We start from the raw sequence: 144179 nt of genomic DNA, 5'->3' as shown, positions 1-144179 counted from the left end.
TATATGGGATAAGATCCAGAGGGTGAGTGGAAGATATACTTCTGCCCCCTCTCTATCGTGATATCTGATGGTTACAAAGTTGCAGATGCACAGAGCATTGCCAATACTCTTGGGGACTTCTTCTCTCATGTATCTATCCCCTTCCTTCTTGGCCATTAAAACATAGGCAGAGCATCTGCCTCTTTCCTTTTCAACTGACCATTCCTATGACTACAATCGCTCTCTTACACTGATGGAACTCAAACTTGCTATTCATTGGTCTGGCAATACATCAGTCAGATCTGATAATATACATTATGAGATATTATGCCACCTTCCCAGAACTCTTTTACTATTCTCCTAGCTGTCTTTAATCGGATATGACAGGAAAATGTTTATCCAGATGCTTGGCAACAAGCTATCATACTCCCTATTCTGAAACCTGGGAAGGATCCAACGATTCCTTTGAATTACCGTCCCATTGCTTTGACAAGTTGTCTCAGTAAGATCTTAGAGAAGATAATCAATGCCCGCCTCGTTTGGTTTCTTGAATCAAACAGCCTCCTCTCACCTACTCAGTGTAGGTTCAGAAGACAACACTCTACGATAGACCACTTAATTCATCTTGAAACATCAATCAGAAGCTTTTTTAAGGCGACAACATCTTGTTACTGTTTTTTTATTTAGAAAAAACTTATGATATAACATGGAGATATGGCATCTTATGAGACCTTCACTCATATGGATTGCGTGGAAACTTACCTCTTTTCATCCAGCAATTCTTAATAAAGTGTCGATTCCAAGTCCGTGTGGGCTCAACACTTTCTCATTTTTTCTCACAGAAACTTGGAGTCCCTCATGGCTGTATTCTGAGTGTCACACTTTTCATTATAAAGATAAATGCCATCGGCAAATCGTTTTCAACTTTCACTCTCTAAAACCATTTGTATACACTTCTGCTGCAAACGGAGAATCCACCCAGATCCACAACTACGTCTTGATGATGTTGTACTTTCTGTCTTCCCTAAAGCAAAGTTCTTAGGTCTTATATTTGATTGTAAATCAGATATTATATCGCATATCAAGCAACTTCGTATCAAATGTCTAAAAGTATGGAACATTCTTCGTGTCCTCTCTTCTACTTCTTGGGGAGCAAATCGATGCTCCATGTTCAACATTTATCGTGCCCTCAACCGACCTAAACTTGACTATGGGTCTGTAGTTTATGGTTCTTCCAGAACCTCAGCACTGAAAATGTTGGATCCCGTCCATTACCAGGAGCGTGGGCTTTGCATTGGAGCCTTTTGTACTTTTCCCGTGCAAAGTGTGTATGTGGAATCTCATGGAATCCATCTATATATTTGCCATTTGCAACTGTCTCTAATGTATGCTTCCAAACTTCGATCCTTACCACAGCATCCTGCCTGGAGTCGTGTTTTCCAACCACAATGAACCACACTTTTTCATAACAGAAAATCTGCCATTGTTCCTTTTAGTCTCCATATCCAGGCACAATTAGAAGATTTGGATTTATCCTTGAATAACACTGCAGTTAATGGCAAATTAATGTCCCCAATTGTAACTTATTTTTGAGTGATTTGAAAATATCGCTCTTTCTTTGCTGAACATCTTTCATATGATCCATCCATTCCTATATATATAGATGGTTCCAAATCGGGTGACTCAGTGGGTTCAGTCATGGTTTGTGATAGTTCGATTGTAGAACACAGACTCCCCCTACAGTTTCTGTTTTCACTGCCAAATTGTATGCCATCTCTCTTGCCCTAAATCATATTGAAATAATGCAAAATCATTCCATAATAGTCACCACCCTCTTTTCATCAATATCGAAAATAAACTGGCCCATCTTTCTCTCTCATCTGTCTCCGTCCAATTCTTTTGGATACCAGGTCATGTTGGTATTTGTGGGAATGATCTGGCCGACAGAGCAGCAAAGTCTGTCTGTTCTGGATCTATCATCCCAGTACCCATTCCATACATGGACTATGGTCCTGTTATCAAATCCAGACTGTACACCAGATGGCAGGCAACCTGGAATGAGCAATACAATAACAAGCTTTTTCAAATCAAACCTTCTCTAGGTCTTTGACCCTCTTGCTTCTGTAAGGATCGAAAAGAGGAGATTGTTTTGGCAAGGCTACGCATTGGTCACAGTTTTTGAGCCCACTACTTCCTTTTGTCTGGAACTGCTGCACCAATGTGTGGTCTATGTGGCACTCAGATCACAATCATCCACATTTTGTTATCATGCCATCATTACAACCTAGAACGACGACACCATTTTAAAGATATTTGTAAGGTGGGTTGGCCTTGACTTTGGCCCATGTTATAGGTGATACTGCCCATCTCACTCATGTTTTAACATTTTTAACAGCCATTGGTCCTTTACACGTAATTTAAGGTTTTTTATTGGAATATATAGTGTTTTAGCATGATTTATTTTACACATTTTAATGTTTTAACACGATTTCTTTTACACATTTCAATTTTAATTTGACTTGAACCCAGGACTGGAAAGGCCAACTTCAGGTGACTGACTGAAAATTCAATCTTCATGCTTCAGTCTTCCTGGCAAATCTTAATTTGCACATTTTAGTTTTTATTTTTCTTTTGAACTGAACCCAGGACTAGAAAGGCCAACTTCAGGTGACTGTCAGCGAGGGTGTACTTCTTGCTTCAGTCTTCCTGGCAGTTCCTAATTTTACATATTTTACTTTTTACCTTAACTGCCCCATACCTACACTGTACCACATTTTGTCTGGCACAAATAGCCTTGTAGCTTTGTGCCAATAAACACTGAATACCTACCTACCTTACACAGATGGTCACGTACGTCTTTTTCAAACAACTCAGCAACACTTTCTCTTTAGGTTCAGACATGACAAGTTTGGACTCATCAGTTAACTAATCCACCCACAGGTCTAAAGAAGTAGGATAAAATTAAATACAGAACAAACAAATCAGAATCCAAAAGACTTTGTTAACTACTAGAAGTTAGATTAAGATATAATTTAATGTTCGTATTTAAAGTTCAGTTTAATGTATGCAGAATAATAAGTAGTTAGTACTGACTAACTAGTTTTCTATAGAATGGAAACTTTGAATATCTTAAAGTGAACAAAAGGATCAGATCATGTTTGAGATCCACAAGTATTTTTTGTAAGTATACTGTGTAAGTTGTTGTAATTTGTGTGGATATAAAGAAGTTCTCCATGAATTTATTCAATTTGTAACCATGTTCCACAGAGTTAAAGATCCTTTGTCCATGGTTTAATCACATGGATCCATCCATACAACAGAACTGGCCAGTAACCCTCAAACAAAAGACAAAGATTATTTTGAATCCCTCAAGAATTCATGGAATGTTGACAAAGCTGAAAAAAATTAAATTAAATTAACACAACATTTGTTTTGTTTAAAAATTACTTTTGACATTGATATTGAATTCAAGTAATTATTACAAGCAGTAAAATAATGTGTAATTAACTTATCAAATGATCTTTAACCAGGTCTATTTCTTTCTCTGGTGTTTTAGGACATCATTAATTCACAAACTATTTCACAGTTTATGAAACTTATCCCTATCACAAAATCTCTATCAACTCTATTCAGATCTCTCCTTATCAGTAATGGTTTACTTTTATTTCTTATTTCTTTATGTACGAAACATATGTGGCTAAACAAAATGATAAAATATGTTTTCCACTGTACTCTCACCATCACTTTTACTATTAAGTAAACATTCTGAACTGAGTTAGGATTCTACACTATTACCTTATCAGAAATGAGTCAATCTATTGACAACATGTCTCTTCATACACTTGAAGAGTAGTATCTTCATATCATAAAGATATGTTACTTGCCGCTGTTGTTATAATGTGAAACAAGAATTACAGTTTATGATATATTTCCAGCAAGTCCCTGTTTTATCACACTACAACTGATTTATAACTTGTATATATCACTGAATGACAATGTTTAAGTTGGTATAAATATCTCTTTCATGTAGATCCATTTCATTTTACTTGTTCAGTGTTACTGTTTGTTTTTATTACTTGGGTCTGTGGTGGACTTACAGAACCTGAAGTACAAGTAATGTGACATTAAAAAACATATCCAGTAACTGTATATGTACTGTTACTTAGTTCATGTATTACACATTATTCTGGTGTGAATAGAGTTAGTTTTGGTGTTATCCACTGTATTATTACAGCAGCCAAATTACTGGAGTTGTTACTTTAGTTAGGAATATTACCATGTATATTACATTGTTATAGGGTAGTGACAAATTTGCTGAATCACACCATGATTATTACCTGTGTAACATTTTAGTAATAGACCTTTTCAAACAGTATTGTGCTCTTTGAACTGATAGCTCTATGAGCATAGAAACGAATGAAGCAGAAGTTGAAAAAAAATCTCAACATAAAAAAAAACATAGAGCTGGTATCAGAACACACATGTCTATCTTCAAGAACCATCCATGTGTGCCAGGAAGCAAAACTACTATCCACGATGAAGCTAGAAAATGTCATTTGTCCATGTAATGATGTAACTCAAGTTCCTGGGAGTGGATCATCTATCACCAACTCTGATTACCCAACATAAAAATGGAGGAGGCCAAGGGAAGGCCAAATAGAACAGTTTGGTATTGACAGACCCTGCAATTAAATCAAAGAAACCAACAAGATATTGAGGATATGTATATGTTGAAGTTAACTTCAGGCATATCAACCTTTGTCATTCACAAACTTGAAGAAAGCACCTGACAAAGTGACATAAACGACTCCATGTCAAAACTTTGTCATTCACAAACCTGGAGGAAGCACCTGACAAAGTGACATAATGTTGTAACTTTGTCTATAAAAAAAAATATGTTCAGATTGTCTGTTAAGGGACAACAAACACCCAGGAATAGAAGATGAAATGACCCACAAAATAATAAAATTGTTAATGTTCTGTAGTCTATACTGTACATGTTATTGTTTAATTCTGGAACATTTCAGTGCCTTTGTTCTATAACACTCGTGTTTACTTGTGTAACAGTCCAAAAACCTCAAACATTGCTAATTCTTTCTCAGAGCTTCACACCTCTTAATAATGTAAGAGATGTTTTCTGTATACTTATTTTTTAACAGAAAACAAAACTAAAAAATAATGATTTACTTTTAAATTAATTACAGGATGATGATGACATTGGAATTCAATTGTTGTGTTTATCTGTAATAAAAATATGATATATCCTTGTGTATGTGACTGCTATAACTGCAAGAAGGAATATTTTTAATTTAAAATTATGGTAATATAACAGAAAATATCTTAATTCAGAAATGCTTTATGTTTAAAACTGCACAGGGGCTGTCACTCAAGATTGTTGGTTTCAACTTACAAAGTGCATGCTATTTTCATAGCCAGCTTTATGTTGGGTGCTCCAGTGTTAGTGTTACTAAGAACTTCTTAACTTGGTAACAAATGGGAAAACAACCAATATATCAATCTAATGACAAAAGAAAAGCTTGGCACTTTCTCAAGTAACTACATATAATATTTTTAAATCCATCAAAATACTCACCACATTCTTAGCATAAAAAGCATGACAACAATGAAAGTTTGTCTGGTCTTCTTTCACAATATAAGCTAAACGGTTGAGGTCTTGATATGTACAGTAAATATTTTGAATTTGATGATCACAGATGTTTTGCTAAGGGAAAAATATGTTAAATATTTTATATAAATAAGTGTAAAAAGTGTGTATAAGAAAAATCTAAGAAGTACATGAAAGAAAGCATGTGATTTGCATTGTAGGTTTTTAATAAAAATGAGTAAATATTATATTTATTTACACATCATAAACTTTTTCATATTTTTTTAGATTTTACTGACAGAACATTTTCCCAAGTGAATATTTTTCACTAACAGCTACTCAAAGTTCATTTGAACATACTCTTAACTTGAACTTTTATTTGATTGCATATAAACCAAGACATACTACAAAAAAACTACTACTTAATACACAAAAGAATTGTCTTCAACCACAGGGAAGTTCCTTTTCAACAAATTTCTTCAACATTTTGATTATTAATTAAACAAAATAGTAAATGCAGTTACTAGGTGTACTTAAAATAAAATTCTGGGTTATTCGTTGGTCTCTAAAGTAAAAACAAATTAGAAATTAGAGGAAGTTTTTACTCTGCAATAAGAGCTACCATACGAGAAAGTTTTAATTGTTCCAAACTGCTGATTTTTTGAATTTGTGTTTAAGGTACCATACCTTGGTGAGGGCATCAGCAAATTTCACTCCTGTGGAAGAAGTGGACAATAAGACCTCATGAGTGTTTGCAGTCTCTCTTACGTTTATGTTCATGTATGAATTTCATTCCTTTCAATTCTTATACAATGGTGGAACGAAGATACTGTCATATAAATAGAGACATTAAATCTAAACTAAAACCCAAAGTAATTATGATATGATAATGCAGGACATGAATATTATATCATGCTAGACAAAGGTGTAGAGAGAATATCTCAGTCAAGAAAGAGATGACAAAAATTTATTTTAAGAAAGTAGTACTTAATAATAAAACTTTGAATTCATGTGACACTTAAAACCAATGAAAATATTATCACATCACATACATCTCATTAAAGGCAAATAAAGACTAAAATCTTAAATACACCATAGATTTGAAAATTAAGACAACAAATTAACATTTTTTTAAATGCAGCTCTTAATACCAATAAAATAGGGTCCGGCATGGCCAAGCGTGGCACAAATAACACATCTTGAAAACTATTGCACACCGACATCACACATATATAAACCTTACTTGTTGGATTGTCATGATAGACTCATGTTAACTCTTAGTTTATATTCGATCAATGTTCGTTGATAAAATAATATATTTCCAAAGTTGAGGGTGAGCGACGTTGTTAAGTCACCCTCCCTCTGGTCTGGCCTGGCATGGCCAGGTGGTTAAGGTGCTCGACTCGTAATCTGAGGGTCGCAGGTTCGAATCCCTGTCACACCAAACATGCTCACCCATTCAGCTGTGGGGGCATTTTAATGTGATAGTCAATACCACTGTTCATTGATAAAAGAGTAGCCCAAGAGTTGGTGGTGGGTGGTGATGACTAGTTGCCTTCCCTCTAGTCTTACACTGCTAAATTAGGGACGGCTAGCACAGATAGCCCTCGAGTAGCTTTGTGCGAAATTCCAAAAACAAACAAACAAACCTTTATATCGCCTGTTCTGCCAGTTATGTCCCTCATCTGTTCTCCCGGGTAGCATAAGGTGATTCTTTTCTCCCTATTTACCCACGTGTTGTCAATGAATCATTATAACCTGTTTATCATCCACACTCTTCTCTGATTTTTTTTTTTTCCTCCATTTGACAGCCAGGTAGTTAAGGCACTCGACTCGTAACCTGAGGATCGCGGGTTTGAATCCCGGTAATATCTAACAACTCGCTCTTTTAGCCATGGGGGTGTTATAATGTGGCGGTCAATACCACTATTCGTCTTAACACACTTGGTCATGCCGGGCCTGCAAGTTGAATGAATAAATCAATACATATCAAGATGGAATTAAATACTGGAACCATTTCTGAACGTTTCTTTTAAAGTATTCTTTTTCTTTCATCTTATTTTACTAGTAGATATAGCGGTCCTCAGATTTTTATTGCTAGAATTAATGTTTTAAAGTTCTGTAGTTATAGCACCACCATGGTTTTGTAACTGTAAGATATGGTTTCAGTATAACTGTTCCAGCTGAATCAGACCCAAAAATATGTCCATACATACCACACATAAGATACAAGATAAAATTTAATAAAACAATAAATACAAGGTAGTTAAATGTAGGAAATACTTTAATCCATCACAGCGTTTCGGCCTAACATCTTCTTTTGATGACGTATTTCAAAGGCGTAGAAAAAAACACATTCAAATATCACTAACATATTTAACAATAGGAGAGCGTGCGAAACGTGGTTGGAAGTGTGGTGTAACACTATTGGTGAATGAATTATTGGGAAGTTGGAGTGTGATAGTAGAGCTAACACTCTCTATGCAACGATTTTAAGTCTTTATTAAAGTAGCACAAAAATAATCTGAATTATATAATCTACAGGTCATTAGAAGTTAGATACGGAGAGCTACCTGGCATATTCGCTCTAAATCCGGTGCATATGTTGCTTTTCAGTTATCCAGTGTCTGAAATTCGAAATCAGCGAATAACCCAAACCGAGGTTTCTAATATTATTTCACATTCATCTTTCTTCAACTGACCCACCACCTATCTAGTTCTAACAGTAATTTTATATGATAGAACAAATCAGTCTTCACGATCTTTAACTTGTTATTTTATTGTTGTTTTATGCATGATCTGCATTGCCTGTACATTTTTGAATACATATGTAATGAACATTTTACAAATTAGGAGCAATGAAGTATTTTTTGTGGCAGATATGTTGTCTGAAATGTTGTATCTACAGAATAGAGTATTTTACATTTATCTGTGTTTAACAACTTATTATCGGTAGCTAGTACGTTATCAATTATTGTAAACAATAAGATAGTGAATTAATATTTTATGTCGTGTTCGACTTCCAAAAGCTGTCAAAAAATGATTACAGTTACACTTGTAATACAATATTAGTTTTAAACCTGTTAATTTTGAAACACTTTTCTTCCCGATATTTGACTTTTCTTGCTCATTAATATAATTTACTATTTCTATTTTACTTTTTTCTATAATATTTTAATTTTTTGCCTCGTTCTACTATTTTTATTTTATTTCTTCTTAATTTCCTTTCACTGTTTCTTCAATTAGCCACCTAGTAACTCAGCAGCATGTTTTCGGACACTTAATATTAGGTTGATGGACACAGCACGGATATCCCACTCTGTAGCTTTGTGTTTAACTATAAATCAACAAACAACTCCAGTATTATATCTTTAGTTGCTTTTTTATTACCTGTTAAAATTATGTCACGTTCGGTTTAGTTATGTATTAAAAAATCAATTTATTTCTGCCTTCGTCTGCTACAGATTTGCTAATCTTGAAATTTAGTTTTACATTTACTGTCTATAATTTTGAAAGTTAAAAAGTAGACATAAACTTCCTGTGTCAAACTTTATGTAATGTTCAAATGTATGTATTTGTAAACATAGACTGATATGAAATTCTGTGTAATAGTGTTTTGCGCTTATAAAGTATCTTTTCTTTTATCCTTAATACCAATCTGCCTGACGTTCATATCAAGTCAAACATATCCTTGTTTATTACGTAATGAAGTAAAAAAACTTTTCTCTAACCACTTAAGTCATTAACTTGTCCAAACTTATACATCAGGGAGTCTAGCAGGTCATATGAGCCATGGTTTTAGTAACTGTTACCAGAAGGCACTGTCAGAAGCAGTAATTCGTGATGACGAGAAACCCACTTGAAGTAAAAATGTGTCTCAGGACAGCTGGTGTGGGTATTGACACTTTACTAATAAAGCAGAAAACAACGTTTCGACTTTCTTTGGTTATCTTCAGGTTAACAAAGATACAATATTAGTTGGAGTTGTATTACTAAGATCGTTTTGATAGAGGGCGTGTCAGCAAAAAGCCTCTCAAAGACCCAAACCACACTTTTCTCTCACAGTTGATAAGTGATTTTGAAAGCTGGAAGAGTGCAGACAAACCAATAACAACAACAAACAACCATTACTAAACAATGTAGAATTTTCACTGCAGTAGTGGAGAATTACAATAAATACGTACAAAATACAAGCCATATTATTTACAAAATCGTAAGAAAGGAAATCAAATTAATATTACAGTAATATCTAGACGTGATTCTTACAGGTAACAATATCAGCAAAATTCTTAAGGATTACTTTGATTCAAAATTAAACTGGATACCACACATTAATAGCGAGTTACCTCAGGAATTTGAATGATAAAACAAGAAGTTTCAATAGAAAATATATTAAAGCTTTACAGAACATACATAAAACCAGCCGCAGAATATGTTTGTATAACATGGATAAATGTGTCAAAAACACACATCAGCAAACTACAGCAAATACAACATTGTATTTTAACAAAATCATATGCAGTTCCACGATCAACAAACTAAATATTTCTTCACAACTATTCAAACATGCCAATTCTATTAAACAGACCTCTGGATAACTTGCTTCAAAATTATAAAAAAAAATATATTAATACAAATGAACTGGTAAGCAAACTAGAGAGTTACATAATACATGATAAACCTAGCCCTAAGTACCTTTCTACTCTGAACGTCACAAATACAAAACTTAAAATTCCATATAGTGCTAGGCTAACAGAGTCATAGCTCTGTTTTAAAAGTTTTGTATGAAAAAATAGGATTATGCGATATGACTGCCAGGTAAATTATAAAAAAGAGAAGCTATAAAACTATATGAATTAATATTACTCCATGAATAGGTTGTGTTAATTAAAACTGCAGACAATGGGCAAAATTTAACGTACTGTAAGTAAAACAACAATAAAGTAACAATGCTAATTAATTACCCAGGATTTAGTGGTAGTGCAGATAAATTAACAGTTCCAGAGAGGGAGGAGGAGATCTACGTTATACCTGTTCCTCCATAGTCCAAAACATGGACCGAATCCAGATGAAGAAGAAGAATTTGATAGTGGATGTATAGTTCTATGGAGTGACACCAGAGGATAGATAGTGTGTTTTCTACGTCTTCCTGAAAGGACTGTTTCGTGTTGCTCGATACATAAAATGTCACAAACTGTAATGTGTTAAACTGTTGTGTTGTTAAGTTGAAAACTACCCAAACAGATATCTACACTCTCCTCACCGAAATTAATGAAACCAAATTTGTAGCGTTATTAGCCCTTTGTCTTATCGCTGAGCCAAGTAATGTAGTACAGTTGTATTCACCTGTTTCTAGACGATCGTATATGAAAGTATCTATTATACATTTAATGTTCTCAGATTTATATGGTATAAATATATAACTAGAGCTTGACGGTCAAGTCTTTGTGTATAAAGTCAGCATGTTACACATACTAAAATTATAGAAAGAATATTTCCCATATTTGTTACACGGAAGAACCATAGATAATTGCAAGGGACACGTACCAAACATCAGACTTTATTCATAAGACACCATGCCAACAGTACTTCGAAAAACATTTCTGGCATGGCATCGATAGTAACGGGAGAAAAGTTACATCTTTGATTTAGAGAAACAGATGTACAGGAAATATTCTGATATCTAACATAAAATATTAAGATATTTTGTTATTGAGTTTTTATACATGTTTAAAACATATGTACATAACCAACCGATAACTGAAAGTTTTTATTCACATATGCTGTTCTGATATCGACATATTCCGATAGTACTTTATATAATTCTAGGACAAGATGTTTTTCAACGTATGATAATTCCCTCTTATATCCATCAACATTGTTTTCACGTAAGATTATATATATGAGTAACTCTTGCCCTTCATTGTACACCGCTCTGATCCACCTCTAGGATAGTTTCTCGTAGATTTTACGGATGAACTTGATGAAGATCGCATCTCATCGTGGGTCGATGGTGGATGAGAAACTGCGCATACCAAAGTATTGAATAGAAAAACCTAAACTTTTCATCAGTGAAGCATATGGTCCTGAATATGTTTTATATTGAACAACAATCTACAATTCCTACAAATTCATCCCCTAAACAGCAGCCATCATCAACTGATCCTGCTTCCTAGAACATTCCCACTGTTTAAGGGTTAAATAGAATATATTGAAACTTTAAGACACTCCTAATAATCATTCGAGAATAAAACTATATCTGTTGTCTAATTTACATCAAATGTCATATCCTTCAAGTCTATAATAACATGCCACTTTATGATTACTATATGACAGCATTTTAAAAGTAAAATGAGACTTGCGAGCTGAAGAGTGATGCATAAACAGGACCTAAAATCGTTCAAATATAAAATGTTCTGTTTTACAGGTCCAACAGGATCTGTACAAGGTGATAATAATTTTTCCTAGTTACTGAATTACAATTAAAGATCCTTTTCAGGACCATCGAATCTTTAATTTACAATTACACATTTAATGTTTTATATCTGTGGACCATCGAATCTTTAAAAAAAGATGTTACGATTACACATTTAATGTTTTATATCTGTGATCGACTTAGTTTTCAAGTTAAATTGATGTACGTATATGAGTCGTGATAAATTCAGCAGTTTTCAACATGAAAAGAAATACAGTATTTATTCTAATATATCAAACAAGACAGATGTGTGAGCTATCTAATTTCTATAAACATTTAACTTTAGTTAAAAGTAAAGGCAGAGGAACTGCATAGTAACGCTATTAATAAAAGTGATGACAAAACTGCCAAGATATTCATTGAAATTAATAAAGATGACATTCTTAATTATAAACACAATTTGAATTTTACCTAATATTTGTAAAGAAAGAGTTTCATTACGACCTATTGTTTTCGACAATTGAGTTTTCAGCCATACTTTACTGGGCTGTAGTTGAATTTTTTAAAATGTTCACTATCATTGAATCTACATAAATAAATGTCAGTATGTGCGTATGTGTCTGTTTCTTATACGCCTCCACGTTTCTTGTTCAATTAACACAAAACTTAACACAGTGATATAGCTCTATTTGTTGTTCGTCTGCAAACCATTAACTAGATAATCAGACCAACGTCTTGCAATTCCCTCTTTCACAAATGCTAATGGTTATCCTTCGATTGTTTTCTGTGTATTATTATTCTCTGTTCTTAGTTGTATTATTTAATTACATAAAAACATTATTGATTGTATCAATACCTTTAGTACATCAAAAAGTGAGCTTAAGTTTCATGACAGTTGACAGCAAAAAAGAGAAGACCCAGGTGAATATTATATTCTTTGTTTTTCATGTTTTATTTATTATTTATATCACTGAGTAAAATGTAAAAAGATAGTAACTTATGAGATAAGGTAAAGTAATTCTTTTTAATATGGTATGCTTGTATGCAACTCATGGGTTATTTAATTTTTGGGTTTTGGTTCCAGTTTCGGATCTCTTGTGAAAACAATCTTGTGAGGGATGTCAACGTGTTTAATTTGATTATTATTTTTAGGTTTCGGAACAATAAGTTTATGTTCGCCTTGGCAACGTTTCAATTGACACATGGGTGCTAGTTTTGGAGCTCTACCAGTAACAAATTTGTTTCGGTTTTCAGTATTTTCAATAACAATAAAAACGTTTCTCTGATGATGTTCTGGTTTACTGCTAAGTCTCACAGTAATAACACTGGGGAACACTCATTTTGTTGCATTTAAAAAAAGACCTTTCTATAGTCAATTTGAGTGTGTTGATTTCAAATCTGAAGTCGGTTTTTGTCTGCAAGCTACAGATTTTATGCAATTTGACATTTTTATTTATTTTTTAATGTTTCGTTATTATAGGAAATTATAGGAATAGCTTATCAATTTGTTTGTGTATTTTATTCAGGTAGGAATTTGCGTTTGTAACTTTTGCGTTTGTACACTTCATCTGGACAATCTCGTTTATTGCTCCAGCAGTAGTCAGCCATCATACTTTTGTCCCAGCGCCCTTGGTAGCGTTCTTCCATGACCTTTAGGTCTTGGTGGAATCGTTCTCCTTGTTCGTCACTCACAGCCCCCAGGTTGTCAGGGAACTTATCAAGGTGGCTGTTCAAAAAATGAAGCTTGATGCTCATGTTGCACCCGAGATCACGAAAAGCGAGGAGCATTCTGTTCACAAGTTCACTGTAGTTCTCCGCCTTATTGTTTCCAAGGAAGTTCTGAACGACTGCCACAAAGGATAACCATGCTGCCTTTTCTAAAGCGGTCATCTTAGCAACAAACTGATCATCACGAATTTGGGTTCGAAACTGTGGGCCATCAAACACGCCTGCTTTGATCTTCTCAAATGATAACCCTGGTAAAGCTGTATTGATGTGTTGGAAACATTCACCTTCGGTTTCCAGTGCCTTGACAAATTGCTTCATCAAACCTAATTTGATGTGAAGAGGAGGAAAGATGATCTTATCTCTGCTTACAATTGGGTCTTGTATGATATTTGGCATGCCTGCTTCAAGGGTGTCACGAATAGGTCAGTCCTTCTGAACCCAATGTCTGTCTCGTGCTCGGCTGTCCCACATACAGAGGAAACATGGAAACTTGGTGAAACCTTTCTGTTGTCCAAGAAGAAAGTTGACCATCTTTAAGTCTACACAAATGATCCAATTGTGCTCATGATATTTTAATAAGTCCATGACCATTCTCATATCATCATAGTCTTCCCGCAAATGCACTGAGTGACCGACAGGTACTGCTCCATAAACATTCCAATTATGTAAAAGAACACACTTTAAACTGCGTTTTGAACTGTCTAAAAAGAGTCTCCATTCAGCAGGACTATAGTAAGGTACACCCAGTTCTTTGAGAAGCCCTTGGATGTCATGGCAGTAAACAAACTGTCTGTCTTCTGAAAAGAAGGTCACAAAAAGCTGGTCACGCTTTCTGAAATATGATACTTTAACAGAGTGATCAACAAGATTTCTGCCTTGTAATCTTGATGCCAAAAGCTCTGCTGCTTTCTTTGAAAGACCTAAATCCCGCACTAAATCATTCAGTTCAGCCTGGGGAAGAGGCTTGGGGACGGGGAAAGGTTCAGTGTCTGAAGAACAGTTCTTCGATTGTGTACACTTTTCTGACAATTCACTGTCACAACTGTCATGTTCGCTTGTATCATGTCCAATGTCTTTATCGTCCAATGAAGGCAAGCCTTTGAAAACTGGAACAGGAACTTCTTCAGAGTGCGGAGCAGGCCGAATAGCTGAGGGAATGTTCGGATACGTAATCTTATGTCGGTTTTCTTCCCAACACCCGTTGTGTTTACCATGCAGAAATAACAGTCAGTTACATGGTTGGTGGGTTCGCGCCAAATCATTGGAACACCAAAAGGCAGACCATTGCGTTTTCCTTTGGTCCAGTCTCGAAGCATTTCCTCACAATTGTGGCACACAACATGAGAAGCCCATTGCTTGTCTTGATCACCAAGATGAACTTCAAAATATGCCTTGTAGGCACGCTTGACGAACGAGGATATGTTACGTCTCTGACGATTGAGTGTGTAGCATCCACATATGTAGCAGAAGGCATCAGGCTTGTTTCTGCAATGATATCTATTTTTGGAAGCCATGTTTGATCTGAAACAAAAGAAGAATGATCAAAATATTAGAAGCTATCTATATATATGGACGTGAAAATGCTTATACATGGTTTACGCAAGTTCACATTTGTACAATTTCATTAACCTCAAATTGCATACAAACTAGAGATGGTAGAGAAAAACTAATTTCAGATTTGAAATCAGCGCCTAAAACTCCTTCAGAATCAGTTAAAATATCAAATGCAACTCAAAGTTACTGAAAAAGTAGAGGGAGGCCTGATGTTGTTTGACACCTCCCTATGGATACAATCATCGTCTTTCACTTCTTTTGAAGCTGGTGTTTCTGTCTGAAGATGTAAATCATAATTAGTGAGGCAACACTCATCAATCGAAAAAAATGATTTATTAACAATAATCAGTTAATAAACATTTTAAATATATATAATTTATTCTTTATGTAACAATCATTTTACTATAATATGAGTAAAACCAAATAAGTGTTTATATGAAAATTGTAAATTATGAAATTGGTTTAAGATGTCTGATGAACGTTTTCTCGAAACTACGAAATATATCTCAAGCATTGTCCCAAATAGTGAGGAAGGTAATATAGAGCAGACAATAGCTTTAAATAATGTTTAACATTTATGTTTTGTACGTTCACAAATACTAACTTGCTAAACAAGATAAAACTACTGTTATAAATAAATGTTAGTTGTTCTCCTCATTTCATTGTTATATAAATTAAACATGAAAAGTTATGTAATCTGAACTACAAATGACTATAAAGAGAAAGAGTTTTCAAACTGTCTTATCATAGTTGTAACACTGAAGTAAATCACGGGGTTTAAAGTACATTAAAATATTCAATAATCTTAGTAAAGTCCAAAAGTAGACAATTGGATATTTCACTAAATGTGTGTCAGACCAATGAAAGTTGGCTGACTGTAAAAAACAAACACTGTTGTAAAATGTCTCAAAGTGTTATTAACAAGATATGGTGGAATCACTTGTAACAAAATGGCACAAATACACTGGTACTAAACTAAGAATAATAAAATCCACATTTTAAGTAAGTTATCGTGATCTAACGATTCGCAACAATTATGTGATAACTGTTAAAAACAGAATCAGATGTTCGTAGTTACAACAGAACTTCATTTCAGTGTATGTACGTTAAAAACACAAGAAATTTGACAATATTAACAACAAAAGGTATATTATAGTTATAGTAAGACACAACTAACTTTAATATCAGTAGTGGAAGTATGTGTGGAAATGAAACATCACGAACAGACATTCTGACCTTTATGTTGTTTAGATGTCATTAAGGCAATACATAGTAGCAATGAAAGTACCTTTTACACTATCATATATGTTTACGTTTGGTTCTGGCTTTAGCTAAATGAATGATAATTGTCTTCCCACATATTGAAGAAGAGGTAATTGACCAGTTTAACTAGGGTACAGACTTATCAGACCTCAAAAGTATCGAACATGTATTGGTCTCTTTTGGAAGAAGAATTACATGTATTCAAATGACTCTGAATGCATGTGCTTCTGTAGTTGTGGATGTCTTAACAACACTCATTGTAAGCATGCAACATCGATATGATACTGATCACACAGTTTGACATAGTATACATTACATTAAGTGAAATGTTTTTAACTACACCAAATATGAATCATAAACGTAATATGAATGAGAAATTAATTCAATTTTGAACCAGATACAGATATTCACAGAAATTAAATATGAGAATGGTTATAATTATTTTATAACAGTAATTTTGCATTAACATTAATAATGTACTATTAATTCCATTATATTTTAGTTGCTTCTTGCAATATATATATATATATAGATGTAGGTATAAATAAACTTGTACGAAGTGAAAGGTTAATATTAAGAGCACATCCTTGTTATTAATGGTTATATACTTATGCTGTATAATACTGAGTACTATAAAGTAAAAGAACTTTAAACGTATACGAACCGTTGTCAGTGAATCAGATTTTAATGTTTCTTCAGGTTTGTCATCATTCACGATTGTCCTAACGCGTGTCTTTAATTTAGTTTTATCAGAACCTGAAGCAGGCGTGCTCAGGTTTTCTGTTCTTTCTGTTTTCTTTTCTACTGAGTTATTTTCATTTATTGTCTGCAAAATGGTTGGTTCTGTTTGATTTGCCTTTAACACCATATTAGTTTCTCTTTTATTAAACTTATTTGTCGAGACCTTCTCACACTCAGGGATCATTGAAACAGCTTTTAAAATATCTAATTCACTGGGGGTGATCTTTTCAGTTACAAGCTCCTGGTCTTCTAGCTTTGTATAGGCAAAAACACCACAAGCCCCGAGGACGCGGTTTTAAGGGCATTCCATTTGCCCCAGGCTTTTTCACTCATGTTGCAGAAGCAACAAAGAACGCTAAACAATAATAAAATAATAATAATAATAAATAAAAACGCGATTTATTTCTTTCAGTTTTCTATATAAACAATACTAATAAAGATTAACTCTAAATAGTTGTCTTTTTTGTTGGTTTCTTCGTAAGCAAACAGATCTACAAAAACACTTGATTAATCACCATACAGAAGTTTCGTAAGAAGTGTTAACTATAATTGGAAAGTTATTTTGACCTCATTTGTAAGGTTAATTAAACATATTCAGCTTTACAAGGTTCACATTAGTGTTTTCACAAATTAACTACTAAAGGGGCACTGAACACACTTGACATTTTCAAATATCCAACCATATTATTCAATTAAAAGATAATTGGGTATTGTGGTCAGATGCTCTCTCACCCCTGTTCCACATACTTTAATTATCAAGAACTGGAAGATAACATGTAACTTACCATAAAGCAATAAGACAAATCGAAATTAGTGTCAGCTCTTCCATCCACCAAGGATATCTTACAACTGTAGGTTTGGAAGCGCAGGGGAAAGTAATCTTGAGAATCACTTCAGTTGGATCTTAAGAGAGAGAGTTGTTTTACACATTGTATCGATTACATGAAACAGAAAGAAAACTTCAAATGTAACCTAATAATAATAACAAAGTATATAATTCTTTAAACAAAAAATAAACTTGATTTAACATATTAAAAATTTTCAATTACATAAATATGATATTTCTTACATTTATAATATATTTTCATATTAAACATTGATAACAACCTTTACAATTTGACAACTGTAAAAATACATTTTTCTTTACACTTTAAACAGATAATTAGCAAAGAAAAATGACGCTTGTTATATTATTTGAGCTCCTTACTAGTATACAAGTAGTACAGTTATGTAATAACAACAACTATATAGTTATATAACATAAAATCAGTCAGGTTTTCCAACATAATAGACAATACAACAAGAAACCTGCTGACTTTTTATTCCAAACATACGTCATCAGACGATATAACAAAAATCTCGACATTTTCTTTACGATAATTGACATATTATACAACTCAGTATAACACAGTGAGTTAAATCAACTTCGATTCACTTAAATTGTAAGAATATATAACACAAATTAAACAAACCGTCTTTCCATTGACTACTTAATAAAGCCAGTTTGTTTAATCGCTATTCACTTACTGTATTAAGTTTTATAATTAGCTTCTTCTCTTATTATGGTACATTATTATATTTTGCTATCGAATCGTATCCACTGAATGGTAGTTTCTGCGTCTTTATAACACAATTAAAAACAGTAATTTTTACAAATTTGTCTTTATTGTAAATTTCCCAGACAAAAAACGATACTATTTTGACCACAAACACTGAACGTCGTACGTCACTACTGACGAAGTTTTTTCGCTTACTTTATAAAAATTCTTTCTAATAGTTTTATTCAGAACTTATGAGACGGTGCTAACGTTTTGATAATCCAGTGGTGTTATTACCTTATATTAAAACTTTTTGGTGTGTGTATTTTGACAAATTACTTTATTTTATCACAAAAACGACATTATGTACATAAAATAAACATGTTAAACATAGATTTAAGTTATGTTTTGGGACATACACTGTTTTAGTTAAATATCTTTACGTCTTTTTAGTAATAATGTGACGAGATATGCTATTGAGACACCTATATATTTGTTTGTTTTTCAATTTCGCGGATACCTGAACGAGGGCTTTTAGCGCTATCCGTTCCTAATTTTGAAATGATATACTGGTGGTAAGACAGCTATTCAATACTATTTGTCTTAAATGTTTGAGCCCATCTTTAAAAACAAGTAGTAGGATTTCCAAGTAAAAGCAAAGCTTTTAATGCATTAAAAAACATGAAAGTTATGAAGAAGTATCGTATTATAACAATCTGCTTGAACAAAAATAAACATTTTTAAAATGTTGAGGAAACAATAAAAGGAAACTTTAAAACCCTTTTGTTCCATTACTTCTACAAAGATCTTTATTATCAGCTCTTTCTTCATCAGTAATTTCGTCTTCAGGACAAGCTACACAGGCGTCAGCAGCATAAAATGTCATGTAAGTCCCTCCTGGGCACAGCAGGCAGTGAGTTTGGAATCCATTGTCATAGTGACCAGGAGGACATGGATCTAAAAGCGTTAAAAGTACATAGCTAAACATTTATTTACCCAAAGTTAATTTTATTGTTCTAACAACGTCTTTAGTATCAAAAAACGTATTTGTTTAACTAAAATTCCATATTTTTAAGTCTTTCATCTATTTGTGTTTAATGTGAACAGTTTAAAGTAATTGAGTATCATATATACTTACAACACCTGTTAACATCTCTTTGGTATCCTCGAGTACAGTTGAGATTCTCGGCTGGAACATACACTAGAGGAAACAACAGAGAGTTAATATTTTTATTAGCACGTTTTGTGTCACCGTTGGAATTTTAAGGTTTTTCACAATAAGCACGACGCACTAGTTATAATATTAATTATGACTCACTCTGTAAAATAACAACATTAATATTACTTTTCGTGAGAAAAATAAAACGTGTCAAAACAGTTTCTTAGCAGCAGACTTTTGTTTCTTTATGTACTTCCTGATTAAGTTAACTAATGAAACTAATCACACAAACTTGGAAGTTTATGAAATTACACACGATCTTTTTTATATTATGTTATATCTATAGGTACATTTGATTTCCGTTAGTGTTTCCCTTGTAAAATACTTATTTGTCACAGTTAAACGTGAAACTGTTGTCACTGTTTATGTTAATATTAGTTATGAAAATACAGGTTCTTTTGGGAATATTACGTTTGTAAAATGTATCAGTAAATGATTGTGTCTTACAAACAACAAAATATCAAATAATATCCTTATAATGCAGAAATTGGATGAAATGCATTCCGAGAAAATTTTTCATCTGAAGTTAATATAAAAGCAAATACTTAATGTTTTGCGGATTTATCAAGATAAATAATATCGCGATCTAACACCTTTCACTGTAAATTTAAAGTATTGTTTATTCAGAATACGTTCTTAAAAAACTTTGTAGATATGACTTGTATCTTTACAGTTCATAAGATTTTGCTTCAACATTCACAAGTTGAGTTCATTATATCAAAATAACTTTGGAGCCTCATCACTTCTCTCTACAGGTTTACCATAATCCATCTAGTCTCTGATCACATAGAAATCTATAATTCTTACATCAGTGAGGTGACTGGTGTGTCTGTGTGCACAGTAACATGCATATCTATTTAAATATTCAGCAATTAGAAGACAGATATTTTTTACGTACCGTCGCCTGGGACACTTCGGCGGTTTTTATCTCTGACACTTGTGTTCGTACGACTTGTTGTAGGTCTTTTTCCGAATTATTCTGGCCAACCAAAATTATTTTTTCGATGTTCTTACGTACAATAAATATCTTTGTTTCGAAAAATTTAAATTCTCATTTGAATATATTTTCATGATATGGGCATATAAAAAATTTACATTGGAGAGGTCTGTTACATACCTTTCCCAAAAGCTACCAATTTTCGGTTACACACACCACTTACAAAATGTTATATCAGATTGAGTCACATTATATGACAGGTTGCATATTCAAAACTGTTTTGATATGGTTTACTAATCCCTATAAACTATAAAGTATTATTGCTATGAATATCAGTGGCAGTCTCTGACTATTCGTTGGTTAAAGAGTAACCCAAAGGTTGGCGGTAGGTGGTGATGAATAGCTGCCTTCCCCTTCGTTTTACATTGCTAAATTAAGGACGGCTCGTGTAGCTTTACGTGAGATTCAAAAACAAACAAACCTATCTCTTAATTTGACGTTAAGATACATTTGCTTCTAGATTTTTAAGTTGTTCATTTCTCAGTTAAACAACCAAAAACTGAGAAGAATAGCATGCAAAACTAACGTATAATTCAATTACAAGATAGTACATGGATGAAATCCTTTGTTAAATGTAATTTTTGTTACTGTGACACTTCGGTTTTTGAAACTTAGATTTATATTTCTATAAATCTTCAATTTCATAAATATCTTGTTACGTATTTCTCTTCGTCTTTGAAGTGTGTTCTTGGATATTAAAGGAGGTCCACAGTGCAGCTTAACAGTATGGGGTTCACTATAATGGGGCTTTATTTATATACGTATAAGTCTTTGGGCCCTTTTTATTATGGCTGACATTTTAACAAATATTTCTGAAAAGATGTCTACGAATTTGTGTCATTCGCTTATTCTAGATCTTTCTGCAAGCCTATACAATGCGCATGCACATTATATACTGTACAGTATAAATCTGAGCATCACTTACTCTCAGCGGCAGTTCAGTTTTTTCATGTTAAGGACGGGTGTATACTTTTTTACAGAGATCCTTATATTATGCGTGAGAAAAGAATGTGTGATGATACCGAGCCAAAGAAACCTAACTCGCACGAGACAAAGGAATAAATGAATCATCCGTAAGACTGTTAAATGGAAGAATCAGTAAAAACAGTATTGAATGGCTACCAACTGTTTTGCCTCGAAAACAATCGTAAAGAAAAGGAGCTCTCTAATGGTGAATATGGAACGTCTGCTATCAATATGATTAGAAGATTGTAATCAGAAGCGAATTCCTTTAAGCCAAATGGAAATTCAAACGAAAGCTACGAGCCTTTTAAACGCCTTAAAAGAGAACGATGGAGAATGGGGAACTAATGAAATATTTTTGGCAAGCCGTGATTGGTTCTTTTGTTTTAAACAAACACTCTGGTTTTCATAATGTTCGTATTGCAGGCGAAAGTTCAAGTCTAGACAAAGATGCTGCTGAAAATTTTCCTAATGAATTTATAGAAATTATTAAAAAGTTCGGTACAAAGATAACCAAATATGAAACGGGTTTATTTTGGGGAAAATGTGCCTTCTAGAACTTTTCTATCAGAAAATGAAAAAAACTCGGCCACGTTACAAGCGTTAAAAGATCGTTTGACACTTGTTAGGCGGAAATGGATCTGGTGATTTTAAATTAAAACCTGTGCTTGTGTATCGTGCGGAAACCCCCCCAAACACTTGTCAGTTGTGCAAAAAAGACTCTCCCAGTTGTTTGGCGATCAAATAAAAAAGCATGGGTCACAAAACCTTTGTTTGAAGACTGGTTAAAAAAGTTACTTTTGTCCTGCAGTTGAACATTACTGCAAAAGAAAACAACTTGGACTTTAAAGCCATCCAATGGGACTTTGGGACTTTAATGTAAATGTCAAAATTCATCTTCTTCCACTCAATACAACATCTCTACTGAAATTAATGAATCACGGTGTCATTGTGACGTTTAAAGCTTATTATTTGAAGCGAACTTTTTCTCAAGCAATAAAGGCTATAACTACAGAAGCTGCACTGTCTTCGACTAAATTCTGGAAAAATTACATCATCAGAAGTGCTATCGAGAATATCAACGAAGCGAGAGTAACATGAGATCAACATGGAAGCACGTTCTGCCTGATTGTACAAGCTTTAAAAATTTTCCACTGGCTGGTTGAGGCTGAAAAAAATGTATAGAGCAAATACATTGTGGAGAAAAGTTAATTGCCACTTGACAGCAGTGGTAAGAACTTCGGTCTACCAGATTTAATGAATGGGCTGCACAAGGCATATATATGGCAAACTTATTTTCTTCGAAAAATCTTTTGCTACATATCCTTATAACGCCCAGACATGTTAGCAGCATTCATAAGACTGACCCCTATATTTTGTAAAATTAAGTTTGCAAACTTCACGTAAGTACTGCAATACCTGGTTTGCCATTTCATCAGTCATATGGCTTTTTAGTTCTAGAAAGATTAAAAAGCATTCAATAGGCTGCCCATTTTTTAAGTATCGAGTACAACTCTTAACTGATCTATATGTGATAGATCTGGCGTCGAGTCAACTGACAAGCTAAAATAACCAGAAGAATTTACTTCATCAACAAGGAATATGTGGACCTTATGAACCATTGGTTCAATGAGTTCTTCACAGGCGGTTTTGGAGAAGTATGAAGGATTTCCTTTTCCAGACTTTCCATATTTACAAATGTGCTCTGCTAAAAATTGATCAAACTGACTTATGAGCTCAAGTAGCCCTAAAAATTCCCATTCTCCAGTGAACCAAATTTCATCTGTTCAGTGAAAAGCCAGGCTACGTTCAGCTAACGTACAAATAACAGCTATTGCATGCTCCAAGACATGTTCCCAGTAATCATACTCTTCTTTTAATTTGTTTTTCCAACTCTTGTTGCAAGCCTAAACCTTGTAAGTTAAGTATGTTAGCATAGAGTCTCGGTGAGTAGTGCTTCTTTCATGATGATCAATTACAATAGTATTTCGCCAGTCACTGAACCCTTCTCTTTCAACAAAACACGAGGAAAATTTAGGAACAAAGAGTCGATAGTGAATACAATAACCACTCTCTCTTGTATTACTCACCATTGGCTTTTACTTCAAAGAAAAGATTTTGCAAAACAGTATCTCATTGGTTTGCTACAATTGAAAATCTAGCAAAATTTAACAAATGACCCATTGTGGTGTTAACAGTCAGTGGGTCCACAAGCAATCCAATAAGCCACATCAGCAGCAGAGAAATCGAGCCACAACCCTGGATCTTTTGCTTTAGTTTCTTCATCTTTTGTAGACTGAAGCATTTTACCATAGTTCAGTAATTTTCATTTTCAGAAATTATTTCAACTTCAAACTGTCTTGTAGAGCAACTTGCATCAACATTAACACTAGAGATATCTGGAGAACTTACAGGCAAAGCAAGATCAGTTGTGAAAGTTGTTCCAGTTGAGCAAGCTTGTGACACCTCAACGTCATCATGATGTTCTGACCTTCAAATGGACAAAGTGGTACTTGTAGGTATGAAGCTTGGTTCAACTTTAATCATGTCAGAGTCAGATACAGTACAAGTGACTTCTCATGGCAGAGATGGGTTTTGATTTGGAAGATCTTGTTGTGTAAGTTCAGTGAAAAAAATTAGTGTGCTATCTAATGCCTTTTGTTGGTTCTTTTTTGCCAGTTTGTTTTTCTTTTGTGCACCACTTAAATGAACATGTTTCATCTTGCAGTCTGAAAAATACAGAAAAAAAACACAAAATAATACGGATCATATATAGTTATAATGATAAGAAAAACACTGAAATTTATGAAAAAAAAAACATTCGTAAGACAGTCAAACATACTAAACTCCAGGTCTACATTTAGACAAAGACTGTCAGAAAGTTATCCTAGGGTCCAGGTCCATCAGCATATAAACATGAATTCATAAATACTTTTATTGACTTGCTGTATTCTGATATGTTGAAAACCATTCATGACTGGCCTCAATCCATTTTAGAAAAATTAATTTTCAGTCATTGTAAAAGTTTCATTAAAGTTGTTGTTATGGTAGCTGATTGCAAGAAGCAATGTCAAAGGCTAGAGTACCTTAATCCTAATATCTGAAGAATGAGTTGTAACCTCAACTTTTCTTTTGAGCTCAGATTTGACCTGGGACTATTAGATGAGCCAACAAACCATACATCAACAAAATAGGCATATGTCTGAAACTTTACTTACATGCCTCGAAGCGAAGGCATATTCAAAACGACAGCCTTACACTGGGAATAGTCCACTTCATTATTCCAGGCTACAGTAGTGTTTCCAGTGTACTTACACTAAACTAGTTACAGTATTTAGGCCTAATGTTATTGTCACTCAGTTCTCAGATAACATTAACGTTAGGCCTAATGATAATACAGGGTGGCCCGTAAGTCCCTACCCATCCATATGTTATTATGTTATATTCAATTACGCATGTATTATATATTCGTTTTTTTTTCAGAGAAATATGGTTGATGTAAGCCCATTTATACTTGAAAATGTCTCACAGAACATGGCGTCGCATAATATTATGCAGCGAGAATGAGGGACAGCACACAGATACACTGGATACATAAGATATATGGATGGGTAGGGACTTACGGGCCACACTGTACATTGCAACTGAGGCCACTAACGTTAAGCCCAGTACTTAGTACCAACCTTGCTCACATGAACTTGTTCAGTTTATGCACTTTTTCAATCCTAAATTGATTTTCTTGATTTTTCAGTTCTTTACATTATCTTCGTATGACCACGGTGCCACAGTACTGTACTACTACTAGTAGTATGGTATAAACATTGCAATGTGAAGAACCTTGTTATCGAACATGTCGAAGTCTTACGTTATTTGACCTAAAAGGTCGAATTATCGCCTTTAGACTGCTTCGATCATTCAACTGTTTTCCCAGCTTTTCAGAAATGTAATACAACACATTGTGGTCTGAATTTATAGTCACAAAATAGTTGAATTACACTTGAAAGTTTGTCTTCGTTGTATTTGTGTTTCTGTCTCGGATTGTTCGTTCGTCTCATAAAAATATCACCAGAAGGCACTCTTGTACTTATCTCCTTAGTAAATCTCAGCTTCAGATCTGCTTATATTATTACATAATTACAAGGGTATACATACATGTCCAAATGCTCTTATAGATTACATGTAATATATGAACGGTGGCATTGCTACAGTAGCATTCCTTTCTGAAATTTTTCTTGGTATGATAAATAACAAAACATGTACTCATAAACAAAGGTTTTTTAACAGCAAGCTATTTGAAGCCAAACAACTTACGGCTCAGAAAACTTCAGTGAAAAACACACTTATAAAAATATTACAAAACACACAAATAAAGCAATACTAAGGCAAATAAAACTAAAACAAACACGACAATAACCCAAATATAAGGCACGAAAACAAAGCCGAAAAACACATTAAACTAGCCACGTCTCTGTACACATCTGTTACCATTTCGTTTGATTTATATTTCTGTGGTATTATTCTCTTTTGTTTTGATAAATCAAACAAAACAGTTCCACTGCCTATAATTTCTTATAAATAGCCACAGCAGAAGGAATGATTGAGAAAAATATTTCATCTGCAAGGTTAGACATCATAACATGTGATCATCTTTTACCTGAAATTTTATCAACATTTTGTACCGCTCTTTACAGTAATATTTCGCAAATCAATTACTTTTTACTTCAGATACATAGTTTAGTAGATTTTCGAAACTTTAGTCACTAACCAAGTCAAAGAAAACGTTTTTAACAATGCAGAGTAAAATCAAGCACGGTAGATAAGAGCAATTACAAAAAAAATCAACCAAAGTTGAGTTTGGTAGTGAAAGAGGTAAGGGCATTATAACTAAGGGGAAATCTTTGTGGTTATCCCTTCCATTGGTGCCCTAATCACGTGCGTATTTTGCTTAATGGTTAATCCAGGGCTGCTTTAGTTGACTGTTAAGCCTTTATAGTATGCGATTTTACATATGAATGATGATAATAGTAATCTTTAGAGGAAGTTAAACTTGCAAGTTTGTTGCGGGGATTCAGTTCATTTTTGCAGAGAATTTCCTTTATACTTTGTTTTAAACTTTTGATTTGAAGTTCTTCTGTGATATATTTTATTTTTTGGTCTGGTTGTTGTTTTGTATTAAACACAAAGCTACACAATGGGCTATCTGTGCTCAGACACCTAGTTTTTAGCGTTGTAATTCCGCAGACATACCGCTGAGCCACTGGGGGCCTTTTTGGTCTGGAGGTATACTTTTATTTTTAGGAAGGTTGGTGTTAATTTTTCTAATCTGTAAACGTTAAATTTCGCATCATATGTTTAAATTTCATCATATTTTTTTGTAATGAAATAAATTTCTTATTTTCTATTTCGCCACAACAGAATCAGATTCTTTCGATAAGGCTTACGTTGGTTAGTGGTAATTTTAGGCTTAGCTGGCTTTTTTTTTTTTTTTTTAAGATACGTCAAACGGAAGTTAAGCTGTAATTTTTATTTTAAGTAGATAGATATAAATGTATACTCAGTACTCTCTTTGGCGAAATAAATTATTTTCATTACCTTTTACAATACTCAAAATAATACGTCAATTATTAGGCCTATATTAAATGTAAGGCCTCCAGGACGATTAACTTCTCTTTTTACTTTTCTTTGGCCTACTTCCGTTTCGTAACATCTCGTCTGCTAATTTTTGTCTGTTTCTCTACTTTTACCATTCCAATCACACTATTTATTTATCTTTAGCGCAGATAGTCTAGTTGCTTTGCGCCATGAAACAGCAAACCAAACTATTTATCTTTATTACACCTAATCGTCTGTTTTCTGTATTCTACACATCAAAAATTTTCACGCGACACTCGATAATCTCTCCATCAATGAGTTACAAACAATGCGTACGACGCCTATCGAGTTTCGTAATTAAATTTGTCATAATGTTTACTTTAAATTAATTGATTGTGACTCTCATGTTACAAATAAAGCTAAATAATCATTAAGTACTTATTCTTAAAATAAATTGTATAATTTATTTGATAAACATATAATCTTATGTAATTATATACATATATGACTGATCCCACGTTACATGCCCCGGCATTGTCAGGTGGTTAGAGCACTCGACTCGTAATCTGAGAGTCACGGGTGCGAATCCACGTTAAACTAAACATGTTCGCTCTTTCACTCATAGGGCGTTATTATGGTCAATCCCACTATTCGTTTGAAAGAGTTGCTTTTCCTCTTGTCTTACTCTGCTAAATTAGGAACAGCTAGCGTAGATACATTGCTAGATTTGAATACATAATCGATGCTCAAATGTTATTTTCCCAGTGGCTAAGCGGAAAGTCTGGGGGCGCATAACTTTCAAAATCGGATTTTGATACTCGTGGTAGGCAGAACGCAGATAGCCTGTTGTGTTGTTTTGTACTTACCAACCAACCAAACAACGAAGAGTTATTTTATTTTTCATAATGTATAATTAAAAAATATGTAAATATAACGTCATACAAAATCTAACCACTATGTAGCGCAGAGGTCTTTTGTAGACCGTAGTTCATTGATTAATACCGAAAAATAAGGATTTTCAATAGGAAATTTACAGCTTTCGGTTATCACAATTTAGATAACTTTAGTGTAAATGGTGAGTTTAAATGTTTTATTTTCTGGTTGCCAAACTTTCTTGGTTGTTTAGAATTTTTTTTTTTTTTGCAAAAGACAAAATGTAATATGCCGAGTGATGTAGCTAACTCAACAATGTAATTCAGGACCAGGTTATTCATACTCTTAGAAAGAGAATTTATATTTTTGCTATACTTTGTTGGCCCTAGTATGATGCATGCAGAAATAAACATAACCTCGACCATTAAAGCATAAACATCAGCATAAAGATACCTTTGTAATCAAATGGACAATTGATCTGAAATAGAATCATAAGGGGACCAACAAAACAAAAACGAAGTTAGATGTTAGAACTTTTTAGAAGTTAGTTTACCCAAAACCATATTCTTCTATGTTGTATGGTCTTGCTCTCATTCTCAGTACCATAGTGAACCATGTAATACTAATAATAAAGCTTAATTAGAAGCCACATTATCGACAAAAGTTTTATGGTTGCATTAGAAACATATTAAATCTTCTGGAATTAGACTGCAGTCTGAAGCACCAGACATAATACATAACTTTTTGGAACAGTATGGGATCTCTTGGTCCATCCTTGCTCTTACATCCTCTAATTTAAACTATAAATGTTAATGAATAAATTTTTAGAAGTCTTAAAGCCAACACTTATTCATATACTTATCAAGCTTTCTGTTAAACTTGTTTAAGTTTTCTGCTCCATAACATCCAAAGAAAACCCACTTCAAAGGCCAACTATCTTGCAAGAAAAATAAAGTTATCTTAGCTGAAGGTGACTTCTACTCTGCCAGTATCCACTAAGTAACTCGAAACCAGGACTGGAAAGGCCAACTTCAGTTTACAGATGGTGGTTTTTGTACTTATCTGTTAGTCTTCCTGGTGAGTTATGATTATTACAGTTATGCTTCAGAAAGTCCTTTACAACTTTGAATTACTGTAGTTTTGACGTTGTAGACTAGATGTAAACATTGGTCTTATGCTATTTATGTTTTTTTTTTAAACTTTGTTTTGTTTTACCTTGATTTCCTTTAATGAATTTTACTAAATTTACTTTTACCTTTTTACCAGATGTTTGGCACAGATAACCTGCTCCTTTGTGCCATAAAACTTTAAATCAACCAACCAACCAACCTGCCAGTGTTTATACTAAACTCTTCTTGCCCTACTATTCTCACTGTTAATTATGAACAATTATGATGCATCAACATTATCAATTCCCTTTATAATCTTTAACACCTCAATCATATCACACCCCTCCTCCAATTTTTCTTTTTCCAAGAGAAAGCAGTACAAGAGTTTTCAGCCACTCCTTATATGACAACAACTCCATCCTAAGCACCATTCTAGTAACCCAACTTTGAACCCCTTCAAACAATTCAAAGCCATTCCTAAGGTAAGGATACTAAGACTGAACACAATACTCCAAATATGACACAACAAATGAACCATACAATGAAATTATAACTGCTTTAGACTCGTATTGAAAATCTCTCTACATATGATCTGAAATTTATTTGTCCCATCACCAGCAATAACACAATGCTTGGATAGCTTTTGAGACTGATAACATATTACATCAAGATCCATTTCTTTCATGACACTGTTTAGATTATTCCCATCCAAATTATTATTCAAATTATGATAACCCACCAGCACTATTTTGCATTTATTATAATTAAATCCCATCTGCCATTTATTTGCCCAATTCACTGAGTGATATAAATTTTTCTGTAAATCAGTAGCATCCTCTTCACAGGTAGTAACACTCTATGTCTTAATGTAATCTGCACATTTAAGTAATTTATTGACCATTCTTTCATCTGTCATGGATCAAAATCAAAAAGAGCAAAGGTTCTTAGACTTGAACCCTGACATACCTCACTTGTGACATTAATATAGTTTGGTTGTTCTGTATTTGTGACAATCTTTTCTTCCAGATCCACTCTTGCTCTCATTAACACAAGTGGTAACCTTTTGAAAGAATTTCAACAGATTTCTAAGGCAAGGTTTTCCATCAGTGAAACCATGTTAGTTATCCAATAAAATTCTTAGCTTGGTTAAATAAGTTTTTGGAGTTTGTTTTTTTTTAATCAGACTTTCCAAAATGTGTTCCACAACTGATGTAAGACTAATGGGTCTATAAGTATTGGGACAATTTTCATCACCCCTAATTTCCAATTTATTATGCTTCTCGTTAATTTTATTTCTAATACTCTTTGTGAGCCAACATTGTTTTTACTTGCTGCTTCCCTATTCTTTCTATAAGGAAAATATTTACCTTGAATATTGAAAGTTTTTTCTTTGAAGATTTTCCACATTTGCTCAGTGTCTCAGCAAAACTCAGATGCCCAGTTAACAGATAATTCTTGTTGTTTCCCTTTAAAATTTGAAATCAAAACATTGTTATTTCTCTTTTCAATATGCAAGAAAAACATCAAACCTAATACAGCAGTGATCACTTGTACCCATGTGTTCCCCAGTTTTCTACCTATATTTTCAAAGTTACAACTAATCTAACATAGCAGTTTCTAGTAGATTCCTTGACCAAGTGGTAAAAAAAGCCATTATGAACAGTTGACAAAAACCTTTCTCTCTCACAGGTTGACTGTAGCATTTCCCATTTTGTTTGCCTGAAATTAAAATCACTCATAATTATGGCTTCACTAACAGCTGAAACCTTAATCTCATTGTAACTGTTTGAGTTTTGTCAATATCATTTGGTTGTTTGTAACAAATTCCCATTAAATGTCATTTTCCTTTATATCCACTTATAGAAACTTCACTGGATATAATCTCAGTGCTGTTATCTTTGATATCTTTAACTAAAACAGGATGTAATTTACATTGTACATGTAAATCCACTTCTCTCTTTTGTACTCTAATTATTAAAAAGCCATTAACACTATATTTGAAGGAAATTTTTGTCACACATTATCTATGTTTAACCACATTTCAGTTATTCCCATTATATCAAAATCTTTCATTCTTACTAATGCTCTAAAGTTATCTATTTTATATCTTTTACTTCTGTTATTATGATAGTAAGAAATAAGTCTACCCATATAATTACTTCTATACTAATTTCTCAACTAAACTTTTCTCTGCCTCTTATTTATTTTTCATTAGTTTATGGTGGACCTCACCACTATCTAGTCATGTTGTGTATGTCACTAGTAACAATAAATATGAACTTAATGAATTTTAGTATTTAGGTGAGACTTTCCAGTTTTTGAGACAGAGTAACCAAAGAGGAAATAAACATGTGGCTTCTATCAACACTTTAACTCCACTGCATACTTGTGTAGATTTTTACATTCAACTCATAGTCAGTTTGTTAGTGATAAATTTGAAAATAACATGCAGTAAGCAATCCACTTATTTTAAAATTAGATATTTAAAACAAGTTAAATGTACCTATAAGAATTCTTTAGACTATGATGACTACAGTTGTATCTTAAATGTGACAGTTCTATTCATGTTAAAAGTCCACTTAGGCTGATTAAATTATTTTAGAATCCATTTCACAAGCTGAACTAACTTAGAATACCGTGTTATTCTCCATATTTCTATCAAACTGTTAAATTCATTTTTAAATATCAACCAGTTTCAAAATGAGTATTCTTATAAATTTTTTAATGGTACATTATGATAATAAAATGAATTAAATATGTTAAAATAATTCACCCAGAAAGTTCAAAGAATACAGGTATTTCATTCAAAGTTAAATACTTATTTTAGTGTTGGTCTGCTATATACTTTGAATTGTACCTCAGTGTTATTACTATATCCTACTTGAGTCAGAGCAATGAAGTTTTATTAAATCTGTACCAGATTAGGTTAGAAAAACTACTTTCTTTCCCAAGAAATGTTTAAGATACAGATATAATACAGACCCATAATGAAGCAACAGTTCCATTACTCAGTAAATTTATCTAAAACCCATATTGAGTTACATTGTCCTTTATGAGCAGAAATATATCAAACAGCTTTACAACTTTCAACAAGAAACATATTGAAACATATTTAGAATCAGAAAGAATAATCAGGTTTGTTATTCTTCTGAGAACAAAAATATAAGAGAGTGTTACTTAGGAAATATGATTAGTTAATTGATGTTTAATAATTTTAGCTTAAAGAGACCCACAAAACATTTGCAGTAAAATTAATATATTTATTGTAACAGTACTTCTTTAAATACTAGAGTAATACAAAAGAACTCTTATCACATACACCAAAATTCTAAGTCCACTTGTCTTAGGCCTGACATTTGTTAATCATTTATTTTGCATACATCCTTTCTGGTATAAAGAAATAAATTACCACTGTAATTATGTATATTGTTTGGTTTAATTTAGTTAGGGCTGAACTTTACCATACTCAAAACAATAAATAAACTTACCATGTTATTGAATGACTTATTAATGTTAGACCTTTTTAAAACTTTGATAAGCTTGTAATATGTGTTACTTCAAAATGTTGACTGAAGTATATTTACACCTGCCTTTTGTTTATATCTTTTAAAATGAAGCACACATAAAGTTTCTGAACAGTATTATTATAAGAGATAATTTAATGTTACTTAATACATTTTGTTAGAATATTTGTTTTATGTAGAAAGAGATGCAAGTTAAACATCTGTGCAATGTGGCTAAGTGTATTTCTATTTGTTGTATTAAGATGTGTCTCATTTTAACATTTAGAAATTTATATTAGTAATAATGTTTTTTTTAACTGTAATGTAAGTGCAACTTATAGCAGTTTAAATATATTATAAGAATTTTGTTATTGTATTCAAACTCAGATTTTTATAGTTGAAAGTGATTGATAATTTGTTTTATTACACTTTCTCTGAATTACACTTTCATGTAGTTGTAAAGTTATATACTTTAATATTAGTAAGACAGTAGTAAATTGCTTTTGGCAATGTTTTGAATAATATTTTAGTTTGTATTTCTCAAGTTAAATTGATTTTGTTTGTGTTCTAGATGGAATTAACTAGTGTATTTGATATTTTCAAATACATATTTCACAGATGAGAATGAGTTTTCAATGTTGTAGCGTGGTTAGAAGATGAAGAAATAAGGTTTTATAAGATTGAAGACAGAAAAGAGTTAAGAAATTTAAATAATTCAAACTGGGAAAGGGTGCCTAAACAAGTGTGTACATGTTTGTATGTATTTTAATGGATAGGTACTTATATCTTTAATTTTAGGAACTGTTCTGGTAGTTTGTTTTGTTGAATTTGTTGACTACAAAATCACAAAAAGCTTTAAACAGAAACACTGTCAGTGATGCAGTTATTTCCTTTTTTTACTGTTTAGGTTTCCTGTGTAGATTACACTGTATATATGAAAACTGTGAGGTCATCCCATAAGTTATATCATTTTTAACACTAAGATTTAAAAGGAGGAAAAATAACTCAAATAACAACTTTAATTACATATTTTTCATCTCTTCTCAACAACAGTCTGGAAATGTATCAAAATATTTTCAATATCACACTTACAAACATCAAGTTGTTTTGAGATATAAAAGGTACAAGGGTTACTTTTTAACAAATCATAGAAGTAAACTGTTTTTCATTCAGATTATGTGTCAAGTTTTTGAAAATATTATAATCTGAAGGAGCAAGATCAGGAGAATATGGAGAATGGGGAAGTTTCTTCCAGCTAAGCTGTTCAATTTTTTTAAAAGTGGCCCTAGCAATGTTAGGATGTGCATTGTTTTAAGTTCTAAGTTTTTCATTTTGAGCTATGAGACATTGTGGAGTGATTAGAGTTGTTTCAACAGCATAATTAGATAAAAGAAAGTCACGTGGATAGTGGGAACCAGTTTGTGTCTTCACTATCGCTGTTATTGAGTCATTTTACGTTAATTAATTTGTTTGTTTGTTTTGTTTAATTTTGTGCAAAGCTACACGAAGGCCACCTGCGCTAGTCATCCTAATTTTGCAGTGCAAGACAAGAGGGAAGACAGCTAATCATCACCACCCACTGCCAACCCTTGGGCTACTCTTTTACCAACGATACATTAAGGTACGCAGTTTCTTTTTTCCGCTTCAAAACAGAAAAAAAAAACATAAAATAGCAAACCTAGTGTTTATAATTTCAAAACTTTAAACAATTCAGAAAAAAAATCGCAGGGTGAGGTATCTATCAGATGCAACAGTGATTTAGTAATAAATCTAAATCGAAGTGAGTTTGCGACAGTTAGGGTCTTGTTTACTATGATTTCATCTGTTGCTGTATGTGAACAGAGCCAACTACTGAAGATTTCTGTCATTATTTTAAAGAAAGTAACTAATAACACTGTTTTGGGTTTGAATTTTGTAGCTGGGAATATGGTTTATAATTATTTTTAACAGTGTGGTGTCGACAGTGAAATGTAACAAAACGATTGTTTGTTTGTTTCTTAGGTTAGCACAAAGCTATATATTTTACTATATACTTTTTGTCTACAGCGAAAAATCAAATTCCTGACTTTAGTGTCATAAGCCCCCTGAACTATAATTGATGGAACAAAACAAAATTTTGTTTTACTTGGATATTTGAACATAAGTACACAAGAGGTCTCTGTGCTAGTTTTCCCTAATTTTGAACTCAAAGATAGATACGAGCAACATTTACTATAAACTCTGGAATTGCTATATTTGAATTCTTCAATCTCACTCCCACTATTAAAACTATTGGCGCGCTTTTATTTAGGTGAAACGTGAACTATGGATCTTTAGATGCATTGCCTGAATGTAAACCTTCACCCACAAACTATTATATTTTTTGAAACTAAGTTGAATGGACGGTGAAATCTTATATCAAAACGTCTTCCTCTACAGTTTTGTTTCTACAATAGTTGTCATCCATTTAACTTAAATTCAGCACTAATACTTTGTCTAAACAGTGGATGAAATAATGTCGTATCTTTTCTTTTGTCTTTTACTCTTGGGTGTACATGTTTCAAAAAGAAATAAGCCTTCTTATAGCATTAGTTTATTGTTTCATCAGCTATGCGCGGCCCTGCATGACCAAGTGGGTTGAGGTGTTCGACTCGTAATCCGAGGGTCGTGGGTTAGAATCACGGTCGCACCAAACATGCTTGCCCTTTCAGCTGTGGGGGCGTTATAATGTGATGGTCAATCCCACTATTCGTTGGTAAAAGAATTGAAATTGAAAGAGGCAGATTTTTTAGTAATGTGTAATCCAGATATCTGTTATTTAAATTCCTTCTCTGTGTGACGACTTCTATAATTGCTATCCATGATCAATTACGTGTTAAAATAATTTCAAAACTTCATGGGGCCTTTTATTTGTACTCTTTCCATTCCTTTCTCTTTCTTCTATGTATTCACACCTGCTCTCTAACTCACCTTAAATGAAAAAAGGCTGTTGTTATCTCGAATATGCACCTCCACTCCCTCAAATAAATAGGCTTGTTTCACTAGTATCTTTTGCTTTCCTTGTGTTTACTCGCAACAATCAGCTATACGATGACTTCACAGAAACGTTTGATATCGGCAAATTTTCTTTTACCTTGTGTTGCAAATAATAAATAAATAAAATAATAAATCAGTTCTTCATTAAATGGAACAATAATGAAAGCAGAATATGCTGCAAACGACACTTTACCACACATCAAAAATCAGGACACTAAAAGGTAGGAAATTTCATCTTGGAAACTTGATATGTCATACAAAATACATACAAGAAGCAGGATAGAAGAGAAGCCCAAGAGTTGGCTGTGAGTGGTGATGATTAGCTGCCTTTTCTCTAGTCTTACACTGCAGAATTAGGGACTCCCTAATTTGATACTTTCGATACTTGTGGTGGGAAGAGTACGAATAGCTCATTGTGCAGTTTTGTGTTTAACTTCAACCATTTCAAACCACATTTTATGTGTGTCCTATCCTCCACTAGGGGTGATTTGTTTTTGAATTTCGCGCAAAGCTACTTGAGGGCTATCTGCACTAGCCGTCCCTAATTCTGCAGTGTAAGACTAGAGAAAAGGCAGCTAATCATCACCACCCACAGCCAACTCTTGGGCTTCTCTTCTATCCTGCTTCTTGTATGTATTTTGTATGACATATCAAGTTTCCAAGATGAAATTTCCTACCTTTTAGTGTCCTGATTTTTGATGTGTGGTAGTTTTTGATAGTTAGTAGTCTTTTATGATATGATACTTTTTTTAATAAGTCAATTTAGAAGATAATACTTCTTGAATACAGTCAGGTTATAAAACTAAACAGATATTAAATTTATAATGCAACAAGATGTTTTGTTACCAACTGGAATATAGAAAGTTTAATAACTAAAATATCATAAAGCTCACAAATAAGTCTGTCTTTAATAAATAAATGTGAACAAATGATCTTAATGTAAGGTTCAGGAAAAAAGAGGAAAAATACAGAAGACAGGAATTTTTTTGTTTCTTTTGTCGTTTTGGTTTTATTTCTGAAAATATTTCTGACTATTTAAAAGCTGCAGGAAAATTCTTCTATGGCATCATATGTTTATTCTGGTTTATCAAGTGCAGTATGTAATAATTAACTGGTTGAAATCCAAATTATTTGTTAGATAAAAATTCATCTTGACCAAAAAATATATTATTTAAACTTTTTATATTTGAAAAGAAAGATATAAACCCTGAACAGAATTAGATTTATCTACATTAATTTTCTAAAACATACAACAGAAGATTGCCATTTAAACTCTTGAAACACTTCAGTAGTTTATTACTAATAATGCAAACACAGAAAACCATACAGTTGATTTAAAAGACCTTTATACTTTACATTTTTAGTTGATAAAAGATGCATAGATAAAAAAAAAAAAAACTACATTACCTTCACCTCTCAAGTTAACATAAATACTCTTTTTCACTCTTACTTTCAACATCATCGTGGGAAAACTTGCATTTGTCACCTTTCTTACACTGTCCTTACTTACAAAAAACACACAGTACAGATTTAGGATCAGTTCCTGAAATTAAAATAGTTATATCACCTTTTTGCAAGAGATGAATGTAACTGAACTGTAGCCATGTTGAGAGTAACAAGATAAAACCATTCAATGCTGTAGTGTGTGATTTACATTAAGCAGACTTTTATCACTTGTTTTTATTCACCCTAAGAATATTAGTGACCTAACTATTGAAAAACACACAAAAATTATGAAAACTAATTTAATATTAAAGATAGCTATGTACAGTATAAGAATTCATGCTTTCAGTTAATATGTACACAATACTTGTACCATACACTTGTTACATAAGTTGTTTTAATTTTTTAAAGTTATAAAAACAAATAAAATGTACCAACATACATTTTTAAAATACATAAAAATAACATTCAGTAAAGTTACAGTAATATAATTGCTTATGCTTTTTGTTTTGAATGAGTTTTAGCTGTGTAAATAATTTTATTGTACTTATAAAGCCAATTATTGTTGGTTAGTCACAATTTTCTATCTGATTTATGTCTCTGCTAAGTGTTATAACTGCAGAACTCATATGCAATAAAACTGTATTTCTTTCCAACGACTCCTAAAGAAAATATTTAACTCTCACTGATGAAGAATAAATATTTATAATTACAAGTTATACATTAGTACAATTTTAGTGCCAAACCTTAAAAAAAATTCTGAGAAATAAATATTTAGAACCTTAAATGGGTGAAATTGTAAACCTGATGTTCCACACTTTAGAAATTCTTTTATATATGACTAATGGTAAAATATTCCTTACTTATGTCAGGATTTCAATGTCAGGGAAATGTATCTAAAAAAGTAAAAAGCAAAGAGGTTCCATCTGTAAACACATTTAAGACTACATATCAAGAGCAATATTAATATGGTAGAATACATCATGATGTATTTCAGTTTCTATATAATACATAAGGTATAAAAACCATAATTATTCTATAAAGTATTTTAACCTTTTCTTGAATAACTCAGTTTGAAAGATTCAACTTATGTTATTTGCTATTTCTAAGAAATAAAATCTTAAAAACCTTTATGACCTACTTAGACAGCCAGATCATTAACGTATCCAAAGATAATCTGTATTAATAACACTTCTGTAATAATTCTTAAAAGTCTTCAGTTAACTATAAAATCCTATGTTTTTTAGTACTATTAAACCTCACATTGACATATTCTCCTGCTCATTTTACACCACTTCAAAACAAGCAAAAGCAATAATGGGGAAAAAAAAAATTTTTGTATTTATATGTTTACAAAAACATGCCATATCAACATGTAGGGGGAGGTTAAGTGATTAACAATGTATCACGTATTTCGTGATGACGAGAAACCAACTTGAAGTAAAAATGTATCTCAGGACAACTGTTGCAAACTCCCTCTTTGTTAATCTGAAGATGACCTGAGAAGGTCAAAACATTGTTCTCAGCTTTATTTTGGTATAACCAGTTTTCCTGAGATACATATCACATACTTGTTATGTTACTGGAAAGTCATACAACAATGGGAATATACAAATTCCAGAATTTCTTGCTCACACTCTCTATTGAATTACATAAAAATAACTTATGGGAAAGCTAGTCTAATCTAACATTTGTATCAGGTAAAATTAAAATAATAAACCTTTTTACTCCATACACAAATTACACTGCACAAACAATTTTTTTGAAATGTTTTGCTTCCTGAAAAGGTTTTCCTGATTGTGACAGGTACCTGGTGGGTATGCACAAATACAGTTTTGGTTTTGCTTCATCACCTAGGAACTTTAAGGAATAGACAATTAACTGTTTACTGGCAATAACATATTTAATTGCATTTATGTTTCTAATATGCTATTAAGTTAAACATAATTAAAAGTGTTTTGCTCCTGATTTTTGTTTGTATCATAACAAAAAGACTATCATAAAAGACTACTAACTATTATGGTATTATTTTTGAAATAGAAATCCTGTAATCCAAGCACTTTTGAAAGTTTGACTTTTCTTCTTCAGGGACAAAATGGGTGTGGTGGTGTAATCGAAGAGTGATATGTATATTTGGTTTTCCAGGAAACATTTATTTTTCTGTGAACTATTGAAAGTTTTTTATTTCTGGTACAATGTAGCCTTTGGCAAGAGTGTATGTGAAAATGTGTTATGGATATTTTACTTAAGAAATGGCTAAATATGTGAATATATATAAAATTGTGCTCAGGTGTTTAAGTAAAATAAATATGACACCTGGAGATTGACTGATAAAAATATACTAATCAGTTTATAAAAACAGGAATGAAAAATTATCTTAAAAATGGTAAGTTTTATGAAATTTGGCCTTCATAAAACTAATTAATAAATAAAGTTATTTTTCTGATGAAACCAATGAATGTAGATCACTGATTCCAGGATCTATGTTAATAATGAAAGGTTTAACAGTATTTAGATGAGCAATCCCAAGTAATACTAAACTTTCAAATAGAATTTCTCTTATTATTACCTATCAGTTTAAACTCAAACATTTCATGGAATCTGAAGAAACATTTTTATCTTCTACGGCTCAATCATTGTCATAAACAGATATTTCCTGAAGTTCTTGTTGCCTCCTTCCAAAAAAACAGAACTCTAAAAGGTATCATTGTTCACAGAAAAGTGAATAACATCCTACTCAAAAATGAGTGTCGTCCATGTAGTAAAGTCTTTTGTCAAACCTACAAGTTCATAAAAACCACTAACACATTTTCTGACATGCACAAACAAAGAAACTTTATATAAAGAAATCAGTTGTTAAACAAAAAACACCATTTTTATTACACAGTGTAACAAAATGCAGTCATCAATATGTAGGACATAAACAACCTTTAGAGAACATTTCAACAACCATAAATCTTCTATTGACACTAAAAATGATCTCCCAGTTGCTCAACACTTTTACCAACTCACTTGGGTTATAGGATTTACCATTTCACTTCTATCAAGACTTCTTGAACCTAGGTGTTTTTCTGTCATGAATGATGAAAACCATTGGATTGAATCTTACAGATGATACACACACCTTCAGTATCTGCCATTTATCTTCAAACAGATATATTATCCCTCCAGGTGCTATTTTTCAACCTACTTGCCAATCTTAATGGGGTAAGCACCTAATTTATATTTTTATACACTTATCTCCAGAACCCACTCAGTGGCTACTATACTTGTTTTCCAAATCTACATAATGATAGAGGTAAAGGAAAGCTCATCCAACCTGATTTTTATGTGACTACTGTTGAGATGGGGTTTTCCTGCAAGACCACTATGGTTGTATTTGTGTGCATGTGTGTATCTTGATGTCCATTGCAAAACACATCTTTCATGTAATAATATGTAAAAAGCCAGCATCAGGGGAGAAGTATCTGCCTAATTTACTGGCTCATGCATGCCAGGTTTTCAAAATAGGTTTCTCCTGTAATGTACTTTTGCAATGGTCAAGATATTTTTAAATCGGGTCAGGGGACCTTTTCAAAGTGTATCCAGTGTGACCACCCCAGAATGTATTTGAGTGAAATACTGGACAGTTCCTCTCTGGTGGTGTGATCTTTTTGGAAAAAGTCCAAGCTGGCAGTGTAGTGCAGTACAATGGGTAATTTGGCTGGGGTATCCATGTCAATGTAGCATAGACCACCCACTATTATATAGTGTGACAACTTCTCAGTTGTTTGGGCCAGCAAAATGGGTAAAAGTGTTCTTGTTTGGAGTCAGTTCCTGTGTGTATATAGTGAGTAACTTGTACGTATAAACCATATGGCTTAATTATTGCACTTGTTACACTACACCTTGTGTTCATCTGACTTGTTAAGTACAGATAGTTCAACTGGTCATGTATTTTGCCTGACTTAATTTTGCCTTCCTTCTTTCATACATCTACCCAAACAAAGAATATACTGTCTCCTCTAATAAGCTCTTATTATAAGATATCCTGTTTCACCTTTTGATGCATTTTCTGAAGTACTGTGTGGGGAGAGATAAGTGGATTGTTTTGGAAATTATCATTTCCCTTACTTGTAAATGCATTTCTGATAGATACCTACCTTTCCACACACCTTTTCATTCATCTTTCTTACTACCAGTGCAAGTTATTGTCATTGCATTGTTTTAGAATGAAAATTTCAAGTGTAAGTGCTTATGGGGATGTATTACACATGTAAGATGTATCATTCTCCTGTAGATGGTGGCCCGGCATGGCCAAGCGTGTTAAGGCGTGCGACTCGTAATCTGAGGGTAGCGGGTTCGCATCCCATTCGTGCCAAACATGCTCGCCCTTTCAGCCCTAGCTGCCTTCCCTCTAGTTTTACACTGCTAAATTAGGGATGGCTAGCACAGATAGCCCTCGAGTAACTTTGTGCGAAATTCAAAAATTCAAACAATCTCCTGTAGATGGAGGGTTATTGTTGCATGATAATTAAATCATATACTACCATAGTTCACAAAGAAATGTAAGTGGGAGACAGTTCAAAGCTATTGACATTCACAAAATCTCAAATGCCAAGCACATGAGGAATGGCCACTGCATGCAGAAAGGTAAATTTATAACTTGAGAACAAGTTCTGTTGACCACAATCTTTTTCTCTCATTGTGGAAGATTTGAATCTGATGTGGACATCTCTGAAAGTTTGAACTTTAACTAAGGTTATATTGTTGGCTTTTCATATCCTTGTATATTTGTAAATATTTTTTGGAGGCACTTGAGAATAATAAGTATGGTTGGTTCTGGTCTCCTTATGGAGGAGACAAGTGTCATTACCAACATACACTCCCACCAGGTTTTGTTCTCAATAAAGACAAAAAGAAGAACCACGAAAAGAAAGATGACATTTCCATTGAAGAACTTGTATAGAAAGAGGTTTGTTCAAGCATTGTAAAACTGATTTATATTTCACTCAGATCTCTTTTTTTTTTTTTTTGAATAACCAAAAGTTTAAAGATAATAATTTAGTGAGATAACTAACTGTAAAACTGGAGTGTTTATGTTCACAGCTATTGATTGTAGATTATATGTATGTAAGTGTATATTTAAAAAAAGAAACTTCCATAGATTGACATCATCACAACACTATGGAACTCTGGATGTGTATCTTATTGAAGGAACTGTTTGTACAAAATGTAATGTTTATTATTATTGTACTACAGTGATAATTCAACCAAATGTACTTCATATACCACCTCAGGTTTTACTTAGAAAGGATTCGTTAGATTTTATAATTGTTGTGAGAAAAAATTTGTCTTCAAAATGTAAAAGAATTAGGAGAGGCCTTTTCACCAGTTCCTTGAGAACTAATCAAAAGAAATATTTTAATTTACAGAAACCAGTATATTAAGAAGAATTAAGAATAAATGTTTCTAAATTTCTCAAAATATCTTTTCATAATTAATAGCCTTTCTGAAAATTACACTGTGAATATTATTTTGTCTCATTTTTAAGATAATTTTGTAAACTTGTATTTTAATTTTAACACATTAGTGACACTCTGCAGCCTAAATAATGATTAATCAATTTTCTATAAAAATTAGACAGAATTTTTACATCAGTTTGAAACTGCAATTACATTTCTTTATAAGACTGTAATATAAAATCCATTGGTTCATTAAATAAATTACTTCACTTTGACTAACTGTAAAATGATTTGGTGAAAGAGATATTACTGTTATTTACCAAAGAAGAATGCGTCATGATGCAATAGTTGATACCTGTTATTTTAAGATGCTCCAAAGCTTCTCTTTTGTACTTTGTTTAAAGTGAGTATTAACAAATAATTCTGAAAAAGTCAAACTTTCACCTGGCTATAGGTCAAACCACATGTGGCTTGAATTAAGTCATGTTAAATTTCAAGAACAAAATTAAATCATTGAATTAAAAAGAATATAGAAAATAAACTTGTAGTTATTCTTCTATACTTTTAAATAATACATCAGAATTGAAATGTATTCAATAAAGTTTAGTATGAGACACTACTATTAAGGTAAATAATGCCATATGTCTCCAGCAATATTATTCATAGACTAAATATTTTGCTGTTACAACATTATTAGGAGCTGTCAGTATTCTATAAATTCACCAATCCATTTGAAACTGGATAAGTGAACTAGTAAGATGTTTAATAGCTCCTGAAAAATCTGAGGTTCAATTCAACGTGGTGGACACAGCAGCTATCCTAGCGCTGCTCTGCTCTAAGATAGCCAAGCTCCTGAAAAACTGTAATAGTAAAATGTTAAGCTAATGAAGATACATTCTAGAGATATAAAGCATTATCTTATCTGTCTTAATGGAATTAGTTTAATATTTAATGCCTATTTGGGCCAAGTGTTGGTTTAGTGTTATTTTTTTATCATAATATCCTCTTGAAACATACAAATGAAAGGATTTTTTGTGTTGGTAGTGTAAAGTTTTTAATGGATAATTCTGACACTTTGACATAAGCAATTAGATTATTCTGTACCACCCTGTCCAGAAATACTGCACTAAACTTGTGATGTAAGTAAATATTTTAGATGCAACTTTTAAACATGCAATATTTTTAAACAACCAAATATGAAAACATTAATTTATTGACAATTATTGTTGTAAACTTACTTTCTACCAGTGTGTGTGTGTGTGTATGTATAGTAATGTAAATTTATGGGTATGTCAGGCTCAGAATTCTTATGCAATTAGTGTTTGACTTATTGGTTATAAATGTGACAATAAATGAACAGTATGCACTCCTTGTTTTTACAATAATGTGTGTGTATATATATTCAGAAAAAGTTAAATTTATGTATAATATTCTTTGCTCTATGGAGATCATAGTTGTATCTTAAACATTATACATTTCTCTTTCTTGTCAAATGTTCACTTAGGTCAATTCAATTGCTCTAGAATTCAGCTGATAAACCATAGTTTTTCTTTATTTTAATCACAATGGTGTCCATGTATAATTCATTTACACTGTCACACGTGTTACTACAGTTGTCTTTTGAATTCCTTATAATCATCTGCCTTTTCTCAAGTCCACACAGGTGGGTTTACGTAGTTTAGAACACCTTTTGATGAGACAAATTCTCCTAATCTCTTTCAAACTTTAATATCACTCTTTACATATCACCCATTAGACCATTAACCCCTATGACAGTTAAATGTACACTTTTTAACTTTTCTCTAACCAAACTTCTCTTTTAATAACGTTTACTCTATTTCCACTCATTTGGTCACAGCTATTTATACGTTCATCACTTAAGCCTTCTAGAAATTTCCTTAGCCTTTACATCAATGAATTACAAACACAAAAATATTAATAACACTACATACATTAAACAGTCTTTAATATCTGACAATAAGTACCCTCTTCAAGGAAATTATTTAAGATATTTTTGTTCACTATATATAAAGATGTTTTCAGCTCACCTACAAAGTATATTTATACTGATTGCACCAATGTTTACGGTCCTTTTGATGGCTTCAATGTGGAACTCTTTGTCACAAAGGTACAACACCCACCTCATGATCCTCACATTACTGACTTGCACCTCTGAATATATGCAAATTGGTGATGGTCTGTCCAGATGATGAACTCCTTCCTGTACAGATAGTTCTGGAACTTCTTAATGGTAAGTATGATGGTCAGACACGCTCATTCAGTAACAGAGTAGTTCTCACTACTTAACAGCTTTTTACTTGTATATATTACTGGAAATGGTCCATCTCTATATTATTGTAAGAGCACTTTCCAAATTTCAGTGACTGAAGCATCAGCCTAAACAGTCAATGATTTGTTGAAGTCTGGAATGCAACCTGGTGTCGTCATTTCTATGTTACTTTGTTGGATAAGCCTTTCTTGGTCAGGTTAGTCAATGGTGCATTAATTTCAACATAGTTTGGGATGAATTTCCTGTAATACCAAAATAAATCCAGAAAGGATATGACTTGTCGCTTTTTAGTCAGAACTAGTGTATCTTGTATTTGGAATACATTCTTTTCCATGGCTGTCTTTCAGTCCCAGCACATAATGTGCGGTGTAGCACTTGGATGGTCTGATGGTGAGACCTGCTGCTCTCACATGTAACAGCTTTCTACATTTCTTCATATAGTCTTCCCATTTCACAGTATGTGTCAGGATGGCATCTACATAATGCTTGATATTGGTGGTGTTGCACAGCATCCTCCTTATCATGCAGTTGCATGTTTCTGCAGAGTTGACTTGGCACCTGCTGAAATTGGTAACATCCATCTGGTATTACAAATGATGTCTTCTCTGTAAATCGTGTCTTCATTAGGATTTGGCAATAACCTTTACTGAGGTTGATCTTTGAAGAGAACCTGACCTGATAGTTTCTAGGTTGTCCAGAGGTTTAGAGTTGAACTTCATCACAAGATTCAGCTTTTGGAAATTTATATAGAAACATTTAACCTATCTCTAATTTTGAGATTAAAACTAGTAAATGGTAGGCTGAATTTGAAGGCTTAACAATTCCAGCTTCCAACATTGCCTCAGCTTCCTGCTTTGTAAGGTATTTCATTGCATAAGGCATCTGAAAGGGAGCTTAACTTTAGCTGGATGCCATGTTGTTGTGTTGCACAAGGCCTATCTTTCCTGGTCTATCCATGAAGATATCTCTCCTCTTTCCATTCTTTTATCAAAATTGACATGGTTATATTTCATGTAATCTCCATGCTATTTGCACTTTTACTATAGTTGTGCACATATTATTTCCACTGTCCTCAGCATTTTCTTCTACCACAACTTACCACTGTGTAATCATGGCTGTGGCTTACCAAATGTTATACACTTACTTAATAGTAATGTAAATTTATAGGTGTGTTGGGCTATGAAATTTTCTGCAGTAGGTGTCTCTGACTTGCTAGCAGTAAAATTGACAAAAAATGAACACATGCACTCCACTTGTTTTTCAAAATAATATATGTTTGAAACAAGTTAAATGTATGTACAAAATTATTTACACTATGGAGATAATATTTGTATCTTTGACACTATACAGTTCTATTTTTATTGTCAAAAGCCCACTTACGCCAATTCAATTGTTTTAAAATTCAGCTGACAAGCTAAACTTTTATTTTTTTAAATCACAGTAGTATCATGCTATCACATGAGTTACTACGGTTGTATCTTTAACTTTCTGTATTATTCTGTTTTATGTACTTCCAATTATCATTTTTCTTTTGTTGAAGTCCACATATGTGGGTTCAGTTGGTTTAGAACACCCTTTTATGAGGCATATTATTCTCCTTATCTCTTTCAAACTTTAAATGTCACCCTGACCTACCAACCATTCACTTCCACAACAGTTAACTTTACAAAGTCTAACTTTTCTCTGACAGAAGTTTTCTTTCATGTGACGTTTACTCTTTTTTCATTCATCTAGTTGTAGTTATTTATACATGTATCATAGTCTTGACACCAGTGGATTGTAAACACAGTGTTCAATAGCCTCAACATCAGTGAGTTACAAAGTAAATTAATTAGTAACACTACCTGCACTAAACAGTCTTTAATATTCAAGTTGGTGTAAAGTTTAGACATAAGTTTTCTCAATTTTGTTTTGTAGTATTTCCCAAAATCTTACACTTACATTATTTTGCTCTCTTTCCAAAAACATTAAGTAATAGGTGTTTATATGAAGTTAAATTGTATAATTTGTAGTTAAGTAAAAGTACTCATTGTTTTTGGTATGATTTTACAGAACTGTATTGTATCTTGAATACTTTGTTATTACATTATTATTGAATAGTATTATAATTTTATAAACTTATATTTCCTGTGCTTTATAATAATATATCTAATTTTTACAATTGTGTCATTACATTCTGTGTATTTCAAGAGAGCAGCTCTGGGGTCTAACTTGACAAGAATTTCATTTTAAACATTTCTGGCTTGGAAAAGGAAAAAGTATTTTATTCTCTGACTATCCACACTTCAATACAAGTTTACTTATTGAATTTCATATTTTGTACTCTTGTCTTCCTATTTTTTATGTTTATGAAGGATAGTATACTTTTAAAATATTTTCATTAAAATGTACATAAGTTGGTATCATTGTTTTAAGTTGTTTAGATTTTTTATACACTAGACTTTATTGACTTATAACAGTTTAGATCTTTATTACATTCTTTTAACGAAAATGTGTGTAAAGTGTAACAGTTAATATATATATATTTGAGAAATAAGTACATACACATATATATAAGTATAAAAGATATTGTGTACAATTTTTTTATTTTCTCTAATTACATGTATGTTCAATATTTAATTGAAATATATTTTGTAAGCATAGTATCAACAACAACATTATTTTGATTTGTAGATAGCAGAGAAGAAGGAAAAGCTCAAGTGGAACAGGACAGGAAAAAAGCAGAGTTTAAAGCTGGTCATCACATTAGTGTAAGTGATATTGTAAAACTGTGTGACTGTCACCACATGATGAGTATTATTAGCAAGTTAAAGTTTGTTGACCATCATCTTGGTGTAATTATAATAGATGAACTCTACTGGTCATCCCTTAATTTAATGAAATATAACTGCATGCTATCATCATAGTGTATCATCTATTGTAAATATTGATATTGTTTGATTGACATAAGAAGTAAGTGATCAACAGTTTGTAAAATCATTCTTGAAATTACTGATCATCACTGTGATATAAATAATAATATATTTATTTTCAACATACCTTGTACTTTGCTTAAGAAGAGGTAAGCTAACCTTACAAATAGCAAGATAACTTGATGTAGAATTTTAACATTATATTGTACAAAATGTATTATTAATGAGTGTGGTCATAGAGCATATTTAAACTTGTCAAGTCTATTCTTTTAATTGTTACGTATGTTGTTCTGAAGAGTAAACTAGAATCTTCATAGTTATGAGTCTTCAAACAGTTCAGTGGACGAGAGATGTTTACATTCAACCCAGACTTGGCTGTAGAAGACTAGATGGGTGAAGATGAGGCAGCATATGATCAATTTCCTCAAGAAGATAGTGAGGTATTGATATTTCGTCTATTATCAAAGCAGGAGGTCTTGTTTGCATGCTATTTTATCTCTTAAGCATTTTCATGGAAATGTTGCTTAATTAAACAGTGTGTGTTTTATCCAGTTCATCAATATCATTTGATATCATAGTTTGTTTCTTCAAAGAGAAAAAAAAAGTTGAACAGTGAAACATTTATATATTTTTATTTCTGTCTCCACATTACAGGCTGTGGTATCACAAGGATATTGGAAGAATTCTCTTAATACAAAAAAAGACATAATTATAATCTCTCTCTTTTTTGATTAATACCAGCAAACTTGGTTGTTAGTGTTGACACATCAGTGAACAGTTTTGTCTTTTTGTAGCTGGGAAATTTAAAATTGATTTTAAAAGGCTTTTATAGTTTTGGAGGAAATAAAAATACACATTTAAACTCAAACCAAAAGTTTAAAAAATACATATATTAATTTGCTTTCATGGTTAAAAACATGAAATAAATACCTAATTTAAAATATTTTATGAAAAGTGAATGAAATAATGAACAAAACTGTTTATGGATATTGTATTAAAGAAAGGACATTAGGTGTTTAATGAGTCAGTTTACAAGCATTGTAAATGGTGAACTTTCTTCATTGAATGTGAAGTTTTAAGTCAAGTTCTAGAAAAGTTAATTACTTATGAAGAATCAGTTCTTGTTTCAGATTTTTCTTAACTGGAAAGGGGGGTAGTGAGACATATGCTGGGATTAAATCTGAAATTATGGTAAAACTAAATTTGTGGACAGTAGTAGCTTTGGGGTTGGAGAACTATTTTAGCTCCCTCCCACGAGTGCTATCTCTGTTAAGAAATATAATTATAGAATTAATATATATAATATATATAAGTAATATAAATATTACTTTTAAATTTTGTCAATGCTAACGTGTGTGAGATATATTTATCATAAAATTTGAGGACATTGGAACATATAAAAATTTAATCTTTGTGAACTTTCTTTGCAGTTGCATAACTGTGATTCATATCTAGAACTAACACCTGAGACCCTTATCCTGCAAGCAAATGTAGGATTAACATTGTTACTTAATCTTCATGAAGTGAACAGAAGAAAAGCAAACCTATATGGTAAGAAGATGTACTCAGTATCAAGTATGTATTACATTAAGAAAGTAACTGTTATAGTTGTGCCTTAAATTTAATTCAAGTGTCTGTTGAAGTGGGAAAGTTATAGTTAATGTTTAATATGAAGTATCTATTTTAATAAGAGAATTGTTGACAAAATTTTAAAAAGTATGTTATAATAATATGAAGTTAGAACATAATATAAATTAGCTGTTAAAGTAAGATATTGTTAAAAACCATTATTATCAGCTGTAATAATAATTAATTTGTATTTAATGCTTATTAATTTAAAAAAAAGATGTTCAGACTTATTTAATGAAACCACAAATATTTCATTTATAGAAAAAATCATGACATTGAAAATGTTAAAAGAAAGGCCTGTCTGTAAAAGGTAGTTTGCAAATTTTTTTACAGATACTAAAAAGCCTGAATGAAGCTTATAGCTAATAAGAATGATAAATGTATTGATATATGTAAAAATTATATATTTGCTTTGTTAGTTGTTGTCAATGTTTCAAAATGTATTGAGAAAGATCAGGACAGATTGTGTTGATTAAATATCATATAGATAATTATAGCAGTAATTGTTAGTATTGTTGTTAGTGGTATTTTGTACTAACATGGTGTTCATTATGATTGTTTTATTAAATAAATTTGTAGGAGAGGAGGGGAAGCAGCTGGTTGAGAAGATCATCTTGCTGCTACAGTAGATGGAGAAGCTGTTCCAATCAATGAAAACCTATTTGATAAAGATCTCCAAGAATTGGATGTGGAATAACCAATGCATAATAAGTAGAAATCCTATAAAGTTACAGTGTCTGAAACTTAACTGTAGTGTGTGTAACTGAACATTGACAGTGACTTGTGTCTCCCAGATTCTTCTTAAAGATAATTTCAAGATTGTTTTACAAAGTGCTGACCACAGATATGATCTGTACCACTAGTAGATGTCTGTTCTTCATTTATTTATTACTTCCCTACCTGTAACTGAACATTTTTGTTAATAGTTTAAAAAACACATTCTATTGAACCTAATGTTTTACCTTTGTCATTTTGTTCAAAGCAAGTTACCAAGTTTGGTTTAAGAAATTTATTGCTCAATGCAGTGATTAATAATGTGTTTCTCTAATTGAAATGCTAATGTTACCTTAAAAACAAAAATTTCATAAGATTGATAAAATGTTTTAAGTAAAACAAGATATAACAGGAGTAAATGTGATTTTTAAAGAGCAATAATTTTTCTATCTTTAGGAATTTGGTTGTGAAATGTATATTTTTCATTGAATATCTTGTTATAAATCTTCATTATTGCAAAATAAATAGTGAAAAAATGAAGCAGTGTGAGTTTAATTCATTGATTGGCACACATCAGATAGTGTTTTTAATTTTTGTAAATGCATAGTTGTATGTATTGAATACAAAAAAGTATTTAATCAACTTTCTACAAAATTCACAGAAGGATATAAACAAAAACAAACATAATGCATTTCTGACAGTTAAATAGAAATAACAAAAAGTAAAAACAGATGTATTGATATTTAACCCACACGGTGTGTCTGCACTGAATTACTAAGCTCAGATTTAGACCTTGAACATGGACCAAGAAAACAGTGAAAGAGTTTGCAACTGATGAAACTACATTTTAATCATAAAAGTAATACGGTCTGAACACTTTATTTAGTTACCTGTGCTCATAACTAGGTATATTTTTATTTCTGATCTATGTAAAAGACTTGCTTTGATCAAAAGTTAATATTAAGTCTATACCAATTTCTTGCGATATCCTGATCAGTTTCTAATTTAATTATATTTACGATAACATCAAGTTAATGCATACATATTTTACAGATAATTGAATGTTACTGAAAGTTATTTCTAGTCCATGTTCAAGGTTTGAAACTGAGCCTAATCCCCAAACTTAGTAATTCAGTTTTTAAATATACAAATAGTTTTTTTGTATATTTTTATTTGAATTATGGAATTTTAAGCACAATTCTAACATAGTAAACTGTGAAATCTGAATACATTTATTTAATTGTTTGTCTTATTTTATTGCAAACAAACAACAACAAGATGAAATGGTTTCAAACTTCAGAATTATTTTTATGAATTGTATAACTTGTCCAAATAAAAGTTAACATTTTTATACTGAAACTGTATTTCAGATAGGTATTTACCTCTTCTCACCTCAAAGCTGTTTCAATCTTGATTTGCTCTCTAAACATTGCCAAAAAAAAACTTTTCACCTAGCTCATCAGTCTTTTAAAACATGTACTGATCATGCAACTACCTTCCAACAATCCTACTGTACCATCTGTACCAGCACAGCTAATGCAGTCTATTATTCTAGCATAATCCTCACTTTCAAGAACTGGCAAATCAGTGGGGAAGGAAGTGGCTGAAGTGAGGCAAGTATGTATCAAAATACATTGTCAGGATTAGAAAATGTTAACTTCTGAAATGGTCTCGCTTCTTCTCACCTCACTTTGAAAGACTAGAGGGGCAGATGAACATGCAAAAAAACAAAATCAAGCAGAAAGTAACCATACTGAAAGAACTGGTGTGCAAGATTAAAAACAGAAGTCGCATCTGTGTGGTATAGAACTATTTTTCAAATGGGTATGTTCTTTACCCAGTAAAGAGCACAGTACCACAAAGAGGGAAAAACAGAATGGGCTAGCACCTACTTGCATTGGGGAAAGACATACGGTACCAAATCAGTATAAGTGTTGGAGAGCAAGACTTGAATACCATGACAAAGTTGAAAAATCCAGTGAGGAAGTGATAGCAACTCATATAAGTGCCAATTGTACATCTTCAGGTCACACTGAATTATGACAAGTGCAATCTATCCAGTTGAAACACCTCATATGAGATACTGTAAGCAACAAGTGCAGCTTATCTAGTCAAAATGCTTTGTATCAGATATTGTGAGCAATAAATCAGTCCACCCAGGCTAAACAGCCAGAGAAAATACCTTTGATGTGCAGCTGTGTTATGAGGACACATATAAATATAAATACATATATATATGAGTGTGATCAAGAGAACTGTTATAACTAGCTCATTGTCAGCATACATGTCCTACTTATGTCACTTATGCAGCAAACAAAAGTACTAAACATGATGACAGTGAAACATATAAAGGTACAAGAGAGGCTAGGACTAAAGGACCATGAAGGGTACATGAACAGACCAAGTGCAGTCTGCCCAGGCAGAAAATGTCCAGGGGAAGTGCCTTGGAATACAACAAATAATGCCAAGTGAAGTATATCTGGGCAAAAATATCCAGTGGAAGAACTTTACATGAGTTTGCAAGATCAACAAGTGCAGTATGCTCAGGCAGAAAACACCCAGGGAAATTGCCTTCGAGATAAAATATTATGGTCAAGAGTGATCCACCAGGAAACACATCTAGAGAAAGCATCTTAGGATATGTTAGATAATGCCAAGTGCAGTTTACCTAGGCAAAAAACATCTAGTGGAAGCACCATGCATGAGAACTATTTGATCAACAAGTGTAATCTACCCAGAGAATCACCTTAGATATACAATACTGTGGCCAAGTGTGGTCTACAGAGAAAGACATCAATGGAAAGCACCTTAAGATATGTTGGGTTATGCCAAGTGCAGTCCATCCAGGCAAAAATATTCCAGTGGAAGTGCTTTGCATGGGAACTATTTGATAATCAAAAGTGGTCTGCCCTGGTAACACCCAGTAGGTAGCACCTTTGGTATAAATATGATCTGGTCAAGTGCTAGTATAAAAACATGCAGAGAAAGTGTCTTAAGTTAAGACAGATTATGTCAAGTGCAGTCCATCTGGGCAGAAAATATCCTGTAGAAACACCTTTCATAAGAATTTTGTGAGCAACAAGTGTAGTCGGCCTGAGCAAAAATGATCAGGGGAAGTGCCTTGGATCCTGATTGTTATATTATAGTGTAATCATTGTTCAGTATCACAGTAAGAATAACAATGCTAGCCCTCTTGTTGTTGAGCAGGTACACATAATCTACAAATTCAATTTTAGTTTATTGTACAAAAAGTACTCAGGAGGAATCTTCCTTGGTCCACCACTCTAAGAAGTGGAAAGGACTCCTTTCCAACATGGAATGCATGTTGAGGAGTCCAGAGGAATGACACAGCAGATACAATGCTATGAGTGTCTGCAATTCCCTGTACAGAAAGACCCTATTTATGGGAGCCATGATTCAATAGGGATAAGAAAAAATCCTTATCTGCTTTACTCCACAGACCACGGTTGTCCAGAAAAATAACAAACCTATAAACTATGAAAATGGACTTAAAACAAAAAATAATAAGCAACACCTAAAGTACAAAACCACAAAATGAACTTAGAAGGAAAAAGATAAATAAACACCAAATTTGTTAGTCCACTCAAAAAATACAAAGAACACAAAAATAAAACCTATCCTGAAGAACATGAGAAGAAAAAGACAACCAGTTAATAATAATTATTATTTTTAAAACTCAAATCCAATCACAAATTAGACACAACTGGTAGTAAAGAAAAAGCAACTTGGAAACATTAACAATGAAAGGAAGTACAAATGATGAACCAACACACCCACAAAAGTGGCCAAAGTTATAATTACCCAAACAGCAATGATCCTGCATAACTTGGACATGTATAAACAATTAAACAAAAACAATGTAAAAATTAAACAAAACAACTTGAAACTAAAGTATCTGAGATGATAAAAGAAGTATAATAATCTTACTTACCAAATACTGAACATATAAAACATGAAAGAGCAAACTTTATAGAGTGAGAAAATTAGACCAATCCAAAAGCTAAAATGATTTGCTAAATGTGAATATATCTCCTGGGAGGGAGTAAAACTTACCACAGACTTTCTGGGAAGAATAACAATACCTTACCCAGGAGATTACATGAAGGTATAAAAAGTAGGAAAGTACAACAGAAAGAAATCTCCACAAAGTAGTTTGAACCTTCCTACAAAAATCAAAGCCTGTGTTTCCCCAATAGACATCATCAACCCTGAGAACTGGAGATTGTGTCAAAACCATGACTACTATGGATGGAAATTCATCACCTGCCATTATACATCTCCCTGTAGAATGCTGATCAAGAAAGTGTAAGTTGTGCTAGAACAGCTAGCTCACTCTATTATTCAAGCACAGATGGTGCAGTAGGATTGGTAATGGTAGTCACATGACCAGCTCATGTTCTGAAGATGTGCAAAACTGTTGGGGTATAGTAGACTGCCGTGCAAAAAAAAAGTTTTAGCAATGCTTAGAGGGTAAACTAAGATATTGAGAGAGCTTTGTTGGTGAGGAAGTAAGACCATCTAGAATATTTTATTATTTGCATATGTGTGTGTGTGTGTGTAATATTTGTACAAATTTGTAGCTTTGAAATTTCAAAAATATTTCATTATAATACATTGTTTTAAAGAAACAATTCATCTCCAATCTCCATCATGAAGGGTATTTACATAACCAAAAGTATATTCTTTATGCCAAATCAGTCTATCATGTATAAGGTTTGGCAATTTCTTCTTTGGCAACATTGTACATATGGTAATATACAATGGTGGCAGGAAATACATGTAGCTATTTGAAAACAATGGTTAACAAATGAGATATTAACATAAGCTTTAATTTCTTAATATCAAAATGAAATATTTAAATTAATTGTCAATCTTCACTTTTCTTTATAACACTTTTTTGCTCCAACTTTCACAAATCAGATAATATTTTTACCCCTATTTCAACTGTTCAGTTTTAATACTTTTAATGCACATTACAAACTTTTATTATAAATACTGCTAAGACAACATAATTTTATAGCCTGCAATTACCTTGTTTTACACAGATATAAATAAGTCTAACTCACACACAATGCCCACTTTTATTTAAAATATACATTCAGGAAAGTACTAAAAACAGTCCTATCAAAAATTATGGTCAACTTTTAAAGATACTTCAAGTTTGACTGCAAAATGTACAAGATCCATATATAATAGTATATATATTAGTAAAAATATATATTTTTATAATTAGTATTTAATTATAGTAAATAGTAAATTACTTCATTTCTTCTGTATTTTTTACTTCTTGTTATAAGAGTGACTAAAATGTAAAAATTAGAAAACTGTTTGGACACAGGAATATCAATGTAAAAATAAATTTAAAAAATAATTGATTAATTTATGTAAGAAGAATGCAAGCAAGAAGCTATTCTGCACCATAATTTGAACTATTTATATGTATATACTGACAAGGTGATTTCTAGCTTGTTACACAGGTTTATTGGTTACATTTAGTTCAAACAGCAGTAAAATAATAAAATGAAAGAAAATGAGATGCAAAGTGTTACAAGCCTGAGGCTGTTTATGATAACTGTAATTTTATGCATCATTCTAGAAAGAAAAAAAGGATAATTTATATTTATTTTGCATTTTGTGTGATGATTACAAGGTCAGTTAACTGGATGAGCCCTGGACAGTGTTAGGGTAAATAAAATAACAAAAATGCAAAAGAAAACTTCTCATATTCATATAAGAACTTCTAGAGGTTATGCAAATGAAATTTGAATATTGGTAAGATGAAAACCAATTTTAATCCTGACATAAAATTACTTTTACTCAGACTAGTCTATGTCATATTCTGACTCTATAAGCTCACACACAAATTCCAGTGAAACGTTTCCGTATAGTTTTTGGTTTTTTTTTCAGAGGTAACGTTTCTTGTTAGATGTGTATTGCCAAAGAATCATCTATTCTCTAAGTTTGTAGAAGATTCTCGACACCAAGAATCAACAATATGTGTTTTCCAGCACTGTTTAACGTTCAAGAAACTCGCCTTAAACTATACAAACCAATGCGCCAAAAGACAGTTTATATTATTACTTGATCAGGAACATTTATTGTTTTCAAACATTATAAATCGATCACCTTGAGTAAATTAAATTCGGACATTAAATATCTTCAGCGACGTGAGGCCAACCAAGCTAGCTAGCTTAAGTTAAGTATAACACTAACAAAGTAGAATTAATTTGCTTGTTGTAGACCTGGATCATCGATAAAATATTTATTTCTTTATCGGATATAAGACTCAGTATTGTCTGTAAGTTTGTAAAACCCTTGCATATAAACCAATATTATTAACTATTTGTTATAACCAAGTGTTTTTATGAACACCTTAATGCCAATGTTAATTAAAAACTTAGCATCTAACTGCAACACACTCTACAGTTTAGTATCCGTTTACATTCTCGTCTTTGAGACATGTGCTCGCCCCCCGCTAGTACAGCGGTATGTCTCCGGATTTACAACGCTAAAATCAGGGGTTCGATTCCCCTCGGTGGGCTGAGCAGATAGCCTTTGTGGCTTTGCTAAAAGAAAAACACAAAACACAGAGACATGTGCTCGGCAACGGTCAGTTGCAAACTTTCTTTGTTAATGTTAACATGACCTACGAAGGTCAAAACGTTGTTTTGTACTTTATTTTAATTAAAGTTTTAATAACCATATCAGCCGTCTTTAGAATACTTTTTTCACTTCAAGTGGTTTTCTCGTCATTACAAAAATATATTTGTGTTGAGAGAGAAAATTGTGCGTATTAATTTTATTGGTATATATCATAAATTTAATACATATCAACATTTAATTATCTTCTAAATTAAAATTTCCGGCTATTTGAAATCAAAACTAACCTCGTATACAGTATTATCTTATATCGGAAAATGTGTTACGTGCGTAGATTATATACAGATAGTTTATATAAAACGGCTGCGTATGTTCAGATGTATACTTATTATACATACAAATGTTGCTCTGATCTTTCGTGCCTTACGCCACATTTTCCATCTATGGCATGATATAGTTATGTCTATTGTTTATTCGATCAAACAGGTAGACTTTCTTCATAATTAGTGTAAAAGCCACCATCTTGTTTCTTTCAGAATAAACCACTTTCTATGAGTTGAAGAGATGGTGGGAGCACTGTAATCACTAATGCTTGCTTTACAGAAAAAACTAATTTTCATCAAGTCATTAAAGACACACTTTAATCACAGTATAATGTGTTTAATCATCATATACTGTCTCGTTCCTTATCTGACAGACACTCTATAAACTTATCCACAAGATTACCTTTGAAGTCTTTCACATCCATATTTTGATAAGCTTTCCCAAACAGTGTAGTTTACCTGCATATAACTTCAGCTTAGCTCTGTAGACTGCTTGAAATGAGCACTATGTGACAATTGCAAAGGTAGAGACAACAAGTGATGACTTCCAATGTGGAAATTAGTTTCCTTACAGGAAGTGTACGAAAATTCCTACGCTGGTGTTATCAGCGATATTCTGGCTTTATACTATACTTTGAATCCCATTTCTCGCTTTTCTTAACTACATCATATGGTTATTCATTTTTCAGCAGCATATTTCTCTCTGAATGGAGATGAAGAACTTACATGGTTACCACTTTCAGTTTATGATTGCAAAAGAGATTAATATCACGCTAGTAGAGTTATGCTACATTTGAAAAGGGAGTTTCCATTCTAAGCTTTTCAGATTTTTTTTTTTTTACTCCTGCTTGGTCTAGTACTTATATCTACATGGTGCTCTTGCTGTTCAATCGCCTTGCTTTCTGCCATCCATTTGGAAGCCAATCAATCTCAATTTTATGTAGTGTATCCAGAGAGTCAGTTGCAACTATTGTTAGTGACGTTGTTTCTTTATGTATTATTGCTTTTAGTTATTCAAAGGAGAGTTTGCTTCATGCTTTCCACTTCCATCCACTTACGCTAAATTAAAATATCTAAGATTTGATCGTGGTGGCTAACGATTCAATAATTGAATGCATATTTTTTTACACTACAAGACTTTGGGTATAATTTTGCTTGCATACGCTGTTGGTGTTACACGATGCTGCACTGAAAAAAGTAGCTGAATTATTTCCTGTGACCATTCTTAAACATGTGTTTTGTACGTTTTCAGTCTTATCAAGTTATACAGCAATCAAATTGGTTATCAGTACTATATAATTCAGGATGGAATAGACAATATAATAAGTAGATTCTGTTCTTCAGCTCGATTTACAGCTGCACCTTTCACAGCATTGCTTTTGATAGCTTATTAAGCTTTGTAAACATATTTTTTATATAAATTCAAGAGCTTTAGCAAGGTGTAAATACGAGTGTTTTTTGCTGGGCAACTACTGGAAGTGTTTTATAAACGTATGAGTTTGTAGTGGGGTATTTTATTACAAAACACAGGAATGTGCATATGATACGATACTATATTATCCGTCTGAGGCCTTAAAAGAATCAAGGTATGTATATGGTCTCAAAAAATAACGGTTTTGAAAACAAATAACAAGTTGAATGTAAAATAATGAATACACAAGGTTAAGCAACAATTACAAACCCTTACTCGTTCACAAATGATTCAAAATAACATTAGTTAAGCTGGCAAAATGTATTTAGGTTTATGTAGAATTTCAAATAACTGATATATGATTTATGCATATCGCATTTAGCACACAGAACATTAACAGAACAGGACTAAATAGGAATTGAAAAAAAAAATCGCAAATACGTCAGGTTAAAATAAAGTGTAGAATACATGAACCGACTTATACGCATTAGCTTTAGTAGGTGACATCACCAAACATACATTGACGCATGCAGAATACTACATGTCAATAAGAATAGCAATTGTACTTTTTATCCATCTGTCAAATTGTCAAAATTTGTGAATCTGTATACAATGGTTTAATGATAAATTGTATTTTGGTACAAACTGTTACCCACACAATTAAAACAGACAACAAAACTATGAACTAGACTCAGTTTCAGTATAAAAACAACAACAGGAGGAACTGTGTCACTACAAATGTTCGTGAAAATAGGTTTAAGACATCAAAGCTAAACATAATAACCTTACTGTATAAACTACGTAAGTGTTGCAGAAGATGTGGAGTGTTGTTTAATCTGGTGCTTAAAGTGTATGTTGCAAAAAAATTGTTTCATTTACGTTTGATTATAAAAGTACCTTCTGTCAAGATGAGATGTGATATTTCTATGCTAAAGTAAACGATTATGCCTCTGCTGTTTTCAGAGTGAGGTATACTGTATGTGATGAATCCGGGGATTGTAGTGTTTTGTTTTCTGTGCAATGTGTTTCAGACATTATGACGATGTTGGTGTTTACATGTTTGTTTATGTTGTAAATTTCTATTATTTTATCTTTGACGTTTCCTTTACAGTTGATGTGTAGAATTTTAATGTGTTTGATCATTTTGTTGTGCTACTTCCCTTGCATAAATTTTAAGTGATAAGTGATGTGGTTTGAGGTTAGGAAGGTGGAAGTAGTTTTTGGCCAGACTACAAAGAGCCTTGAGGGACTCGTGTTTTGGTTCGAGAGTGGGAAATTCACTCAGTTCAATTAACATGGCCAGTAAGTTTGTAGTGAATTCGGTGGGGTTGAAGGTGTGAGTTGTCTTTGTGCGTGTAGCTTCGGCATATGTGGGCGTTGTTTGAGGTTGGGTGGCTGTGTTTGTGGTCTGTAAGAATGTTGGAGTTTCTAGTAGTGGTTGTTTTGTGGTATGAGTTGTTGAGGGGCTGTGTGTTGGTGTTCATATTTTTAAATAGAATTCTGTTTCTGATCTGTGTGTATTTGGGACAGCCTTTGTAACTGGCTGCATGAGAGCCCTGACAGTTTGCACATGTGATTTGATTGCGCTCATTGAGGCACTGAGCGACCTCGTGCGGTCCTTTACATCTCACACATATGTCTTTGGTCATACAATTAACATTAGTGTGTCCGAACTTTTGGCATTTGCAACATTTGTAGGATTGGTTTTTGATGTGGTTTCTTTGGTTCGATCATGTGTTTTTTAAAGAATGGGAAGCGACTGTCTTTTAGTAATTTGTTTTGTTCACCTTTCGTGTTTACGGTTACTTTGACAAGTGGAGTTTTTTTTGTTTCGTTTAAATGAGATTATTCGTTCGGTTTTTGTTATGTCGTAGCCTTGCATTTTAAGTTCTTCCGTGATTTCGTTTTCTTCGATGTCAAAATCGACACCTCTGATAACTGCAGTTGGTTGTGTAGTGTTGTTTTTAGGTGTCTGGATCGTGGCTCTGACTCCTAAGGCATCCTTGGGCCAATGAGCCAAAACGTGGGCGAAGTTGTCTGATAATGTACATTTTATCATCACTTTTCCGTTGGGAAGTTTCTTATATCCTTAAAGTAAATGCCTGGGAAATATAATCTTAGGTGTTTAACAATCTGAGGAATACGTTTTGTGTGGTTGAAACGGTGGGGGTGTTATTGATTTTAGCCTTGTCTATGTCAGTGGTTGTATCGTTAGTTTTGTGGTTCTTAGAGGTATTAGAATTGTTGAAAACCTCACCGTAGTCTTTTTCCTCCTTTGTCTCCGTTTTTCTGGGTTACGTTCTCCATCTTTAGTCGGCAGGCTGGTTTGTTGGTCCGGTCCGAGTCCGAGTTTCCACTGTCTGAGGCTTTTTCTTCAATTGCCTTGTTCAGGATTTCTATTATCTCTTCATTTGACATGGCTTCTCCTGTTGACCTCGTAACTATCTTGTTATTTTTTCCCATAGTTTTACTGGTCCTTATAAGGACTGAGGGGTTGCCTTTTTAAACAAATAATTGCTTGTCCTCTACACTATTCTTTCTAGTGCACACGTGCCTTTCCCTTCCTGACCGACCTACTCGCCGCCGACCGAAAGCACCTCCTCGCGGAAGCTTCGTCAGACCAACGCTGCCTACCATACACAAACCATGCCCTTTGCACAGGAAACCACCGACGGAAGAGTACCTCCAAAACGCCACATTTCCTATACGCCCGATGGAACGCGGGACTTTAATTCTCTCTTCAGTTTGAAGACTGTTACGAGAATGTTTTTAAATTGATCGGTCCATATTAATTTTCTGTTGAATGTGATACCTGGAAATTTAATGGTGGGGGAGAATGTGTCCAGCATTTTAAGTTTGATTTTTGGAACGGATTTATTTTTCCGGGTGATTTTTTGCTTGAAGATTATAGCTTGAGTTTTGGTTGTGTTCAGTGCTACTCGCCAAGTACCAGACAGTTACTCTGTTGAGGGTGGTTTGGACTTTCGAAGTCGCCAACAGGGCTTCATGTAACTCACTTCATACTGTTAAATCGTCAGTGTATTGAGAGGCGTTGATATACGTTAGCTTCGGGAAGGAAATGTTATTAACATACATGATATATTCTACATATCTGAGTACAGAACCTTGCCGAGAGGTAAACAGTGTGAGATGTTGCAATATTGATTTTGACTTTGGTTGTTCTGTTGTCTAAAAAGCTTGATATCTATCTTATTAAGGTTGGCGGGAGATTGAATGGAGGCAGTTTCTATTTGAGACCATGATGCTCGACTGAATCGAAAGCTTGTTTCACGTCAAGAAATAATCCCACTGTTGTGTGATTTTTATTCAAACCCTGTATGACTGAGTTTGTTCACCTTACTGAGCGGTCAGCGGTCTGTCTGTTTCTACGAGAGGCGTTTTATATTTTAGATAGTAGCGTATTTTTCCCGAAGTTTATCAATACTGTTAATCAGGCTAATGGGAATCTGCACCGCGGCCAAATTCGGGTTCCATTTGGGACACCCTAGTGGATTTTTTCTTTTTTTTATAAGAGAATCAAATTTCATGTTATCCAAAGATAAGATTATAATTTTGGAAACATACCCTTTTAACACCATTTTCGTTTATTAGTTTATTTTCGAGAACGACTAGAACAACAACTCATGTTAGTTTTGTTACAGGAAGTTCAGAAAATATGATTGTTATGAGATAAAAGGACCCGACACGGCCGAGCGCGTTAAGGCGTGCGACTCGTAATCTAAGGGTCGCGGGTTCGCGCCCGCTTCGCGCCAAACATGCTCCCCTTCCAGCCGTGGGGGCGTTATAATGTAACGGTCAATCCCACTATTCGTTGGTAAAAGAGTAGCCCAAGAGTTGGCGGTGGGTGGTGATGACTAGCTGCCTTCCCTCTAGTCTTACACTGCTAAATTAGGGACGGCTAGGTGCAGTGGGCTAACAACCTACTAACTTAAATTCCTGTTACGGAAACCGCAGTGATTGCGGCCCTATGTTCCTTAATGGAATCGAGTGGCAAATGATGATGATGAGATAAAAGGCTGGTAAGTGTAGATGTTGTTAATTTATTTTGCGAGTAAATAGCTTATGATTGTTCGTAACATGACATTTACAAGCTATTAATTTAAAGTAAACGTTATAACGAGTTTAATTTCGTAATTCGATAATAGTCACACATTGTGTTTGTAACCCATTGCTGTTGAAATTATCATTTGTCGTGTGAAAATTATTAATGACAAGAATATAGCGAACAGACGATTAGGTAATAAAGATAAATAGTGTGAAATGAGTGGGAAAAGTAGACAGACCGACAATAAACGGTCGCGGGTTCGAATCTCTGTCCCACCAAACATGCTCGCCCTCTCAGCCGTCGGAGCGTTATAATGTGACAGTCAAGGGTTGGTGGTGGGCGGTAATGACTAGCTGCCTTCCTACTAGTCTTATATTGCTAAAATTATGGACGGCTAGCGCATATAGCCCTTTAGTAGCTTTGCGCGAAATTCAAACCGCGAAAAACAGGCGGAAAGTTAATGATCTTGGAAGGTCTGACGATTAATATAGGCATAACGGTTAATATATTACAGTGAATGTTGAGAAAAAGTTAAAATGAATAATTTATTTCGTCAAAGGGAGTTCTCAGCATAGATTTATGTCTTTGATATTTTAAAAATCAAAGTTTTTAGCTTAATTTCTGTAACACGTATCTTGAAAAAGCCGACTAAGCCTAATGTTACCATTAACCGACTTAAGTTTTACCGAAACAATCTGACTGTTATGGCGAGATAGCAAAGAAAAAATTATTTTATTGCAAAAAATTGATGAAATTCAAAAAATATACTTTTAAGTTTAACGTTTCTAAAAAAGTTGCAAATGAGAAAAATTGACACCAACCTTTCTTAAGGTAAAAGTGAACCTTCAGGCAACCAAAAAAATAAAATATATCACTGAAAAATCCTAAACAAATCGTTTAAAACAAACTATAAGAGAGAAACACAAAACTGAAATTTCTCTACAAAAATGAAGTGAATTTCCGAAGCAAACTTTCAAGTTTAACTTCCTCTGACGATTAAACTTTCGTCAATACATAAAACTAACTACTATAAAGGCTTAGCTATCAATTGGAGGCTAGACAGAGAGCTAGAAAATCTGTCCGTCAGTTAAAAAAACAAAAACAAAAATATCCAGACACTGTAACGAACAATACAATCAGTTTACGAACTTTCAACTCAGTGAACCTCACACTACAGTCCTAAATAAATGTGTACTCTACGCAGTAACTCATTTCACCATTCCAGTGTTAAATTTAAAAAACAGCCTTGAAGACCTCTGCAGAAAAGTAATAATAGAACCAAATCGTAAATCCAATCAACAACAATTATTGTGGTCAAAGACCACAAAAAGAATCTGCGTCTAATTCATCTGTGGACAAAGAAGAGCTATCAGAAACATTTAACATTCCAAAAGCAAGAGTAATTTAATGAGCAATTTCCATAACAAACCAAAAGCGGGTCTATTAATAAACTTTGTTGATCAATACAGTGAAAAACTTCATAAATACTGAACAAAAGTAAACCTATAAAACAAAATTTGACATCAGAAGAAAAAAGAGGCTTAAAACGTGTTGGGAACAAAGAAAATATTGTCATTCAAAGAACCGATAAAGGAAATTCTATCTTTATTTTAACAATCAAACAGTATTGTTCCTTAATGGAAAATATATTGAATGATATGTCTAAGTTTGTTCAGTCAAATACTGACACTAACCCAATACACAACAAAAGAACCAGAAATCTACTCAAAATACAATTAAAATAAAAACTATTAAACTATAATTTTATTTTATTTTTGCATGCAAACCAAGTTAGAACAACAAAAGCTACGGTTTACCATACGTTCATAAAACCTTACCCCCAATCATGTATCATTATAACTTTCTAAACTACAACTTTCATAAACATTTTAACGAGTTATTTTTCCAAAATAAGCACCCGATTAAACAGCACTCCACATCTTCTGCAACACTTACGTAGTTTATACAGTAAGGTTATTATGTTTAGCTTTGATGTCTTAAACCTGTTTCTTCAAACCTCTTGTCACGAAGCAATGCAACTTTGCTGAAGAAAACATTTCATAAGATTTCAAAAAAGAGAATCAATATAAAACACGAACATCTTATTGAAATGTTACGACTAGCCACGTTTATTTATTTTCAATACAAAAATGCGTATATAGTTCAGTCAAACAGAGAAGCCGTGGGAAAATACATTGTCTGGTAGTTGAAAGTTATTTTGTTGTATCACATTATTGTACAGCACGAATCAGTCACTTCCAAATAGAAACCTACAATTTTGTTTAGATATACAGATGAAGTTTTCTGTGATTTTGTTTGTCAAGATAAACAAACATATTTTCTCTAATATAAACAATCTACAAAAAAACAACAAATATTTCACAGAGAAAAACGATACGATTAATATTTCAAACGTTAACATCACACGACCCCCCTCAAGATTTCACCACTAAAATTAATAGAAAAAACACATACAACGAAAATTACATAAATTGATTTTCTAATCATGTAAACCACCAAAATCTAGGCACTTTAAAAGGCACTCTAAATTTAGGATACACTATGTACACAACAGAAAACATCGATAAAGAAATTATACACTAAACTAAATGTTTCATTAACGTTAACTACAGAAGTTATTGAACCTGTTAATACATTAAAAACACACACATACTTGAAAGTCAGGCCAAAAGAACAACAATAAACATCTTCCCAAGTCCATGAAAACATGACTAAAAATAAACAGTTTTTTTAACAGAACATCACAGGACTAAAACGTGATCCTGACATTAACAGAAGAAAAATCGGAGAAACTTTATTTATAAAATCAAACAATTCCATTGTTAAAAACACCCAAACTTGTCTCTATACATCTTTGATAGTTCTTCCTCATATGCTCCTTAGTTTATGTATGTTGCATAAAATATTACACAGATTTTATATTGATTCATCTTTCTATTGTTTTTGTTTAACTATTCCTAAATAATTTTAAAATTCATGGGGATTAATATTAACTCACTTAAAATAAAAATGTATCTCAGGACGGCTGGTATGGGTGTTAACACTTTTACAAAACTGTTCTGAGATACATTAATATTTACATGAATAAGTAACTACAGTCATTTCTATAATTTAAACACGTTGTTAGATTTTCAGTATTGATTTAAATACTAAAACGTTCTTTACTATAAAAACTTGTCTTCTTTATAATGATCGCAACAGTGAACGAAACATTGTACCTGTTCTAAAAACTAAAATTACTATGAAAGCTGTATGTTGTACTAAAATATACTTTATCAGTAAGTGAACGTAAAATGAAACTAGTAATATATTCAAATTCAATGTTTTATTTCAAAACTTGTACTGTATACAGTAGTAATTTACACATTTGGATAAAAATTCAGAAAAAAAACTACATTATACACTTTGTCCTTTACACTTGTGTCTCCACAACACGCAGTTATCGTCCATTCTGCAAAGTTTAATCAAAATCTACCTTCATATCTCTCCAAAACTACTCGAGGGCTATCTATGCTAGCCGTCCCTAATTTAGCAGTATAAAACTAGAGGGAAAGCAGCTGGTCATCACCACCCACCGCCAACTCTTTGGATACTCTTTTACCAACAAATAGTGAGATTGACTGTCACATTATAACGCCCTCACGGCTGAAAGGGCGAGCATGTTTAGTGTGACGATTATTCGAACCTGCGCCTCTCAGATTACGAGTTTAGCACCCTAATAACCCGACAATGTCGGACCTTCTGTTTTAGAAGTGTTCTCTCTGTCAGTCTGTGAATACAATAAAAGTATTTCAAAATGTTTATTTAAGAGATAGCTGAAAGTGTTCGCGTTTTCATTTTTTGGTCGAACGCCTCAACCCACTTGGCCATGCCAAGCCATCACTGACGGATAATTGCCAACTTGTCAAACAATGCCCGAGAGCTGTCATTGTTTTAATTGCACAAATAACTGTAAAAAGGCCTCAGGTATCTCCTTCCATGAGTATATAGTTGTTAAAATCAAAACTGTATGTTGCAATAATTCTTTTTATATTATTGCAAAATGTTATAATTCGAAGAACTCCAAAAAGAGTAAATATGAATACTTTGTCTGTGTATACCAAAATAATTACTATTATGTATCATGTATTATGATCAGTTAAACTATTAAAAATGCTATACGTAATGTATTCCTTTTATGTATGAGGCCCTTATCTCATCATACATTTACATTTTGTTCTAGTAATTTATGTAAAGATTGCCAAACTGTGTATGTCTCTTTAATGTTGTTATATATACATAATACTGCACAATAATGTGACACTGTAAAAATGATTTTATATTTAATATATATAACATTCACACATATAGAATGCACAATGTAGTAGTAATATTTGAAACAAAATAGATGCTTAATTAGCCGTGCTGTCACCTTATAAACAAAAATATTGTCAATAATATATAATTATACATATAATTATAGTGTATATATTTTATAATTTAGCTGTGTTGTTACACAGATGTTTCTGTTGTTCTGAAAGTCCATACATTCACCTGTATTTTATGTAAATTCTTTCTTCCTAAATGTGTATTCTGAAATTAACATTGTAAAATTTAATACAACTTTGTCATTGTATACATATGATGTAACTAATGCCAGTTGGAATACCTTCCGAATAACAGTACATATTATGACACTTTTTTTAGTAACATACATACATGTTGGTCTGACTATGTATTCTTCACTGTTATCTCACGAAATGTATGAGATGGAATGCGTTGAATATAAAACTCAAAAAAGTGATTGACGATTTTAAAAGCTAGAACTATGATATGCTAAATATCCCGACTGACCACAAGTCAAAATTACCCCTTGCATCGTTTTACGATATGCTAAACATGGCAGGTTTCCAATCCGGGTACGATTTCCCAGGTCATAATAGCGAGGGCCGAAACAGTACTGACAGCATATTGGTCTTTATAATTTTTTATCTTCTTGTTCATTTAATATCAGCTTCTACAAGATGAATGGGAATTAGCACGCAATGAACGGAAATAGCGCGCAGTCGCACATTTTGAAGCTAACGAGCCATAGGGCCTAAATTCGCCACTGGATTTATAAAAGTATGTAGGTAGGACATTTCAATGTGGAATTTGAACATTTTTCTTTCCAGACTGCCTACAGTACTTATCAGTCACAAAAGTATGGGAAATTTATATGTTGAAATATATATAAACTCATTGGCGAATTTAGACACTATGGCTCCTACTCATACGTAAATATAGACTAAATTTCCACGGAATCAGGTACGTTATGATGCCCACTGGTCGTTATTCGACAATAAGGCTGGCTATTAACTGCGCAAGTTTACTTCATGCACGCAATTTGCTTCATAATTGCTATAATTGCAGACATGTTAAGACAATCATATAGTTTTCTCAGGTAATTCTCACCCCCTTCGAAACTCACGTGTGCTAGTGTGTTGTTGACATTGTTCCTCTTTTAGCGTCTATTTTGAAACCTTTATTACGTCACAGTCTGTTTTTGGTCAACGTGTGAGAATGAAAATAGAGACTGTTAAGAAACAATAATAATTGGAAAGGATAAAAGACAGTGTTAAAAATAAATTGTGAGACTGTGTGATACTCCAGAATATGGAAGTGCTAAATAGTTTCAGGCCTATTGGTATAATATGTTGTTTCTCGAATGGTAGTTTACTTTTAAGTTCCATCCATTGTCTCTGTTCATTTATGAATTTCTTTTTATCCAAGAGTATAGATTATATATATTTTTTCTCTTTAAAATATTTGGTTGTTTGTAAGATAAAAACTTATCACAACGTTTGGAGTGTTATTTTTAAAGTTTTGTTAAATAACATGTTTACCACGTAAGTCAATGAGATTGGCAGCAAAACGTAATTTATAATTTGAAGTTTAAAATTATATACGTTTTAATTTCTTAACTTAGAAGAAAATATATAGAAAAAAGTATCGGTTATTGTGTCACATAACACGTCCAGTTGTCTTACTGCTCAGTTTCTAGTTATTACGCCCACCATATAATATTTACAAGTACCGGAGGATTTAGAAACTCGAATATGAGATATATACAAGCTAAATATAAAATAAGAACCTCCCGTCTCAAAAGCGAAAGAAATAATTTTGCCGAAACTGTAGATGTGTAATGAAAACGTCGTTGCTCTTAATAGGAATGGGATTTTTTCAACCCATATATACTTTACTTAGAGACCGTACTAAATTACAGGGATTTTGAGGATACTCATTCAGTAATTTGATATATTTTTCATTTTTAAAAAGTTAATTTTTGAAGCCCACAAAAATAATCTCCACACTCTATCCACAAGGCTTAGAAACGCACGTGCTGTATCTTGAAATAATGTTTTTCAATGCATTTCTCACTTACTTTCTATGTTTTAAGAAATCTAGTTAAAATTTAAACATTTATGATTAATTAGTAATGTGTATATTTATACACATACGTGACGTACGGTAACCGAAATATTACTGTAATTTCCAGTATTCTTTTGTAAACTAATTACATAGTTACGCTTACTGCATTTGTGTTATTCTAATTTTATAAAATAAGGTAAATTTAAAACCATGTTCGAAAATTTACAACTTTAAAATAAGAGGATAGCAAATTTTATAAGTACGTGCCCAAATACCATCTTCATTCACATACGTTGCAAAGTTCGACAGACATGAAATGGCTGAGCAGTATTATTGAAACACCTGCTTAATATTATATAAACCAATTTATTGAATATTCAAAACCAAAGAAAAACATGTTAGACACTTGTAAACCACATCAGGTTAAGCCAGAGTCTGAAAAGAAACGTATGACACTATATTGTTAACCAGAACTTAAATATTTTACACTTTAATCATAACATAGATAAAGAAAGTCTTCCAAGTTAACACATTAACACACGATAACAAAAACATTCTAAAATAACCAAAATGTGTTATTAGCAAAAACCTTCACCATGGTCAACTCTGTATCATTACGGAATAATACATATATAAATGAAATAATAAAACACTTCATAATTATTACTAAAACTGTAATAGTAAAGTGATAGACATCTAATACTGATCTGTTTAACTAAAATAGTAGGTTGGGTTACTTTCATTATTTTCGTCTCGTTATTATATCTTATACCAGGGTATATCGTGTCAAAAATGACTGGGCAAGTACCACCACCCTACTCCATAGTATACCCTACCATCACCTTTCATAGCTAACTGAAATATATACATTTTGTTAAATCAAGCTCAACCAACAGAGGGACAGAAAAGTGAAGTCAAGGCAGTCAAACCTTGGCAAATTACTTTATGAACCAATGAAAATTAAAATAATTCATTGAATGAATTCGTTGTGTTTATAAAATAATTATTGGGAAAAATCACTCAGATTAACAATTCCTAATATTTAGTAAAGCCAGTTCGTTTTTGCAACACTTCATTCCAACAATGACGTTTATGTTATGTTTCCTCTCTTCGAAAATGCGATATATAATGATTTTAGAAAATATTAATTTTAATTATAATAAACAAATAGTTAAGGTATATCACATATTTTACATTTTCAAACATTATTCTTTCACTTTTTATAAAACACATTGTTTTAAGCAGTTACTTACAATATATGTTAGTTAATTCACAGACTTCATGACACATACACTAGAGTACTTCACTGGTACAGTAATAAGTATACGGATTTACAATGCTCCAATCGGGAGTTTGATTCCCTCTGTGGACTTAGCAGATAGTTTGATGTGGATTTGTTATATAAAAAAACACACACACCCTTTCTATAATTCACGTATTGTATAAAATATTCACGCCAGAGACGTTGCTTACATATTTCCCTAAATAATATACAATAACAAAATATTAACGTTTCCTTTTTTTCAGTTGATTTGTTTCACAAAACTTTATTTTACAAGATATATGTAAATAACTATATTTACCCATTATCACCGTAGAAAATTATATTCTAAATATTGTGTTAAAGTTCTTACAAAACTTTGTATAGAGCTAATTTCTTCTTGGTTTTGAACTTACTGTATAATGTTGGCTAATACAATTCTTCATATAGACGTGCTAACAACAATGTACTTTATTGAAAATCACACTTTAAACAGAACTGTTGTTTCACTTACCACAACACATATTCACAAAACTTCAATATTAGATACAGAATTTAATATGAGATAATGTGTTCAGATTTATAGCTCTTCTGAAAACGTGAAAGACTAGAAAATAGATTAATCCTAATGTTCATTGTAAATATTAGAAGTTGGAAACATTTTTCATCAGTAGAGGTAATATGTGTAATCACAACTTTCACTTTACCAGGATAATGGTGGTCTGGATAATGGCCTTTAAATTTTATTTGTCGATTTCTTCAGATTAATTAATCTTGTTTTCCCCGTTATGCGGACATAATCTTATTTGAAAAACGTGATGATGATTTGATGGTATACCTACAGCCCAGTGTAATAATAAATATCGTATATCCAAACATGTAAGACTCGAATCTTAAAAGCACTATCAACAAAGCATAAAGGAAATAACCTAAAGAGATTTGATATTATATACGACCTCGGTAGCAATCTTTTCTCTGTTCTAACAATATTATATTTTGCAGCCTCAGTAGGAATTTTGTTTTTCAGTTTTACATATAAAACAACTTAGAGACCAAACATTATCTTCTTGCAGTCTAAATATACTATTAACCTCTTGAATTACGATATATAACTTTTTATTACACCAAAAGCTGACACTTTATATTTTAATGACTCCAATACTTGTTTCCTTCGAAATCCTTCCCAAAACCTGGCACTTTTTGCCAAAGCACCACTCGAACGCTATAATACTTTATGGGGCCCTTCGATGTTATCTTCTGGTAACCATAGCAAGTCAAGCTTATGCTTGGTTCTCTTCACGTAACCATGCTAATTTGAGATTCTGCTGAGGCCTATGCACTAGAATATTCATGTAGACACGGTTAGAAAAGGTTCTGTTTGGGTTTATTCAGTGATTTCTTCCTGTAGCCATGAAAACTGTTTATGATGGGTTTCTTTACCAATTAGTGAAGGAACCTACTAGAAATTGAAAGTTTAGATTTATTGCTAACTCCAAATGTAGAAATGATCAAGAGGATTGAAATTTGGAAACGTCTGGAAGTAAGCTATGTTGTGAATTGGACAGCTGATCAGATGTAGAATATTTTTAAAGGCAAATTTTTTATCAATCCAAAGAAAACATATTCCTTATAGAAAGAAAATGACAGAAGCAAGTTTGTATAAGAAAAAATATAGAAAAAATATATTATAAAAAGTATCATAAATTTAAAAAAATTGAGTTGACTGGTATGGCAGGAGACAAAGATTACTTAAGATCAAGAAAGTTGGTAAAACAAGAAATTAGATCATAAAAAATAGTGTAAGAGAAAAGGTTGGTTGGAAATATAATTAAGAGTAAGGGTAAATAAAATGTTAGGAGTGGGACAGAACCCTAAATGAGTCACTTTGTATTTGTTCTCAGCCCTTGAAGAGTGGGCAGGTACCAGAATACTGGAAGTTACCTAATGTAACTGTCTTTTCAAGTCAGGTGATAAAGATTATCCCAGTAGTGTCAGACCTATTAGTCTTACATCAGCTGTTAGAACATTTTGGGATGTTTGTTAGATGTTTTACAAAGCCATTTAACAAACTTTAGATTTTTATAGAATAGTCAAGACTGTTTTACTGAGGGAAAATCTTGTCTAACAAATCTTTTGGCATATATAAAAATAATGCATGTGGGTTATCATAACTTGAATTTTTAGTATGATTTGAATGGGAATAACCTTAACAGTGTTAAGAAAGACAAAGATCTTGGTGTAACAGTTGATCAGTCTCTAAAAGCAATCCAAGCAACGTGCTATTGCAGGTGGCAAAGCAAATAGAATTTTTGGAAAGCGTTACTAGAATGGTGCCTAGGACGAAGGGCTTGTCATGTGAGGAAAGGCTGAAATTTCTCAACTTGTTTTCCTGTGAAAAAAGAAGAGTTGGTGGGGATCTCATTGACGTGTTTATGATTGTAAAGAAAATTGAAAGTGTTGATGTATCTTTTTTCTCATATCTAACAATGAGAAAAATAAGTCTAGGTGACTAAAATATAAATTTTGGCAGGGTTAGAGCCATCTTCAGCTGAAACAGTTTTATTTTTTTACAGATATTTGGCCTTTAGAAAGGATTGAATTTGACTGTTGTAAAGGCAGTAAATTTGAGCTTAACAAAAACTTGGTTAGGGTACAAAACAAAGAGCTTGTTCTAAGAGTTATTTATTTTAATTTAGTTTAGAGGGTGGAACATCCAAGATGGACCAACAGATCATACGTTTTTCCAAAACATTATTTTGTGTTTTTAAAAGTAGCATGAGTGTTTTTGAGATAGAATAATTATCAGTTCCAAGTGTATTATCTTAAGAAATGTATGTTAGAATTTGTAATTATAAATATTAATGTACAATATGGTATGGTTAAGAGTCTTCTATTTTACAACCAAATCAGTTAGGTGCCTCTGTAGATGGAAAAATAATTAAAGATTTATTTGATATTGTAATTAATAATTACAGAAGAAAACTGTTTTGCAGCTTTAGTGAAAACTGAATGCTGATCTCACATTTCTTAAAACTAAACTTGTTTGTATAGTTTAATAGTGTAATTCTTCTTTAAATATTGTTTGGAAAACTTGACCAGTAATTATCATCTTTGAATACGACTTGTTCTTATTGACATTATCTGGTTTGATCCAGCATTGTTACTTCTTGAGTTTAAAATTACAGACAGTTCATGGTCTGTAACCTTTATTCAATACCAAATCTTTGAGTTTGTAGCATGTATTCAATCTTTCCATTAAATCTATTTGTCTCAAATTTATCCAGTAGTTTCAAGATAACTATCTTTTAAAACCTCAAGGAACCACAATAAGCTGGAAAAAATAGGTAATTTCTGAAAAACTTCCCTTGCAGACAATAGTCTTCCATTACAATAAAAAATTACTTGATCATAGGTGGATATCATTTTCTTTCAAACTTGACTTAATTTTGTCAAAGTTGTCAACAATGCCAACTTTTGTGAAATATGACTTTTATTATGTGACCTAGATACATACTGCAAAAATTGAATCTGTTGAGAACTCTTGATTTTCTGCTTTATCTATTTAAAACTATTTTTAAATGATTTTGATTTGTATCATCATGAACATTTACAACATAAAACCAACTGGAAGAGATGTTTACCCACATTATATCTGATAAAAAAGTAGTAGTTACATTTTCTTGCTCATGTTCTAATCAGTTGAAAGTTTACATATGATGAAACCTGTTTTGTTTCTGGTGTTGGAAGAGAAATATATATATTAGTTTGCTATAACTTAAAAACCAAATCAAAAAATAAATTAAACCAAATACTTTGTTTAATTTATTTTTGTTTCAGATGGTTTTTTTAAGTTATAACAATCTAACATAATTAGAGCTCTGGAGTTGCTATTTTTTAATAGCTTAAGTGGTGTTTCAGGTCATTTTAAATGAATTTCTCTAGAAGCTGCTTCTAAGAAACTTTTCTTTAAACAAAGATTCCCATTATTCATTGATAATAATCATTCCCAACAATGGTTCTAATGTTCACAGTGCCTACAAATAATTATTTCTATATTTATGAAAACATAGTGTGACCAAAATGCACTAGCTTTTCTATATATTGTAATATGTTAATTTAACTGAGTTTTACCAATAATTATTCTATGAATATGACATGAAATGACTTCATAAATAATCTTAAAGCAGAGCGGTTTGAGACTACTTCTTTTACTAACTTTTTTCATATACTTATTGGTTACATCCAACATACATCTTCTCAAAGAGATTAACCTTTTTACTTTAATTAACACTTTAACTAAATATTCATTTAACTCTATACTAGTTAATGTGATAACCAATGCTTAGGAATAAAGGGATCAGAATACTTACAGAAAGTTCAGGTGAGAAACAGTTGGTTGTCTCATTACTGCATGAACTTGCATGCAATTTAGAGACAACAGTCTCAGGAGAGACTGGTTACTTTTTGGCTGTATCATAAGGTGTTATTCAAATTTTCCTTAGTATCCTCCTCATCTATAAAATAGTATGTACAACTACCCATAAGCAGTTACAATACTTAATTGGTCAAATCTTTTGTGATCATGGACAAGAACTTACAACAAAAACAACTCTGATTATCCATTGGTCACAACTAGAGATGGTGAATCGTCACTCTTTTCTTGTACCTAATCTCATATTCTTGTTATCGATATTTGATCTAAGTGCCATCTTGGTTTTTTCAGGGAAAATCAACAGTCATCTGCAGCTTCAGGACATACTTGTGGCATCTTCAAGCTGTCAAAGATTCTTCCTGGTTCTGTTTAATTAATGCAGCGTCCAAGATTGCATAATCCTTTTACTTTTATAGTCACCTTGTGGTGTAAACATACAGCTGAAAGTTTCTTTACATGTTGCTCTCGAGTCATCTTCATTATATAATCATCTTTTTACACACTTCTTCATATACTTCACTGTATCGCACTCTCCTTACAACATACGCTGATGCGAGACATTTAAAATATATAAGGATGGCTCACAATGTTTACAGACAGTTGAAACCATGTTAGAGATTGCAGATAAAACTATAACATGAGAAACTGCGGCCTACAGCAGTAGATATGGCCAATCTAGTAAAACATTAAGCTTCTCCGTCATGGGTTCTCATTTCAACTTTACCTTTGCTAGAAGAATCTGTATATATACATCCCACGACAATTTGTATTTCTCGTTGCTCTAGCTACGTTACATTCTGTTTTCATATATTGTTTCATTTCAAAATGTTCCTTAGTGTTTCTCGTGAACCATTAGTCTTATTTCTGGCTTGAAAAATAGCGGTTACCAAGAACGTCACCAGGTGACTGAAAAAAAAAGTATTAAAATATTTTAAACATATAATAGAAGATTTACATTTCAATGAAAGAATTATACTAAAAAAAATATATGTAGGTTATTTTGAAATTCTTACAAAAGCTAAGTAACTGGTAAATAATTACATACACAAATACATCTAATTGGAGAACCACCTCACGTGCAATAACTAATACTTCTTAAACGTCACTGTATCATAGCAACTTAACGGATATTCAAAAAAAGGAACACAATAATTCGAATCGAGAGTGAAGTTTAGGAATATAGCTGCAAAAGTGTTAGAAGAAGCAATTATTCATATTGATAAAGTTGAAAAAAACACAAAAGAAACAAACTAATCGAGAATTATTAATATAAACAAAACAAGGTCAAACAAATTGATTTATATTTCACTTAATTCTTTAGAGGGAATTAGCTGGTAAAAATATACCTTAGATTTTGTAAGCAATTACTGATTTCGAATAAATTTAAAAGGCGTAAAACAACTAAGATAATGAATTAATGCAAAAGAAACTTATCATTGTAATCTTCCGATAATCTCGACAAACGCTTTAAATGTTTGGCCCCCTGCTAGTACAGCGGTATGTCTCCGGATTTACAACGCTAAAATCAGAGGTTCGATTACCCTCGGTGGGCTAAGCAGATAGCCCTTTGTGGCTTTGCTGTAAGAAAACACACACTTTAAATGTTTCCGTTAAATAAAAGAATGTTGTTATCTAAATAATGAATTTTTGTAGATCTAAGTTGTGATTTAGATAAGTCATGAACAAGTGACTTCTCTGGAAAGAGTTTTTCCAAACAAATGTCAATGGTCGAACCCAAAGGATTGTTTGTGAATAAATAACTTACAACAAAGCTACCAACTGAACATCCATTATGAGGATGCAGATCTTTAATTGTTTAATATAAGAAACTGAGTCGAGGACAGTACATTCATTAAATGTTAATAATCTGAGAATAAGTATAAGCAATTTGGTCGTTTTATAGCTGAGCGTTCTGATTGCAGAAAGTATCGGGGCCTCATGATTTGCTTGTTTTATTAATTTTCAGCAAAGCTAAACGAGGGCTATCTGCTCTAGCCGTCTCAAATTTAGCATTCCGTAATTGTTCGACAGTTTGGCTTATAGTGTTTTATTACAATTTCCGCAGTATTTTTTACTTTCTTGTTCAATCTGTTCTTTTGTAGTTGAATTTTTCTCTTTAGAATTATCTTAACTTAAAACTTTTACTGAAACAATGTAAGGTGTTTTTGCAAATATATTCTTAGGTACGTTTTCCACGAGACGATAACGAAAAGCTAGCAACGAATTTAAATTTCTTTTTCACCGAGACACAATGCAACTTCGAATAAATGGACAGTTTGTGTTTTGGAGACATTAACTCTGATGTTGTAACAGTTATGTGTTAAGAAAAGTTGTTCCTTTTTTATTATTCTCAAAACCATCGCCAGTATTTCGTGTTGTTAGAACACTTCCACACTTGTTCTCTCTTTAGTTGTTATAGAAGTTAGGACTGTCCATGTTATTATATTGTTTTGTCACGATGTTTTTTATCAGCCTCATTATTTTTTTGTATTCAGCTATTTATTGCATCAAGTTTCAAAATAATTTTTCATATTTTATGCCATAAATTCAAACAAAAGATTAAAAAACATAGATAAGTGTATTATAGGAAATATTATACGTCAAACAACGTTTTTCAAACACTGCAATTTTAACATTATTATGAAAAAAAGTGTAGATTTGGCTTAACTTTAGACAAACAAAGTTTTGTTGAAATATATATATATTTGTTTCACTAGGATCAGATAAAACCAACGGCTAGCAACAATCCTAAACACTTGAAATATGTCCGTAATAGCTTCAAAGAAAAATGTAAAATATTTTTATTTTTCAATTGTCTAGTGTTAAAAGTACAGGCAAAATCTTTTAATATTTTAATGAAAAAAAAGTCTACATTATTTATTTTGTCTCTAAACCGCCTCTTCGTCCCTTTTATCAAATTTACGTCAATTACAAAACTTCAAAACAAGTATCCAAAGTATGGAATTAAAACCCATCCCAAGTTCAGTTACTTCTTTTCGACAAAACATCCAAAATAAAGGTTTCTCAAGCAATTTCAATTCAAAATCGCAGAAAAGAAATTTTCAAATAATTATTTCATATCAATACATTTCTTTCAACGTCTCAACTTCTACTTTTTAAGAACTAGACCTCTTGCTTCTTTTCAAACATTAAACAAAGTCAGGTGTTTAGCCAAAAACGAAGCAGTCGGTTTATCTTTACGAAAGCAAACTCCACCTGAGTTTTGTTTCAACCTTTTAATTAATTAATCTACATGCCGTGATGACGACAATAATTATATACTTTGTACAGGTCGTGTACAACTTCCAGTATCCTTTCCACCACGATGAATTAAATCAAGTAGTAGTTTCAAATGATTTAATGGAGAACAATCGTTACAGCAACATTTCCTTTTTGGCTGTTAAATGAAACCTCATTACGTCTAAAACATTAAATAACTGGTGTAATAGTTTTAGAGATAAAGCAACATTATAATCGGTTAACAACAGTTTCCAACAGTTATCTAAGAAGATGATAAAAGTCACGTTTAATTTAAATGAAAACCCAATATATACTCGGAATATTCATCGGATAAAAGCGACTGATCATGTAGAAATAGTAAATACATATTTTGAGCCCTTTCCTTGTCAGAGTAAAGAAAGATTAAATGAGCCTAATATTTCAAGCCATAGTTATACAGAAACATCAGAAAATTCTAGGCATTTTAAAACTAACAGACATCTTATATTCTGTACACCTAACTAGGTTATTACCAAACCAGTGCTACTTATAAAGGATCAAAACGTAGAAAGCAAATCATTTTTATTGCAGGTCTAAAATATTGAATACGAATGAAATTCTTGTTCAGCATCTCGTTGTGATCCAGCAGATATGTTTCTTTAATAAATGTATCTCAGATAAAACAAAAATTATGAAAAGTCTTGACATATTTTTCCAAAGAAATGCATCTCTGTTTCATAATTCATTAAATATGTTCACTCTTTGTTATTTACAATGGTTCATAGATATACACTGTTGGCCAAAATCTTAAGGCCAATGAACATAAAGACAAAATATGCATTTTGCGTTGTTAGACTCAACCATTTATTTGAGTAGAGCTTCGAAAGTGGAAATAAGAAAATAGAAAATAAAAAACTTTTTTAGCATTTAATAGGGAAAATGTGAACAAAATGAAATTAGCCTAAATACTAGCTGGTCAAAAGTTTTAAGACTATACTGAAACGAAGCGTTAATCGGTAAACACGTAACGAAATTCAGTCATTTGTGTTCAAGCATTATCATTCTCAACATCTAACACTGATATCTCCGGTGTTATATTGGGTAAAAACATGGTAAAGGCTAAAACGTTGACAGAGTTTGAACATGGCAGGATTGTCAAACTGCAAAAGCAAGGTCTCTTAAAACGTGCAATCACTGGTGAGATTAGGCGTAGTTGAACTGCTGCTGGAAATTTTTTAAAAGACGCTGAGGGATACGGAACGAGAATTTCAAGTGGTCAGCCCAAGAAACTTTTGTTGGCGTTGAGTTGGAGGATTCGACGGGTTGTACGGCAAAACACCATCCGATCGTCAAACCAGATTAAGGCCCTTACGGATGCAGAATGCAGCTCAAGAACAATAAGACGACGTCTATGAGAGAGAGGCTTTAAAAACCGTAAACGTTTTCAAAGGACACGCCTCCTTCCTCACTACGAAACATTTCGGTTAAATTTTGGTGAGAAGCACCAAACATGGGACGTAGAAAAGTGGACGAAGGGTTTGTTCTCTGATGAGAAAAAATTTAATCTCGATGGCCCAGATGGGTTCCAACGTAACTGGCACGATAAGGATATCCCACCAGAGACATTTTCTAAACGACACAGTGGAGGAGGTTCCATCATGATCTGGGGTGCTTTCTCCTTCCATAGAACAATGGAGCTTCAGGTTATACAGAGGCGTCAAACAGCAGCTGGCTACATTGACTTGTTCAAGAGAGCACCCTTATTGACTGAAGGTCCTCGCTTGTGTGGAAATGACTGGATCTTTCAGCAGGACAACGCTGTAATCCACAATGCCCGCAGGTCAAAGGACTTTTTCATGGCGAATAACGTGTTTCTTTTGGACCATCCAGCGTGTTCGCCCGAACTGAACCCCATTGAAAATGTTTGGGGGTGGATGGCAAGAGAAGTCTATAGAAATGATGGACGTCAATTCCAAACAGTGCAAGATCTTCGTGAAGCCATTTTCACCACTTGGAATAACATTCGAGCCAGCCTTCTGCAAACGCTTATATTGACCATGCCAAAGTGAATGTTTGAAGTTATTCGCAATGACGACCGTGCAACTCTACTGAGACCTCTTGTTGAGCATTTAAGATTAGGTCATACAAGGTTTATATTATTTCAAGATTTAATGTCAGTGCTCAAGTTATATTTCGTTAGAAATTTCTGGCATAAAATGGTATGTCGGTAGAAGGGCTAGGGAACAATATAATATACTCTTCAAAAAAAACGTAAAAGGGATATTTTTTTATTTTAAAGAGTAATATATGTAATAACGTTACAAGCTCAGAGTATGTGATGTTACACGTGTTAAGGCATTGACTGTCAGACCAAAATGACAATAAAAGTTGTGCACTTTGAAAACGGAGGAAAACAACGGATTTTTCCCCAAAACGCATTCGTGTCCAATAAATTTATTTGAGAGATCTGCATGTTCTACAAGTGCAACATGTGCAAAATCCCTATAAAAGTGACGGGTTCTCGGTTTCCATAGCTCAGTGTTAAGCCACCGACACGCAATACAGTTACGCCAAGACTGACTGAAGCACAACGCAACAACGCCATTGGTCGTTGAAAGCAGGCGAATCTCGATCAGATGTTTGCCAGAGCTGTGAATGTCCACCCAAGCACCATCACAAGGCTATGGAATCGTCACCAACAACATGGATCAACTCGTGACCGTCCACGATCTGGCAGACCTCGTGTGACCACACCAGCACAAGATCGCTAATCCGGTTACGTCACCTTCGGGATAGGACCACCACTGCGACGTCTACTGCCTCAACCATACCAGGGCTGCCTAGGATTTCCGATTAGACCGTACGCAACCGTCGACGAGATTTTTAGGCCCCATGTGCAACCCATCATGGTGAACGTCAACGACGTTTTTCAACATGACAACGCCCGTCCTCATACAGCCTGACTCACCACTGTCTTCTTGAGACACCACAACATCAACGTTCTTCCCTGGCCCTCCAGATCACCAGATTTAAACCCCGTCGAACATCTTTGGGACGAGATGAACCGACGTCTACAATCTCAACTGCAGACTCTACCTCAGCTTGCAGCAGCTTTGCAGGCTGAGTGTACAACCATTCCACAGGATGTGATTCGTCATCTCATCGCTTCCATGGGCAGGAGATGCCAAGCAGTTATTGATGCTCACGGGGGACATACTCGTTATTGACGTTGAGTGACGTTAAACTTCAACTACTGAGCGTGGACTTCGCCTTTGCAGACTTTGGATGTTCAGTAGTGAATGTGCAAAGTTTCACACATGTCATACAGAACTATCCGGAATAAACTTGTTAACAATTTGTCTCAAATTTTGCCTTTTGCGTTTCTTTTTTTTTGAAGAGTATATATTGTAAGGTTTTGACCTTTAATAAAAGTAAGGTCTGTTAATTTTAAATTACAATAATAATAGTTTTGAACTGATGATGATGTCACACCATAGATTGATACGATGTAATTATTAAAAGTCATAATCTACCTTATGTAGAAGTTGTTGTTATTGTATTTTGAATTTAATTATTTAGTATAACAGATTCCTTACAAGATGTGAAAGTTAGTTTAGATGCTATTTAATTATGTATAAATCAACATTTTTCATTTTATTTTAGGAGAGTCTAAGGCAATCATTAACATCCGGTGCGAAGTCAATTCTTACAGAGGTTGTGATAACCAAAAGGTATGCATTCTGAAGTAAATCCTGACTCTTAGCTCAAGTGGTTTGTCAGCTCTACTCACCATCTGCGAGACGCTGATTTGAACTCTCGTCACACCAAACATATTCATCCATTTAGCCGTGGGGAAGGACTAAAATATGACGGTCAATGTCTCTATTCGTTGATAAAAGAGCAACCGAATTGTTGACGTTTGCTGGTGTTGACTAGGTGTCTTCCCGCTAGTCTATAAGTGCTCAAAAAATTAGCGCAGAGAGCCCACGTACAGTTTCGCGCAAAATTCAAAACAAACCAAGGAACATTTAGCAGTTAATACGTCATGAAAACTGACTCAGAATCGAACAAACATTTTAAAGCTATAAAATATTAAGTATTTTTCTTAATCAAATAGGACGCAAGCGGTTTGGGAAAAATATATAGCAATTCATGTTCGTTATCTGAGGGTCGCGGGTTCCAATCCCGGTCGCACCGAACATACTCGCCCTTTCAGCCGTGGGGGCGTTATAATGTGACAGTCAATCACACTATTCGTTGGTAAAATAGTATTCCAAGCATTGGCGGTGGGTGGTGATGACTAGCTGCCTTCCCTCTAGTCTTACACTGCTAAATTAGTGAGGGCTAGCACACATAGCCCTCGAGTAGCTTTGTGCGAAATTAAAATACAAACAAAACAAAACTTTGCTTATTTGCCGCTAGGCTAAAGCTAGTTAAACACCACCTGTCATATATTATCTTTATTTTCAACACCTTCTAAAGTCGTTTTCACTTATCATTTTTCTTTTGGGCCCTTAATTCTTGTATTTTTGAATCAAGGAGAGAAATTTGGTAAAGATATTTTACGTGACCCTGAAATAAACATACCAAATTTAGTCGATATTTATGCCACCATATAAATATTTAAGCACGTTTAATTTATTTGACGAACTTCAACTATCGTTTTTCCTTATACACTATTCCAGCCACTTCTTATTCTATTGGCCCGGCATGGCCAAGCGTGTTAAGGTGTGCGACTCGTAATCTGAGGGTCGCGGGTTCGCATCCCTATCGCGCCAAACATGCTCGCCCTCCCAGCCGTGGGAACGTTATAATGTGACGTTTAATCCCACTATTCGTTGGTAAAAGTTGCCCAAGAGTTGGCGGTGGGTGGTGATGACTAGCTGCCTTTCTTCTAGTCTTACACTGCTAAATTAGGGACGGCTAGCACAGATAGCCCTCGAGTAGCTTTGTGCGAAATTCAAAAACAAACAAACAAAATCTTATTATATGTAACGTTACTATGGTAACTTGTGAATTAAAGTATAGAAGAATATATAAACATCATTACATTTGCTATACCCAAATTTATCGAGGTCTTTCGTGTAATACCAGAACTATACAGTTTGACTAGATACGGCACATCTTGTAGTTGTTGAAACACTATTCATACTGTCTGAACAATAATTGTTTTAGTGTGAACCGTGATATTTATTAACTTTATTTAATTTATTATCCACTAACGCTAAGATAACGATTTATCAATATAACACTGTTTATTTAAAGAAATATTGATCTTCTGTCATACACTTCACTTTTGTTAAATATACTATGACAAATTCATTATTTGTAATTATTGCTTCTATTACAGTGACTTTGTCCCGTACAGAAACTCAAAGGGCAAAAAGCCATCACTCAAAAAGCAGATCAAGGACGGTCTCCTAAATTCTTTCTGCCGTAAGCATGTGTATAACACATATAAAGAGGAGAACAAAAGAACAATCAATGAAGATCCGATCATCCAGACTGAGTCCAGGTGTCACGATTCGTAAGTTCCATGTTTTATGGTTTAAATAGGAAACCAAATTTTAATATTGCATGCACTCAAAGTAATCATTGCATTAGAAAAAACAAGTTTTAATACATGATCAGACAGCCGGCTGCCGGCTTTGTCTTTCTTTGTCCTGTCTAGTGTAGCTATAGAAGTAGGTATACGACTTATTGTTTCTCAGCATTTCCATGTTGTCAGGCACCTCCACGTGCATCCGACTAATTTCGTCTTCACACTGCTCAACTATGCTTTCTACTTGATTACTAACCAGAAAGGTACTTTAAGAATAAAGTCTGAAAATCAACATGTATTCATAAGATCTTAAATTTCCACTTAGTTTTACATATAACAAATTGTAAACATGCCGTTAAACAAGAGGACTTCTGTTCGATGGTTTACTCAGTTTTTACCTCATCAAACAATACCGACAAACATGGTGTGGTTGTAGTTTAAACACATCCAATTAATCTTCTTTCATTGCGAGAAAATGTTTGAGAATTTTGAGTTTGGTTTAATTTTCATAGTCTTCTGATCTTCTGTGTTTAATGACAGCGATATGAAACAAATTGAACTGCATTACGCAACCAAATCATGGCTAAATAAATTTCATCAACTAATTCAAGTCAATGTAAAGATTTTTTTTCTTAAGAGGAAAAATTTTGAACTGATCATAGAATAAGTATTGTTTTCTATTGTGAACTTGATATGTTTCGTATCAGATCCCTTTTTTATAGCATCTAAATAAAATTACAATGTAAAGATAATCAGTTACAAAGTCGTTAGCCCGGCATGGCCGGGTGGATTAAGGCGTTCTACTCGTAATCCGAAGGTCTCGGGTTCGAATCGCAGTTACGCCAAACCTACTCGCCCTTTCAGCCATGGTGGCGTTATAAAGTGACGGTCAATCCCACTCTTCATTGGGAAAAGTGTAGCCCAAGAGTTGGCGGTGGGTGGTGATGACTAGCTGCCTTTCCTCTACCTTTATACTGCTAAATTAAGAACGGCTAGCACAGATAACCCTCGTGCAGCTTTGCGCAGTCATACCTCATTATATTCATAAAACTGATTAAAATATGAAAGTGATAATATATTTTTTTATTATATCTAATAATGAATTATCTAAAACTGTTTAAATACGAATAAATAGCACAGACTTCATGTTACCTTTGATTTTAATAAAATAAAAATGTTGAACTATGCAAAATACACTACAACTATAAGTTACGAGTTACTTCTCTTTAAAAGTCCACCAAATTGTGGTTTTCAAAACGTTCTACAATCCTATACACTATTCCAGCCATTTTTTATTCTAAGTAACGTTACTATGGTAACTTGTGAATTAAAATATAGAAGAATATGTAAACATCATTACATCTGCTATACCCAAAGTTATCGAGGTCTTTCGTGTAATACCAGGACAATACAGTTTGACTAGATACGGCACATCTTGTAATTGTTAAAACACTATTCATACTGTCTGAACAATAAATGTTTTAGTGTGAATCGTGATATTTATTAACTTTATTTAATTTATTATCCATTAACGCTAAGATAACGATTTATCAATATAACACTGTTTATTTAGATAAATGTTGATCTTCTCTCATACACTTCACTTTTGTTAAATATACTATGACAAATTCATTACTTGTAATTATTGCTTCTATTACAATTACTTTGTCCCGTAACTCAAAGGGCAAAAAGTCATCACTCAAAAAGCAGATCCAGGACGGTCTCTTAAATTCTTTCAGCCGTAAGCATGTGTATAACGTATATAAAGAGGAGAACAAAAGAACAATCAAAGAAGATTCAATAATTCAGACTGAGACCAGGTGTCACGATTCGTAAGTACCATGTTTTATGGTTTAAATAAGATAGCAAATTTTAATATTGCATGTACTCAAACTAATCATTGCATTAGAAAAAGCAAGTTTTAATACATGATCTGACTGGACTTATCGCTTCTTATGGCTCTCTCAGAAACATACATTTCTTATTACGTATATCTATATAATCATTTTTCACAATATACAGTTTAGACGAAGGATAAACACAAACTTTCAGGATAAGTGACTTTGTGGTGAACGTTGTGTGCCTTTCGTATATTTTTCTCATACTAGTGAAAGTTATACATACTATTTAACTCTATTTTACCTAGTGAAATGACAATAATTTGTTAGCGGCCAAGTTAGTACTGAAAAAGGGCCTCAGTGTAATAATCATTATCTTATCCATAAAATGGTCCCAGTATTGTTTCCGGGTCATTAGTTATCTTAAAAAATACTTATGTGATTAAATGTCTGGAGGGAGAATAACTTACACATCTAATGGATATTTAATAGTCGTTTTTCTATTCTTTTATCAGACTTTCGTACATTTTGACACGAATATTCTCTGGTTAAAAGTTGAGAGTTCATAAATTTCCAACTCTCCTCGATATTCCCTCAGTAGCTTGATACCGATATTTTTAATTAATGATTATTCCATATTCACATGGACTAAATGACAAGCCAGGATGAACTTAACGTTTCTAATTCTAAACAACTAACCAACCACTCGGCAGAATTCACTGTCATTAGAAACTTTTCTCAGCTCTTAAAATCGAATAACGGGGCCGACTGTTATTCTTACAACGCGAGCACAAACGAAATTACTGACTGTCTTTAGATGCATTGTGGCTAGAATTTTAGATATTGAGAAATACAACCCTGCACAATGAATATCAAGCACTGTTGGTTCGTCCAAGTGGAATATAGTAAGTAAAAATTAATGTTAACTTTTAATCTCAGTAAGGATCTGTTTGAAAGAAGCGTGTTGTTTAGATGTGAAAAATGCAATAGTTTTTAACATGACTATTGGATAATCGACCATTTCTAATTTAAAATACATTTTATAGTAAACTTGCATGAAGTTCGTGGGACTTCTTTTAATATCCATGTTGTGATTTTTATGTTTCTTGCAATCATTCGCGAGGCATGATAGTAACAGAATGTCTTAACTTTTCAACTTATATTGATTTAAAAGAGAAACAAGAATCGCTGCCTTAACTATATTTTATTTCTCCCACGTGACGTATCAAAACACACTACAGTTATAATAATTATGATGATGCTGACATAAATAACCAATCTATCCTCGATTATACGTGTGGTCGACTGGTTGGTTTTGAACGAGATGGAGCACAGGTTGTAGAGGTGATAAAACCTCTTTATAAACCATACGGATTTTATATAGCTGAGGGAAGGATGAGAAACAGCAAAGGTAAGCAGCTTCTTGTTTGTATCAGAACAGCATTTCTTTTATTATTATTATTACCGTAAAAGACGACCAAGATCGCCTGTTTTAAACATTTACATCACTATACAGTAGTGTGTTCTCTGTCTATCACTTTCTTAGTGTACACTAAAATGATGTTACATAAAGGACGCTTAACGCTCCAATTTGCACATGCCATGAATCATGAGAATAATTATACAATATGTAGGATACAACATAGCATGCCATATGAACTTGAAAAGCAACAAATAAAAATACTTGTTACCCTTCATTTTGTTTCTATCTGTTCTCGGATCAAAACACGTTAGAGGATCCTTTACCAATCATCTAGTTTATTAACATCTTTCGTGAGTGCAAATCTAACCAAAGATGAAAGTATTATGTGTTCAATTTATTATTTTCATGTTTATTCATTATAGGAAAAACAAAGTTATCGTGGTTATTTTTATAGCATAATCCTACAGAATATACGGTAACTGTTAATTCCAAATCACAATAACAACAATTTGGAACTAATGATGATGCCTCATCAACGGTCGCGTGTGTGTTTTCTCATTGCAAAGCCACATCGGGCTATCTGCTGAGCCCACCGCGGGGAATGGAACCCCTAATTTTAGCGTTATAAATCCATAGACATACCGCTGTACTAGCGGGTAGCACCATCAAAGGTCGCAACGATGTCTTTATTAAAAGTCAGAATTTACCTCATTGTGAAGTTGCATGTTATTGTATTTTGAATTTAATTATTTAGTTCAGAAGATTCCTTACTAGATGTCAAGGTAAAGTTAGTTCAGACGCTATTTAATTCTTGTAGAAATCAGCATTTTTTATTTTATTTTATTTCAGGGGAAAGTAAAAATTATCTAAATAAATGATTTCTTTTGAAATCATATATAAATGTTTTTTTTTCATCGTAACTGAAACGATTTTATCTTAACGTTTTTAAATTTTACTTTATTAGTTTAACTCTTTTGAGGTTTGAAAAATAAAGTTTGTATAATAGTCATCGTGGCCAGAGTGCAGACAAACACTTGGTAAGACTAAACATGCACACACACACAGTGATTTACACCAAATTGTCGTAACAGATTGATTAATTTATGTTTTAGCATATATTTCACTCAAAGCCACATACAGGATATCTCCGCATAGCAGTTTCAAATTTTAAACTGATAAACTATAAGGAAGTTAGTTACTGAATATCATCCACCACCAACTGTTTGCTGACAGAATAAGTAGTATTTGACTGTCACTTTTAAAGCATAACTAGATTGAGAAATCCTACTTATAGAAAATGATAAAGAGTATCAAGAAAGAAACAGCAGTTTAACCAACCGTAAATATCGAATCATTAACGACAATAAGATAATTTAATGGAAGAAGGGTTTTAAGAAGTGAGTTTGCAACTGATTGTTGCTGGACACTCCTTACAGACGAGAGTATAAATGGGTATGGGATTAATGGACACCCCAAGCAACCAATTATCAACCCTTATGTAATTCACTTCCACCAAAACTAACTTTATGTTCAATAATCAGAACTACCGACAAATAAATTGCCTAATTATGGGAATCCCGTGTTACCAGTTCTAGACAACATTTTTATGAGACAGATTGAATCACAAGCAATCAATTCAGCCTCACACCGGCCACTGCGCTGATACAGATATGTTGATGATACAGGTGCTGGATTTATATCTACAGAACACACACTAAGTTCTTCAATAACGTTAACTCGATACACTCCAACATTAAGTTCACCCGTGAACAGGGAAAAAAACTAACCAAATCGCATTTATTAACCTCAAGATCACTAGAACTGACACACAATTCAAAACAAATCCACAGAAAAATCACCCATACTGAATTACACACTCCCTGGGACTCAGTAAATAAAACAAAACAGAAACTCAATATATTAAGAAACCAAATAAACATAGCCACAAAACTATGCTCATTACGACCAATAATGTCCACATATGAATCGTTTAATTACAATTTTGGTAAATACATAGCATGGGCATTCTCTAAATATGTAACATCAGCTAGCTCATTCATCAAAGACTCTTTTAATTTCAAGTCTAATCTAAATCAACTTAATCATAAAGCCTTAATGGCCAGTTTCGATGTTATATCCCTCTTTACAGAAGTTCCAACCTCTGAAGCCTGCAAGAGAGCCTTAGAACTCTATATCCGAGACCCTAACCCAACTATAGACATTCCCAGTAACCAATTAGCAACCCTCATAGAATTCACCACGATAAAGACAAACTTCATGTTCAACAACCAAAACTATATACAAACAAATGGCCTAAGCATGGGCAACCCAGTATCACCAGTTCTAGCCAATATTTTTATGACACAAGTTGAAACACAAGCAATTAACACAGCATTACATCCACCACTATACTGGTACAGATATGTAGATGACACGGTTGCGGGATTCAAATCTACAGAACACATACTTAATTTTTTCAATCACATTAACTCTATACATCCCAACATTAACTTCACATGTGAACAGGAAGAAACCAATCAAATATCATTTCTTAACCTCAAAATTCAAAACAGAAATCCACCGAAAAATCACCCATACTGGACTATACATTCCTTGGGACTCAGCACATGAAACAAAACAAAAACTCAACATACTAAGAAACCAAATAAACACAGCCATAAAACTATGCTCACCAGATAAAATTAACGATGAATTAGACAAAATAAAACAATACTTCATCAACATCAATAAGTTTCCTCCACAAACCGTAGAAAAGATTATACGCGCACACCTAGAAAAAAAGCAAAATCAACCAACTAAAGTAAATACAACTCACGAATCAAAAAACCACGAAACCATATACTGCTGTATACCATATATTCCTGACATCAGCAAACAAATAACCAACATTTGGCAAAAAATTAGTAACAAAATATGACATTCCAGTTAATACCAAATTTATTCAAAAACCAGGCACAAAACTGAGGTCTATACTATGTAAAAACTACACTGACAAACACCACACCAACATTATTTATAAAATAAAATGTGATAACTGCCACGACTTCTATATTGGAGAAACAAGTAGAAAAATGGAAACCAGATTCAAATAACATAAAAAGTCACCTTCACACGTTTTTGAACACTGCAAATCGAATATACACAACAAACCATAGAAAACTCCCATATACTCAGTAGAGAAACAAATATAAACAAACGCAAAATCAAAAAAGCCCTACTTATACAAAAACTAAAACTAAAATTAAACTAATGTAAACGAACACCTTCATACCTATATTAATCAATCACCAAACATTCAATTGCATCGCCCCTACAATCCCGTACCCGTTTACACTCTCGTCCCTATGACACGTTTCTTTCAACGGTGAGTTGCAAGCTCTTTTTGTTAACCTGAAGATGACGTAGAAAGGTCTAAACGTTGTTCTCTGATTATCAATAAATGTGTTAATACCCATACCAGCCTTTCTGAGATAAATACGTAAGAACTATGAATGACATTTTTGTTGTAAATAGTATTCATCTATGTATTTATATATACTACGTTTTTTAAATTAGTATTGTAAAATAATAAATTAAGACAAGTTTAAATTGTATTCTTTATATTGTATTAAATGTATTGTACAAAATTTTGTGTTGGATTTTATTAGTGAAAAGATGGACTAAGAACCCGAAGAATTCTGAACAGACTAGTTATAAAAGAATCAATCCAGGAAAAGATATAATTTATGCAGAAAGCTTCATTGAAGAAAACAGTTTTTCAGCCCCGACGAACGGTTCGATTGAAAAATTTAACTGTTATTAGATACCTGGTTCAGGTGTCATTAGTTGTAAATCCCTCAACAAATATACAACGAACATTAGCATATCAAATTATACAATCCTGAACTGATCACAAGCATACTTATTAAGAAGAATCTCTTATTTCTTACTTTACTTTACCTCATAACTTTCTATTTTTTTTTACCATTTACTTACTGTTATTATAATGAATAAAGAAAAGTATACAACTTGGTCTTTTCTTCTTTTTTTCTATCATAAAATATGAGCTTACTTTTTTATATATTAATGGTATTCATGCAATAAATAATGCTTTATGTAATTAAACACACAGAAAACACTGTCCAATAAATATGATAATTTCTGGATTTCTGACTCTGCAATAATATCCCTAAAGAAATTCAGCTAAGCTTTCCAGTGTAATTTCAAATGACAAAATAGGCAGTTTTGTAAAGAAATCAACAAACTTGATTATTTGATATATTAAAATTTTAGCTCTCTCTTGGGTATAAATAATATTGTGTGAAACATTAAAGAGAACTGTTGGTATTTGTGAAAGATGGAAAGCAATAGGTGAGTCTGATTAACCAGTTTATGTTTTGTAGAATAATAACAATGAGAGATATAAACATTATAATTTGTTTATATTTTAATTAGAAATCTATGTTAAATTTCTTATTGTTTTGAAGGGATGTTCAACGAATTAGAGAAGAGGAAAGACCGAGAGATCAAATGTCAGAATTCTAATACCAGAGAAATTTATGATTTTTTAAAGATCAAGAACTTAAAACTAATATAATATTAAAATTGTGTTCGATAACTAAGTTTTTATACCAAGTTTATCTGTGTATATTGATAATAAAGTCGTTGATTTAAAATTTAAACATAACTCTGTAAAACATTGTGACATGTGCAACTAGAGTTACAGGATGTAAAAGGCCTAACAAAGTAGATACCTTTAAACACAATCGCCACAAAAGTATTACATTTGAACACGTTCTCCAAGAACATTCAATAATAACATTAGAAAAAAATTTTGGTTGTCAGGAGGTAGTTCAAATTGACTAACGTTGTATAGAGAAAATAACAGATAAAATATAGTTTTACTAAAACAAACAATTGTATTTAAGAGGTTTTGTAGATAAAGTAAATAAAAGTTGAGATTTTCAGATGAAGATTTTTTTCAATCTAACATTCAGATCACTTTCCACACAGCCTGGTGACAAAAGTACTCAATATATTCACAGAAAAATTTTTTAGTTTATTACAAATATGTCACCTAAATATTTTCTTTTTTCTGTGAAACACTTATAATGTTTACTGAAAGTCTGTTAAGTTTCTTGAAGATATATTTACTGCATTAACAGTTAGTAGTATCAAAACTATAAACAAGTAAACACAAAGATGTAATGTGGAAAGTCAACCAAACCCATGTTGAGACAGCTAAATCTATACAAGTTTTCCATTTACAATAGCCAAGAGAAAACTGCATTTTGCATGTTAACCACTATAATGAAACTGGTTAAATATGTGAACTATAAATTAGTGCACCATGTCTTACATCACTTGATTATCTGTACTCTAGAATACTGCGATGAAGTAGTTAAATATCTGAAGTATCAATTATGGTACCATGACTTCAACTTTTATGTATTGTTAACATTTAAGTAATTCAAGTTCAAAACCAGTTCCATTAATCAAATATTAGCTTCAGCACATACGTTAAGTGGGAATTGTTGTGAAGGATACTACAAGTTTTTAAGTCTTTCACTACATGTAAAAATACTGTATAAACACTGGTAATGTCAACATTGAACAAGTGTGAAGCTTCTGAAAGAAATGAGAAGTGTTCTTCAAAAAGTAAACATTTAGTAACATACATGGTGAACACAGTATGGTTGAAATACTATTATGATATACTCATCTAATTCTTGAAACTGTGGAACTAGATACAGCATGTAGTGTTTAAAAATGTAACAGACCTATTCCTAATGTCTTATGGTAAGTATAATTAATTATAATCACACATTGCTAGCATTTACACCATAACAACCAAAGTAAACCTGATATTGAGTTAATTAACAATACTGACAATGAAAGAATTGGTTATTTTATAAGAGAGAGTAGATGACTTTTTGATAAAACTGTTATACAATCGGTTGACAAGACTGACATTTAAGAATTTTAATACCTCAGAGAAGAGTATGATAGAAAACTGGTAGTAAATAAGGTATAAAATATTGACACAAACTTGTTACTCAATCAAGCAAAAAGAGTAACAAAAATTTAATACTGTATCAATAGACAAAACTGATAGAGTAACTAGTGAAAAGTTTGGTAAAGAAAACTGGTTCACAGTTGAAACAAGTGTGCCAATAAACAACTCAAGTACTTTAGAAGACAGTGTGGTTTAAATTAAAGAAATCTGGTCCTGAATCAGGTGAGAAAAACTACTGTCAGTCACCTGAAGTTGGTCTTTCCAATCCTGGACCGAGTTATTTGTCGTTATGGCTATTTTCAAAAATGAAAGTAATAAAAAGGTTTTACAAAACGTGTTGCAAAATTATAATAATAACTCGTTAAGATGGCTAACGGGTAGTTTAAACAGCAGCGTTAGTCACCTGAAGTTGGCCTTTCTAGTCCTGCTTTCGAGTTATTTAACGTTACGGCCATTTTCTAATTTCAAATCGAGCTAGATGGACTTTGATTCTTAAAAGGGAATCACATTAAAAAAAGGTCAAATGTATAAATTAAGAAGATTAATGACCTTTAAAAAACTAAAAACATTACCAAGGTGGACAGTGTCACCATCACCAATAACTCTGTCTAACGTTATGGACATGTTTAAAATGGTGCCGTCGTTGAGAGTCGTAACAACAGCAAGAAAGTAAAATGTGGCTCATTGTGACCTGAGTGTTACACAGACTACACACTAGTGCATCAGTTCCAGGTAAAAGAAAACGATGAATTAAAAACTGTGACCAATGCGTAGTCTAGTAAGAACAACTTCCTCTTTCCGATCCGTACTAAGGCAAGACGGCCAAAGTCCAATATGGGGTTTTATTTGGAAAAGCTCGTTGTCGCGTTGCTCACTATAAGTCGACTGCCAGCTGGCATGGAGCCGAGCCTTGAATACAGGACCATAGTCCATGTATGGAACAGACACAGCGTTGATAATGCCAAAGAAGATAGATTTAGCTGCGGTGTCGGAGAGCTCGTTCCCGCGAATACCAACGTGGCCCGGTATCGAGTAAAACTGGATAGAAGTAGATGTTAAAGAGAAATGGGCCAGTCGGTTTTGAATATTGGCGAGAACAGGGTGTGAACTAACATAAAGCGATTGCATGGCCAATAGAGAACTAAGCGAGTCAGTATAAATAGAGCAGTTTGAGTACTGCTTAGCTTTTATGTGACATAGGGCAAGAGAAATAGCGTACAGTTCAGCAGTGAACATGGGAGCTGTAGAGGGGATTCTTCGCACAACCACCGAACCACAACAAACACTCCCGATTGGAAATACTGTCAGCTATTCGCAGATGACTTAAAGACTGTAAGAAGCAATGGTGGTATAGAACGACCAGAGGATACACCAATGTTATTCAAAGACAAACCCAATTTATCCAGCTGCGCCTGGATACAAAGGCCAAAAGGAGCAATGGTAGATCATCTGTTCTGAAAAAAGTAAGGCCCACTGAGGAAAAAAAAAAACACAACCTCAGATGGGATGCTTTGGTAAGGCACGAAGTTTCTAAACATATAGTAATAACAGTTGCAAATTGTGGAGGTGTAAAGGAGATTCATGAGACTCTTTGTGTAAGCTCTGAACAGGGAAAGTGCAGGAAGCCCTGGTGCATAGCTGAAGTCCTTGATAATGAATGGGATACAGCATTTTAAAACCGAGGTTCTAACAGAGCCAGAGACCAGTGATTCATAGTCGAGTTTCGATCGAATAAGAGCACGATATATCGTTAGCACAGAACATTGATCCGCTCCCCAAGTGGTGGAGGCGAGGACACAAAAAATGTTCAGTGCTCTTGTACATTTGACTCTTAGCTGCTTGATGTGTGGTATAAAGGTCAGCTTACGGTCAAAGAGAATCCCCAAGAACTTTGTCTCAGGGACCACAGGCAATATTGAAAGGGAATTGTTCAGAGATGGCATTAATTCTTATACTAAAAGTGTGACACTCAAAACATAGTCCTGAGGGACTCCAAGTTCCTGTAGAAAAGAACGGGAAAGTGTCAAACCCACACGAACTTGGAATCTCCTGTCCATTTATTTTTTAAATATAAATTGCCACGTAACCCACATATATGGAGGTCTCACAAAATGCCAAACTCCATGTTGTATCATAAGCTTTCTCAATGTCAAAGAATATTGATATAAGATGTTGTTATTTGAGAAACGTTTCTCTGATTGATATTTCAAGTCGAACAAGGTGGTCCACGGTGGAGCGCTGTCGTCGGAACCGACACTGGGTGGGCAAGAGGAGGTTGTTTGATTTGAGGAACCAAACAAGACGAACATTAACTTCCCTCTATAAGGTCTTACAGAGACAATTCGTCAAAGCAACTGGATGGTAGTTTTAAGAAATCTTGGGATCCTGGTGTCAGACATCAGAAAAAATATTCTCTTGCCAGATCCGGTTGAAACAATCAGAGGATTAGCAAGAGAAGCAGGAGATAGCGCAGCATCTCATATTGTACATCATCAGATCCAACTGATGTACTGCCAGAGCAATGAAGGACATGTTTGAGTTCCACCAGTGTAAAGGGACGATTATATTCATAGAGAGAATTAGCTAAAAAGGAAAAAATGATCGCTCTACCCGAGCCTTGATGGCTAAGGTGGAGGAAGAAGCAGAAGTGCTAGATACCCGGCAAAAGCTTTCACCTAGAGTATCGGTGATGTTCCAAGTATCAGCTACTTCCTGGCCATCAATGAGCAAGATAGAGAGGGGGACAGAATTATATTGCCGACTGAACCTTTTGAATGTTATCCCCTATGACTTTGGAATTGGTGGTAGAAAATATGCTGGTTGTGAACTTAATCCATGATTCCTTCTTGTTTGATGTCTCACACACCGAGCATGTGCACGGGCCTGCTGGAAAGCAATGCGATTCGAGAGTGTGGAATACCTACAGAAAGTATCCCAGGCCCGTTTTTGAGCCTTTCGTGCCATGTGGCAGACAGGATTTCACCACGGACGAGGATATAGTGGAAAACGTGTCGAGGTTTTAGGAATACATTGAGCAGCTGCTTGTATAATACAGTCAGTTACTTCTGCCACACAGTCATCTGTTGATGGCTTACAGAAGATGGCAGGATCGAGTTCTGCGAGACCAGTGAAAGAGGGCCAGTTAGCGTGACCCAGCTTCCACAGGGGCACGCAGGTCGGGTGGCATCGAACATGGCCAACCTCTCTCAAAATTATTGGAAAATGACCACTGCCTCGTGGATTATTGTCAACCCTGCATGAAAAATGGGAGAATAATGAAGGGAGCAAATTGTAAGATCAATAGCAGTAAAGGACTGACTAGGTGCATGAAAACAAGTAGTAAAAACAGTATTGAAAAGAGAGAGATGGTGATCAGAAAGCATATGCTCTACAGAGGAACTCCTCCTATCAATATCAACACTTCTCTAGACGGGATGATGTCCATTAAAGTCCCCCAGGATTAAAAAGGGAAACGGTAACTGTTCAATGAGAGCATCAACGTCTGATTGGTCACATGTCTCTCCAGGCGACAGAGAGAGAGAACAAACAGTGATGGTATGACCCAAGGAAACACGGATGGCTACGGCCTCCAAAGGTGTGTCGAGTGGCAAAGACAGAGTGTGCACATGCTGATCAACCAACACTGCCACCCCTCCATGCAGGCGAATTTGGTGGAGGACCATTCTGTTTACGACCACGTCTTTTTCCTTATTGTCCTTATTCAAGGGAGGTCTAGCGACCTCCATGGATCCTGTCCTGGGTCGACTTAGCAGGCCTTTGCTGTTGGAAGGGGATTCCAGTGACTGAGAACGTGAACGAAAGATCGTTTTGCATCTCGGGTAGGAGAAAAAGATCTATCCGAGAAAATGTCTGTACCCGGAACCAAAGGAAGTGGATCTTGGGATTTGTTGGGTTTTGAAGTTGATTGATCAACTTTTTAACCATGGAGGTCAAAAGGCTTTTTATTTGTTTGGAGAACGATTCTTTTTTGCACCCCCAATGTAGTAGTGGAACGAATAGCAGCAGCATACATCCGAGATGAAGTGGTGGACAGTAACTTTCGAGCCTTAGGATAAGTAATGTTATGAATTGTTTTCAAACGCTGCACCTCTTTTTCTTCCAACCATTTAGGGCAAGAACGAAAGTAGGAAGGGCGAGAGCTCTTGCAAATGACACAATGAGGGTCCCTTTCACACTTGTAGGCATCATGGTCCTTGCCACCGCAAGAAGCACACGTCAAGGAACCATACCATGACGACTTTGAGTGCTCGAACTAGAACATCGGAGAGGGTTTGGAATGTATGGCCGTACACTGCAATTAAGATAACCTGCCTTGATAGTGGCAGGTGGTCGTGATGATGTAAATGTCAGAACGAGGATATTGGTCGGCATCGTAATTCCATCTTTGCGAGTGGAGACACATCTCACTGCAGAAACTCCTTGACTGAAGAAACCAGCGATAATCTCTGACTCAGGGATGTTCTGCAAATCCCTTTCACCAATAACTCCTCATGATGAATTCGGAGTAGCATGAGGTGTAAGCTCAATAGATATATCCCCAATTGCCTTTGAGTGCAAGAAGAGTTCACTGTGTTGAGATATGAATGTTTCCATCAATATGTTACCAGATCGAAGCTTCTTTAGTGACTTTGAAGAGCCAGCAAATCACTCTAGTCCCTTCTCAACGAAAAAGGGGAGACATTTGCCCTAAAGGTTTGTCTGAAAAAGAATGTAGGATAAGAAAATGAGGTACAACAGGTGTTCCAGATGTTGAAGATGCTCAGAATCTTCAACACTGGTCGTTTACCTATGAACTGTTTTCTCACTATTTTATTTAAGTTTTTATTTGGAGGATCCATAATAAAAAAGGAAATTTCAATGCTTACTGACCTTACCCACCATGGAGTCCCACGAGGGGACGCACCACAATGTCAAACAAGGACACTGCAGAAACGCCAGGGTTTGGTCAGCACTATACCCAAACACCAGTATCAGATCCAATGTCCACAAAACCTGTTGAGAACATTCAACACTGGTACTTGGTTGACCCTAGCCCAAGTGAACTAGCCAATTGGCACAAGGGGACCACCTCAAAGCCGCACGTCTACAGAAATTCAAGACCAAAGTGGAGTGTTATGGTTGAACCCCGGAACCACCAGGATCCTCTGCTCCCCTCCACGGGTCGCCACGCACGGCAAACACGTGAGCAGATGTTTAGATCCCAGATAAGATAAACTGGAAGAACAGAACCTTTCCTGGGAGGTCCCCTCACCATGTATAGGAATCCGCACCGAGGGGACTGACAAAGAAAGCAGGTACTACATTAGGTGAAAAGATTGATAAAGAGAACTGGTACTAAATGAGACAACAAAATTGACAGTAAAAATATCTGGAACTGATTATTAAAACAGTATTAAACTGTCATATAAAATATGTCACATTAATATACAAGTATACATACAGCTATTAAAAGTATGTAAAAAATATATACATATAACATTTCGTACCTTCTGTCTCGTAAACTATTTATTTGGTCATCATACTTTGCTACATAACTATCAAATGATTCTTACGTTAAATAATACAAATTATTAACTTCATTTTTATAACTCAAAATAACATCATCATCTTAATGGGTTTTGTGAATATTTTCTGAAAGCATCATCTGTTATAACTACAATGTTAAAATTCTTGAGATTCCTAAAGAAATTACAAACAAAAAACAAAACATGAATATCATTTTATTATGTGAATGTTACTTACATGTTTGTGTGTATAATGTATTAATTTATTTTATTGAATATGATATACTGTGTTTAAAAAGTACACTAACTGAAGCAGTAATCAATTATTTAACTAAGCCTTAGAACAGGTGGTATTCAAGTACACTGATGCTCAACACAGTTATAAGTATCTTCAAAACACAAGTACATAAATGTTTTGTGTAATTTCCAACACAGATAGTACAATAAAAGCAAGGAAATATTAATGTGAATTAGAACAAAAGAATCCTAATGAAAACACGAAGACCAAAGCTGCATCTAACTACAAGCCACTTAGATCATGTAGAAGAGGTTAAGATGCAATTCAAATGTCTTCACAAGCGAGAGATGAGATCAAGGATAATAAGTGTCCTGCACTGTCAGATCAAACTATGAACATAGTGCACCGTTCTATATTCTTTATAGTAGCTACTACACCAATGATCATTTCCATTTCATAGTAATGAAGTAAAGCTCCTAACTCATACTAATCTGTACTACCCCTTGGAATGATATAATATGGCCTCACTTGATGATGACATGATAATAAACATGACAAATAATTCTAAAAGTGTAACAGGACAATAGTTGTACCATATAACTTTTGTTTATGATAAAATAATAGTACTTATTAAATACTTACATCTGAATTACAAAATATATTGTAATTACATTTAGAAAAATATGTAACAGAGAATGTTACACAGTAAAAGTAAATGCAGAAAAAATAGTATACAAGTGTATACTGTAAAAATTATGTATCAAAACTTATTAAAAAACTACCAATATTTATCATACATCTAGAATATTTGCTGTTGACCTACTACATACAAGAAAGTGTTAAAATATTTATGTACTACCAAAATGCTCCCACAAGAATTTTCTGACCATGATTTCATCAGTAACCTAAAACAGTAAAAACCACTACTTGTGTGACCTCAACAGATACCATCAAACAATAAAACCCACTACCAGTGGGAACCTCAACAGATACAATAAAACAGTAAAACCACTACTTGTGTGAACCTCAACAGATACAATATTCACCATGAACTGTTCTTTGTCTTACAGATGTTTGAACCATCATGATACACAAGTATAGATAAATAAACTGAAAACTGCTAATATTGATATTTATGATACTGATGAAAAACTTTATAGACTTGTAATGATTAACATTGAATATTTCATTGATTAACACTAGTTTATTAATAATACAACTCATTAACAAGTTGTAGGTAATTCTATTGTATCCTTTTCAAATTAATTAATTTAATACCTTGTGAAATTATTTATTACTGTCAGTTGTCTTCGTTTCTATTATACTTGTTAAATATTTCTTTAAATGACAACAAAATACTCAGAAGTAAACTTTAAAGAAACTTCACATCTGCTATAGTATGGTAAAAAATAATTAAACACTGATTATTTATATGTTCATGATCAGTACTCCTGTAAGTAATACTTCATATGACCTTATCTATTACCATATTAAAGTAAGTAAGAGTGTGTGTAAGTTTGCTTTCCTTGATACTACACATTTTGTATAAGGTATCAAGTGATGTTCATGACCTGAAATACTAAAGTAGACAGATGTGTTTAATCAATTAATGTATTTGTGGTCAACATATACAACTTGTTCTTATATTTGTAATGTAAATGCATAGTTTTGCTGAATCAAAGAAAATATATAAACCTCCGAATTACATACCACATGCTCATGTTTTATTATTTGAACACAACTGTGCTTAATATGTTTCAGAAACTTACAAATGTAATATAAAAATAATCCCTTATTTATTATTTGCTCACAGGTTAAATATTAATTTGTTTAACATCATTTCACAGTAAAAGTATATATTAAATATTTAAATGTTCAAATATCTGTTTTAAGTTTCAATGTTAGTTTATACACTACACCTTATGGATTGTTAGAAATTTATTGTTACATTAGATTACAGTTGTAACTGTTACTAGAACATCAACTGTTCTGTGGTGAAGAATATTCATGAATTTATTCAGGATTTTTAAAACATAAGAAACATAATAAACCATTTTTAAAATAAACACATAAAATACTTTTAACAATTCTTTAGATATTTTATAAAATTACAATGCTGGGTGTCAGGTTGACATACCCAGTGAATAATTATACTAAATGTTAAACTAATATTCAAACACATCTATTTCTTCTTTTCAAATGCGCAGCTGATTATTTTTGTTGAATTTATTATTTATAATACTGTATGTTGAAAACCACTTTGTAACATAGCTAGTTACTAGGTTGTTTTATATGCATTTTGTAAGAGCTAACCATCAGTCAGTGTTCATGCATATAAAAATAGTCAGTCTCAAAACCAGATGTTAGGTCGCCTTGTTAAAAGAAATACTTTAGCGAAAAACATTATCTAATGTATCGAGTATCATACAAATAGATAGTATTTGTCTCACTCTATATATAAAATGTATTCATTGGGTACATATAGTGATTTGTGTAGCAGTTGTTTAAAAAAACATTTGACAATGACATTGACGTCATGTTTATATAAGTGAATGAACAATACTTTCAAGTCACTAATTAAAATCAGTATGATTCACTAACTTCTAGTCATGTCAGTTCGAAATACAGTTTATGATGTATGTCAAAAATGTAACACAAAAGTTAGAAATAACACAAAAGATCAATCTTATATTACATACCTCTCAAAATAGTAAATTTTCCTTATATTGTTTCTTTCAGTAGAGGAATACAGTCCACATATTGTCTATGATATTGCTTGTTGTCTCCGAATGACCTGAATAATGAAACTTAGTAATTGAAAATACATTAAATACCAGATTATTGTTTTTAACAAAAGTGTTATGAATGTTCTTTTATTAAATTACGTTTTTGCAAGGCAGGATTAGAGTAAATTAATTTAAGACGCGGTTTTTCCCATTTCTGTTTGCCATATTTTTGTGCACCAGCAATATCAAGCATGAAACACGTGAACGCATCCGCTAAAATGTGTGAAGCCTACGAGGTATATTTCAACATGTCTATCGGGGATCAAGACAAACCCTGGGCACCTCATTTTACCTGCGAGCACTGCAAAAGTCTCTAGAAGGTAAGACGGACAATTTTTGCTTGCTTGAATAATAAGATTTTATATTAGACAAATTTTAGACCTTTTAAAACTTAAACATCTTTTTTTTTTTAATTTCCAAAAATATCACATAAAATATTTTATATGAACCTCTTACACATTAGTTGTGGATGAAATAAATTTATTCTTCACAATAACAATTTTATTTTGCTCTTTTGCAGGATGGTACAGAGGGAGAAAAAGAGAACCATGAAGTTCGCTATTTGAAGAATTTGGCGTGAACCCACTGACCACTCAAGCAATTGCTACTTCTGCATAGTGGACCCTTCTAAACGTCGGGGTAGCAAGAATGCATTTGCTATCATGTATCTGTACCTTCCATCATCGATCACTCCAGTGTCACACTGCCCTGAGCTCCCTGTATCTACTCTGACAGAGAGAAAGCAGCTATTCTCAGAAGAGAGCAGCAAAACAGAAGAGGAGGTAGACGTTGAAGAGGTGCAGCTGGTGAGATAAATCCATACTACACCAACCAAAGAGACCTCAATGACTTAATCAGAGATCTTCATCTAATAAAGTCGAATGCCGAGACTGTATCTGGGGGCTGATACGTGAAAGTGATTGGCATTACAGTCGCAAATCTCGAAAAACTACTCACTTCTAAACATTTTTGTATAATAGTATAAATACATGTAAACCTTATTCATACGTTGTTTTATTCAGATCTTATGTGAATGAAAATGTGCAAATTTCCCCGTTTTTACATAGAAGATAGGTTAATTTCTAAATTTCATTATCCAGGTCACAAAAGCAAAGTTTGAAGGGAATAATGGCCATTTTTTATACTTTTACGAAATAAGCAATTAAAAAATAATACATACTATCCAGGAACAAAATTTGTGTTATATAGTGTTATAAAGTAGACAAGTTTTTATAGTAAAGAATGTTTTGGTATTTAAATCAACATTGAAAATCTAACAACGTATCTGAATTATAGAATTGATTGTAGTTACTTATTCATGTATCTCAGAACAGCTTTGTAAAAATGTTAATACCCATACCAGCCGTCCTGTGATATATTTTTATTTGAAGTCAGTTTCTTGTCTTATAAATATTAATCAGCATCAATTTTAAAAATTATTTAGGTATGGTTAAACAAAAACAATAGAAAGATGAATCAATATACAAAACTGTGTAATATTTAATGTAAAATACTTACATAAACTAAGAAACATATGAGGAAGAACTATCAAAGATATTTTAGAGACAAGTTTGGGTGTTTTTAACAGTAGAATTGTTTGATTTTATTAATAAAGTTTCTCCGATGTTCTTTTCAGTTAGTATCAGGATGGTGTTTTAGTCCTGTGATGTTCTGTTCAGAAAAACTGTATTTATTTTTAGTCATGTTTTCATGGAATTGGGAAGGTGTTTTTTGTTTGTTGTTCTTTCGACCTTACTTTGAAGTTACGTTCTGTTTCACTTATGTAAAAGGGTGAGCAATTATTACAATGTATTTTTGTACTGTTTTATGTTTTTTCAACGTGCGTTTAATTTCTATTTCACGAATGTAAAACGAATCTAGGTGTTATATTCAGGTTATATATATGCCAGTCTTTTCAAAATCTCTGATAGACAGGGGCGTAGATCCTGAGGGGATGGGAAATACATCCCCCTTTCATTTTAGGTGGGGGTATGGTGCATACAATCATCCCCCCTTCAGTTTGGTCTGTTGAATTGTTTTATTGCATCACAGGCCTACAAATTGTCTTTGTTCTTGTGATTCCCGTGTTCTTACCAATCGAGTTACATAATTAGGCCAAGATGTAGGCTTTTTCAGTAGCCGAAATGTACATCTTTAACATAGGCATGCTTCTAAGCTTTTTCAATCTGAGCGATAGTTTGTAAGTATGAGTCAGTAGGCCTAAGTATACATGCAAGGCCTGCAAGCACTATCACATAATCTACCTACGTCTTGTACATAGTGTAAGATTAAGTAAAATTTTCATCACAACAGACTGAACATAGCATGAAATTCGAAAATATTACTCCCAAGCGTAAACTCCTGTGATCCAGATCTGGCAGGCCATTTGTAGCTTGTATTAGCATCAATCTTATGTGTATATTGTGCGGTTTTCCTCCGCCGTTTGTTCTTATGCATGTCTAGCCGGTTTTACTGTCGAACGCCTTACTCTCCTTAGCTGCCGAAGTCGCTGACCATAGTGTACGTTTAGTGTACAGTTAACAACAGGTTCGGGCCGCTCGGATTCAGACACGCTCTACCTCGCCCCCTCCGCTCCATTTAGTCTGAGCCTCGATTTTACAACAGGGCTCATTAGATGTGTTTGTGGCCATGAAATTTTAAATTATCACCGCCCTCTAATAAAGTGCTGGTGCTTTATGGTAAAAGAACAATATATTCTCTTATCATAGATAGTAAAAATATTGTATTTGCTTGTATAATTAGAACACAAAAGGAGCGATTTCAACGGCCTGAAGCCTCTACTCGAATTGTATTGCTAGTTTTTGTTTAGGTTTTTATCTAATAGACGTGCTTATAAACATTATATCACAACGTGTTTGCCTTTTGATGAGCTTTAACAGGAATATAATATATTTGTGATTGTTTAAGTATTTTTCGAGAAACTTGCAATCACTTGTGTTATAGCTAGCACACATTATTGTCCCAGTGATGCCCAGGCGGTCAGTCGGCTCGGTACTCACTGTGAGGTTCGCGCGTTCGACTTAAATGCATTGTACAGTTCAGTCCTACCTACATTCTGTTCTATCTTCGTTCGTTGTACGTTAGAGTTTTTTCAATAAAGACTGTATTTTAACCTGTTGAGTCATCTGGGAAACAGATTGCAATTATGACAAGCAAGCGTCTGAAACTTTCCGATATTAGACATTCTGCAAGCCAGTTACTAGTACTACAAGTGACAATGCAGATGCAGATAATCCAACAACCTCAAGCAAAGGAATAGAAACTTGCCATACAGAGGAAATACCATGTTCATCAGAGGACGAGTCTGATAATGCTTGTGCAACTATTGCACATCATGAACCACCAAATAGTTGTGAAACAAGTTTCTGCTGTAATGAAAAATCTGACACTCCACAAATACAGTGTGGAGAGCCATATCATCCAGATGCATAACTAATACCACGACAGAAAGCAAAATCTCAAAATATCAACTTCCGCTAACATGAGTGGTGCGTGCAGTGGATGCCAGGCAAAAATAAAAGAGAAGGAACCGTTAGCTTTGTTTTTTCACTGCGGAGCACACAAAGCTAATTTAATAATACAACATGCAGTTGAAGCTTGTGAATGTGTTCGAGATTCTATCCAGTGGGTACATGAACTTGGTGTCTTGCTTCAGAGGTCAGGCAAATACAAGACAATCTTTAAAAATATTGTATCGTCAGACAGCCACAATGGTCCAGCTAAATACATCCGCCCACTGTGTCCAACACGCTGGTTGTGCCGCCTATCTGCAATTACATGTGCTCATGATCACTACAGTGACATTGTTGATTCTTTGTCTGAATTAGCAAATGAAAAATCAAATGTAGTAGTGAAAGCACAAGGTCTACTGGACAGATTTGACAAAGAAAAGACAGTTTTAGGATTGTTGATGGCTCAGCATCCATTAGCTGCATTAGAGGAACTGTACCGTGCATACCAAGCAAAATCAGCGACAGTATCTGGCATGACTGAAGCATCTGCAATGACAGTTCAGCAACTGCGGGTATTGCGAACAGAGGAAAATTACAATAAGATATTTGATGAAGCTGAGAAAAAGGTAACTTCCTTATATCTGGTGCTTATTGAACTACCACGCATTCGCAGACCCCCCAGAAGGATCACAGGTGATGGCTCAGCACACCATTCTGCAACAGCTAGAGATTACTACAGAAGCCAATATTTTGAATTTGTGGACACAGTTATAGAACATCTGACCACTAGATTCAATGCAGACAACAATGACTTCAGGCAATATCTAGCACTTGAGAACGTGATCACATCTGGCAGGATTGACAACTCGGTTATAAACTTCTACCCAGAAATCTCTGCACAACGGCTCGAGTTTCAGTTGCCAATGTTCAAAGGAACAACAAAAGCAGTATCTCTGAAAGGTGCGAAGGATGCTTAGTGTAAAATGCATGAAACAAGCCAGCAGATGTTTAGTGAAGAGTTTCTTCTCATGAAAATTTTGCTTGTATGTCCAGACGCAGCTTTTCCTCATTAAGACGGTTGAAGACGTGGTTAAGGTCAACTATGTCTTAGTGCCGCCTCAACCATGTGGCAGTTTGTTACACTCACAAAGATGAGGTCGACAAGATAAATATAGAAGAGCTCATGAAAGAATTCATAAACAGATCATCACAAAGAAGGTCTACGTTTGGGAACATGTAGACTAGAGGACTAAATGAATCTTACTTTAATGAAAAGTATGAATAATTATGTGCTACATTGTATTGATGTGTAATTTTCAAGAGTTCGCAAAGACATTATAATTATTTTTATAAAACAACATGAACAGCTTTTCAGTAGATATAAACCTATCAAGGGTAATTACTAATTTTATTAATATTTGAAAACATAATTCATGCAATGAAAGTTATTAGTAACCTTGTCAAGTATAATGGTCATCTTTTATACTGTGCGGTGTGCAGGAATAAATTCACGTGGCAGTTAATTTGTGACACATTTGTCTTTATTCTATTAACATTTTGAAAACTGTTCACAACATCTCACTTACACAAACCTACATGGAAACCTTGAAGTATCGTGGCAACAAGATTACTCTGTGACTGCATGTTTACAGCTTTCAGGTTCACGTAATCAGAGATTACCAATTTGCAAATTGAACAGTCCACATAAGTGGTTGCAAAAATCATTCCCCCATCGGGTGTAAAAAATCTACACCCCTGCTAATAGAAGTACATTAATATTTTCTAGACGCAAGTAACTTGTTTTTCTTTATGTTGGAAAAAATTTTTCGTAAATATCAGGCAGGTAGCAGCACCATCCATGTAAGGAGGCTTGAATTGATCCTCGAAATGATATTCTAAACATCTCCCAAGTAGGTAATCAGAGCGTTAGTGTGTTTAAATTTATAATAATTTTTATGTAATAACTGAGTCAGAGGTTCTGAGAATGTTTTTAAATATCATATAATAAAGTTTAAATATCTATATATGTAAAAACGATTCGTTTGGGTTCAGAAAATATTTTACGTAGAGGAGAGCGAACAACGTTTCAACCTTCTTCGGTCATCGTCAGGTTCACAAAGAAAGAGGTAACTGGCCGGAAGCTGACCACATGTTTGAAAGGGGTTGTGTAACTGAGTGTCGGAATGTAGAGGGCGGTATTAGATGTTTGAATATATAATTTTATTTATTTTATTATATCAATATAGGTATAAAGGCGTTCCTTTATATTGGTTTATTTTGGGTTTAAGTTGTTGCATAAGTAAGGCTTCTTTAATTTTGCGTTTGTTTATGTTTGTTTCTTTATTTAATATTTGAGTGTTTTCTATGGTTATGTTGCGTTTATTAGACTTGCAGTGTTCGAAAACGTGTGAAGGTGACTTTTTATGTTCTTTGAATCTGGTTTGCATTTTTCTACTTGTTTCTCCAATATAGAAGTCGTGGCAGTTATCACATTTTATTTTATAAATAATGCTGGTGTGGTGTTTGTCAGTGTAGTTTTTACCTCAATTTTGTGCCTGGTTTTTGAATAAATTTGGTATTAACTGGAACATCATATTTCGAAGACGGTCTAAACGTTGTTCGCTCATCTACGTAAAATATTTTCTCAACCCAAACGAGCCGTTTTTACATATATATTGCTCTACAAGTGGGTTTTCTCGACATCACTGATTAAATATCTAGTTCTTGTATTCTGATTAATATTTATTACGTAATAACCGAAAAACCAAAACATTGGTCTCAACCAAATTCATTGAGGTGACACAGTTTCAAAGAGAGTATTCGCTTATATAAGTATTAATAATAAATAGTAGTGATTAGAAAATAATTCCCTTCTAAACGATATCTCTATAACTGTTTGAAGCTAGCTTTTTTACAGAAATTTAGTGTTACTTCAAAAAGCTTGAATACAAGATAAAAGAAAACAATACATAAACAATAAATATTACAGTTGGAACCCTATTGTATTTAGAAATTTGTTGTAAATACAATTTTCTTTTGTTTATTGAAACACTATGTTAAATAAAACAAGTCAAATTAGGGACGGATAGCGCAGATAGCCCTCGAGTAGCTTTGCGCGAAATTCAAAACAAACATTCTACCCTTTTGTGAAAAGTTTCCTTTACTTGTTTAAATACTTTTCATTTTAAACATTATAATTTTAAACTCATTGAAACTGTAAAATATTTGCTTTTTAACCGCCCATTGGTACGACAGCGGTAAATGTACGGATTTACAATGCTAAAACCGGAAATTCGATTCCTGTCAAAAAACACAGCAGACAACCTAATGTGGCTTTACTGTGAAAAAACAGAAACTCGCCCAGAGAATAAGAAATAAACGATTATTCTAAATATTTCAAAACACAGTGGTTAAAAACGAAGAATAATAAACCCACTAATAAAAACAACTTTATTATTAGTTTGTCCAGAAATAAGTGTCGGAATTCTCACGATGACATTTAGAAACTGAATATTGAGTAACTTATCGTTGGTTGGTTTAATCCAAAGTTTATCGCTTACAAGATGTCTTAATTGTCTGCTGTTTCAACTCTACTCAGAATACGTTTTGCAGCCTCCAATGGACAAGAAGGACTTTCATCTGATTCTCCTCTACGACTTCAAACTTGGACGAAAAACTACAGAAACTACACGGAAAATCAACCATGCATTCGGCTGTGGATCTGTTACTGAACGTACAGTTCAGCGTTGGTTACAAAGGTTTTGACATGGAGATGAAAGTTTTGAAGACCACGAAGATCGTGGAAGGAAGCTATTCTTAGATGAAAACACATTAAGGGAAGCAATTGAAACAGACCCTCACACAACAGTAAGTGAGCTTGCAGAAAAGCTACACACAAGCTAATCAAGCAGTGCCAACCACCTTAGTGCGATTAGAAAGTTAGATAAGCGGGTTTTGCATGAGCTGACTGAAGATCGGCGTTATAACACCTGTCAAGGTCGATGCTCCAAAAATTGAACGAATTGGGAATCGAGGTTCCGCCTCATCCACCTTATTTCCCAGGCCTTTCCCCTAGTTTTATTTTTTCAAGCACTTTGACAACTTTTTGAACAATAGATGTTTTCAAAATCAGGCAGCTGCAAGGGCTTTCAGGGAGTTCATTGACCAGAAAAACTCTGATTTCTACAGTAGGGGCATAAACAGCATTGTTACACATTGACAAAAATGTGTTGAAGCTAATGGTGCTTACTTTGATTAAAGTCTGTTTTACAATACTGGTTTATACTTTTCCAGACTTTGCAGTTCAAAAACGACATTTATTTGAGAACAATCTAATATTCAGATTTCCTGGAAATTGATTTTTAGTGTTCTAACTTCAAAATGTATTTTACTTCCTATTATTTTGCTAAGTTCCCTAGGTATCTTTCCACAGAATGACGATGCCCTTTTGAATGGCTCTTATCGATAAAAGTACGTTACGATATTTTCTGACGCACTGTACATGGCGCGTGACATATTTTTATTTGTTTGTTGTTTCGCCTCCTGCGTTTGGAAGACCATTAAATACTTTTAACGTTTTATCGTCTCCAATAGCTAGACTCTTCAAAGAGGTTATTATTTATTATGTAACTCAGTTGACCATATGTAAAGTTGACATCTTAGACCATGTGTAATTCTATTGTTTCTTTCTATTAGAACACTTGGAGCAAAGAACTAAACAAATCCAAGGTAAAATAATTCATTAGTGGTTTGCTTTGAATTTCGCGCAAAACTACACAAGGGCTATTTGCGCAAGCCATCTCTAATTTAGCAGTGAAAGACTACAGGGAGGGCAGCTAGTCATCACCAACCACCATCAACTCTTGGGCTATTCTTTTCACCAACGAATAGTAGGACTGATTATTACTTTATAACGCCCCTACCGCTGAACGAGCAAGCATGTTTGGTGAGACGGGGATTCGAAATTCATTACTAAGATGAATTTCAAAACTGATAGCTTGGTCAGGTGGTTAGAGCTCTTAACTTGCAATCTGAGGGTCGTGGGTTTGAATCCCGTCCCACCAAACATGCTCACCCTTTCAACCATGAGGACCGTTTAATATGACGGTCAATCTCACGATTCTATGGTTAAGGAATAGCACAAGAACTGACGATGTGTGGTGATGACAATATGCATTACCTCTGATATTTCACTGTCCCATTATGTACGGCTAGAGCAGTTAGCTCTAATGTATACTTGCGCGAAATTCAAACCGATAGTGATAGTACTTTTATGTATGATTTCTATATCATTAGTGACTGAATAAATTATAGTCACTGACAAATAAGTAGCTTGATGTATGTATAAATAGTTTGAGAAGCATGTTTAAAACTAATGGTTTATGTTTCATGATAAGTTTGAGTAAGGCCGCCATGGCCGGCGGGTTTAAGGCATTCAATTCATAATCTAAGAGTCGCGGGTTCGAATCATAAAGAATATCAGTCCACTTATTTTGTGAAAATCTACTAAAATTTTTATTTTATTTAACATAATAAAATTACGCAGCCTTTAAATTTAGCAAAAGAACATTTTTCAAAAAGAGGTAAATGGAAATATCATAATTACATTTTCAACAATGAACTGAAAGTTTGGTAACGAAAAATTGTATATATTTCATATTTCTAGAATATTATATTTATTCGTGGTATGTGGAACATCCACACCTCGTATGTCATATATAAAATACTGTTTATTATGGGTAGTATTAATTAATTTATTTTCTGAGTTAATAGTTCATGACTTTTTAGTATTTTTTTCTAATAATAATAATGTTAAAAATAAACCGTTGTTGGAAGTTGTATTTGTAAGTTACTGGTGTAGAGGTTATCAAACGTCATGTGCAATCCATTGATATCGAGGATATAGAGATTTCTAGAAGGTCCTAAGTAACAGGTATATAAATTGTGGCAAAAAGACAGACAGAGAGCGGGAAGAGATCCAAGAGTAGAATTGAGTGAAAAATAGTTTTGGTCAGAAAAAACCATAAAACATAAACTTAGCCATCAAATGAGTGGATTCCATAACAGTTGATATGTTAAAGTGAGATTAACAGTTTTCTGACATTTTACTAGAACAATTTGTCTCGTCAAAGGGTATTCTAAAATAATTGAACCTGCTTATGTGGACTTTGATAAATAGCAAACGATTATTTGAAAGTAGGCCACACACTTAACATGCAGTTTATAACATTACTACACCGGTGATTCCACCCACTTAACATATAACTTATAACATTACTACACCGGTCATTCCACCTATTTAACATACAGCTTATAACATTACTACGCAGGTGATTCAACCCATTTAACATACAGCTTATAACATTACTACGCAGGTGATTCAACCCATTTAACATACAGCTTATAACATTACTAAGCAGGTGATTCTACCCATTTAACATATAGCTAACAACATTACTATACCGGTGATTCCACCCATTTAACATCCAATATATAACATTACTATTAACAATATTAATATTACTACCATTACATTTGAGTTACGTTCCGTTTTTGTAGTATTTTACCACCCTTCCACAAATATTCTTATACAAAACATTCCATATGTTTTTTGTTTATTTAATTATGCAATAAAAATAATGTACCTTTTTATTAGAATTGTTTTCACTCTTTGCATAGACCACATTATGTGTGTCTATAACTTTACACCATACTGATTTGTCGTGTTATGTCTATTACTTTCTAAGTAGCCTACATATTTAATTTATTTTACTAATTTTGTGTTTTAGAATCCACAACGAAATAAGGTTTATATATTTGGTTTCAAGTTAACGATCAGAATGGGTTATCTGTACTACTTTATCGTTGAAATTCAAGCAATGTTACGTAATGAGATATTCATCTGCTGTGTTTTATTATCGGATTTTGTCCAAAGTTACACAAATGGTCAACTACGCTCACCGTCCCTAATTGTGAAATAATAAGTTAGGAGGGTGACAGTTAGATAATATCACACCCCCCAACTCTTGGGATATTTTTCTAACACCCATTAATGGGATTTGATCATAATTCTTATAACCCGACCGCAATACACAACGTTTTTTTATTACAGTAACAGGATGGGAACCACGGAACCTTAACTCCACTACCCAACATGCTAACACTATGCTGCATTCGGTTCTTTGCGCGATGTTCATCGCAAGGATCGAACCTTGAGTTACAATGTTATAAGTTCCCAGTTTTACCGCTGAGCCGGCCAGAGATAGGGAATAATGGACAATTTAACAAATAACTTAGTTAAATAATAATAACAAACACACGTCAACTGTATCACCGGATTTCCGTGACACGTGAAGTGAATGGTTAACTCACACAATTACAAATTGTGTTCTTAATCTATTAATTGAAATAACATCATACCGTTACAGAGAAATAAAACGAGTCCTACCGAAGGTTCAGCTGCTCCATTACCACTCCCTCTAGTCTTACACTGATAAATTAGGGACGGCTAGCACAGATAGACCTCGAGTAACTTTGTGCGAAATTCAAAAACAAACAAACAAATAATCCATTACTACTAGATGTTCTAAATAGTATTTCACTCGTGAGATAAGAACTTATTTTAGTCAATATTTTGATTTTTAAATCGTAAATTTAGTTCCTTTTTAAAATGTATTTTGGAACGGGTTTCACAATAACATCTCTCTTACTTCAGTGTCTAAAAATATGTTTGGTACCATTATCACTTGCAGTTACCTGGAAAAGAGAAACAAACAAACAGCGTTCAGATGATGTTTAACTACTATTTGTAATCAAGATTTTTGGAATACGTTTTCTAAAATACTGCCTGATGGGAGAATTTAGAAGGAGTGACAAGAAATACTTGTGTGCAATAGTCAGGGAAACACATGTACAAATCACCTCCAACACTCCCAGATATTGGTATTTCTCTGAAGAGCAACAGTTGCCACAAGTAAGAAAAGAAAATGGTACCACCACTTCGAAGAAGAGAGACTAGGGTGGCCTGCTCAGTTTGAAGTGCCTTTGTGAATAGTATTTGTCCGATACAACTAAGAAATCCCAATCCAAGAATAAGCCACTGATTAAGGCCACAAGAGATGGGAGAAAATTCTCCAAATACAAGTGTACCAATAGTAGAAACTGTGACACCTATCCATCCAAAATTAAACAAAATCACTGAATGATGAACACCTTTAGCTTTACGAATAACTATGTATAATAGAGAAGCAAATATTGTAGATCCTAAGGCCATTAAAATACCAAATATATGGTCTTTAGTTAAAACATCAATACGTTCTTCACCTCGGAGGAATTGGAGTGGTAACTTAGTCATTAATGTAATCCCAACAATAGTTAAAAGTAACAAAATACCTTCGAACCATCCACAAGGTTCCTTTAGAAAGATCCTTGCAAAAATGGTCACATAGATTGGAAAACTGAAGACGATTACTGAAACATCTGCGATGGGAAGGAAATGGTAAGTACAAAATGGGTTCCTTACCAGGAACTCCTGTTCCTGTGATAGCTCAGGGAAGTAACGCTCGACTTCCTTTTCTAGAGACTGAAGATGTTCGGTAATATCATCTTTGAGGAACTGATCCAGTTGGATCTGAGTTCTGCAGTTTGGAAACAAAGGCCCGAAGACTATCTTGAAAAAGGAGAACATGTGTTTCCCTTCCTTGAAGCTTCAAATTGAGCTTGTTCAGCTGGTCATAAATGTCGGCTAGGTACGCAACCCTTTTATTCCATGCTTCATCTTCGAAGTGAACTACAAGAACTTTCCTTTCTTGAGTCTCCAGGAATAGCTTTATTTCATCTTTCATTTCAAAGACACGATTAATAACGTTTCCTTTCGACAACCAACGTAAAAGAGAAGGACTTCGTGGTCAGCATTCATGTCTTTACATAGTTCTCTGAATAAGCGAGTGTTGAGTGCTTGAGTCTTCACATAATTTACAATTTTGATTACAGATTCAAGCACTTCCTGCAGAGAGGCAGGGAGAGTCTTACTGGCGAGAGCATATCGGTGAATCATGCAGTGGATGCCCTTTGCTTGAGGTGCTAGCTTCTTCACTCTCGACTGGAATCCTGATTTCGGTCCCAGCATAACCGGTGCCCCATCCGTACAAACCCCACACACGTTTTCCCATTGAAGATCTTCGTCTTGAAAAAAAGTTGAAACTTTTTCCATAACATCATCAGCTTTTGTTGTGGTTTCAAGTGCACTGCAGAATAATAATTCGTCTTTGATGTCACCTGAATTAATGTATTTCACGAAGACAAGCAACTGAGAACATGAACTTACATCTGTTGACTCGTCGAGCTGAAAGGAGAACAAAGGGAAACCCTTGATTTCAGTCAAAACCTGTTCCTTCACATCCACAGACATTTTAGAAATGCGCCTATGTATAGTATTATTTGACAGGGATACTTGCTGCATCTTCTTTGCACTGGCTTCTCCAAGAATAAGATTTACTGCTTTTATCATGCAGGGTTTAAGAAGTGTTTCTCCAATCGTTTGAGGCTTCTTTTGTTTTGCAATTTCGAATGCAATCTCATATAAAGCTTCCACTACGGCTGCACTCTGCTGCTGAAACGACCCACTTCTATCGATTCTTTGGCTTTTAAGACACCGTTCATGCCGTTTGAAAAAATCCAAACCCTTCTTTGCGTGTTCTGGATGTTTCGTCTCGAGATGACGCTTGAGTTTTGATGGTTTCATTGACTCTTCACTCAGGACAGCATGGCACAAAACACACTGTGGTTTCTCGATGCCGTCGTTGGCGAGCACAGTGGTGAAGCCAATGTTGAGGTAGCATTCTGAGTATCTGCGCCGTTTAGCCATGGACACAACTTACCTCTACTGCTTACTTATCTCCTTGTTAAAATAAAATAAAAATGTTGAATAATGAACGCTTTGGCAACTGTAGATCTTACACTGACTACTTGTGGGGGGTGCAGGTAGAGTAATGATGGGGTAAGTATTGGGAGGGAAGGGAGCGTGGCCAGTCGCGCGATTCGTCATCCACCAATCAACAACGGACATGTGACTCACGTGTCGACAGCGAGCACACACACACTCAATCACAGCTAAACAGACACACAAGCATACGTACATGCGCGTGCACTCACATACTCGCTACTCACTAGTACACACATACATACAGTTGCAGACACATATACATTCACACAGGCACATTCACTCACAGGCACGCATACATACACCCATAATATCACCTAATGACATTGAACTAACGTAGCACACGTTTTGCTTTGCACCGAAACAAAAAAAAATGTAAGAGCATGAAAATGTAATTGATGAAATAAAATTAATGTTATCCCAAGCTACTTCTAACAAGGCTACGCGACTCCCTTGCCGAGGCTTCGCGACTCCCCTGCCAAGGCTTCGCGATCCCCTGGGGGGTCGCGACCCACGGTTGGGAACCCCTGCATTAGGCATTCTCAAACAAAATGGTACTGTGTTGTGTGACACTGTTGAAAAATTACGTAATTCTAACATAAGTAAGTAAATCCAATATAGAAAATACAGACATTAAATTTTAAATTACGTTTACGGATTTGGTCTCTTCATTGTTGTGGATATAAAACAACAAATTTCAGGGAAGAGCGGTGAATAAAGTAAAAGAGAATACTAATAATATTAGAAAAAGGTTCGAACAACTGCGGGTAACATATCCAGTGAGGAGTGAATACAGTAACATATCCAGTGATGAGTGAATACAGTAACATATCCAGTGAGGAGTGAATACAGTAACATATCCAGTGAATGAGTAATACAGTAACTTATCCGAAATTCTAATAAATATATAATGAAACCTTTCATAGTGCAGAGCCGTAATCATCAGACTTACGAAAACCAATCCTTTCCGTTAGCGTCACGTGGTACATATATAACTTCCTTCTCACGCAAACATCTACATGTCTTCATATCTAGATGGATGTTCCTAAAACGTTCATAGAAATTAATTTTCAGCTATAATAGAATCTTCCGAAGATAATTATTTATCAGTACAACTTGAGGTATTTGAATAGCTTTACCTATGTATTAATTGGCAATATGATTACTGTATCAATTTACCTAACCCTTTACTTTTAGTTACTAAGAGAGTAAGAATCAGTTTAACATAAATGATGACGTATGAACTATAAAAATCTGTAACCGTGACGCTAACTGTAGACTAAGGAAATGATTACTAGTTCGCTCCATTTTCAGAAACTATTTCATTACACAAACACAACATTAACAAGTATTAATGACAGTAAGGTACAAGTGTAAGTGTCTTTACATTATAATTTTTAGATATTTTTTTGTAAAAATTATACAACAAATATGATTATCTTCTATCCTACTAGTCTCTATCATAAAACTTTCTTGTTCTCAGTATTAAGGTAGAAAGATATACGTGTCTTACTCTCCCTTTGTCATTTTTATACTTCCTATAATTAGATGCATAAATACACTAATCCACAAGATACAGATAAATATAATTTTTCCTCACAAGTTGAAATTAATAATTTTATGTGGATAAATACTGAGCCATTAACGATATTTTACAGGTATATATTTGTGACATAATCTCGTTACTTATATTACAATTGTTAAGAGTTTGCAATACCACTGCAGTATAAAGTCTACCAAAAAGACCAGATAAAGAGCCCTCAAGATGATGTCTTTCAGAGCAAACCCTGTTCAAAAGAGGAAGAAAGCTGTTTAGAAAACACGTCCTGTAATATAAAACTAGAGTTTGAGATGGACGATAAAGGAGTCTCCTCTTAGAAATCAAATAGTGCATTCCAAAAGAATAGGAAATCCAGACTTTTCAAAGGAGTGATATTTACTTTATCTTCTGATACGTTTTTTTTTTAATACTGTTATTGTCAGATACTTACAGAATATACATCCAGGTCAAAAGACCCTATTCTGTTTCATTGGAATCTTTATCTTTAGTTTACCGTTAGGAATATACTCTAAAAAAGAACCATTTGGTCCAAGTAATATCAGACTTATGGTGTTTTTACGTGGAATATTTGGATCATTTGGTTTGTTTATGAGGTTTTATGCTTACCATTTCCTTCCCATCGCAGATGTTTCAGTAATCGTCTTCAGTTTTCCAATCTATGTGACCATTTTTGCAAGGATATTTCTAAAGGAACCTTGTGGATGGTTCGAAGGTATTTTGTTACTTTTTACTATTGTTGGGATTACATTAATGAGTAAGTTACCACTCCAGTTGCTCCAAAGTGAAGAACATATTGATGTTTTAACTAAATACCGTATATTTGGTGTTTTTATGGCCTTAGAATCTACAATATTTGCCTCTTTAGTATATATAATTATTCGAAACGCTAAAGTGATTTCAGTGATTCAGTGATTTTATTCAATTTTGGATGGATAGGTGTCACAGTTTCTACTATTGGTACACTTGTGTTTGGAGAATTTTCTCCCATCTCTTGTGGCCTTAATCAGTGGCTTATTATTGGATTGGGGTTTCTCAGTTGTATGGACAAATACTATTCACAAAGGCACTTCAAACTGAGCAGGCCACAGTAGTCTCTCTTCTTCGAAGTGGTGGTACCATTTTCTTTTCTTACTTGTGGCAATTGCTGCTCTTCATAGAAATCCCAGATGTCTGGAGTATTGGAGATGTTTCTGTGATTTGTACATGTGTTTTCCTGACTATTTCACACAAGTATTTCTTGTCACTCCCCCTAGATTCTCCCACCAGGCAGTATTTTAGAAGTCGTGCTCCAAAACCTTGACCCAAGGAACTATAACTTCTCCTAAGCCTTTTTATTTTTTGATCTACCCTATAAGCTTTGCAAATTATAATCATCCTATACATAGTTTTATACATTGAAATAACAGACAGTTATAACTAAAATAAATTTATATTTTGTGTAATGGAGAGCCGAAATATGAACATCGCTAGGCTTTATGTGATAGTCATTTCACGAACGAAATGGTATTTGTAACGTCAGCTGATAATGTCCCACTGACCGTGATGCACAGCCAATAACACTGACCAACCTATGAAGAAAACAGATTTTGGTTTTGAATAGCATCTTGATGTTCATGTCTTAGCAAAATTCTTATTTCTAAACACTTATAACTCTACTGTTTTACATAGATATTTAAATTATGATGATAACGTTTCAATATTCTCTCTTGGTTTTGATTGTTTCATTATCTGAAGATATTGATGTTACAAGAGTATATTATAGTTATTTACATACAGTTGTAACTTTTTAAAAAGAAAATAACAGTGATTAAAGATCTGTTGGTTACAGATACGACGCTATTACTTGTTAAAAAATATCAGATGTTGAGTAACGTATTTCTGTTATGTGACTTGTTGATACAGTTATTAATAATGATTACTTTATATATATTTATATCTTCACTCATTTTTTTCCTTTTCTTTAAATTAGTTTACTTTAAACAATTTTTACATCATTTATGTAAAACGTTCTTAAGAGATTTAAATGATTTTCTAGTTAATATGAGAACATTTGTTCCTAACGTCAGTAAATTACAGTAATATTAACAGTGAAAACATGTTCAAATGGAGAAGTGGAAACATGTTAAATATCCCAGTAATTATCTTCACTAAAGTAATCAAACAACCTAACTAACAAACCATCTTCAGGATCGTTTGTGTCTATCTGATGGAAAAGAACTTCACAAACCATGATCTGAATCTCAGTTTATCTATCAATAAACTTCACAAACCATGTTCTGAATGGCATTTTATATATCAATAAACTTTACAAACCATGTTCTGAATGTCAGTTTATATATCAATAAACTTCACAAACCATGTTCTGAATGTCAGTTTATATATCAATAAACTTCACAAACTATGTTCTGAATGACAGTTTATCTATCAATAAAGTTCGTAAACCACTTTCTGAGGGTCGATTTATCTATCAAAAAACTTCAAAACCATGTTCTGAATGTCAGTTTATATATCAATAAACTTCACAAACCATGTTCTGAATGTCAGTTTATATATCAATAAACTTCACAAACCATGTTCTGAATGTCAGTTTATCTATCAATAAAGTTCGTAAACCACTTTTTGCGTGTCGATTTATCTATCAAAAAACTTCACAAACAATTTTCTGAGTGTCGGTTTATCTATCAATAAACTTCACAAACCATGCTCTGAGTGTCTGCTTATCTATTAATAAATTTCACAAACCATGTTCTGAGTAGAGTATCGGCTTATCTAACAATAAACTTCTCAGTTTCAAATTAAAGCAACGATTGTATAAATTTATTATGAAACTATTATCTCACTTATTTCTTCCCTAGATAATTTCCACCACTACTGTTTCTTTAATAATTTTAAACTTTACTGAAATAGTGTCATAAATATGTCCTCAGATAAGTGTTAAATTATTTAGAAACATTAAGTTGAATAACTATAAACAACAATTATAAAGTAATAACATTGATAACAAAACTTCTAGAACTCTTACAATAAATATAAATAGAATGTTCACATTGTTATTTAAAACAGATGCTTTAAATGTTAAGCCATAACAAAAAGTCATCGAAGAAAGTCTGACAGTTAAAACTGGGCGTCTCTGAAAATGATTCGCTCCAAAATATGTATTTTTTTATGAAATAAAAATTATTTTTTGGATATCTGAATGTTTTTAAGAAGTTTTAGAAAATTCGGCGTCATGTAAATCAAATACAAAATGCAATCGAAGCAGATGGAAGAACATTTAACAGCCTGTATATGTATTTTATTATTTGTTAATTTCTAGTTTATTTTTATTTCAGCTAGCAAGACATTATTCAATTTTACATTGATTAAAACCACAACTTTCCATTGGTTTGTGACTTTTCAGGTTCCTTGCTCAAAAATTGAGGTCCGGCATGGCCAGGTGGGTTAAGGCGTTCGACTTGTAATCTGAGGGTCGCGGATTCGAATCTCCGTCGTACCAAACATGCTCGCCCTTTAAGCCGTCTGGGCATTATAATGTTTCGATCAATCCCACTATTCGTTGGTAAAAGAGCAACCCAAGAGTTGGCGGTGGGTGGTGATGACTAGCTGCCCTCCCTCTAGTCTTACACTGCTAAATTAGGGACGGCTAGCGCAGATAGCCCTTGAGTAGCTTTGCGCGAAATTCAAAAACAAATGCAGAGATGCCAACTATTTCAAATGACTGAGCGTAATGATTGTAGACAGAGTCCTTTATCATTTGCGGCTACTAGGCCTGACCAATGTCTCTAAGCTGTTTATTATTATATTATTATTATTATTAAATATTACTGCTATAGATTGCTCATTTATGACTGTGTTTTGTGTATTTAATAAATAAATTTTTAAAACTTCTTTTGAAATTCTTTTTCATATTCTGAATTCTTACTCATAAGTGTCATTATCTGCATCGTTTTTGTCTTTGCCTCAGCCTTTTGTTGGTGAGATATTGATTTTGTATGTCTGGAACAATCGTTTATCTCGCCATGCGCCAAAGAAAAATCGATGTGACAAACTGTTCAAAACGCATGATGTCACTGACTTTGATGCAATGAGTATATTTTGCACTATACTCTTTCCTAAATTTTTGATTCACAGTTTTAGTCCTTTTAGATTTGCCAGAAACAAGACAATCTGGTGAACGAAGCCTCTTTTTTTCCAACTTGTGAACGATCGCATTGGTATTTCTATGCCGCTTAGAAAACGAGAAATACCCATCTAAGCGAGATGCAGACAAGCACTGATGATGTAACTATAGATTCCCTCACGTACCTAGTATGGGTACCGCACCGCACTCAAACTATTGGTAGACGTCGGATATACAAATATTTTTTATTATTTCAAGCACAAATATGATTATCGCAAGTAGCCATTTGGACTATGTCTTTTATTTATTATCAAAATTTATTTGTATCTAACTAGAAATTTTCCTTTCACCCCTTTCAAGCCCTGGGGGGAACAATTTATCACTTTATTGTATAGGCCTATATAATATATAATAATTTGGGAGTTGCAACAAGTCGTTATATTTGTCTGTATGAGCGTATAGTCGTAATGTATACACCAAAATCGTAATGATTACGCTCAAATTGTAATGGTTGGCATCTCTGCAAATGCTCAGAAATACCTGACGAAAGCAAATCACTTTTGGCTTTTGTTACAAAAGTTACCTCAAAGGTCGTGTAGAGAAGCTAACTAAATAAATACAGTTTTAATATGCATTTTCCAATCACAGTTCCAGATGTTTGTGTGGAGTCGGTAGAAAGACAATAGACACATCCAAACAGCAGAAAGTCTTGATTAAGTTGTTCTGGTCTTTAGAACCTTACCAGTTGACACAAGAATGAATATCGGTAAGTTCTCTCTTCCTGGATTAAGTGGACAATTTTGGAATGAGAAGAAATAAATTCAAAAACCTGACATTTTGAAAGCTTAATAAATAGAAGTTCCATGGAATTATCTTTTGTCAGTTTTGAAATTCAACGAAAACTTGACGCACACATTTTCTTTTGACTCTTAGTTTTCATTGTTTTGATAATAAATATATTAGAAATTGTTCTACTAGTACAGCTAATAGATATATTTTTCATCCCTACTATTAGCAAAACTACATTACTATTACTACAGAAAGAACTATAGATTATGTGAGAATTTAACGTTAACCCTAATTAAAGTTAGGCCTATGGTGTATATTTCAAAGCGTAATTAGTAAAATATTACTAATCTTTAAAGTTTAACACAAACGTTAGCTTACACAATAATTAATCATTCTGATAAAATTTTCTTATTTCAATTCATCAGTTTGCTCTAAATAAGAAAATTAACTGTTAAATTATTTAATGTGTACTGAAAGCTTCACATACTTGCCAATCGACCCTAACGTTGTTCTTGTGGTCAACCAGACCTGAAGACAGAAGGTAAGAATTCTTTCTAAATACGCACCCCAACAAGACGAACCATCTCAAATTGTGGCGCGGAAAATTTCGTTTAATTTATTACCGGAATCGAGCAATGATAAATAACATTTGCTTGCCAGATGCTGCTCAGCTTTCGTGGATTATAAAACAACAAAAACAGTTATAGATCAGAAAAGTTTCACATTGACATCTTCAATTCGCTCGAATAAAGTATAAAGCCTTCGTCAAGTATAAAAAAAAAAAAAAAAAAACTTTTCCATACACAAAAAAAATGCCGTCGCTGCTCCGTGGTATTCTCAACACTAGTTTGAGTTTGGCTGTGGTTCGGCAAATATCAAAATGTATAATTTTACTAGAATTGTTTAACCTGAGGTTTACTGATAAAGAATAAATTGATTTATTTAATATTATACGTATTTGTCGTTATGTATTGCATTATTATTGAATGTGACCAAATATATATTACAGTATAGATTTCTTTCTGACCTTCGTCCCAAATCGCTCAAACTTGAAGCTCCGCTTTGCTTATGGTGCTGCCATCTTGTGGTTAGGATTGAAAAGATTAGTTTTGTGGAAATTAAAATCGACACAACTTGAAACTATTTCTGAATATTTATTTTTAATATTGGACATACACGCACGCACACACATATATATATTACCATAATTACCTCTTTAGGGTGGTGAATCATTATAAAAGTGATGACCAACTAGTTATCAGCACCTGCCGCCAACTTCTGTTTTACTGAGACGTCTGAGTCAGGCGAACCTGTTTAGCTTTTGTTAAATACTGGAAAACAAACAAATAAAAGCATATTATGAATCCTCTCAAAAACATATTTCGAATCAAATATCATTCAAATACTTCAAAAATATCAAAACTAAAAGTTATAGGTGTCATTGTAGGTAAAATCCAATAATAATTGTATTTATTTGAGATGAGGTTTATTTAATTATCAAATTAAATATAAGGGATTTTGCTCATTGTCTTCTCACAACGGAAATATTTTCACAACTTCACTAAAATAATTCAAAATATCTTGTGTCTGATAATCTAAAATTCCATATATCTTCTCTTAAAGTTAAGTTTATTTACATTTAAATAAATTATTTAATAAGGACATTTTATCCTCCCTCCCAACAGCTAAACAATAAACTTTGTATCTTATAGCGCTAAAATCTGATGTTCGATCCCTGCAGTCGACAAAGAACATCTATCACACTGCGCGACTTTTTGGTTAACAACGAACAAGTCATTTTATGCCAATGTTTTCAATACTTTAATGTCTATATCGAAAATACACTCACCCAAGAAAAACATACTTCTTGGGTTAGTTGGTTCTGAAATTACTGCTGTTCTATGACCTTCTGACTAAAGTATCTTATACACCTCATGCTAACGTAATAAGTGCACCAGTTTAATTAATTAAAACACATTTGGATTAAATCACTTCAGTAATAATTCCAAGAAATGTAGCTTACTTACGAAAAATGAAATTTTAATATAATACTGTAAAATCGTTTTAGAAAGTATAAATTACACATAAATGAGGGTATGCTGATTGCTGGAATGTCGGCGTAAATTTGGTGAGTCTTTATATATATTTTATATGATGTATGCACACATCACTAAAGTATATGATGAACAGATAAATTATATCTTCATGCTCTATTAGTTTAGAATTTATATACAGGAATAACCTAAATCTTATAAAATCGTCAAATCTTGTCATATAAGGATTACGGCCGAGAGTGTCGTTAACCGCGAAGATACTCAACTGATAAAACAATGTATTCTAATTTTTATAAATAAAGATGTAAGAAAAGTATATGTAATTAGCTATACACGACAGGTTAAATTCTTGTTTCTCTCTAAATACGTAGCATTATTATATACCTCGCTCGTCTGTGAAAAAGTTATATTCTATTTATTACCGACTGTCAAAGTTTCCCAAATTATTTGTAGAAATTGCAGAGTTCATTTTTGACTGCATACTTTGTGTAATAAACTGTTATTAAGTTGTTTGAAAATTAAACAGTTTCAATTATTTATTTTGTTTCATTAAAACCTCGCGTATTTCGAAATTTGACTTAAATAATCTACTTAATTCTATACTTAGAGTATCAACTTTTCATTCTCAAACTAGAGATAATTAATTATCTTTAGATTTCTATATGACTGTAAACTTTTGAAGTACATACCTCATCTTATCATATATTGTATACATCTTTATTTTGCCTTCATTATTATACACAAACCTTTAACATGCACGTGATTGGTGTTTTGAAGTGTCTTCTACTCACACAATAATCGTGTATTTATAAAGCAATTTCAAGAATGTACATCACTAGCGCTACTAAATTATTGTAAATTATTTAGCCAGACAAGTTGTTTAAAATACTAAAAATTGAATACAAATTTCAATCTATCGTTCGATTTGCTACACGGCATTGAGTTTTACATTTTATGGAATTCCATCTCTCTAAACTACCCTACAACCGACAGTTACCCTTTTTCTTTAAATTTTGTACATGTACAGGGCAATATGACTAGTGTATCGCGAAGTTTTAGCTTCCTCTTCTGTTCATTTTGTCAGTTTAACAGAGGGTAAAACAAATAACTGTAGTTTCCTCTTAATTACGATACTATTGTTTAGAATCTGCAGCTCGATTTGGAGCAATTTTCTTTTTAATTATCAGAAGGTATTGATATTTGTTTTTAACCAGTTCTTTAGATATTTTCTCCATTTTCTACGTGTTCTTCAGGAGGTAAGTTATATGCTTGCATTTCTTTTTCATTTTATCGTGTTAGCAGTTATCTCACACATTCAGAAAACCTTTCATATTGTAGTGTGTATGAATGTGTTGCGGTTTTTTTCACATCTGTAACTTCTGGCAATATCTTCTTTGTTACAAAATATTCCAAGTGCTAAAGTTGCCACACTTTTGACGAGGTTTGCAGAGTAGTAAGGTTTTCAGTGTTATATTACTTAATCTTCATCTGTCAGTATTTTGCCAGTTTTATTGCTGCGTAAACTATATCTCTAATATTGTAATTTGTTTGTTGGCTAGAGGATGGATCTTGTTAAGCTAGGCCTATTTATTTTCCTCAGGTAATTTACGAGAACGTTATCATACGTGACAGGTAGTTATTGCAACTGATACCTTCCAAAACGTACATCCAATATACAGTTTACATTTATTTCTTCATGTTTACAGATTCTCACATCACATACTGCTTTTAGATGGCATTAAAATATATTACTTTTAAATAACTGACTTGCAAACTTTGCTCCATCGGATGCTACACAATCGCAAAGAAATAACAGGATCTAGTTTAATTTCCAAAAAGTTGCATCCAATCAAATATTTTGCATAGTGTAGAATTTTTTAATTCATAAAGTAATCTAACAGATACCTCGATATTTCATTTGTGTTCCGACTATTTCCGATCGTTACCTCGCAAATGGATTGCAGTGTAATAGTGCGCTGAATAATTCTATAAATCAATTAAATGTCAATTTGTGTCAGTTTTATAATATTTGCCAACAAGATTGATACACAGTTTTCTTTCTCAAAATAACTATAATTTAATATTCAAACAACAATACAATTTATAATAACGATTATTACAAACAATAATTTATACATAACAATTTCAAAATCTTACAGTCAAAATGGAGTCTGCTATCTGATCGGGAGCATCCTTGATATCCTATCGAGGGTTCACCTCCCCACCAGTGGCACAGCAGCATGTCTGTGGACTTGGTTTCGATACCCGTGGTGATTGGAAAAGCACAGATTGCCTATTGTGTAGCTTTGTATTCAACTACAAACGAATGTCTGATATTAATCTGACGAAATTAAACAATTTGTAACGTTCGAAATCTATACATATTCCTCATCAATATCTAATTGTTTGTTTTTGTTTTTGAAATTCGCACAAAGCTACTCGAGGGCTATCTGTGCTAGCCGTCCCTAATTTAGTAGTGTAAGACTAGAGGGAAGGCAGCTAGTCATCACCACCCACCGCCAACTCTTGGACTACTCTTTTACCAACGAAAAGTGGAATTGACCGTCACATTATAACGCCCCCACGGCTGGGAGGGCGAGCATGTTTAGCGCGACTCGGATGCGAACCCGCGACCCTCAGAATACGAGCGCATGCCTTATCGCGCTCGGCCATGCCAGGCCCATCAATATCTATAGTTTCCGATTAATAACCGTTAATCACAGTTATAGCTTCCGAGGTTTACAGTATACAAACTGTAGCAAACCTACAATAACTACTGTTTCTTGACGTTTTCGCGTTGGATACGTTTTATAAGCATTAACTTACTTTCTAGAAATTTCAGCTGGCCCAACAATATTGACGAAATGCTAGTGCTTTCGTAAAATATATATTGTTGATTCTCACTCTAAAAAAATTTCTACAAATTTCGTGAACAGGCAGAAATTTCGCAATACACTTTTAAGAATATAAGTTACATGCATTTCTAAATATAATTAACTTAAACAAATATTGATATTAAAATAAATATCTAATAGTAAATCGGTCGCAAGCCAAATATAAACCGTCAGAAACTAATCTTTCACTGATCTTTCACAAAGAACTGGTCACGTGCAAAGGGAAGTACCACATTAGAATATAACTACAAAATTGTTTTCTTTGTTGCAAGCTAAAACAAAATAAATGTATGTACAATGCATACAATATGTTATTACTCTCTAGTATTAAGATTTTATTCAGCTGACTACATTTCAATGGAGAACAAAGCATGTCGCAGTATAATAAAACATCAACAGATCCCCACATTCCCCACTTTATACAGTCTATCAAAACGTAACTAATAAAACACATACATTTTAGAAATCAATATATAAAAATCGGTAAAAATATATACGTGTCACCTTTTCCTTGTCTTACATTTTCAAGAGTATCGTAACATTTAATAGTGAGTGGCGTAGTTAAATTAAACCTATAATGATGTTACCGCAACAGTAAATTAATACAAAACGTTACAACTTAAAAGTTCTGAGACTTTACTGGTGAATTGTAAAGTTTATCTCATATCGCGAAAACAAAAATACATTTAGAATCATATAAAGGTATAACAATTACTAATAATTATCGTCACAATACAGATAATTACAATTACTTAAACGACAGTATAATATAAAACGAATCGTGTGGGCATCCCTAAATTATTTAAATGGATAAAAACATATTTCTGACAAAGAGGAAATTTCAGTAATGAAAGAAATGGTAAGAATAATAATATGAAAATGTTAGGTAACCTTTGTTAGCAATAAGATTAAAATATGTCAAGAACACTAAGCAATTGAGCTGATCTAACTTTTTCTGTTGAGCATAATTTTGATATGATGTCTATTTTCAACTCTGTACGTTTCCGTCAGTACTTTACACGACAATGTTAAGCTTTTGTCTGTCCTAAAATTGTAGCACACCTTACTATATAATTGCGCATACATGCGACTTTATTTCACTACATGCAAATATTTTAATAGTGATTTTGTACAACAGTTTATCAAAAACTCATTAAGTTTAAAAAAAAGATTAAAGTTAAAGTGTAGAACAATATAATAAATTTATTTATTGATAGTATTAAAAACGATAAAGCTTAGCTTAACTAAAGGAAAAATCGTACACAAGTTATGGTACTAACTTCTCTCTTTATTAAATATAGGCCCTTAATAAAGGTTTAACTAATATTAGGCCTAAGATAAGTGGACCTACAGATTTCGGTGCCTGCAATGAATTTTTTTCTATAATTATAGAAATATTTTTTAAAGAAATACTGTTCCAATAAACATGCTAATTATGCCTCAAAAGCTTTAGGCGTCTCTGTGTTTAATTCCCATGTTATTATAAATCCTATATGTATGTTTGTTTGTTTTTTGAATTTCGCACCAAAACTACTCGAGGGCTATCTATGCTAGCCGTCCCTAACTTAGTAGTGTAAGATTAAAGGGAAGGCACCTAGTCATCACCACCCACCGCCAACTCTTGGGCTACTCTTTTACCAACGAATAGTGGGATTGACAGTCACATTATAACGCCCCCACGGCTGAAAGGGTGAGCATGTTTGGCGCGACGGGGATGAGAACCGGCGACCCTCAGATTACGAGTCGCACGCCTTAACACGCTTGGCCATGCCGGGCCAATTCCTATATGTAACTAACAACGTCATACACCTGTAAACATTTTTATAAATAGTCTGCCTTCGCCTTACGGGCGTTCAGGTTATGGAAATTTGCCCATTCGGAAAGCATAAAGTGTGACCAATAAATTCTTACGAACTTTTGGGATAAAAAATAATTAAAACCTATGTAAACATTATACAAACGTATATGACATTAGTTTCAATTAAATTATAGAAACTAGAATAATTTAACTATACAAATATACTTTTTCAGAAATCCAAGTCCAGTAAAATAAATTATCTCATTTCTGACATAAGATAATGTTATATGACGTCACCATACCTGCTGGTATCAAAATGAAATGATAAAAATGCTTCCTAGCACACTTCATTATCGATTAACACAGCACTACAAATGCAGGTCCCTATATTTCGGTATCACAATAACACATTAAATTTATCCTGTTGAAATAAACACTGATAAATACAGTGATCATTTTGTATATAGTGACCATTAACATTTTTTATATTTTCATCAGTTGTAGAGTCTTCGATATCTCAATTTTATAATATAACGCTTTGTCTGTTCACGGTAAGGTTGATTCATTCGAGTTTAATTGTAAAGTTTTTAGGGGTTTCAAATTCGACTTTCGTTATCGAACATGCTAACTCCTGGGGGACTCTATACTATGACCGTCAATCTCAGTTCCACTTAATAAATAAATAACCCAAGAAACAGCGGTAAATGGTCTTAACTGGCTGCCTTCCCTCTCGTCTATCATTTCGAAATGAAGAATAGCTGATGAAGATAGGCCTCGAGTAGCTTTACGCGAAATTCCAATAACAAGCGAAGAAATTAATTGCAAAGATAAGCAGAAAATTGCGATCAGTTCTGTATCAAATAACAAAGATACACTCGTTTCGTCCACAGTTTACTTAAGCTATTTGTTTAGTCACAGTTAAGACTAGTAGGTAACTAGTATTATAAGTTTAGACGAAATTTAAAATGATATACACAACATTTTTAATAGTGGCGACTACCAAATATCTATAATTTTGACCGACAAGTACAATAATCCAAAGGGTAGGAAAGACTGATTCCAATGATTAATTCTTCCAATTTCTAACATATGGATTCTGATACTCACAACAGTTTCACTTAACGTTCACTGCTTATATTACGATTCATCTTTTGATGCCAGTGTTTATTGGAATGTCATGCCCTCTTTCGGGTATATTCTTTACAACGACAAATTATGAATAATTTCATAATGAACTTGATATTATTTATTCGGTTTTTTATATAAATATAACAGGGACAGATACTATTAAACCAATATTAACTAAATGTTGTGTGATATTTTAAGTTTGCATATAAGTAGATATAATTAGAAATTCTAATAAATATATAATGAAATTTTTCTTAATTTATTTGCAAAAACGGCTCGTTTGGGCTGAGAAAACGTGTCACGTGGTACATATATAACTTCTCACCGACACAATCAGCTACATACATCTCTTCACATGTTGTTGAATGTTTCTTCTACGTTCACCGAAACTAATTTTCAGTTACAACAAAATCTTCTGAAGAAAAGTATTTATTAGTACAAGCTGAGGTATTTAAATAGCTTTACCTATATATTAATTGACAATATGATTACTGTATCAATTTAACTAACCCTTTACTTTTAGTTACTAAGAGAGTAAGAATCAGTATAATATAAATTATGACGCATGAACTAAAAATCTGTAACCGTGACGATAACTGTAGACTAAGGAAATGATTACCAGTTCGCTCCACTTTCAGAAATCATTTCATTACACAAACACAACACTAACAAGTATTAAAGACAGTAAGGTACAAGTGTAAGTGTCTTTACATCATTTGTTTTATTTGTAAAAGTTAGACATCATTTATGAAAAGTCATCCGTTAATCGTCTGTCCTACTCGACTTCGTGACAAAATTAAAACTTCCTTGTTCTGGGTACTGATGCTGACTCATGTTAAGTGATAAGGAAGGAGAAAAGAAAAGGCTTAAAACATTAACTCCAGCTGCTTTACTATAATATAAAAAAAGGCTCATATGACTTATTCTACAGCTTTGCATCATGAAAATTCTTCCTTTGCATTTGTATACTTCCTATAGTTGGATGCACAAATACACTTATCCAGAATATAAATATAATTTTTCTTCATAAGTTAAAATTAATAATTTTATGTGGATCCATTAATGATGATTTATAGGTATATATTTTGATATAATCTCGTTACTAATATTACAAATTGTTAACAGTTTGCAATACCGCTGCAGGTTAAAATCTACCAGGAAGACCAGATGAAGAGCTCTCAAGATGATGTCTTTCACAGCAAACCCTGTTCAGAAGAGGAAGGAAGTTGTTTGGAAGACAAGTCCTCTGATGCAAGACTAGAGTTTGAGATGGACGATAAAGGAATATCATCTCGGAAAATGAATAGCACATTCCAAAAGCATAAGAAATCCAGTCTTTTCAAAGGAGTGATATTTACTTTATCTGCCACCCTATGTTTCTCTTTGAATGCTGTTATTGTCAGATACTTACAGAATGTACATTCAGGTCAAAAGACCTTTTTCAATTTTCTTGGAATCTTTATCTTTAGTTTGCCGTCAGGAATATACTCTAAACAAAAACCTTTTGGTCCAAGTAATATCAGACTTATGGTGTTTTTACGTGGAATATTTGGATCATTTGGTTTGTTTATGAGGTTTTATGCTTACCATTTCCTTCCCATCGCAGATGTTTCAGTAATCATCTTCAGTGTTCCAATCTTTGTGACCATTTTTGCCAGGATCTTTTTAAAGGAACCTTGTGGATGGTTCGAAGGTATTATGTTACTCTTTACTATTGTTGGAATTACATTAATGACTAAGTTACCACTCCAATTCCTCCAAGGTGAAGAACGTATTGATGTTTTAACTAAAGACCATATATTTGGTATTTTAATGGCCTTAGGATCTACAATATTTGCTTCTCTAGTATACATAGTTATTCGTAAAGCTAAAGGTGTTCATCATTCAGTGATTTTGTTCAATTTTGGATGGATAGGTGTCACAGTTTCTACTATTGGTACACTTGTGTTTGGAGAATTTTCTCCCATCTCTTGTGGCCTTAATCAGTGGCTTATTCTTGGATTGGGGTTTCTCAGTTGTATCGGACAAATACTATTCACAAAGGCACTTCAAACTGAGCAGGCCACCCTAGTCTCTCTTCTTCGAAGTGGTGGTACCATTTTCTTTTCTTACTTGTGGCAACTGTTGCTCTTCAGAGAAATCCCAGATGTCTGGAGTGTTGGAGGTGCATCTGTGATTTGTACATGTGTTTTCCTGACTATTGCACATAAGTATTTCTTGTCACTCCCTCCAGATTCTCCCATCAGGCAGTATTTTAGAAGTCGTGTGCCAAAACCTTGACCTAAAGCACTATTACTTGACCACTCTCTGAAGCCTTTATATAGTTTTATAAATTGAAATAACCTGGAATTATAACGAGGATAAGCTTTAGATGAGTGGTATATTCATGATTTTAGTAACTGACTGCTAACATATGAACATTACACGGTTCTACATCTAAACTTGGTACTTATTTCACGAATTAATTGGTATTTGAAACGTCAGCTGATAATGTCCCACAACAGAAAAGTCTCTGTCTGACCAACCTATGAGGAAAAGATATTTTAATTTTGAATAACATCTTGAAGTTCATATCTTACGAAACTTCTAATTTCAATATACTTACTTGTATGTTTGTCTATAGTCTCTCAAAAACTGTATTGTTTTACAAAGATATCAAAAGTCTGATATTAAGGTATCTATATTCTCTCTTGATTTTAAATATTTCGTTATCTGAATATGTTGATGTTCCTAGAGTAAACTTCAGTTATTTACATAACGTTGTAACTTTGTAAAACGAAAATGTCGTTATTGTAATATTTGTTAGGTAGAGATATGACGTCATTATTGGTTAAATAATACAGTAAAACCTGTCTAAGGCGCAAACTGCATAAGACGGAAATCTGTACAAGCCGGAAATATCAAAATTTTGCGGCATTATCTTAAGATTTCTCTTATAAAAGGCCCTCTATATGGCGAAATCTGCGTAACGCGGACGGAAAACTACTTTTCCCCTACCTCATCTATCAAGTAGAATTAGAACCTGAATAAGGTGGAAAAAATGTTTTTGATTAAATATTAATTTCTTATCTAATTAATAATTCATTTAAATATTAATAAATTATTGTTTAATTAATAATTTGTTTAAATATTAATAAATTATCGGACATTTTGTTACAGTAAGTATCGGTTAAATATATTCTATTCTTTTTTCTGCCGTCATTATTCTGGAGGTCACTATTTGAAAGAACGATTTACTGATGGAAAACTAGAGAAACCATGGGTAATAGGTAAAAGTGAAAATCAGCACTGTTTCAAAAATTTAAGGAAGAATCAACTTCCTTTGGAATGGAAAGTGAATAATAAAGCGTGGATGACAAGTGCTATATTCGAGGAATTTTTGAATAAATTAAACAAAAGAATGGAACAAGAAAATAGGAATATTCTACTTTTAGATAATGCAACTTGTCACCCAAAAGTTCGACTTTCAAATGTTCGTTTATTCTTTCTACCTCCATGTACAACATCAGTTCTACAGTCACTAGATAATGGAATTATACAGTGTATAAAATTGAAATACAGAAAATTGATGCTTCAGCATATTATTGCAAATATGGACAACTGTAAGAGAGCATTACCATGAAAACTGATGTGTTAGATGAAATTGCCTTTTTAATTTATTCAATCAAATGTATAATAAAGTGCTTTTGAAACTGTGGATTTATTTTTGATAATGGCGAAGATTGTGGAGAAGTTGTTTGTTATAATGATTCTAGTGAAATCCAAACTCTGATTGAGAAGATTGATGAGGATGATTCTGTGAACGTTGACAAGAATGTTTTAACAGAAACTGATGAAATTGATTTAAAATCTATAAAAGAATTCCAAGGTGGTAACTGTGTGAGAGATTCAAAAGATGAACAAAATGGAAAAGATAGTGAGAAAATAGAAATTCCTACTTCATCGCAAGTATTAAGTGATATTAACGCTATCAAATTGTGTGGAAAAATGAAAGGGGAAAATTAACTTCATGAAAATGCTGTAGAAATTGGTGTTCTCTTTTAACCACATTAGAAGACCCATTACAAAAACGAAACAGTTGAAATTGGCCACTTTCTTCAAATAAATTTGATCACGATTTTGTGTATTTATGTATATCTTGCATGCCTGTATTGTTCTTATTAAAATAAATATAGCGTAAACAGTATAATAACTTTATTCACGAATGTCTTACTTCTCTTGAGTCAAGCAAGTATAACGTTTCACTCAAATTTTACTCAGTCCCGTGCGATTCCGCCTTAGACAGGTTTTACTGTGCCAGGTATCGCAAAACGTATTTCTGTTACGTAACTTTTTGATACAGTTATTAATAATGATTACTTTACATATTTATGTCTTCACTCATTTTTTCCTTTTCTTTAAATTTGTTTACTTTTAAACAATTTTTACATCATTTATGTAAAACGTTCTTAAGAGATTTAAATTATTTTCAAGTTAATTTGAGAACATTTGTTCCTAACGTCAGTAAATTACAGTAATATTAACAGTGAAAACATGTTCAAATGGAGAAGTGGAAACATGTTAAATATCCCAGTAATTATCTTCACTAAAGTAATCAAACAACCTAACTAACAAACCATCTTCAGGATCGGTTGTGTCTATCTGATGGAAAAGAACTTCACAAACCATGTTCTGAGTGTCAGTTTATATATCAATAAACTTCACAAACCATGATCTGAATCTCAGTTTATCTATCAATAAACTTCACAAACCATGTTCTGAATGGCATTTTATATATCAATAAAGTTCGTAAACCACTTTTTGCGTGTCGATTTATATATCAATAAACTTCACAAGCCACGTTCTGAGTTGAGTATCAGTTTATCTAACAACAAACTTCTCAGTTTCAATTTAAACCAACGATTGTCTAAGCTTATTTAGAAACTCTTATCTTACTTCATTCCTATACAGATAAGTTCCGGCACTAGTTGTTCTTTATTGATTTTAAGTGTCACCTGATAACATTGTTAAAATATTTAAAAAATATTTAGTTCAGTAAACGCAAAAACAACAATTCTATTGTAATAACATTGATAAAGCTTCTAGAACTTGTAAAATAAATAAATGGGAATAATTATCAGTTTTGTATTAAAAAGAAAAAGAAAACAGGCGATTTGTGTAAAAACCGATATCTAAACGTCAGAAAATCAAAACGGGAAATATTTGAATACGATTTGTCCCAAAATATGTCCCCATATATATTTATATTCCTTTAGTCAGAAACATGTCCTCACGTTTATTTATATTCCTTTAGTCGGAATCATGTCCTCACGTTTATTTATATTCCTTTAGTCGGTATCATGTCCTCACGTTTATTCATATTCCTTTAGTCAGAATCATGTCCTCACTTTTATTTATATTCCTTTAGTCAGAATCATGTCCTCACGTTTATTATATTTTTTAAAATAAGAATCGTGTCCTTACGTTTATGGTATTCCTTTAGTCAGTATCATGTCCCCATGTGTAATTGTATTCCTTTAGTCAGAATCGTGCAAATTAATTATTTAGACAACTATTATATCATTATTTATCAGACCTAAAAAGTGTATTTCTAAGTGTGCTTCATGGCTCAAAACTTTTTGTAGTAAACATGTTGAAGATATATTAGATGGACTTTATGTCATCTGATTCTAAGTACAACAGCAATGAAATAAAAAGGTTCACAGTCTGGATTTCCTATAATCCGTTTTTGATTGTTCAGTGAATGATGATAAAAAATAGCTATAAAATACGCTCTTGGAAGAATAAACAGCGACTGTTTGTCACTAGGATTAACCTACATGCGTGATATTTCAACTCATCTAACTTTTTACGATGTTATTAGACGTAGTGATTAATTAAATACGAGCCCCAGGTGAAGGCAATACATACAACAAAGTGCCAACTGTTTGTGAAAGTTATATTAGCCTGCGGGCTTAACACGAGTAGATGTGGAGAGCGTGTGATCCATATTACGTCACAACCAACTTCTCGTGCCGCAGATCAGTACACATGCGCTCGTTCTTAGAAATCTTGGAAGTATTTATGCGATCTAAAGACGTTTAGTTTTAGAAACTTGCAATATTACTCTGCATGTATCCTTTGCAGTTTTGACCTGATTGTTCGCTGGAAAGAGTGGAATTCTTTGATGAAACAGACTTAGTTGGCGAAACAGCAACAGCGTTTGTGTTAAGAAAAGGAAAATGAAGCCAGTATTGTAAGAAAACGATACACTGCTCACAAGCCTCGGAATCCGAAACTTTCTCTAAAGGTAAGTTTACGTAGTATATATATAGGACGTTCCTCTTAATACATATATTATATAATTTGTTTGTTTGTTTGTTTTTGGAATTTCCCACAAAGCTACTCGAGGGCTATCTGTGCTAGCCGTCCCTAATTTTGCAGTGTAAGACTAGAGGGAAGGCAGCTAGTCATCACCGCCCACCGCCAACTCTTGGGCTACTCTTTTACCAACGAATAGTGGGATTGACCGTCACATTATACGCCCCCACGGCTGGGAGGGCGAGCATGTTTAGCGCGACGCGGGCGCGAACCCGCGACCCTCGGATTACGAGTCGCACGCCTTACGCGCTTGGCCATGCCAGGCCCTTATATAATTTCCATAAACAAGTTTAATTCGTATAAAATAGTCCTACAACTTTGATAAACTTAATGACTCAGAAAGAAACATTTGATTCCTAGAGATAATTCTTTACTTTTGCTTTCTTTTAGCATTTGCTATTTGTAATTCACGAAAAATAAATGAAGTTAAAACATTGAACATTTTGTTTCTTTGAAGTCAGTATAAAGCTACACAATGGACTATCTGTTCTACACACTCATGTAAGACAAAATAGTCACAGCCAGTAAACCAAAACAAAGTAGACACATTCAGTAAACCAGGATAAAATAGTCACAACCAGTAAACCAGAACGCAGCTAGTAAATCAGGACAAAGTAGTCACAGCTAATAAACAAGTACAAAATAGTCAAAGCTAGTAAACCAGGATAAAGTAGTCACAGCCAGTAAACCATGACAGTGTGAATCATGGTTTATAAAGTAGCTTTATTTTATCTCTAACTCTAAGAATAATTTTACAATGCGTTTTACTATCATCACAGAACCTCCCCTCCAGTGGTACGGCGGCATGTCTGCTGATTTACAGTGCTAGAAACTTGTTTCGATACCCGTGATGGGCAGAACACAAAGAGCCCACTGTGTAGCGTTGTGTTTGTCGTCAAACAGACTTCAGACATCATCCCACGAGATGTTACAGAGAAACTGCATGAGCCTTCTTACTAGATACTATATGATTAAAACACGAACTGCTAGCTAACAGCACCCACCACCAATAACTGACCTACACTAATCTAATGTTGTAATTTAACCATCACTTTTAGAACATACCCACAACAGCAAGGTGTGAACGTGATTTCATGGAAACGAAATACAAACCATAAATCCTCGGATTCATAGTTAAGCACGCTAACTTGTTTGTCAATGCATGACCAGGCGTGGCATAGTAGTGAGAATGTCATCCTGTGGATCTATTGGTTCAAGGCTCAAAACATTGTTACTGAGCATGCTGTGGGTGCATTATAAAGGTGACAAACAAACCCATTACTTGACTGAATGAGCCAAACAAAGACAAAGTGGCTGCGAGTGCTGCTGGATGCTCTCTCTCTCTGTGTGTGTGGCCAGTAGGTGTTATTTAACCAAACGTTTAGCTCACGTTCACAGAAAATACTATTCAGGTTGAAGATTCCTTTTCTTGCTTAAACATGTAGATTTATAAATACAATAATTTTGACTTCGTTATATGGGTTGAAATTTAGGTTTTTAATGAGTGCTAAGTTCAAAAGTTAAACCCGCCTTAACCATAATAACATACTATCTGCAAGCTTCCACTGTACATTTTTTTAAATTTATTTATTATATCAAGAGACAAAGCAACTTAGAAGGTTATATGTTTGTGGATGTACTTGAAAATGCTACGAATCATGTAGAAGACTCAAATGGTTACGGGCCGGGTCATGTATTACGCGGGCAATGCTCTCCGAAGTCGTTTTAATTTTCTTAGTAATGATACTCTTTGAAGTTCGTGAATAGCGCGTGAGTTAATTGGTGTGAATACATTATAATTACTTCTACAGTTGATTGTTTAATATATCTTGTGATGTTCAATGTGTAACACATTCCACTATTTAGTCCTACAGCTTGTAATGCAGTTTAAGAATCTAGAACTCCCGCGGGACTTTCTGGTTAAAACTTGATCTTATCATGTACGAAATGAAGCTGAGAAATAAACCAGTGGCGGGCTTTTTTATATACCTAGTTTGTTTTGTTGTTCTGTTAGTGTATAGGAAGAATAAACCAGCCAATGGCAAGGATAAGTGACGAACATGATCAAATAATTTCCAGAAACTTCGACGTTACAAGAGAACAAACCATAATTACACATTTCTATTGGGATGTCTACATATATATAAATCACGTGGCTCTTCTAACTCTGCATGTTTGGCGATAACTGCAGTAAATATACAAACGTCTCCACCCTGAAGTTTATCCTGAAATCCATATTACCCAGTAGATTGAGTTAATATAGACAGAATCAACTCTGAGGTATATCCTAAATTCGATATACTGCGAAATACAGTTTCTATTAACCCTATAGTTTAGCCTAAGTTCTAAAATACAAGGTATACATTGAGTCAACTGTGAAGTTGATACATATTTCTTGTGTGACGAAGTAAAGATTGGTGAAGTTCAGAAAATGTAGTTTTGCTCATGTCTGAGGATTAACAGTGCACTCGTGTTGCACATAAGCCGGGATTGAACCCTAATATCTGAAATTTAAAAAATGTTTACAAGAGCTACCTAATATCTCACACACCATTGAAAACATTGATACGACAGTCCTTTCTGAGACTTAATTTATGTTATTGTTAGATTATTGCTAAAAACCAAAATCTGCGATTGAACTTTTATAATTTGTCTCTTTTCATTTCTTGAAAACCATCGCTTTCACTCCAAAAGACAAAAATGGCGCCATCTGTTTTTCATTTCAATTTCCCATCGTTCTACGCTTCAAAGTTTTATGTTGATAGTCTTCTTGACGAGAACTGAATAAATATTTTGTTTGTTTGTTTGTTTTTTAATTTCACACAAAGCTACTCGAAGACTATCTGCGCTAGCCGTCCCTAATTTAGCAGTGTAAGACTAGAGGGAAGGCAACTAGTCATCACCACCTACCGCCAACTCTTGGGCTACTCTTTTACTAACGAATTGACCGTCACATTATAACGCCCCCACGGCTGATAGGGCGAGCATGTTTGGCGCGACGGGGATGCGAACACGCGACCCTCAGATTATGAGTCACACGCCTTAACACGCTTGGCCATGCCGAGCCTTGAATAAGGAACACGTAGCTTGCGGTATGTCTATGGACTTACAACACTTGAAACCGGGTTTCGATGCCCGTGGTGAGCAGAGAATAGGTAGCCCATTGTGTAGCTTTGTACTTAACTTCAAACAAACAAAACAAGTAACCTTGGTTTATTAATTACTTTTTAGAAAAAAAATGCTAAGATTATAATCAATAATATTTTTTATTTGGCTTTTTTTTTCCTTTTAGTTTTCATTCATTCAAAAATCGTCAGAGGAATAAGTGACGTGTCGAACTGCTATTGGTCATATTACCTTAACTATTAAAAATAGAAGATAATTTTTTTATTTATGGAAACCTGCCATATATGTATATGTGTTATATATATACACACATACATATATATCTATATATATGATAACATAATAGATAACTAATTATCTCTTCACAATACCTCCAAGGTATTGGAGGTAAAAATACCTCTTCGACACGTTGATCGTATATGTTTTGTTTCAGATGAAAAATATATTCTGAATATAATATCAGTTAAAACAGATACCCTCGCGATTGACACAGCAAGATAGCCCAACGTGGTAGTTTTACAGATGATGAAAGTCATTACAGTAATTAACTTTAACTAGTAGTGCCTTTTACACGTGCCACGTGGTTATCAAAATAAATGAATAATATAATGAAAACATTACTGGTGCTGGTGCCTTGTTTAATTATTTTGGTTCTTTTGTGAAAGGAACAGTAACCCTAACGTATAATGATTTAGAAAGAATTTTGAACTAATTGAAGGAATAAATTAACGGAAATAGTCGATCAAAACCAGCTTTTATCTTTTACCCGGAAAGTGAGTTGAGAAATGTTAGAGTTGGCAATGGAGTCGCTGTGGTTGTGATTCATTCGTGTACATCATATCCTGTGACCTGAAAGTTCTGTGTGAATGATGTAGAAGTTAGAATATTTCAGAACTGAATGTATTCGGTAATTCACTAGTAACATAAGTAATAATAATAACAATAATACATTGTATTTGATGTGTTAATATTTTCTGAGCTAGAGGGCAGTGTCAGAATTTGTTTTCAGTTTTTGCTATTTTGTACAACAGATGTCGCTTCAGTTAATATGTCATCTCAAACGTCATATTCGTCCATTGCAATCCGATTACACCTCGCAAGCGCTTTTATTTTAATGTTGTTGAAGGGTGGGGTGTGGATAAGACTGTGTACAGGAAGTTAGAGCTTTCATTTGAATTATTTTATTTCCAGAGGCTAATAAACGCTCACATTACAGAAAGGTTTGCCTCCTAGTGATAAAGCGGTATGTCTGCGGACTTAAACTGTAAGAAACCGGGACCCGATATCCGTGGTGGACAGAGCACAGATAGTCCTTTATGTAGCTTTGTACTTAATAACAAACAATAACAGAAAGGTTTGTGTTTTATATAACAAAAAATAAAACAACGAATACATATAGCGTAATATGTATAGCAAAGAATATATATATATACAGACGTGGCACAGCGGAATGACTGGACTCACAACGCTAAAATCCGGGTTTCGATACCCGTAGTTGGCAGAGCACAGATAGTCCATTATGTAGCTTTGTGCTTAATTCAAAACAAACCAAGATATACTCATATATATTTTTTATTTTGTAAAATTTTGCGCAAAACTACTCGAGGATTATCTACTCTAGCCATCCCTAATTTTAAGTAATATATTAGAGGAAGGTACCCACCACCTACTCTTGTGCTACTTTTCACCAATAAAAAATTGAATTAACCACCACGTTATAACGCCTCTATATCTGAAAGGGGAAGCATATTCGATGGAGATACTCGAATCTGTGCCCTATATGTTATGATTCGAGTGCCCTTACCACCAGGAGCCGTGTATGTGTGTGTGTGTGTGCACATTTCTTTTTATAGAAATTCCTCAATATTTAATACAAAGCTTCTTTTCTTGTGTCTAGCGTTGTAATACCGCAGACATGTTGTTGTGTCATCGGCGTGGGGCAACCACTCACGTATACGTAAATGATAAACAAGAGACAGTCTTCAGAGCTAAAAGTATAATATATGGCTTAAACTACGTTAACTGCAGTTCGTTTGTCTCAGATTTTTTAACTCCTTTAAATCCAAATCGAGAATTCCAATGATTATCCTGATTTCTAAAAATATGTGTACAAGTGTTTGACTAATTATCTCTTCACAGCAGTTGAGGAATAACAAATGAAGGAAGACTGGTATTGGAGCACTCAGCAAATTCCCGACGCTCTAAGATCGTAATCGCTACTAAGCAAGAAGTAAAAGTAATTAAATTATTTCCTAAATAAGCAGTAACACAATTTTAAAATCAGAAACGCCCTCTAAAACTTTATGCTATCTAGTAAGATACTTGATAAGGGTCAGCTTCTTTGGAATTTTGAGCAAAGATACACGAGGGGTTTCTGCGCTAACTGTACCTAATTTAGTAATGATAGACTAGAGGAAAGGCAGTTGGTTAACAACACCCACCGCCAACTCTTGAGCTACCCTTTTAACAACGAATAGCGGGATTGACCGCACATTATAACGACCCGCTACCCAACCATCCCAATGTTCGAGGTGACAGGAATTCGATTCCTCAACTCGCAAATCGTAAGTTTATATTGAACTAGGTTTAAGAGAAAAATGAAGTTAAGATAGGGTTTCTCGTCTTTCATGAAATAATATGAAGTGTAGGAACAAAGAAAGTCAACCATACAACAAGCCTATACTGTAGCACAGATGTGCTTAACTAGAAATTTCTCGCAGAAACAGTCTTTTGAGCTCTCTTCGAGCGTGAAGGGTGTGGCTGTTTCTGTTGTTCCACTAACACCCCTATCATAAACAGTACGACTGTTATTTTCTGTAAACATATTTTATTGTTGTATCTAAAGGCTACGCCCACTTCATCTGAATATAAAGGCATCGACAAAAAATATATAATAATGCCAAATTAGGTTTTAACTGTGTAACTTGTTGAAAAAACTTATTTTTCGATCTTCCTTAATTAACGTATATAAACAAACAATTGAACTAAAATCGCACCACAAAGGTAAAAGTGTTTTACAATAGAACTTCATTAATAAAGAGGGCGTGAAGCTCCCCTGGGCGTGTAGAATCCACACAAGGAGATAAATTTCGTACCCTTATAACAGATGTGCGTACATAAAAACAAATTTACAATAATTTATGTAATTAGCCGACCGGTAACGTCACCTAAATTTAACAGTATGTCCAAAGGGTTTGACGTCCGCCATTTAAAAGTGTTAAAGCACAAAATATTTAAAGTTATGGTACGTTGTTTGTTCAATTACTTTAAGCAGGCCCCCAGTGGCACAGCGGAATGTCTGCAGACTCGCACTGCTAGAAATCGGGTTTCGATACACGTGGTGGGCAGAGCACAGATAGCCAATTGTGTAGCTTTGTGCTTAATTGCAAATAAACAAGTACCTTATGAATAAGTGAAACTTTTTAAACCTATGTACGTGAACGATTAAAAAACACGCAAGTTATAAAGCAACAAAACGTATTATGGCTAGAAAGAATTCATTATAATAAATATTTTTAATAGTAACTGCTCTGGCTAGGTGGTTAAGACATTCGAGTCGTAATGTGATACACACATAAATTTAACTGTTAAGAGAAACTACTGTGAAGAAAGGCTCGAATATAAGAATAAATAATTAAAATAATAATAAATATCAATTATTATTATTTCATCTGCTTTCAAGCCCGATATGGCCAGGTGATTAAGGCACTAGACTCGTAAACTGAGGGTGGCGGGTTCGATTCCTAATCCCACCAAACATGCTCTCAGCGGTGGGGGCGTTATAATGTAACGGTCAATCCCATTATTCATTGGTAAAAAAGTAGCCCAAGAGTTGGTGGTAATGACTAGCTGCCTTCCCTCTAGTCTTACACTGCAAAATTAGGGACGGCTAGCCCAGATAGCCCTCGTGTAGCTTTGCGCAAAATTCAAACCAAATCAGACTAGCTGCTCTTTGGGTTATCAATTAAAACACGATCGAACCTGTACAGTTCTATAATTTGTCAGCTACTCAGGTAAACGCAAATGAGTGTGGTTTATTTGTTTGAATTAAGCACAAAGTTATACAGTGGTTTACCTGTGTTCTTCCCACCACGAATATCGAAACCCGGTTTCTAGCGATGTAAGTCCACAGACTGGGGGTCAATTAAGTGTGCAGTAAACTGTTTAAAAGAATTTTTTCCATCCTAGGAATTTCTGTATAGTTTCGAAAAAAGAATAAGAAAAATCGCCGTTCTTCACACACTATCAAAAAATCACGAAATGTGTAACAAATGAATATCAAGTTATCGTATTTAACTACAATAGAGATGCTTGCAGTTTGAAGAGGCTGTCGTATCGATCACTTATTAATTATTCATAATAAAGTGTCTGCATTTTTAGTTTCTCTAAGCGAATCAGTTTTTAATACTGAAAATAACTTTGCAGAATTATTTTAAATTTAGCACATGTGTACAAGATTAAATACTCATCATTAAATGGTAACATCAATCAATATGGGACGTTTTTAATGCACACTCCTTCCTCCAGGTGGCTCAGAGGTAAACCTTAGTGCTTTAAGGGCTAAATATTTTGTGCTTGACAGAATTTTTTTCAATGTGTTGTTGTTCTATTGAAATTAGAACCAAGTGTGGCCTGGAATGGACAGTTTGGCTGGATTGTCAATCAGATGATTCAGGGTTTAAACCCAATGGTGCAATTATGGACGTAGGGTGCGTTATAAGAGTGATGGTCAGAACATATTCTTCAATTAGAGTTGTTTTAACTAACTGGTTTCTCCGGTATTTATCACACTTCAGAATTTGGTTAAGGCGTGCGACTCGTAATCTGAGGGTCGCGGGTTCGCATCCCGGTCGCGCCAAACATGCTCGCCCTTTCAGCCGTGGGGGCGTTATAATGTGACGGTAAATCCCACTATTCGTTGGTAAAAGAGTAGCCCAAGAGTTGGCGGTGGGTGGTGATGACTAGCTGCCTTCCCTCTAGTCTTACACTGCTAAATTAGGGACGGCTAGCACAGATATCCCTCGAGTAGCTTTGTGCGAAGTTCAAAAAAACAAACAAAAACAGAATTTGGTAGCTAACTCTTGTGAAATAAACCGTCAGAACTTTCTCGAATTCTTACCGTAATAGCTTATACTTTTTCTACAAAGAATTGTCGTCGATAGGCAGTAAATAGCCACTAAACTGTACCGACGAGGTGTGTTAGATTTTTGATAATGTTTCAACGCACTCAACGAGAAATCCATATTGGTCTCAAGTAGTGCGAGCAGAGAACAAAAACGTTCCTTATTGGACGTCCCC

At 33.5% G+C, this 144179-nt stretch overlaps 2 protein-coding genes and 1 long non-coding RNA gene across 22 annotated transcripts; 2 read left to right on the top strand and 1 right to left on the bottom strand.

Annotated features, from left to right (window-relative positions):
- Positions 1–27251: 27251 nt before the first annotated feature.
- On the top strand, positions 27252–51066 carry LOC143253458 (uncharacterized). Of its 15 annotated transcripts, none has more exons than XM_076507387.1 (8): positions 27252–27304; positions 29356–29544; positions 33698–33821; positions 34579–34700; positions 47945–48021; positions 48519–48623; positions 49614–49734; positions 50074–50141. In XM_076507387.1, exons 6-8 carry the CDS (start codon positions 48573–48575, stop codon positions 50124–50126), a joined length of 225 nt encoding a protein of 74 aa, XP_076363502.1. In that variant the 5' UTR covers positions 27252–27304; positions 29356–29544; positions 33698–33821; positions 34579–34700; positions 47945–48021; positions 48519–48572; the 3' UTR covers positions 50127–50141. The 15 variants fall into 15 exon arrangements, 14 of the variants coding, with proteins under 14 accessions (XP_076363502.1, XP_076363509.1, XP_076363505.1 ...); XM_076507388.1 differs by lacking the exon at positions 27252–27304 and adding an exon at positions 28162–28669 and having other exon boundaries at positions 33724–33821; XM_076507385.1 differs by lacking the exon at positions 27252–27304 and adding an exon at positions 28162–28669.
- An 18642-nt stretch (positions 51067–69708) lies between these two features.
- On the bottom strand, positions 69709–122448 carry LOC143253457 (uncharacterized). Of its 5 annotated transcripts, XR_013029640.1 has the most exons (6): positions 122009–122447; positions 117219–118180; positions 115969–116096; positions 101552–101646; positions 74990–75957; positions 69709–69793 (listed from the first exon to the last, which is right to left on the bottom strand). It is a non-coding gene; the product is annotated as an uncharacterized LOC143253457 (long non-coding RNA). The 5 variants fall into 5 exon arrangements; XR_013029637.1 differs by lacking the exon at positions 69709–69793 and having other exon boundaries at positions 70876–75957; positions 116004–116096; positions 122009–122448; XR_013029639.1 differs by lacking the exon at positions 69709–69793 and having other exon boundaries at positions 70876–75957; positions 122009–122441.
- Positions 122449–129729: 7281 nt separating this feature from the next.
- On the top strand, positions 129730–134150 carry LOC143253456 (solute carrier family 35 member G1-like). Of its 2 annotated transcripts, none has more exons than XM_076507382.1 (2): positions 129730–129842; positions 130539–134150. In XM_076507382.1, the coding sequence occupies exon 2, from the start codon at positions 130563–130565 to the stop codon at positions 131673–131675; it is 1113 nt and encodes a 370-aa protein (XP_076363497.1). In that variant the 5' UTR covers positions 129730–129842; positions 130539–130562; the 3' UTR covers positions 131676–134150. The 2 variants fall into 2 exon arrangements, with proteins under 2 accessions (XP_076363497.1, XP_076363498.1); XM_076507383.1 differs by having other exon boundaries at positions 130521–134150.
- The last annotated feature ends 10029 nt before the right edge of the window (positions 134151–144179 follow it).

The sequence above is a fragment of the Tachypleus tridentatus genome, chromosome 6 (assembly GCF_004210375.1).
Source record: "Tachypleus tridentatus isolate NWPU-2018 chromosome 6, ASM421037v1, whole genome shotgun sequence".
Classification (NCBI taxonomy): Eukaryota; Metazoa; Arthropoda; class Merostomata; order Xiphosura; family Limulidae; genus Tachypleus; species Tachypleus tridentatus.
This window is presented reverse-complemented; position numbering and strand designations above follow the sequence as displayed.

Bases quoted from the DNA above. Each gene is read 5' to 3' on its own strand.
- LOC143253458 (XM_076507387.1), top strand. From the start codon at position 48,573: ATGGGTGAAGATGAGGCAGCATATGATCAATTTCCTCAAGAAGATAGT. The intron at 48,624-49,613 runs GTATTGATATTT...CTTTCTTTGCAG, and splicing joins TTCCTCAAGAAGATAGTGAG to TTGCATAACTGTGATTCATA. The intron at 49,735-50,073 runs GTAAGAAGATGT...TTTCATTTATAG, and splicing joins AAGAAAAGCAAACCTATATG to AAAAAATCATGACATTGAAA.
- LOC143253456 (XM_076507382.1), top strand. From the start codon at position 130,563: ATGAAGAGCTCTCAAGATGATGTCTTTCACAGCAAACCCTGTTCAGAA.